Genomic DNA, 144,179 nt, shown 5'->3' on the forward strand with positions numbered 1-144,179 from the left:
TCTTTTTCACCTAGACTCCAACATGAGACAGAAATTCCTTTATCTTCCTTTACCATCTCATGGGTTTTCCCCCAGTCCATCTTTTCACTGCGGGTGCAGCCTTTTGAGAATCCCAAATTTATACAGAGGATTTTAGCCTTAATTCCTTGATTATGAGGTTCAAGGCTTGAATCCTTCTCTTCACTTTGCTGGTTTATAAAAAGCCTCCTGGTTACTCAGATAGGCAAACACCTGCAGAAAGCAATAACAGACGCAGCTTTAGCATCAGTTTAACGTGCTGGTTCTCAGCTTCTTCAGTTTGATTCTTCATTAGTAACTTGTGAGCTCAGATATGCATTAGGAAGTTGTTTGATATTTTACCTGGCCTATTTGTTCGTTTTATACTGGAGTTATTTTAAGTTATCTAATATACTGCAAGAAATAGCAGTCTCATAAAGATCTTTTTAAAGATGCTATTATGAATATATTTTTTCAAGGTTGTGGTAAAAGGAATGCCTTCTGAGCTCCCTCTGGGGATATAGAGGAGGTATGCATGTGAAGAGCACACAAAGCAAATCTTTCTTCTTGGGTTTATTCCTCTACATTATACCCAGGAATTTGTAGTATTTCAATTATATTTAGCATGATTACCAATACTGAGAAGTTTTAGTCAGCCAACTGGGCAAACAGAAGCAATCTTAACTTTCTGCTAGCCTGTCTGCAAAGAACACCTATATTGATAATTTTAACCCAATATATAAATGCTTTTCTTCTCTTGGTTGATCATATTCAGAAACCATCTCCATAATTAATCTCTAGATCTATGTGCATACAAATAAGAAAAGTATTGTAAACTATGTTGTATATGACTTCTGCTCTAGCATTAAGCTTTTTAATCTGTCTCCCCAGAGAATACTGTGATCTGGCTTTATTATTAGACTGAGAAACAATGATGGATAGTGTTAGAGGTAAGGTGATCATTGGCTTATTCTCAGGAGGTAACTCCCCAATGATAGCATCCCAAGCAAGAGGATAGAGAAGATACTTATATTCATTGAAGGAGGCAGGGGTATTTTGGCTGTGGGAGTTTGGGTTTGGGAATACTCTGAGACTTCTGTATCTGCTGTTATTACCCTTCCTATTATCTGTATCCAGCTTGTTCTTGTTCAATGCCGTAACTTTCCCAACAGAGAACTGGCGAAACAGTGGAATTAACTGAAACTGTGATTTAGCAACTCAGAGGGTTACACTAAGTATTTGGTTTTCTTCTTACTCAACCCTATAAATGCAAGAGACATAGGTTCATTTAGCATCATCATGGTCCTATAAATCCCTGTCTTGATCCTACAATTTAGGAATTTGAGAATCCTGTTCTTTTTCCATAAGGTATTCAGAGCTGTTGGAAGCAGCCACCTCCACTCCATGGTCCTTGAATTTCTGCATATTTTCATAAAAAGTGACAACCATTCCCCCAAAGTTTCACCTTCAATGATCACTGCATTCTAGGTACCTAGATGCCTAATTTAATAATCTGTTTTGTCATTGTACGCCACGGGATACTGGATGATTATCCACAAATATCAATGGGATCTTTCACTGCATTCAAACCACACTAAGCAAGATAATTAATCCTCGCTTTCCCCATATCCTGGGATATCTGCAGCATGCAATGCACTCACTGTAGTGATCTCAGTATTAGTTCGTGTTCTTGGTTGCAAACAACAGAGACCAACTCTAGTCGACTTAAGCAAAAGGTCAAGGGTACTGAAAGGATATGTTATCTCATAGAATTGACATGAAGGATGGGGAAGCAGGCTCGAGGTATAGATAGGAACCAAGGTAAACTGGGCTTTGCTTTGCAGTGTGTTCAGATGATAGACAGCTGAAAACAAACTAAAAAATGACAAGTATAGCGAGTAAAGACATGATTTTAAGTCCTAGTATTTTGTGTCAACAGGAATTGGTCAAGCAGTGAAGAAAGTTACTTTCCAAAAGTAAAGATGAGTATTAGGAGAACCAAACCAAATAGGATATTAGCATATGTACAAAGTAAGGAAATATAGGTCACAAGATAAGATCTCAATCCAAATTGGAAAGAAAGAAGCAAAGAGGAAGGCGATTCTCATAACAAGTTAGCAGGTTTCTGTAAACAGCATGTTAGGGCTATGGCTATAGCCAAATGGCAAAGCTTTGCAAGCCTATGTTCTAAGCTCAGCATACCACCACTTTCTGTGGAAAGATAAGTGATTGCATACCGAAAGTCAGAGGTAGAGTCTACTTGATAGCTCTCTGGAGATAGAGACTCCAGCAGTTGAAAACAGCAGATACAAAAACTGAATAGCAAGAGGTTAGGTTGTTAGATCAGAACCTTAATTTGGTTTTGATATTAAAACTTTCTTTATTACAAAGGACTATGAAGCACTAAAAGCATCTTCACTGTATTTGGTGCAAAGCTCTGGCATTTTGGCTTTTAATTTTCATGGTCTTCCTTTCTAAGTTCTTCAAAACGTATTCAAGCACTTATCCCTCAATAATCACCATCTGCTTCCCATTTGAACTCTCTTTACCTAACTAGGTAACGTCCTTGAGATTTGTCATTCTCAGCACTATAAGTCCTCTTGTTAACCAAAAGAGGGGAAAACAGGTGAAATCATGGTCCCTTTTCTTCCTTTGTCCATTTGTACAGTTTGGTCCAATTAGAAGAAACCTATGTGGGAAATGGTTATACTTTGAGCTCAAAACTTGATATTCAAATAGTACAGCATTTGGGGATAATAATAATAGTTTTCTCAACATCCATGAACTTAATCTTCTAAAGAGCAAATATAAAACCTATTTTAAATTGCAATACTATTTTCAGCCAACAAAACTAAAAACCAGGTTATGTTTAAAATCTGATTTCAAGCATATTTTCTGTTGCAATCTGCCAGTTTTGATATATAGGCTTGCCTCAAGCATTCTGTTTGACTTTTTCAGTGTCAACCTCAAATGTCATCTTTTCTAAGACTGATATTAAAAATTTAACTTCTTTCTTGCCAAAATGATGAAAACAATTATAAACAACAACTCTTAAGATTTGTTGGCTTTATCCTAAAGCAAAATTAGGATAAGTTCAGTGATTTTAGTTTTATCTCTGTGTTGTATCTTCTGTCTTTGCAGAAGGACAATTGAGAAAGTTCAGTTTTCTCTAGAGATAATCAAATCTAAGTATTAAAATTTGTGTGCCATAGCACTTATTATACTGTATTGGAATTACATGATATGAGCTGTTTGGAAAGAAGGTATAGAAACTGACCTTCAATTTGGCTCCCAGTGATCCTTGTCTCTTGTATTTATGCCACTTGTTGTCCTCTCCCATAGTGAATCAGGGCTGACTCTGTAACCAGTAGAATATGGCAGAAGTGGCAGTTTATGACTTCAAAGGCTGTAATAAAAAGCAATGTAGCTTCTACATTGGTCTCTTAACACTTACTATGGGGAAATCCAGCTGCCATGTTAGAAGAACACTCAAGTAGCCCTATGGAGAGGCCTATGTAGGGAGAAACAGCACACTCCTGCTCTCAGCCAGCACCATCTTGCCAGCCATGTAAGTAAGCAACCCTGACAGCTTATCTCCCAGCCACAGTCAAGCCTTCAGATGATCACAGCTCTGACTGACATCTTATTGAAAAACATGGAACCATAATTGCCCAGCAAAGTACTACTGGATTTTCTGACAAAGAAATCTTATCACAGACAATACAACTTATCATTGTTTTAAACCACTAAGGTTTGATGTTATTTGTTATGGAGCAACAGATGACTAATGATAAGCAAATGTTTCTGACTTATTAGCAAAAGTTGGCAACCAATAAATGTGGGTTTTTTCCCCAGTGATTGAATGAATGAATGTCCACAGAAATAGAGAATCTCTAAAAAGCAATGGTCATTTGTAAGTATCAACTTCCCTGTCAGAGGCACCTTTAGTTGGCCTCTGGGAATGTAACTCACTGGAAAAAAAAGCCCCTGCTGAATCTTTCCCAGTCTGTCACACGGTTAATATTATCAATGCAAAGGGAAACAATACAGCTATTGTTCTCTTCCTGCTCGTTCCCGTGTTACCAGGATGTTTCATTGGCTGAAGTTTACTAAGACCTAATTTTCAGGATCCTGAATTCCTTTGCATTTGCAAGGGTACTTGTTCATTGTATGGGATCAGTCTGCATTTGCCTGCATCTGTCTTCTTTTCAATTAAGTCTCCTTTGTTATGCTAAAAGTTAAACCATTTTATAAAGCAGTATTTTAGATGGGGGAAAATCAGCCCAATTTTTTTTATCCCTTTGACCTTATAAAAATGACCATTAATAAACCCTTTATTCTAATGGAAAGTTATTTCAAAGCTATTCTAATGAGGCTGCTTATGAATTGTTACTTATAGCTTATTAAAATCTTCAAAATCCTGCCCTATGACAGCCATTTAAAAATTTTGACTGAATAAACAACTCAACTCAACAAGCAGTCAATTCTTCAACTTATGCCTCATTTTGTGTTTATTTTTCCTCCTATGTTAACTAATCTTGAACTAAGTCAATTTAATTGACTGCATGTTGCAGGGTCATATATACACAGTACTAGTGTCCAAGAGTAGCTATAATCTAAATTGGACTCTGATGACATAAGAGTGCTTAATCACTGGTAGATCCACATCTAGACATTATACACTGTACAAATGGTTCCCATTTTAATTTTGTCTTTATTTTTAAATTTTAACTTAGAAAATATTTCAGATGCACACAAAAGTAAAAAAGAAATATGACCCCCATTCAGATTTAACAAATATTAAAGTTTCCCCTTATTTGTATCAGATTTTTAAAAGAAATTGAAGCACTAACCCAAATAATTTTTCCTCTTCTCCCCACAATGAAGTTGTAAATCATTCCCATGCCAAGTTTTAAGATTTTACTTATATTTATGTATGCTTATAAACAGTATGTGGTATTATTTTGTGTTATTTAAAAACTTACATAAGCTTGATAAAACCTAATAAGCTTAATAAAAACATAAGGCTAACAAAAACTACATTAGACTTTACAGATCATTCTGTAACCTGTTATTTTTCAACAATATGATTTAAGAATTTAAGAATTATCCATGTTGATTCACGTAAATCTAGTTCATTTATTTCCAGTGCCATGTATGATTCAATATATACCAATATCACAGTTAATTTACTCATTCCTTTCTTGATAGAACTTTTAGATTGTTCCCTCTCTTTGGATACTCAGACAAATGTGGAATGAAAATGTCTTATATATATGTGCAAAAGTTTCTCTGTGCCATTTATTCTGGACTGTAATTGCTGGAAGGTGGATGTGTGCTTCTTCACTATAACTATCTTTCAGCAAACTCTAGAGTTGTACCAATCTACAGCCTCATTAAAATATGAATTCTTGTTTCCTCACATTTGTACCTTATATTATTATTGTGAGACCCTATAATCTTTGCCACTCTAATGGGTATGAAATTGCATCTTAAATTGTTTCACTTTGTATATTTCTGATATAATAAGGCTTTGAACATATTTTCATTTCAATGACCAGGATTTTTCTGTGACTTTCTTAGTCACACACTTAGACCTGATTTTAATGGGATGTTTAGTTCTTTCTTATTTATTTTTGGAATTCTTTGAATATTTTAGATAGTACTCTATGGTTTGTATCATTTTCAAATATAATCTGATCTATGATTTGTCACTATTTTCCTTTTTTTTTTTAAAGTTAGCACCTGAACCTGAGCTAACATCTGTTGCCAATCTTTTTTTAAATTCTTCTTCTTCTCCCCAAAACCTCCCAGTACATAGTTGTATATTCTAGTTGTAGGTCCTTCAGGTCGTGCTATGTGGGATGCCACCTCAGCATGGCTTGATGAGTGGTGCCATGTCTGTACCCAGGATCTGAACCAGCAAAACCCTGGGTCATCGAAGCAGAATGCAGGAACTTAACCACTCAGCCACGGGCTGGCCCTGATTTGTCACTTTTTAATGGCATCCGTTGATAAACAGAAGTCTTTTGTTTTAATGTAGTGTCATATACAAATATTTCCTTTCATGGTTTTTGTTTTTAGTATATATTTTAAGAAATTTTTCTCTATTGTGAAGCAATAAATATGTTCTTCTATATTTTATTCCACAAATTTTACAGTTATAATTTTCATATTTATCTTTATTTAGAATGTATCTTCATATATGATGTGAAGTAGTGATCTAATTTTGTTTTCTCCTGTAGGGATAAGCAGTTATCTAGAACTCATTATTGAATGGTCCTTACTTTTACTATTGATTGGAAGAATACAGTAGTACACAAATTTCCAAGTGTACATGCAGATCTTTTTCTACCTTCATTATTTCATTCCACAGTCCAAATGACTATCTCATTTTAAATGACTATAGTTTTAGGTTCACGTGTGAGGGGATGGACTATAATTAGTTTTTGGGTTGTGACCACGATGTAATCTACACAGAATTTGAAATATATTATGATGGACATCCAAAAGCTATACAATGTTATAATCCAATGTTAATGCAATTAAAAATAAATAAATAGGGGCTGGCCCCGTGGCCGAGTGGTTAAGTTCGCGCGCTCCGCTGCAGGCGGCCCAGTGTTTCGTTGGTTCGAATCCTGGGTGCGGACATGGCACTGCTCATCAGACCACCCTGAGGCAGCGTCCCACATGCCACAACTAGAAGGACCCACAACGAAGAATATACAACTATGTACCGGGGGGCTTTGGGGAGAAAAAGGAAAAAATAAAATCTTTAAAAAAAATAAAAAAATAAAAAAATAAAAAATAAATAAATAAATAAATAAAATTTTAAATAAATAAATAAATATACAAATAAATGACTATAGTTTTCTAAGTCATCTTGAATTTCAGTGGGGAAAGTCCTCTTTCTTCTTTGACATCGTCTAGCTTATTTTTTTCCAGGAAGATTAGCTCTGAGCTAACATCCACTGCCAAGCCTCCTCTTCTTTTGCTGAGGAAGACCGGCCCTGAGCTCACATCCATGCCCATCTCCCTCTCTTTATATGTGGGCCTCCTGCCACAGCATGGCTTGATGAGCAGTGCTAGGTCTAGGCCCAGGATCCAAATTGGTGAACCCTGGGCTGCCAGAATGGAGGGCACAAACTTAACTGCTGTGCCATCAGGCCGGCCCCTCATCTAGCTTATTTTTGGTCTGTCACTCTTTGAATAAATTAGAAAAAGATTTCAACTACAACTATCAGCTATGCCTGGTGTTACAGAGTTTCTCTGCTTTAACATCTCCAGAGAGTGTACTCTTCTGCCAAATTTCCCAGAGGAAAGATTACTTAATCGCTTACTTTTTGTGGGATAGGTATGTGGACCTATTGTTTTTTTTCTAGCTTTTAGTTAATTTTCTAGTTTTCAGTTTCCTCCATTTACTCTTACTTTCAATTCTGAATCATTCTGGGATTCTGTGGCTCAAATAAGCTAGCTTCTTGGCTTTCTGCACTACTGATATCTTAAATCAGCTATTCCCATCCTATATGCTTTCCAACTTTCAAAATTTTGTTGTATTCTCTCTCTTTTTATTGTATGTTTATACCTTTTTAATTTTTTTTGGAAGTTTGACTTTTGATAGGTAGTGTATTCATATACTTAACAAAACAATATAAAGGTAATTTGATAAAAAGTCTCATTCCTCTCCTATACACACACATATGTCACTATTTTATCAGTTTTCTGTCTATCCTTCTAGACTTTTATTAGGCAAAAATAAGCAAATATGAATATATGTTCTTATTTTTCCTGCTTTCTATTATGTAAAAAGGTAGCATACACTCTACATACTATACTATTAGACATTGCTTTTTTTTTTTTTAATCTCACATTGTATACTGAAGATCTTTCCATATAGGTATGTAGAGAGCTCTCTCATTCTTTCTTTGAATTGCTGAGGAGTACTTTATTGTGTGATTGTACCACAATTCATTTAATTATTCCCTATGGATGGACACTTGGATTGTTTCTTATTTTCTACATTGTAATAATGCAGCGGTGAATAAACTTATACTTTTCTGATGTTTAATTCATGCATGTACAGCTTTAGAATAAATTCCCAGAGGAAAGATTGCTTCATCAGAGGGTAAATGCATTTGTAAATTTAATAGATATTAACAAATTGCCCTTCAGGGGAATTTTAGCATTTTGCATTTCCATCAGCAATACATGAGAATTCATGTTTCCCCCAGCCTTGCCAACCTATTTGTCAAACTTTTAGACTATTTGCCAATCTGATAGGTGAAATATGTTATCTCAACAAAATTTCAGGTTCTAATTTATCTTATTTTGAGTGACACTAACCACCTTTTATACGTTTAATGTCAATTTGTAATTTCTGTAACCTATTTGTTCATATACTTTGTTCATTTTTATTGGATTATCAGTCTCTTTTAAACTATTCTAGGGAGATAAGGCCTTTGTATGCAATGCGATTTTCAAGTTATTTCTAAATATGTCATTATCATTTGATATTGATAATATTTTTTCTATGCAGAAGTTAATGGGATTTTTAATAGTCTACTTCATCAATCTTTGATGGCTTCTGGATTCAGAGCCATTAGATTTTCTCCATACTAAGCTTGTAAAGAAATTTGCCATCTTTCTTTTATTTATTTTATGTTCTCATTGTTTTCTCATCAATGTTTGTACATGTAAAGTTTATCATGGCATTTGATGTGAGAAGTGGATTCAACTTTATTTTTTTTTTCATACAGCTGCATAACTGTTTCAAAACCATTTACTAAAAAGTCCTTTTCCAAACTGATATGTGATGCCACTCCCATATATATATTTGTGTATTTCTGGAACTTCTATTCTGTTACATTTTTCTGTTTGTATGCTGTCTATATTATTTTTCATCATTAGGCTTTATCTAATTGTTCATTATCTGGTAGAGTTAATTTCCCTTCACTGATCTCTCTTTTCAGGATTTTACTGTACATCTTTGCTGTTTTATTTTTCTATATGAGCATTACAATTGGCTTGCCTAGTTACCAAAAAGAACCTGTGTGTAGTTTTATTGAGTTCTTATTAAATTAATGAATTAACAATCCTCTAAGCCGAAGTGATACCTTTATATTTAGTCTTCTCTCTCAATAACATGTTATGATAAAGGTGTTACATAAACATTTAATTATAAAGATAACCCTTAAAATAATACATAACTTCCTAACTATTGGAAGACTACAGTTAAAAAAAATGAGGCTACATAATAAGATGCACAGACAAGTGACAGAACAAATAAACATACCTGTCACATAATTAAATTTAATTGGGCTTAATTCACTTGTTAAGAGCAAAAAAAAAATTTCAGTATTTCATGAAAACTATCTAACTCTATAATATACATAAGAGAGATATTTTATAAAAAATTTAATCTGAGGGGTTGGCACCGTGGCCGAATGGTTAAGTTCGTGTGCTCCCCTTCAGCGGCCCAGGGTTTTCCTGGTTTGGATCCTGGGCACGGACATGGCACGGCTCCTCAGGCCATGCTGAAGCGGTGTCCCACGTGCCACAACTAGAAGGACCCACAACTGAAAATATACAACTATGTACTGGGGGGATTTCGGGCAAAAAAGCAAGAAAAAAAAGATTGGCAACAATTGTTACCTCAGGCGCCAATCAAAAAAAATTGTAATCCAAAAGGTTAAAATTTAAATGATTAGCAAATTATACCGGGTAGATAGAAACAAAAAAATCAGGTGTCAATATCTTAACAGTAAACTCAGTTAATTTAAACCTCCAAGACGTTAAGTAAGAGAAAGAAGGATATTTTATAATGCTAAATATATAATCAACAAGAGAAGTGTGTGTGTGCGTGAGGGGCACTTTCCTGAAAATATTCTTTTCATCCTCATTCTTGAACGATATCTTAGCTGGTTGTAGAATTTTAGGAAGCCAGCTATTTTCCCTCACCACATTAAAGATTTATTTTCTATTATTAATCACTGTTCTGATACTGTTAGTGCCATTGAGAAGGCTGCTACTGGTTTATCATTCCTTTCTAGATGAACTATTTTTTCCAGTTGCTTTTCAGTTATTCTATTTGTATTTTGTGTGCTATATTATGTTAAATGTGGAATCATTTTTATTTATCCTACTGGGATTAAATATTTTGTTTCTTCATTCCAGAAAATCATTTATTTCTTAAATTCAGGGGAAAAAAATCATTCATTCTTTCTATTCTGTTTCTGGGATTTGATTGGAAGTATGTTTATTTTATGATTGTCTCTTCCATATCTCTTAACTTCTCAGTTTACTTGTTTTCCCACTATTATGTGTTCTGGGTAACTAAATCATATGTAGCTTACAGTTCAAAATTTTATGTTTACCTATGTTTGATGAGTTTTTAATTTTAATTATTATATTTTTTCAACTTTAAAAGATTAATTGTGTTGGTTTTTATATCTGCCTGTTATTCCTCAGTGAAATTCTATATCACAATGGGTAAGAACACAGATTCTGTAGCCAAACTACCTGTTATGCATTATATTTCCATCATTCACTAACTACAAGAACTCAGTCAACTCACTTCTCTTGATACCTCTGTTACCTCTGCCATAAAATTGGGATGCATGTGGTTCTTGTTGTAGCTACTCTCTTGGTTTCCTTACTCTATCATACTTGTCTTTATGCTCTTTCATCCCTAGGTAAGCAATTTCTTCATTAAGTTACCTTTTTTTCTTTTTGGTGAGGAAGATTGTCCCTGAGCTAACACCTGTGCCAATCTTCCTCTATTTTGAATGTGGTGTGCTGCCACAGCACAGCTTGATGAGCATTGTGTAGGTCCATGCATGGGATCCAAACTCATGAACCCTGGGCCACTGAAGCGGAGTATGACAACTTAACCAGTATGCCACCAGGCTAGACCAAATTACCTTTATTTTAAATAATGGTATCTGTTTTCTTGGATGTCTCAGCTCCTTCTGTTTTTTTCAATCCGCTATTCATTTTTATCACAGGAGATTTCCATTTATTTCTTATAAATTCAGCTATGCATGTTTACAAAATTGTCATATTCTGTTTAGTATTTCTAGATTTCTGTCATGAGAAGATTTTCAGGTTCCCTTTGTTGGGCATTATGGCAGACCTGTGCATTTGCATTATATATTAGGTATGAAAGGGATTGTCATATTATCAAGAATGTGTTACACTCATGGAAATAAAAGGAAAATGATTAGTATCCATAATAACATTTGATGTCTTTCTCAGGTTTAATGAATTGTTTTCTTAGGACTTACATGGTTTAAATTTCTAAAGGAAATTGCTTGTAAGGTAAATCAAAAGTAATTGGTGACTAATGGAGATGGAGGGATAATGATTAAGCTGGGAGAATTACATAAAAATATCACAGAGTTAAATTTTTATTTACCTAGAATAAAATAGATGACTAAGTTACAGATCTTATGTAATTGAGAATTATAACCATTGTTGATTATAAGGACTTATTAAAAGTTATGTGGATTTTTGTATTCATAGACATCTCAGGCCCCACGTTCAGTGCAGAAATCAATCATTTTATAACAAATATTTATGGAGCAAATATTATGTGTCAGACATTCTTTCAGGTGCCCATGATGCAATGATGAATTATGTGGGCAAACAGAATTGCCTTTCTGGGTGTATATTTTAGAGGAAAAAAAACAGAGCAGAATAAGGTATATTGAGATTTTAGACATGGGGGAGTTGGAATATTAAATAGATATGCCCTTGTAGGCCTCGCTGAGAAGTTTACATTTAAGCAAAGATTTCAAAGAGGTGACGGAGTAGTCTGTGAAGCTGTCTAGGATGAGAACTTCCTATGTAGAGTGAAAAGACAAGTCAAAAACCTGGATATGAGAAACTTCCTGGCATGTTCAGAAATGACAATACTGAATTAAGTCTTTAAGTTCTTTTTAGATGGATAGCCTCATACAATTCATGAAAAGTAAAGACTGACTTTGCAGATTTTGTCTAAAGGAAATTTGTTTACATAGCCTATGAATAACTGTTGTTGAAATTATATGGGGAGAGTGGGCTGTGATTCTGATACAGTTACATTTATATGAGAATCTTGTTAGAGTAATTGGGAATGAAGAACTCAAGTAGGAATAACATAATAGGGATTGTACATGACATTAGAGAAATTAGAAAACTAATGAAATAAAATTAAAATGTCACACAATTATTTTTGATGGAGAGGATGCAAGATGCAAATTGTCATCCTTTGATTGAAGACTTAGTCAAGATGATAATTCATGTCAAAACAAAGCAATAGAATGTCAAGGATTCTCATAAATGAAATTCAATCATCATATATGTGCAATATCTTTCCAATGAGGTTTTATATATATATATATATATATATATATATATATATATATATATATATAAAAGTAAGAATACATAGAAAGATAGTTAAAGGTTACTAGCACTTATAGGAATTCTAAAATTTAGGACCAAATAAAATTTGGGATTTTATTGGAGCTGAGGCTACAGAATAACCAGGAACTCTTTTCTTCCTTTACAAGCCTAGATAGTGATACATTGCATATTTTAGGACTCACTGAATCTTTGTAAAGAATTCCCAAGTCATTTCCATAGAAAGAACATGCTGAATATGATTGTTTCTCCTTATAATGTAAATTGCATTCATTAGGAATTTGATACACACTTTTTTTCTCTACAGAGCTGTCAGATTTCTTAGGCAGCAAAGACATACTGGATTAGCCAGAATAAAGGAGATATTGAAGATTTGCCATACCTATAAAGCAGAATTAAGTAAAAATTAACAAAATCAGTTTGACACTTAAATGAAGTAAAATCACTTGTAATTCCCAAGTGAAATCTAATGTAGTTTATGGTTTATTGGGCTTCTGTATGATTATTTATTTTTCTATAGATTAACAGTATCTTGTGGTTAAATTTATAACTCTTCGGTTTCTCACCTCATCTGTGGAGTTTCTGCCAATAGGTCTAATTCAATGTCAACTCAATTTTTTAATTCAAGGAGTTTTCTGATCCCAATAATCTATCCAATCCTTAAAATTCAGTCTGAATTATTTTGCAACTTAATCTCCTATATAAATTAAGAGAATTTAAATATTCCTTAAAGTTACAAGGTGAAATTCAATAGATATAGATACTTTGAAAGAGCTAGTGACAAATCTAAACATAACCATACTTCAAATCTTGTGAAAATGAAGCAGTTTTTATGAAAAACAATATCACAATCTGACTAAGAGACAGTTTTACCTGTCATTTCCATAATTTATATTGGGATGAAAATTTTCCTGTTCCATGAAAAATACATTAAAAAGTGAGTCATTAAATAATCAAAATAATCATGATATGCAAATAATTTGATGCTTTGAGAATGACAGCAGCAAAAATAACATTGTGTTTGTGTATTAATACTATGAGGAAGAAAATCCAATAAGGGATCATGGACCAACTGTCTAATTAATATAATGTGGGCTTGTTGCAGATACACAATGTATTCCAATCTATATATTTCACCTAATTGAACAAACTAGACATGCATTTATTTTGGTAAGGTAGCAATACAGATTTTTCAAGACTGAAATCAATCTGTTTTTTGCCGGCTCGTTAGATAACAAGCTATACCAAAATATGTACCATGATGAAAGCCCCTTTTTTGAGAAGTTTACTGAGATCTGGGATTTTACAGTAAAGCAGGGATTGGGGTAACATTAGAGGGTCTACCCATCTGGGGAAGTCACATGACTGCACTGGTCAGAGCTGTGGGGTAGGCAGAAGAGGTAAGACCTCTCAGACTACACTTGTCATTTACAAGGATTTAATGTTCAAGCTTGTAGAGATCAAGAATATAAATATACAAAATGGAGTGCATGTTATAGTTCAAGATATCTTCAACCATTGTGCATATTAAAATTTCCATAGTGGAAATTTTCATCATTTTATACAACTTTGTCAGTTGTCTTTTATCTGATTGGATGTAATGTGAGTAATCAGTTGCAATATGCAGGGTTTTGAAGACAGACCTAGATTCCTATCTCCATTCTTGCATGTATTAACCATGTAACCTTGAGCAACCTTGACCCACTGGGTCTCAGATTTCCTATCTGTGCAACGGGAATAATGGTACCTACCTCACATTAAAGGAGATAAGACATATAAAGTATCGGATGGCGTGTCAGCATATATAAGATACTAAAAAATGTTAGTAATCTACTCATGTTGAGTTTACTGCAATGTCTTTTGCCACTGGGCGACTTGGCCATCCCCTCTCATTCTTCTCTGCATCACCCAGAAACTGCTTTTTCCAGAATCACTTGCCTCTGTGATTCCGGATAATATTCTCCTTCTTTGAGCCACTCACATGAGATTTGGGAGGTAGATGAGGAAAAGAAGCCGTATTCTCTGGTGGCATATGTGGGCAGAGGTTTAGATATTGGCAGCCTACTGATCATCTTCTTCAGGGCTGAAGGCAGCTGAAGTTATTTGTGGCAGGGTCACTGTAACACCTACTCTTCCAGATTACCTGAAATTCAGCTATGGCCCTCTTGGTCTTTTTTCCTCCCAGCTTCCCAAAGTCATTTGTGTAAGTCTCCAATTCCCTGTAAAAGAGCACCTTTTACTCAGAATACCTAAGTAGCTACTGTTTCCATGACTGAACTCTGACAGATGCTTTGAAGACACTACTGACCTTCTAGTTGTGACTCCTGGTAGATAGTGCCTCACTTACTTGACCTCTATGTTGCAATGATGCTCTCAATATTTGACTTCTTTCACTTATTCCTGGCCACTGCTTAGCATGAGCTTGTGTAGAGTCTCTTTCCTTCAGTCTCCTCTTAAATGCTGGTTGCATCCCAGATTTCCATTCTTGAGTCTTCCTTTACTGTACACATTATCCCTGTGTTATTATCCACTTGCTCTCTATCTCAGGAATCTATATCTCTAGGCCAGAAAAATTTAAATGAATGAATAAATGAGGCAGAGAAAGAAAATTGAATGGAAAGAGAAAGTGCAACTTTAACATACATTATGTTTTAATGGACTGTATTTATTCTACCTACAGAAAGGAGAACACCTAAATTCTAGAGTAATTTTAAACACATTCAGGATGTTCAATTTGCTGTGACTATTTCTAGTGATGAGAAATATAACAGAATAGAAAAGATGCTGATTTCAGTAAAGTAAGAAGAAATTTAAACTTTCAGGAATGATGGAAGAATGTGTTTTCTACCTTAACTTGCTGCTCTTGAGGATTAATAAATCATAATGACAACTGAAGGTGAGCAAAGTAGACTTGAGAGAAAAGTGACATTTATTATCCCTGACAAATTAGTATGCTTGCTAAAAAGAAACTACGAACAAATAAAGATTTTTAAACTGAGATCAGAGGAACGCTAGGGTTCCTGGTGTAGCCCTAGTATGATGGGCAGAATTCTAAGGTATCTTCCTAGATTCCCATCCCTTAATATACATGACCTGTGTAATCCCTGGGGCTTTGAATATGATAAGATACCACTCCTGTATTTAGGTTATGTTATATGGTGCAGTTAACTTTAAGAAAAGGAGGTAGTCTGCGTGGGCCTCACCTAATTACATTAGCCCCTTATATCTGGGTCTCAGAGATCAGAAGGCCAGCTGTCAGAGGCACATGCTGTTGCTGGCCTGGACGAAAGCAACAGCATTATTGTGAACTGCCTATGGGGAACACATGGCAAGAAACCACAGGCAGCCTCCAGATGTTAAGAGAAGCCTCCAGCTTATAGCCAGCAAGAAAACAGGGACTTTAGCCCTACAGTTGCAAGGAACTAAATTCTTCCAACAACCTGAAAAAGTTTGGAAGTGAATTCTTCAGCAGAGCATCCAAAAAGAAATGCAGCCTTGCCGATACCTTCATTATAGCCTTGTGAGACCCTGAGTGGAGAACCCAGCCATTCTGTACCTGGACATCTGACCTACAGAACTGTGAACTAAGAAACGGGTGCTGTTTTAGACCACTAAGTTTGCGGTAATTTGATATGCACCAATTGATAATACATCTGGGAACCTCTGTGTGAACAGCACTGGCTGAGAGATCAGTGTTCTAAACATCTTCTGGACACTTCAACTGCTGCAACTCCATTTCCATATTGTATATTGTACAAGATAACTTATTAAAACATTGAAACAACCATGAGACACCACTACATACCTATTAGAATGGCCAAAATCCAAATTACTCACAATGCCAAATGGGGGCGGGATTGTAGAGCAACAGGAACTCCCATTCACTGCTGGTAGGAATGCAAAATGGCACAGCCATGGTGTATTATCCTTTTAATGTACTATTGTATTCCATTCGCTAGTATTTTGTTGAGGATTTTTGCATCGATGTTCATCAGTGATATTGGCCTGTAATTCTCTTTTTTTGTAATGTCCTTGTCTGGTTTTGGAATCAGCGTAATTTTGGCTTCATAGAAGGAGTTAGGAAGCCTCCCCTCCTCTTCAATTTTTTGGAGGAGTTTGAGAAGGATAGGTATTAAGTCTTCTTTGAATGTTTGGTAGAATTCACCAGAGAAGCAGTCTGGTCCTGGACTCTTATTTTTGGGGAGGTTTTTGATTACCGTTTCTATTTCCTTACTGGTGATTGGTCTATGTAAATTCTCTGTTTCTTCTTGATTCTGTTTTGGAAGGCTGTATGATTCTAAGAATTTGTCCATTTCTTCTAGATTATCCAATTTGTTGGCATATAGCTTTTCATAGTACTCTCTTATAATCTTCTGTATTTCTGAGGTGTCCCTTGCAATTTCTCTTCTTTCATTTCTGGTTTTATTTATTTGAGCCTTCTCTCTTTTTTCTTGGTGAGTCTAGCTAAAGGTTTGTCAATTTTGTTTATCTTTTCAAAGAATCAGCTCTTGGTTTCATTGAATTTTTCTATTGATTTTTCAGTCTCTATTTCATTTATTTCTTCTCTGATTTTTATTATTTCCTTCCTTCTATCTTATTTTGGGGTTTGTTCTTCTTTTTCCAATTCCTTTAGGTGCACTGTTAGATTGTTTATTTTGGATTTTTCTTGTTTGTTGAGGTAGGCCTGAATCACCATACACTTTCCACAATGACAGACAAACACACGGAAAAAAAGATTGGATTAGTGGTTACCGGAGGGGAAGGGGGGAGGGAGAAGGGCAAAAGGGGTGAATAGGCACATGTGTGTGGTGATTAATTGTAATTAGTCTTTTGGTGGTGAACATGACATAATCTACACAGAAGTCAAAATATATAATGATGTACACCTGAAATTTATATAATGTTATAAACCAATGTTACTGCACTATAAAAAAAGGGGGGTTACAAGCAGTGAGGAAATGAGAAAATGAGGGGACAAAGGATGTTCAATTTTCATTCCACATCTTTCTGCACTTTTCAAGATTTTTTTTGACAATGAATAGGCATTACTCTTTAAGTCACAAACTAATAAACAGTGGAAGTTTTAAAAATTAAAAAAAAAGGTACAGCCGCTTTAAAGACAGTTTGGCAGTTTCTTGCAAAACTAAACATATTCTTACCATACAATCCAGCAATCGTGCTCCTTGGTATTTACTCAGAGGAGTTATTTAACAAAAACCTGCACGTGGATGTTTATAGCAGCTTTATTCTTATTTGCCAAAACTTGGAAACAACCAAGATGTCCTTCAGTAGGTAAACGGATAAATAAACTATGCTATGTCCGGATAATGGAATATTATTCAGCACTAAAACAAAATGAGCTACCAAGCCATGAAAAGACACAGAGGAACCTTAAATGCATACTATGAAGTGAAAGAAGCCAATTTGAAACAGCTATATACCATATGATTCCAACTATATGACATTCTGGAAACGGCAAAATTATGGAAACAACAAAAAGATCAGTGATTTCAAGATAGAGCACAGAGGATTTTTAGGGCAGTGAAAATGCTCTTATGATATTATGATGGTGGATACATGTCATTACACATTTGTTCTAACCCATAGAATGCACAATACCAACAATAAACCCTAAGATAACCATGGACTTTGGGTAATTATGGTGTATCAGTGTTGGTTCATCTTTGGTAAAACAAATGTACAATTCTAGTAAGTGGTGTTGATAATGGGGGAGGCTATGCGTGGGACATGGAGTATATGGGAAATCTCCGTAACTCCCTCTCAATATTATTGTGAACCTAAAACTGCTCCTAAAAAAGTTAAGTCTTTAAAAAATTACATTATTTTGTCTCTCCTACATATTGGATTTTCTTTTCAAGCAGGTTTCCACAAGGATTTAAGCAGAAACAAGCTGAAGCCCTGGTTCTTTGCTCAACTACAACCTTGATCCATCTGCAGAACTTTCCTGGGGAAAAGAAAGTACACTGAAGAGAATGATATTGAAAATAACATAGCAGAAAGGAAAGATTCCTACAAGTTGGAGAAAGCACAAAGGTCTGTTTGTCCTGCATGTAGTCAAACTCTAGGCTCAGAACCCTTGAAGGCAGGGCTAGGGGAAAGGGGAAGTGGGGAGGGATGGTCAAATGGTACAAAGTTTCAGTTATGCAAGATAAATAAGTTCTGGAGATCTACTATACGGCATAGTGTCTATAGCTAACAAAACTGTATTGTGTACTTAAAATTTGCTAAGAGGGTAGATCTTATGTTGCGTTCTTACCACATACACACACACACACATAACACCAATAAAAGGGGCAGGAGGAAACTTTGGGAGGGAATGGGTATGTTTGTGACCATTATGTCAGTGATGTTTTATGGGTGTATACTTATCCCCAAATTCATTGAGTTGCATGCATTAAATATGTACAGCCTTTTACAGGTGAGTAACTCAATAAAGTGGCTTAAAAATGCATTAAAAAGAACCCTTGAAACACCCCAAATATATGGCAAGTCACTGTAAGTAATGTCTGCATCATGCTCCTATGGAGGTTCCAGTATGTCCACCAATATCTGTGCTTCAAGCATGGCAGCAAGTAGCACAGAGTCAGGACTGAAGAGGCCTGTGAGTGGAGGTTGTAGTGGTAACAAGTATAAACTAATAACATAGGAACCATGGGGCCCACTTATCCCAACCCTCTGCCTTGTCTTGCTGCTACATATGATTCTAGGTTAGCAGAGGGATGGGCTCTAAGAATTACCCAGATAACATTTGCTGCCAAATGATGTTATAGAAGTTTTTATATGGAAGATGATTAGAGGAAAATAATGTGTCATTTCTTATCTACGTGTGTTTTAACATCAATTCATAACTATTACAATCTATTGAGATTTGATCTGAGATTTCACTGGAACAAAACAGGGGTTGAAAAACTATCACCTACAGTCTACATTCAGCCCATCACCTGTTTTTGTAAATAATGTTTCACTGGAGCACAGTCATACCCATTAGCTTACATATTGACTATGATTGCTTTCATGCTACAACGGCAGAGCTGAATAGTTGCAATAGAGATCATGTGGCCAACGAAGTCAAAAATATTTATCCATTACAGTCTGCTGTTTACAGAAAAAGTTTGCTGACCCTGGAGTACAAGATCCTGTGGTTATAATAAATTTGAGAACTACTGAAGTAAAGGGACCTCAATCATTGCAAACATATAAGAAAAAAACATGTCCATGATTTTGGATGAAAACCAGAGAGACTAAGATTTCCAAGTGTCTATTATTGGAATGTTTTGGCATCAAATCCATTTTTGTTTTATTCTAATCTTAGGTATAACCACCATGTCTTCCAAATATTATCTTACTTGCATTTATCCACAAGCATACTACATACTGCCCAAAGTCTTGTAACTATTCATATTTAATATGCATTATTCAGAAACTACATGTACCAGATTCCCCTGGAATAACTCCACAGGGCATTTAGGGCTACCTAATCTGATTCCAAAGTGTATGTTTTGCTTTCAGTTGGACATGCAAATTCTAATACTGATATGGAATTGTGTTAAGTTAGAAGATATAAATGCTGTTACTGTTTTAATTTTCCTTCTATTAAAAAGGGGTAAATTCATAATAACCTTATGATAAGTTAGAGCTTACACAATGACTGGATCTAGATGAAGCCAAATGAATACATGAAAACTGAAAATTTTTTATCCTTTGTCTATGAGTTTCTAGATGGATGAGTAACTGGTAATAGTTAAGTGAATCAAATGGCTAGATAATTAGTGGAACTTTTCATTTTCCTCAAGCTACTCAGTATATTGCAGATCCAGTCTTCACCTAGCAGATTGGGATGCATCAGAGGAAATCAGAGGAGAGGAATGTATAGGAGTGATGGACCTAGCCAAGGTATCTATAAATTTTGTGAATCTGATAGAAGATCTTTAAACAAAAACTTTAATAAATTGAAGGAAAATCCCAGATTAAAAAAAGAACTCCAGGCTCTGAGACAATTTGCTCTGCCTAATATCAAGGAAGAGGCCACCAGCAATTCTAATCCCTTTCTGTCTGTAGTTCCTCAAACCAGCTGGATGAATGGCAGGGCAGGTTAAAAAAAATTCATTCATCATCTTTGTTGATATTGGGCTTAAGCAGAGCTCAGAGAGTACCACAGAACCATTTAGATGTATTTTTCCTGAGAAGAAATTACATCACTAAGGATTCAAATCCAAGAACAGGTAAAATCGTGCTGCTTCAGCTGGAGAATTTCAAAGGTAATTTAATCTTCAAGAGAAATCTCACAGTCTGAATTCACAACATCACTTAGGATATGTAGCCATGTTGCACTGGTACTATATCAAGAAGATTGCCTGTGCTAATTGAAAAGGAGGAAAAATAAAGCACTGAATGAAAAGATGGAGAATCTCCCCTGGTGTTTCCACCAGTTACCTATCTTCTTGCCTGTTGATAATCACTAATGAGGCCAACTGGAATCTAATAAAAGTTACCTATATCATGTTTTGAAATTTGAGAAAATATAACAAAATTTTGTTTAAGTTCAAACAAATACCCTAGTTAAATGAGGACTGACTTAGAACATACTGAAATTGGCCAACTATATTTCACGGTAATGTAGTTTGAAAAAAATGATATTGAAGGAGACAACGGACAGTTAAAGGACATTTCAAAACTGTCATCTGACATATGCTCTAAACTAGTATAGAGCAGGAATGTCCAATAGAAATATAATGTGAGCCTCATTTGTAATTCTAAATTTTCTAGAAACTACATTTAAAAAAGTACAAGGAAATGAGTGAAATTATTTAATAATATATTTTACCTAAACCAACATATCCAAAATAGTGTCATTTAAAACATGTACTCAGTATAAAAAATATGAGATATTTTACATTCTTTTTTCATAATTTATCTTCAAAATATGTTGTGTATTTTACATTATGGCACATCTCAATATAGACTGGCCACAATTCAAGCGCTCAATAGTTACTTATGTCACTAGCAGCTACTGTATTAACAGCAAAGGGTTAGATTGTTTTACAAGCTACATACAATAGAACATCATCCCATTTAACACTGATAATTCTATACGCTTCTTTGGTCAGCATGTAGCTGTGGAATTGGATAAAGCATGTCTAGAGAGTATGTGAGAAGTGGTTTAACATAGCAATTTTTTGCAGTGAACTACTGGGTAGATGATTTGAATATAAAAGTAGTTATTTTTTTGTTGCTCAACACTTAATTGTTTCCTGACATAGTAATAAAAGACAGGCTGTCTTGAAGAGGTGATTTTCTTCCTTGTTTAGTTGAGCCAAGGCCGACCTGCTTACTTATAGCTGCACTGACAAGGGACGTAACTTACTGGGAAGTGTTGTTGTTATTATCATTTTTTTAATTTGGTAGTTACACAAAGCCCTATTAGTAGTCACAAACTCCTGAAGATGGAGATCTTGGATATGTCATTTTTCCCCCCTTTCGTGTTTTCTGAGGCTGGCCATTAATAACAAGTTACTCAGTACTTGAGTCCAAGGCATTTTATGGTTGACCAGAAGTGTCTGGAGTATGAGAATGTCTTAAGTAAGTGACATCATCAGAAACAGGAAGTTAGAGAGCAGGCAGATTATTGGCAGTGTTGAGATTCTGAGCTTACCTATAGATGGGGATCCATTTTGTGATCAAGCAGGCTGAGACATGCACGGCAACAGGATTTCAGTAGATTACTTAGTCAACACAAATAGACATTAGACTGCTGAAAATCAGAATTTGGGGCCAGGGAAGCATACTGATCATAATTGGTTTTGAGAACTGTTTGGGGACTGAGAGATCATAGTCCCCAGTGTACCTCATGACACCAGACAGAAACCTGGATATCACATTTAACTCTTCTTTCTCTTCTCCCCCTCACATGCAAATCACCCCTACTTCTAGGCTTGTTGATTCTTTCACCAAAATAGCTTTCATCTTCCTCCTTCTCTAATCTCTCATGGCTCCTACTTTAATTTGGTCACTCATCAAGCCTCTATGATAATTATTGTTTTTCTTTGCCCAAAGACCAATGAATAAGGGTCTGTATCTCCCCTCATAACTCTTAATAGAAATATACTAGATCTGAATTTTAGGGAGAAGTTTACTCAAGTTTTTCATATTGATTTTAAAAATATGGCTAAATTTGGGCTGTATTGGAATACACTTATGTGGGTTGGCTACTGATTAAATGAATATACAGACTGACCAGTTAATGTTGTTGCTGTAAAATGTAGCACAATATATATTGCCTAACCCTAGTCCCTGTCTATAGTATTGAAGAGAAGGGAAAATTATTTTACTAGGAAAGGAAAATGAATAGATTCAGTAATTATATGCATTACATGTAGTGAGAAGATCTTGTTGGTAGTAGAGTGGTATAATCATCAGGTTGAATATGCTTGAATATGTTCTGTGTGTTAGTAAAAAAATATATACCAAATCAGTGGAACGAGGCAACTAGGACTTTACTAAAAGATACGTATCTTGGTCAGCAAGGTATGAAGAGGCAGGCAAGACAAGGAAGAAGATACTTTATAGTTCCATATTTATGTGACCATAGAAGTTAAGTGCACAAGGATCATGGTTGGAGACTAAGCAGAAAAGAGGTTTTGATCACGGATAAACTCTGCATGTGCCACCCCAGGTTGCCCTGGTTACTGTTGCCCTTTATGCTTATGACATGATAATGGACAAAGCTGTGGGCCTGTGATAAGTGGTAATGTGGTATGAAGCCCTAGACATTTCTTGTAAGCTTTCACTAAGGGTAAAAACCAGAGTGAAATTCAAGTGGAACTTCTAGTTACAGTTCTACTCACTGCGAAGAGTATGGATTATGACACAGCAGAACGACTGCTTATCATTATTATGATCAGTTGGATTCTCTTGTTCCTGTTTCTGTTAGTCTACTTCCTAAAACTGTGTTATTCTTTCCTGTTTTCATAGAAGACCAAGCCTTCCTAGCTTTCAGTAAAGAGAATGTGACCGAATGGGAAAATGCCAAATATAGACAAAATTGGATGAAATCTTTCCAAGGGGCAAAGCGCAGAGGTCAGTATCTACTTGTGTTATTAATGAGCCAAGAAAGTATTATATTTCACAGAGCTTACAGGGAGGCAGTGCCCAGATGGATAGAAGTAGGATTATCTTCATGAAAGGAATAAGGAAACAGATTTTACCACCTGGCTTTAGTTGAATTATGGGGGGAAGTCAGAATCTAAGAAAGAAAATGGACTGGGTGCAGAGTTGGAGGAAGCTTCAGGTAATTAAAAACTTGCATTTAAAGTCACATGGAAAGTTTAGGATGTCTACAAATATATCCTGACCCTTTTACAAGTAATTCCACCCTCAAGGGAAAGTGGAGAAAATTAGGAGGATTTTTAGTGCTGCAAGGACTGCCAAGCCTTAAGGGCAAGTTCTGATAATATTTTGAAGTTGTACCACCAGGCTCCAAAAGAGAAAAATTGTTAAGGCTAAATCTTTTCAAGATGGGAGAGGGTGATAATGGGCAGGGCAGCTTTTCATTGACTATCCCTAGAAAAGTGGTTAAAGAGAGGAAGATGATTAAGAGTAAATATTAGAAAACATTGAAAAGTTAGGCCCTGTACTGGTTAATGGTGTTTGTTTTTGTTTTTTAACTTGAAAAACTGTTTTAAAACTGTCATATTTAATCTTCTCTTGCAGGAAAACAACTATGGAATCTAAATAAAAAGAAGTTATGATGAAACTATAACTTGGACCAGTTCATTGAGTGCTAAATTGGTTTAAAAATGTGTTTAAAGATTTCAGATTTTCAAAAAATAATTACCAGCTTGGGAAGTGCCATTTCAACCATCAATTAAAACTACTTAATTGGACACAGAATATTTCCATTGGTAAAATTTTAAGATACTGCTTTAAGACAGTTTTGGGAACATGTTTGATTATCCTGCCCAAGTTAATTCTTGGCTCCTGTGTCACAAGAGTCAAAAGGCTATATATTCCCTCAGTTTGAGGATCCACTGTGATCCTGGAATATGTATACTAAAATAGAATAGGATGAGGATAACTGAAGTGTTGTTATAAATTAACTTGCCCTTTAAGTCACTAATCTTTGTACTCAAGTTATATGTAAAGGCTTCACCATGTTAGAAAGAATATATTTCTGAATCCTAATCCATATTTTCAACTGCCTGCTTGATATTTTCATTTTAATATCTGATGACAACCTGAACTTAATATGTACCCAACCAAGCTCTTCATTTGACACTCCATGTCAACCCCTCCTACAGTGTTTCCCATCTTAATTAATGACAACTTCAGTCTTCAGGTCAAAATATCTTGCTGTCTTTCTTGACCTCATTGCCACATCCCATATATTGTTTGTCAATAAATCTTACCAGCTCTATCCCTAAAATATATTCCAGATTTGAGTCTTTCTAACTATTCCCACTGCCATTAACTTGGTCCAAAACCACCTACTCTTCCAAGATTAGTGTAGTAACCTCTTAACTGGTCTTCCTGACTATATTTTTGCCTCTCTTTAGAGGAGTCTTAACGTAAAATGTCAATCAGATCATGTCACTACGCTGTTTGAAACCCTCACATGACTTCCCAGCTCATTCAGAGGTTTAAGCCAGAGTCTTCACTATGACCTAAAAGGCCTGGTCATCATCTAGTCTCACTTCATCTTCTATGACACTCCCGCTTCTCTTCACTTCAGTCACACTGATCTCCTGGCTTTATTCTTTTTCAGATGTTAGTTTTTGTATATTTTTTAATATTTCTATTATTCTGATTTACATTTATTATATGTTTCTTTTTCTAACTTCTTCAGCTTATTCACTTGCCACTTTTATTTTTAATAAAAGAACCACTTCAGCTACATCTAATAGGTTTTGCTATTTTGTATTTGGTCTTTTCAGTTTTATCTTTTTATTTTCTAATTTCCATCCTAATTTATTTTTGACATGAATGTGTTTTTAAATTTCCAAGGGTATGTTTTAATGTTATCTTGTAATAACATCTCTGATTGGAATACATCATAGTCAGAAAATATAGTCTGCATGACGCTAAATACTTTGAAACTTGTTGATGGGGTTGATGACCTAATGTGAGGTTAACTTTTATAAATGTTTCATGTATGCTTGAAAAGAATGAATTTCCTAATTTGGGAGTACAGGAGTAAGCTTGAAAAATTTGTTGTTCAAATCATTATCCTCCCATTTGTTCTTATTGTGATGACTAATATATTTGGATTTTCTATTTTATTTTCTGTCTTATCATCTTACGTTTCCTTGATTGTTTTCCTTTCTTTATTTGAATTGTTGTTTTATTTTGCTTTTCTCTATATTTCACTTTGTCTCCCTATCTACTGGTTCCAAAAATATACAATATATTTCTATAAATTGTTACACCTGTAATTTTTAACATGCCCTACTTCAATTGAGTTCTAAAGTTAGTCATTATCTTTACCATCCTTCTCAACAATACAATATAAGGACCTCAAATGCTTTACCTCTGTTCGTCACCCATCTTGGCTTGCTGTGGTAAAAGAATAATAGACTCTAAGACATAGTGAGTTTCAAGCTGCATTGACTGCAGGGCAAGGCATAGAAAATCTGATACAACACGAAGGGGTCAGGCTATGGGATGGGGTTTTCAGATTAACTGTTGAAGAGTATCTCCAAGACAGTTCAGGCACTGGGGATTTACATCTAGGGATGAAGGAGGGGGAGCAGCCCTTGGGAAGACTTTCTCCCAGAACAAAGGCAATGGTGGGGCTTAGAAAGGTGAAGAGATACAAATTCTAATGGTCCTGGAAGCTCATGGGGAAGTAGCTCAGCTGGATCTAGAACTTGGCCCTTCTTTGGTGTCAGCATTCACAGCTGCAAGGTTCTTCCCAGGGCCCACAGTGTGCAGACTTTACCCTTTGGTATGCACATTTCCTTGCATTGTTGCTGGGCCTGTGGACCCAGTGATGTATTTCTTATTGCTTAAAGAATTTAGATATTCCCTAGCCTTTGTTTGGCCAACCTACAACTATGAAGCCTGTGGGAGTGGGGTTACTTTCTCTCTTGGAGTATGCTCAGCTGCATGTCCAGCTATCCAAAATAGGCCTCTCTCTTCTCTACTGCAAAGGAAACCATCAACAAAATGAAAAGGCAACCTACTGACTGTAATAAAATATTTTCAAATTGTATATCTGATAAGGAGCTAATATCCAAAATATATAAAGAACCCGTGCAACTCGATAGCAAAATAAAAAAAGACAAAAAACGAATCCCATTAAAAAAAATGGGCAGGAGATCTGAATATTCATTTTTCCAAAGAAGACATACAAATAGCCAATAGGTACACGGAAAAATGCTCAACATCATTAATCATCAGGCAAATACAAATCTAAACCACAATGGGATATCACCTCACACCTGTTAGAATGGCTATTCTCAGAAAGACAAGAAACAAGTGTTAATGGGGATGTGGAGAAAAGGGAACCCTTGTGCACTGTTGGTAGGAATGTAAACTTGTGCAGCCACTATGGAAAACAGTATGGAGGTTCCTCAAAAAATTAAAAAATAGAACTACCATGTGATACAGGAATTCCACTTCTAAGTATTTATCCAAAGAAAACAAAAAACTAACTGGAAAAGACATATGAATCCCCATGTTCATTGCAGCATTACTTTTTTTCTTTTTTTTTTAAGATTGGCACCTAACCTAACAACTGTTGCCAATCCTTTGTTTTTTCTGCTTTTTCTCCCCAAATTCCCCCTGCGCATAGTTGTGTATTTTAGTTGTGGGTTCTTCTAGTTGTGGCATGTGGGATGCCGCCTCAGCATGGCCTGATGAGTGAGCGGTGCCATGTCTGTGCCCAGGATCTGAACCAGTGAAAACCTGGGCCTCCAAAGCAGAGCACGCAAACTTAACCCCTCGGCCATGGGGACGGCCCCCACAGCATTATTTTTAATAGCCAAGATATTGAAACAACCTAAGTGTCCATTGATGGATGAATGGATAAACAAATTGTGATACATATATACACACACATACACAATGGAATACTATTCGGCCATAAAAAAGAATGACATCTTGCCATTTGTAACTACATGGATGGAACTTGAGGGCATTATGCTGAGTGAAATAAGTCATATAGAGAAAGAAAAATACTATATTATCTCTCTTACATGTGGAATCTAAAAAAAATAAGCCAAAACCAAGCTCATAGATACAGAGAACAGATTGGTGGTTGCCAGATGTGGGGGTTTGGGGTTGGGAGAAATGGGTGAAAAGTCAAAAGATAAAAAAAAAATTAATAAATAAAATTTTAACTAACTAGGCCCCTCTCTCTGGGATCTTCAGACCTGGTGCAAACAGAACGTCTCTGTGCCCTCTAGATACAGAATAATGAGGGTTTGGAGTACTGCATGCTGTGTACCATTTATCTACTTATAAGTTTTTCCCCATAGGCTCTATGTTCTTTCTGTTCCAAGTGGTGCTAGGTGTGTATGTCATGAACTCCTTGCACGACAAAAGGCAAAAAATAAAACAACATAATTTCACAAGGCAAAGTGGCTGTCTAGTTGAAACAAGGCTTTATCTTGCCAGTTCATAATGCGCTAGATTTAGTGGAGCTCAGGGACAAGACTATCAATGAGTCCTGCATCTATTTACAGAGTCTATGTACTACAGTTATATGGTCACTGTTTGGCTGTTTTTCTGCTGATTGTGGGTAATTTTCTGAAAAGCAATTGCTCTGATTCTTTTTTCTGAGTCGTTAATTGTTTGCCATCATACACTCTCCAGGTGCAGGGAAACCAAATCCACATGCACATGGTCAAAGTTCTGTGAAAATTTCCATTTTCACAATAAAAGAAGTTTAATATTTTAGCTCTACCATTTTTATATCTCCCAAATAGGGCATTTTTTATACTAACAATTTCTGTTTAGATTTACCCACATGGTTAACATTGTCTTTGATCACTATTCCTCTTTCATCTTAAAATTAAGTTTTGGAATTATATTTTTCCATTCTTGAACTACACCTTTCAGATATTTCTTAAATGGGACTTTTGATGATAAACTCAACTGATAAATCCTTCTGAGGCTTTAATTGGTGTAAGGTTATATTCATAGATGAAGTGGGGGAGAAGCAGTATCTTTCCAATATTATGTCTTCCACACCATGATAGTCTGTCTTCACTCCTAACATTTATTTGTACCTCTTCTTTTTTTCTCCAGTAGGTCTTTCCAAAGGTTGGTCATTTTAGCAATTTCCAAGTAGGATCTTTTGGTTTGATCTTCTCTATTTTAAGTTTGCTGTTGCTTTCATTGATATCTGTTTCTTTATTATTTCTCTTCTATTCTCACTAGGTTTATTTTGCTATTCTTTTCTAATTTTTTAAGATGAATATTTAGATAATATTGTTGATTTTCATCTTTTTCTTTCTGATATAAGCTATAAGTTTTCCTTTAATTACTGATTTAGCTGCATTCTAGAAGTTTTGAGGTGTCAGATTTACACTATCGTTTATGGTAAAATATTATCTAAATGCTATTATTCCTTTTTATTAATGAGTTATTTAGATGTGCACTACTTAAATTTTAAAACATGTGGAAATTTTATAGTTACTCTTGTTATTAATTTGTAGCCTAAATGCATTTTGGTCAGAGAATATTATCTGTATGCTTTCATTCTCTGTAAATTTATTGAGATTTGCTTTAAGGCCCAAAATATATTTAATTTATACTGTAACTTTTGTTTTGGCCTTAGTCTTATCTTATACCAATATTATCCAGTTTTTTTTGGTTAGAATTTACGCTATATCTTATCCCATCCATTTTCTTTCAATATTTATTTTTGTCATCTATATACTTAAAATTACATAGAGTAATATTCACACCTTTTGGTGTACAGTTATATGAGTTTTGACAAATGCATACACTCATGTAATTACTACCACAGCTATGATACAGGACAGTTCCATCACTCTCTAAAATTGCCCCATGCTGCTCTTTTGTAGCTAACCCACCCCTACACTCCTCCAGGGGGACCCACTAGTCTACTATCTAAGTCTACAATTTTGCCTTTTCTAGAAAGTCATATAAATAGAATCATATAGCATATATCATTTTGAGTCTGGCATCTTTCACTTATAATATTGCATTTGATATTTATCCATATTGTTCTGTGTATTGATAGTTTATTCCTGTTTATTGCTGGGTTATATTCCATTGTAAGGATGTATCATAGTTCTTTTATCCATTCACCTATTTTAGGACACTTGAGTTGTTTGCAGTTTTTTTATGATGATGTATATTGCTGTCTTAAACTTTTCCTTAGATGTTTTTGAATGAACATAAATGATCATTTTTCTTGTGTAATATATAGAAATAGGACAGCTATTCCATATGGTAAGTGTATGTTTAATTTTGTTAGAAACTGCTAAACTGTTTCCAAAGTGGTTGTACAATTTTGCATTCCCTTCAGCAATGTACAAGTGTTCCAGATTCTATGCATCCTTGCCATCACTGTATTTTCAATATGTCAGAAGTATGAAATTTTTAAATTTTAGAATATTTTTGTGTTTACAGAAATGTTACATAGTACAAAGAGTTCCTGTAAGCTCTCATCCAGTTTTTTTCTTTTGTTAATATCTTACATTATTGTGGTACATTTATCAAAACTAAAAAACTAACATTGGCACATTACTATTAACTAAACTCCAGACTTTATTTAGATTTCACCAGTTTTTTATTTAATTATTTTATTAATGTTATATTGGTTTATAACATCGTGTAAATTTCAGTTGTACATTATTATATATCAGTTTATGTACAGATTGCATTGTGTTCACCACCATCAGTCTAGTTTTTGTCTGTCACCATACACATGTGCCCCTTTACTCCTTTGACACCCCCCCACACCCTTACCCTCTGGTAACCACTAATCTGTTCTCCTTATCAATGTAGTTGTCTTCCACGTGTGAGTGAAATCATATAGTGTTTGCTTTTCTCTGTCTGGCATATTTCATTTAGCATAATACCCTCAAGATCCATCCAGGTTGTCACAAATGGCACCATTTTGTCTTTTTTTTTTATTAATGTTATGATAGATTACAACCTTGTGAGATTTCAGTTGTACATCATTGTTAGTCATGTTGTGGGTACACCTCTTCCCCCTTTGTGCCCTCCCCCCACCCCCCTTTTCCCTGGTAACCACGGATCAGATCTCCTTGTCAATATGTTAACTTCCACCTATGAGTGGAGTCATATAGAGTTCGTCTTTCTCGGACTGGTTTATTTCGCTTAACATAATACCCTCGAGGTCCATCCACGTTGCTGCGAATGGGCCAATTTTGTCTTTTTTATGGCTGAGTAGTATTCCATTGTGTATATATACCATATCTTCTTTATCCAATCATCAGTTTCTGGGCATGTAGGTTGGTTCCACGTCTTGGCTATTGTAAATAATGCTGCGATGAACATGGGGTGCAAGGGACTCTTGGGATTTCTGATTTCAGGTTCTTAGGATAGATACCCAGTAATGGGATGGCTGGGTCATAGGGTATTTCTATTTTTAACTTTTTGAGAAATCTCCATACTGTTTTCCATAGTGGCTGTACCAGTTTGCATTCCCACCAACAGTGTATGAGGGTTCCTTTTTCTCCACAACCTCTCCAACATTTGTCGCTCTTGGTTTTGGATGTTTTTGCCAATCTAACGGGTGTAAGGTGATATCTTAGTGTAGTTTTGATTTGCATTTCCCTGATGATTAGCGATGATGAACATCTTTTCATGTGTCTATTGGCCATATTTATATCTTCTTTTGAGAAATGTCTGTTCATGTCCTCTGCCCATTTTTTGATCGGGTTGTTTGTTTTTTTGTTGTTAAGCAATGTGAGTTCTTTGTATATTATGGAGATTAACCCTTTGTCGGATAAGTGGCTTGTAAATATTTTTTCCCAATTAGTGAGCTGTTTTTTTGTTTCAATCCTGTTTTCCCTTGCCTTGAAGAAGCTCTTTAGTCTGATGAAGTCCCATTTGTTTATTCTTTCTATTGTTTCCCTCAACTAAGGAGTTATAGTGTCCGAAAAGATTCTTTTGAAACTGATGTCAAAGAGTGTACTGCCTATATTCTCTTCTAGAAGACTTATTGTTTCAGGCCTAATCTTTAGGTCTTTGATCCATTTTGAGTTTATTTTGGTGTGTGGTGAAAAAGAATGGTCAATTTTCAATCTTTTGCATGTGGCTGTCCAGTTTTCCCAGCACCATTTGTTGAAGAGACTTTCTTTTCTCCATTGTAGGCCCTCTGCTCCTTTGTCAAAGATTAGCTGTCCATAGATGTGTGGTTTTATCTCTGGGCTTTCAATTCTGTTCCATTGATCTGTGGACCTGTTTTTGTACCAGTACCATGCTGTTTTGATCACTGTAGCTTTGTAGTATGTTTTGAGATTGGGGATTGTGATTCCTCCGGCTTTGTTTTTCTTGCTCAGGATTGCTTTAGCAATTCGCGGTCTTTTGTTGCCCCATATGAATTTTAGGATTCTTTGTTCAATTTCTGTGAAGAATGTTCTTGGGATTCTGATTGGGATAGCATTGAATCTGTGGATTGCTTTAGGTAGTATGGACATTTTAACTATGTTTATTCTTCCAATCCATGTGCATGGAATGTCTTTCCATCTCTTTATGTCGTCGTCAATTTCTTTCAAGAAAGTCTTGTAGTTTTCATTGTATAGATCCTTCACTTCCTTGGTTAAGTTTATCCCAAGGTATTTTATTCTTTTCGTTGTGATTGTGAATGGGATTGAGTTCTTGAGTTCTTTTTCTGTTAGTTCATTGTTAGTGTATAGAAATGCTACTGATTTATATATGTTGATTTTATACCCTGCTACTTTGCTGTAGTTGTTGATTATTTCTAATAGTTTTTCTATGGATTCTTTGGGGTTTTCTATATATAAGATCATGTCGTCTGCAAACAGTGAGAGTTTTACTTCTTCATTACCTATTTGGATTCCTTTTATTTCTTTTTCCTGCCGAATTGCTCTGGCCAACACCTTCAGTACTATGTTGAATAGGAGTGGTGAAAGTGGGCACCCTTGTCTTGTTCCTGTCCTCAGAGGGATGGCTTTCAGTTTTTGTCCATTGAGTATGATGTTGGCTGTGGGTCTGTCATATATGGCCTTTATTATGTTGAGGTACTTTCCTTCTATACCCATTTTATTGAGGGTTTTTATCATAAATGGGTGTTGGATCTTGTCAAATGCTTTCTCTGCATCTATTGAGATGATCATGTGGTTTTTGTTTTTCATTTTGTTGATGTAGTGTATCACATTGATTGACTTGCGGATGTTGAACCATCCCTGTGTCCCTGGTATAAATCCCACTTGATCATGGTGTATAATCTTTTTGATGTATTGCTGTATTTGGTTTGCCAAAATTTTGTTGAGGATTTTTGCATCTATGTTCATCAGTGATATCAGCCTGTAGTTCTCCTTCTTTGTGTTGTCCTTGTCAGGTTTGGGGATCAGAGTGATGTTGGCTTCATAGAATGTGTTAGGGAGTACTCCATCTTTCTCAATTTTCTGGAACAGTTTGAGGAGAATAGGTATTAAGTCTTCTTTGAATGTTTGGTAGAATTCTCCAGAGAAACCGTCTGGTCCTGGACTCTTATTTTTGGGGAGGTTTTTGATTACCGTTTCTATTTCCTCACTTGTGATTGGCCTATTCAGATTCTCCATTTCTTCCTGATTCAGTTTGGGGAGATTGTAGGAGTCTAGGAATTTGTCCATTTCTTCCAGGTTGTTCAATTTGTTGGCATATAGTTTTTCATAGTATTCTCTTATGATCTCTTGTATTTCATTGGTATCTGTTGTGATTTCTCCTCTCTCATTACTAATTTTATTAATTTGCGATTTCTCTCTTCTTTTCTTGGTGAGTCTGGCTAGGGGTTTGTCAATTTTGTTAATTCTTTCGAAGAACCAACTCTGTTTCATTGATCCTTTCTATTGTCTTTTTTGTTTCAATATCGTTTATTTCTGCTCTTATTTTTATTATTTCCCTCCTTCTACTGACTCTGGGCTTTGTTTGTTCTTCTTTTTCTAGTTCTGTTAGGTGTCGTTTGAGGTTGCTTATGTGAGCTTTTTCTTGTTTAGTGAGGTGAGCCTGTATTGCGATGAATTTCCCTCTTAGGACTGCTTTTGCTGCATCCCAAATGATTTGGTATGTCGTGTTCTCATTTTCATTTGTCTCCAGATAAAATTTGATTTCTTCTTTAATTTCTTCAATGATCCATTGTTTGTTCAGAAGCGTGTTTAGTCTCCACATTTTTGCACCTTTCTCTGCTTTTTTCTTGTAGTTGATTTCTAGTTTAATAGCATTATGATCAGAAAAGATGCTTGATATTATTTCAACTGTCTTGTATTTATTGATGTTTGCTTTGGTTCCCAAAATATGGTCAATCCTTGAGAATGTTCCATGTGCACTTGAGAAGAATGTGTAACCTGCTGTTTTTGGATGAAGTGTTCTATATATATCTATTAAGTCCATCTGGTCTAATTTTTCATTTAATTCTATTATTTCCTTGTTGATTTTCTGTCTGGATGTTCTGTACATTGGTGTTAATGGTGTGTTGAGGTCCCCTACTATTATTGCATTGTTGTTGATGTCTTCTTTTAGTTCTGTTGAGTTGCTTTACAAATTTTGGTGCTCCTATGTTGGGTGTGTATATATTTATAAGTGTTATGTCTTCTTGGTGGAGAGTCCCTTTTAGCATTATATACTGTCCCTCTTTGTCTTTCTTTATCTGTTTTGCTTTGAAGTCTACCTTGTCTGATATTAGTGTAGTGACACCTGCTTTCTTTTGTTCATTATTAGCTTGGAGTATTGTTCTCCATCCCTTCACTCTGAGTCTGTGTTTGTCTTTGGGGCTGAGGTGTGTTTCCTGGAGGCAGCATATTGTTGGGTCTTGTTCTTTGATCCATCCTGCCACTCTGTGTCTTTTGATTGGAGAGTTCAATCCATTTACATTTAGAGTGATTATTGGGATGTGGGGGCCTACCACTACCATTTTATGTCTTGTTTTCCAGTTTTCTTCAATTTCCTTTGTTTCTCCTCCCATGGTTTAATCTGCTCTGATGAAGAGCTGCTACTCTCTGTTGTTGTTCTTCTACTTATCTCCTCTGCTCTTGGTTTTGTAGCCCCTTCCCTTTTTTTGATTTTTCAGGAATGAAGGTTTTCCTGAGGATTTCCTGAAGAGGAGGTTTTGTGGCAATGAACTCCCTTAATTTTTGTTTATCTGGGAAAGTTTTTATTTCTCCATCGTATTTGAAGGATATTTTCCCTGGGTAGAGAATTCTCGGCTACAGGTTTTTGTCCTTCAGATTTTTGAATATATCGTTCCACTCTCTTCTAGCCTGTAAAGTTTCTGCTGAGAAATCTGCTGATAGCCTGATGGGGGTTCCTTTGTAGGTTAGTCTCTTTTGCCTGGCTGTCCTTAGTATTTTCTCCTTGTCGTTGACTTTTGCTAGCTTCACTACTATATGTCATGGGGTTGGTCTTCTTGCATTGATAAAGTTTGGAGATCTATTGGCTTCTGTCACCTGAAGATCCATCTCTCTCCCAAGATTTGGGAAGTTCTCAGCCATTATTTCTCTGAATAGGCTTTCTGCCCCTTTCTCCTTCTCTTCTCCCTCTGGTATACCTATAATCCTTACGTTGCATCTCCTAATTGTGTCTGATAATTCTCGGAGAGTTTCTTCATTTCTTTTTAGTCTTACTTCTCTCTCCTCCTCTGCCTACAGCATTTCTATATTCCCGTCTTCCAAATTGCTTATTCTTTCCTTCATATTATTGGCCCTACTGTTCAGTGCATCTAGATTTTTCTTAATCTCCTCTATTGTGTTCTTCATTTCCAATATTTCTGTTTGGTTCTTCTTTATCGTATCAAACTCTTTTGTGACATAGCTCCTGAACTCGTTGAGTTGTCTATCTGAATTCTCTCTTAACTCATTGAGTATTTTAATGATGGCTGTTTTGAAGTCATTGTCATTTAGGTTATATATTTCATTTCCTTTGGGATTGTTGTCTGTGTATTTGTTATTTTCCTTCTGTTCTGGAGATTTAATGTATCTTTTCATATTGCTTGATGTTGTAGATTTGTGCCTCCGCATAGAGATAGAGATTAGTTGTTCCTTCCACTTCTTTCTGCTGGTGTGGTGGGGGAGCAGCTGTTTATACTGCACCAACCAGGAACCCTATCCGCAGTTGCTAACTGGGCCTGGGCCCCTCCTCGTAGTCACAGTGGTCCTTTGGATTCCCTCTTCCGTGGTGGGGGCCGTCACGGGGGGGCTTCAGGCTGCTGGTGCCTACTGTTGCAGCCCACCTAGACGTCCTCCCTCCTTGGGGTCTGCAATGGTGTTATGGGCTTTTCCAGCGGCCAGGGGTAGGATCACTTATATTTGCCGCTCCGTCACTGTCGGCACCCACAAAATCTCACTTGTCCACTATGGGTCGCAGCAGAGTTATTGGCATCTTCTACAGTCTGTGGTTAGCTCACCTAGCTATGCTACTTTTGTCCCGGGGTCTTCCAGCCTTGTGGCTGCCGGATGGATGCTCTCTACTAGTGCTGTGCAGAGGCTTTCACTGAGGCTGCTGTGAGCCTATAGGGTTTCCCCCTAGGCTACGGAGCCGGGTTGCTGGAACTCCACCCAGCCCCAGTCCTGTTCCCCAGGAACTCGGGGAGCCCTTTGCCCTGACTGGGGGATAGCCAGAGATCCTGATTTCAGTGGTAGCTGGTCAGCTGCTGCCCCGCCTGATATTCTCCTCTCCGGGACCCTCCTGGTGTTGTGAATGCTGGGAGTGGCCCCTCCGCTAATGGCAGACAGAGAGTTTTGTCTGCTGTCCAGGCAGCACTCTGGAGCTTCCCCCTCCGGGCCGTGGAGCCGGCCTCTGGAGCTTCACCCAGCCCCAGTCCTCTCCCAGATCTCCAGCAATCCCTTGCCCGGCTGTGCAGGCAGTGGCAGCCAGGGGGCCGCCATGCCCTCTGTGATTCTCTCTGGGACCCTCCAGGTGCCGTGGACACCAGGTGGGATCTCCCTGCCAATGGCGGGGTGAGACTCTCCCCGTGGACTCAGGTGTGTAACTCTAGAGTTTCCCTCTGCGATTAGGAGTAATTGCGGGGGGTTTAGGTAGGGTTCTGGTCACCTGTTTCCACCGTCGCTCCTCTGGTGTGTGCTCACTCCTGCCCTAGGTGTGTGTTGATCTTCTGGGGGCGTCCGTTGGAAGAAAGCCGCTTGCAGGTACTAGGCTGTTCGGTCAGGGTCCGAGAGTTTTCACCTATCTCCACCTCCTCCCAGAGGGAAGTCCATCTGCCTTCCAATGTATAGTCACGTGGGTCTCTCAGACGTCCTGAGATGCTATCTGGATGTCCTTTGTTAAGCAATGAGTGTCCAAATAATTGTAGACTCGAAGGGGGAGAGACAAAGAGGACTACTCACGGCGCCATCTTGGATCTTCTCTGACCATTTTGTCTTTTTTTTATGACTGAGTAGTATTCCATTGTGCATATATATACACCACATTTTCTTCATCCATTCATCCATTGATGGGCACTTGAGTTGTTTCTACATCTTGGCTATTGTGAATAATGCTGCGATGCACGTAGGAATGCATAAGTCTCTTTGAGTTGCTAACTTCATGTTCTTTGGATAAATATCCAGTAGTGGGATAGTTGGATCACATGGTATTTCCATTTTTCTTTTTTGAGAAATCTCCATATTACTTTCCATAGTGGCTGCACGAGTTTGCATCCCCACCATCATTCACCAGTTTTTTAAATTTATGTTTTCTTTCTGTTCTAGGATCCAATCCAGGGCACCATGTTGTATTTATTTTTAACCTCTATGATAGATTGCCTTTTTTTTTAATGACCTTGACAGTCTTGAGGAATACTGGATAGTTATCTAGTAAAATGTCCCCCAATATAAGCATGTCTGATATTTTTTCTCAGGATTATACTGAAGTATGTATTTGTGGAAAGAGTGTCATAAAGATGAAGTGCCCTTTTTGTCTATTGTATCAAGGGGTATGATGATATTTCTACAGCACAAACGGTGATAACTTTTATCATTTGGTTAGGGTAGTTTTTGTCAGATATCTCCACTATACAGTTACTATTTTTCCCTTTCCATATTTTATTTTTGGAAGTGAGTCACTAAGTCCAGCCCACACACAAGGGGAGGGGGGAATTGAGCTCCATCTTCTGGAAGGAGGATATCTACATATATTATTTAGAATTGTCTTGTAAAGAAGATTTGTTTCTTCCCCAAAATGATCTATTTGTGGAATCATGTGTTTATATCAGAATAGACTCATAGATGTTTATTTTTGGATTATAATACCATACTATGTTATTATTTTATTTTTTTATTGAGGTCATATTCATTTACAACATTGTGTAAGTTCAGGTGTACCTTATTATCTATGTTTCTGTATAGACGGCATCATGCTCTCCACCAATAGTCTAATTTATTTATGTGCCCCTTTACCCCTTTCACTCCCCTACACCCTGCCCCTCTGGTAACCACTATTCTCTTTATCCATGTATTTGTTTATCTTCCACATATGAGTGAAATCATATAGTGTTTGTCTTTCTCTGTCTGGCTTATTTAACTTAACATAATACCCTCAAGGTACATCCATGTCACAAATGTGATGATTTTGTCTTTTGTATGGCTGAGTAGTATTCCACTGTGTCTGCGTGTGTGAGTGTGTATATGTATATACACACCACATTTTCCTTATCCATTGATCAGTTGGTGGACCCTCAGGTAGCTTCCACATCTTAGCTATTATGAATAATGCTGCAATGAACATATATATTTCAATATATTTCAATGCCTAAATATTTTTATTGTTGATCTCATGTTCTTTGGATAAATACCTAGTAGTGGGATAGCTGGATCATAGGGTATTTCTATTTTTATTTTTTTGAGAAAAGTTGATACTGTTTTTCATAGTGGCTGCACCAGTTTGCATTCCCACCAGCAGTGTATGAGGGTTCCTTTTTCTCCACATCCTCTCTAACATTTGTTATTTTTTCTTGTGGTAATTTTAGCCATTCTAACAGGTGTAAGGTGATATCTCACTGTAGTTTTGATTTTAATTTCCCTAATAATGACTGATGTTGAACCTCTTTTCATGAGCCTGTTGGACATCTGTATATCTTCTTTGGGAAAATGTCTGTTCAGATCCTCTGCCCATTTTACGACCAGGTTGCTTTTTTGTCATTGACTTGTATGCCTTCTTTATATATTTTGGTGATTAACACCTTGTTGGATATATGATTTGCAAATATATTCTCGCAGGTGGTAGGTTGCCTTTTCATTTTGTTCGTGGTTTCCTTTGCCTTGCAGAAGTTCTTTGGTCTGACATAGTCCCATTTGTTTGTTTTTTGTTTTGTTTCCCTTGCCTGAGTAGACATGGTGTCTGAAAAGATGTTGCTAAGACCGATGTCAAAGAGTGTACTGCCTATGTTTTCTTCTAGGAGTTTTATGGTTTCAGGGCTTACATTTGAGTCTTTAATTCATTTTGAATTCATGTTTGTGTGTAGTATAAGATAATGATCTACTTTCATTCTTTTGCATGTGGCTGTCCAGTTTTCCAAACACCATTAATTGAAGAGACTTTCCTTTCTCCAGTGTATGTTCTTGGCTCCTTTGTTGGAAATTAGCTGTCCATAGATATGTGGTTCTATTTCTGGGCTTTCAGTTCGGTTCCATTGATCTGTGTGTCTGTTTTTGTGCCAGTATTATGCTGTTTTGATTACTATAGCTTTGTAGGATATTTTGAAGTCAGGGATGGTGATGCCTCCAGCTTTGTTCTTTTTTCTCAGGATTGCTTTGGCTATTAGGGGTATTATGTTGTTCCATAGAAATTCGAGGATTCTTTGTTCTATTTTCATGAATATTGTCATTGGGATTCTGATTGGGATTACACACTGAACATCTAGATTGCTTTAGGTAATATGGACACTTTAACTATGTTTATTCTTCCAATCCATGAGCATAGAATATCTTTCCATTTCTTTATGTTGTCTTCAATTTCTTTCAATATGTCTTACAGAATTCAGTGCATAGGTTGTTCACCTCCTTAGTTACATTTATTACTAGATATTTTATTATTTTTGTTGTGACTGTAAAAGGAATTGTATTCTTGACTTCTCTTTCTGCTAGTTTGTGATAGAAATGTAACTGATTTTTGTAGGTAAACATTGTACCCTGCAACTTTACAGTAGTTGTTGATTATTTCTAATAGTTTTCTGGTGGATTCTTTAGGGTTTTCCATATATAGAATCATGTTGACCACAACCAGTGAGAGTGTTACTTCTTCCTTTCTGATTTAGGTACCTTTTATTTCTCTTTCTTACCTAGGTGCTCTGGCCAAAACCTCCAGTATTATGTTGAATGGGAGTGGCGAGAGCGGGTACCCTTGTGTTATTCCTGTTCTCAGAGTGATGGCTTTCCATTTTTCACCATTAAGTATGATGTTGGCTGTGGGTTTCTCATATGAGGTCTTTATTGTGTTGAGGTACTTTCCTTTCATGTCCATTTTCTTGAGGGCTTTTATCATAAATGAAGTTGGATCATGTTAAATGCTTTCTCTGCATCTATTGAGATGATCATATGATTTTTATTCCTCATTTTGTTAATGTGGTGTATCACATTCACTGATTTGCAGATGTTGAGCCATCCCTGCATGCCTGGTATAAATTCCACTTGATCATGGTGTATGATCCTTTTAATGGACTTCTGTATTCAATTTGCCAATATTTTGTTGAGGATTTTTGCATCTATGTTACTCAGTGATATTAGCCTGTAATTTTCCTTCATTTTGTCCTCCCTGTCTGGTTTCGGTATCAGGATGATGTTGGTTTCATTGATTGAGTTAGGAAGCATTTGGTCTTTTTCAATTTTTCGGAAGTTTGAGAAAGATAGATACTAAATCTTTTTGCATGTTTGTAAGAATTCTCCAGAAAAGCTATCTGGTCCTGGACTTTTGTATTTTGGGAGTTTTTTGATTACTGTTTCAATCTCTCTACCAATTATTAGTCTATTCAGATTATCTATGTCTTCTTTATTCAATTTTAGGAGGTTGTATGAGTCTAAAAATTTATCCATTTCTTCTAGCTTATCCAATTTGTTGTAGTTTTTCATAGTATTCTCTTATAATCCTTTGTATTTCTGTAGTATTTGTTGTAATTTCTCCTCTTTCATTTTAAATTTTATTTATTTGAGCCTTCTCTCTGTTTTTCTTAGTGAGTCTGGCCAAGGGTTTGTCAATTTTGTTTATCTTCTCAAAGAATCAGCTCAGTTTCATTGATCCTTTCTGCTGTTTTTCTTGTCTCTATTTTATTTATTTTTCTGCTCTAACTTTTATTATTTCCCTCCTTCTGCTGACTTTGGGCTTTGTTATTCTTTTTCTATTTCTAGATGTAGTTTAAGATCACTTATTTGAGATTTATCTTGATTGTTGAGGTAGGCTTGTATTGCTATAAATTTCCCTCTTAGTACCATTTTTGCTGCATCCCATATGACTTGGTCTGATGTATTTCCATCTTCATTTGTCACTGGGTATTTTGTTATTTCTCCCTTGATTTCTTCATGGTCCCAATGGTTGTTCTGTAGCATGTTGTTTAATCTCCACATATTTGTGCCTTTCCCAGCTTTTTTCTTGTAGTCTATTTCTAGTCTCATAGTATTGTGATCAGCAAAGATGCTTGATATGATTTCAATCTTCTTAAATTTATTGAGGCTTGCCTTGTTTCCCAACATATGGTCAATCTTTGAGAATTTTCCATATGCACTTGAGAAGAATACGTATTCTGCTATTTTTGGATGGAATGTTCTATCTATATGTGCTAAGTCCATAGGTTCTAGTGTTTCACTTAAGGCCACTGTTTTCTTGTTGACTTTCTGTCTGGATGATCTATCCCTTGATGTAAGCAGGGTGTTGAGGTCCACAACTATTGTTGTTTCACTGACAATTTCTCCATTTACGCCTATTAATATTTGCTTTATATACTTTGGTGCTCCTGTATAAGGTAGATACATATTCATAAGTGTTATTTTCTCTTGGTGGAGTGTCCCTTTTATCATTAAATGCAGCCGCTCTTTGTCTCTCATTGTCTGTTTTATCTCAAAGTCTGCTTTATCTGATATAAATATGGCAAAACTTTCTTTATTTTGATTGCCATTTGCTTGGAGTATCATCTTCCATCCCTTTACTCTGAGCATATGTTTATCTTTAGAACTGAGATGTGTTTCCTGGAGGCAGCATATTGTTGTGCCTTATTTTTTCATCCATCCTGCCATTCTGTGTCTTTTGATTGGAGAATTCAATCCATTTACATTAGAGTGATTGTCGATACATGAGGGCTTAATATTGCCATTTTATCTCTCATTTTCCAGGTGTTCTATATTTCCATGGTTTCTTTACCCTTGTATTTCTGACTGCCATTTCAGTTTGGTGGTTTTCTGTGATCGTTTTCTCTTTATTTATGATTTGTAGTTCTGCTCTGATTTTTTTGGTTGGTGGTTACCACGAGGTTTGTATAAAAAATCTCAGAGATGAGAGAGACCATTTTTCTGATAGCTTCTTAGCTCCATTAGCCTAAGCAGGTTCTATTCCCACTTCTCTTCACCTTCTAAGTTATAGTTGTTACAAATTGTCCTTTTACATCTTGTGAGTTTCTGGCTTAATTGAAGTGTTTGTAGTTATTTTTGATGCTTTCCTTCCCTTATTTTTTTATGTTATAATTAGGTGTTTGCTAACCTGTTCTGATAGAGAGATTCAGGTTTCTGATTTTGTCTGTCTATTTATCTCTTTGCTCAAAGCTTTGTAAACCTTTGCCTTTTTGTTTCAGGTAGGAGGGCTTCCTTCATTATTTCTTTTAAGGCAAGTGTATTGCTGCTGAACTCCCTCAGCTTTTCTTTGTCTGGGAAAGCTTTTATTTCTCCATTGTATCTGAAGGATACTTTCCTGGCTAGAGTAATCTTGGCTGAAAGTTTTTGTCTTTCAGTATGTTTAACATATCATTCTATTCTCTCCTAGCCTGTAAGTTTTCTGCTGAGAAATCTGCTGAAAGCCTGATAGGGGTTCCTTTGTAGGTTATTTTCTTCTGCCCTGTTACCATTAATATTTTTGCTTTGTCATTGACTTTTGCTACTTTTGACATTATATGCCTTGGAGAAAGTCCCTTTGTGTTGATGCAATTAAGTGTCATATTGGCTTTATGTATTTCTAAGTCTCTTTCCTTCTCCAGGTTTTGGAAGTTCTCAGCAATTATTTCTTTGGACAAGCTCTCTGCTCCTTTCTCCCTCACTTCTCCATCTAGAATACCTATAATCTTTATATTGCTTTTCCTAATTGATTTGGTGTTTCTTGAAGAATTTCTTCATTTTTAAAAAATCTCACTTCTCTCTCCTCTTTCGCCTAAAGCATTTCTATATTTCTATCCTCTAAATCACTAATTCTGTCCTCCATAATGTCAGCACTATTCTTTATGGTTTCTACATTATTTTTTATCTCATTAATTGTGTTCTTCATATCCAGAATTTCTGTTTGGTTGTTTTTGGAGCTTCAGTCTCTTTGGTGAAGTAAACATCTGCTCACTAATTTTATTCTTGAACTCATTAAACTGTCTTTCTGAGTTTTCTTGTAACTCATTGAATTTCTTTATGACAGCTATTTACATTGTAAATTTCTGTGATTTCAGGATTGGTTTCTGGAGACTTGTCATTTTCCTTCTTCTCTTAAGTATTACTGTAGCTCTTCATGGTGTTTGATGAATTGAACCTTTGCTGGTGCACTTGTGGTAGTATTAGGTCACAGATTCTACCTGCCACTGCTGGGGGAAGCAGGATCTGTGATTTCTGATTTTGCCCCATCTTCTAGAAGTTATGCCAGAGGGGCTGCTCTGCTTCTGCATGGGCTGGCCACAGCTGCTCAGCAGGTTGCACATATGCAGGTGGGGCCTCTGTGCTCAGCAGGTGGGTTGCTCTTGTGTGGACAGGGCCCACTCCTCTTGGTGGGGGACTTGCTGAGCCACTGTGCTAGGTGAGAAGGGTGCTTTCTTTCCTGTGGGCTGGTGCTGTACTCGCCAGTGGTTTGACTCAGCTGCTGTGCTTGGTGGCTGAGGCTCCTTCATAGTGGCTGAGCTGCTGCCACTCAGTAGGGAACATTCCCATAGGCAGAGCTGCTGCAGCACATTGGGTGTTCCTGCAGACCAGCCTACCACTCTGAAAGTATTCTTGCACAGGTCTGGCTGCCCTTGCTTCCTCTTACAGTCATGCTGACTGCTGTGTGAGGATCCATGAACTGGATCGCTGACACGGGATTTGGAGGGGGTCTGCTTACCTAGTTCCACTGCTTCCCTGGGATCCAGTTCCCCTACCTTCAAAGATGTGGCTGCGTGGATCTCTCAGGCATCCTGTGGGCTGTGTAGGGAATCCTTTGTTGGTTAATGAATGCCTGTTTAGTTGTAACTTAGAGGGGAAAGACAAGGGGAACAACTCACTCCACCATGATGCTCACGTCACTCCTATGTTATGTTTTATTGCTCAAATTTGTCCATGTTTAGCCATTGAGAGGTCTTTCACTTGGTTCCTGTATCCCTTTGACATACCTTTATTTATTTATTTTAGGATTTTTTTGAGTACTTCCTTTCTTTATGAAACTAAATAAAGGGCTCTAGAATCACCTTTTATATTCCCTGTCCCAGTCCTAGAGTCAATGATTTTTCTGAAAAATCCTTGTTCCTTTTATTGGAAGATGGTATTAGAAACCAAGATCTGGGCCCTAGGTGTGCTTATAGCTACTGGGGTTTTGCTGCTTCTAGGGCTCCTCATCAGTTGACAGAGCTAGGTAATATATGTGTGTATACACATATCTCTAATTCTTTGTGGTTTTGTATCTATTTATCTGTGTTTGTGTATATAAATACACACATATATTGTATATGTATATATAACCAAAGATGAGTTCATATTGATGTCTTCAAGTCTAATCTAATACCACAGTGTTTATTCTAGTCTTCCATTCTTGTTTATCAATAACTTCCCTCTATAACAGTGAAAAATCTAACTTCCACTTTCCACCATCCATTTATTTGTTCAACTACAGTATACTTGTAAAGCAGTGTTGAAACTATTAAACTGTACCCCCACAAGAAATGACTTTACCAATCAGAGTACAGTGTTTATACACAGTTCTATTTGTCTTTAGCACTACAATTTGGGGTCAAATCATCATTTTCAAAAGACACTTAAGTCAGCTACTTTCCCCTCACACATCCTTCAGTGTGGATATGTCATAAATTTATGACAGTTAAATTCATTTTTTACTTTCTGTATTCCATCCTAGGATTCCCAGACATCCTTGTTTCTTGGTTGACTATTTTCTTTAATTTGCATACATTAAAGTTCCCTCCTTGCAGCATAAGTTTCTATGAGTTTCAATAAAATCATAGAGTCATGAATTCATACCCCAGTAGTTTATTGGACTGTTTCTTTACCATAAACATTCCTCTGTGAATTTCCATTGTAGATTACAACTTTTCTGTCTCCTAACCTCTGGCAACCACTAAGTGTTCTCAATCACTATTGTCTTGCCTTTTTCAGGATGTCATATGAATGGAATCATAAACTATGTAGCTTTTGGGGTCTGGCTTCTTTCACTTAGAAAAATGCATTTAAGATTCATTCATGCTGTTATATGAATCAACAACTTGTGTCTTTTTATTACTGAATAGTATTCCATTGTATGGCTGTATCATAGTTTGTTTAACCATTCTTGTGTTGATGGCTACCTTAGTTTCTTCTAGTTTTTAGCAATTATGAATAAAGCTACCAAAAACGTTCCCATACCAGTTTATGTGTGGATGCAAGTTTTCAAATCACTTGGATAAATACCTAGGAGAATGATTTCTTGGTCAACTCATCATATAATTAAATGTATATTTAACTTTTTAAAGAAACTGTCAGACCATTTTCCATAGTTGTTATACCATTTTGCATTCTCACCATAAATGAAGGAGGTGAAAGCTTAGGTCAGTGATTTCAGAACTTTTATTCTCTAAAATATACATTTAGTGCTATAAATTACTGCCAAGCAGTGCTTTAATTGCAACACACACACACACACACACACACTTACATTCTCTTTTAAATACTTTATAATTTACCTGTGAATTTATTTTTCATCCATGTGTTATTTGGAAATTTGTTATTAAATTTAAAAATATTTAGGTATTTTTAAAATATCTTTATGTATTTGACTTTTGGTTAATTTATGCTTTTTTCAGAGTACATGAATATGCTTTCAATTATTTTAACTTTTTTAAATGTTGTTTTATGTCCCAGAATATATTGCATCTTGGTGAATGTTCCATGTGCATTTTCAAAGAACGTGTATTGTGTTGTTAGGTGAAGTGCTCTGTAGAATCTCAATTGCATCAAGTTGGTGGATAGAGTTCTTTAGGTTTTCAATACCTGTACTGCTTTTCCATCTATTTCTTGTATATAGAGTGAACAATGCTGGGAGAAAAATGCTGAAGTCTCCAAGTATAATGATGGATTTGTTAATTCTCCTTTCAAATCTGTCAATTTTTGCTTGCTATGTCTTGAATTTCTATTATTAGATGCATACTTATTATTGATTATGTTTTCTTGGAAAATTGACCTCATTATCGTTATGCAATGTTTTTCTTCATCCATGCTAAGACTTGATTCTGAAGTTTATATTTCTAATGTCAATATAGTAACTCCTTTCTTCTTTCATTATTATTCTCATGATATATTTTCCTTCCTCTTACCTATGTATTTATATTTAAAATGGGCTTTTAATAGATATCATATAAATTGTTTAATCTTAAATAAAAATCTCTATTATATTTCAGGCACATTAACTTACATTTAATATAATTATAAATATTATTGGATTTACATCTATCCTTTTATTGTTTGTTTGCTTTGTGTTCTGTTCCTTTGTTTTTCCTTTTCCTTTCTTCTGGATTAATGTACAAAAGTAAGAAATGTACTTTATTTTTTAGAATAATTTTAGATTTACCAAAAAACTAAGAAGACAGCAAAGAAAGTTCCTATATACTCCACAGCGACTTTCCTGTATTATTAACATCTTATATTAACGTGTTTCATTTGTTACAATCAATGAACCAATATTGATACATTATCATTAACTAAATTCACATTTCCTTCAAATTTTCTTAGTTTTTGTCTAATGTCACTTTTCTATTCCAAGATTTCATTTAGGATACCACATTACCTTTATATTTAGTTTTTACATCTTCTTAGGCTGCTCTTGGGGGTGACAGTTTCTCAGACTTTCCTTATTTTTGATGACTGGCAATTTTGAGGAGTACTAGTCAGATATTTTGTAGAATGCTCCTCTATTGGGATTTTCCTGATGTTTTTCTCATGACTAAACTGAAGTTATAGGTTTTTGGGATGAGCACCACAGAGGTAAAGTGTCATTCATCACATCACATCATGTGTTGACCTTCATAACTGCTGATGTTGAACTTCAAACTCTGGTTGAAGTGGTGTTTATCAGTTTCTCTAAAGTTACTCCTTTCCTCCCCACCCTTCTCTCCTTCCCATGCTATCTTCTTTGGAAGTAAGTCACTATGTTTACCCTATACTTAAGGAGTGGGGAGTGTTACTTCCTATCTTTGAGGACAGAGTATCTACATATATTATTTGGAATACTTGAATATTTTTAGCATTTCATTTTAACTTTTGTATTTTTTTTGCTATGTCTTTGTGTTAATTTTTCAGTAGTTACAATGGGTATTATAATATACATGTCTAACCTTTTACAATCTCCTTAGAGTTAGAGTTTTACCACTAGAAGTAAAATGTAGAAGCCTTATAAACATATAGGCCCCTTACCCTCTCCCTTTGTGTTATAGTTATGATATGCATTATATCTCCATAAACAGAAAACTCCCCTAGACAATGTTATAATGCTTTGTTCGACATTCATACATATTTCAATGAAATTGAAGAATTATAGTTCTCTTTTTTTTTTAAAGATTGGCCTTGAGCTGACATCTGTTGCCAATTATTTTTTCTTCTTCTTCCCAATGCTCCCTAGTACATAATTGTATATTCTAGTTGTAGGTCTTTCTGGCTCTGCTATGTGGGATGCCACCTCAAAATGGCTTGATGAGTAGTGGTAAGTCCACTCCCAGGATCTGAACCAGTGAAACCCTGGGCCGCTGAAGTGGAGAGCACAAACTTAACCACTTGGCTATGGGGCTGGCCCCTAGAATTATAGTTCTTAGAATATTTACTTAGATATTCACAGTTTCTCTTTCTATTCTCTCCTTCTTTCTGTTTCTTGTCTTTCTAAGTTTCCCTCTGGTATCATTTACCTTAAGCAAGGAGAGATTTTAGCAGAACCGAATTCTTTTAGTTTTTCTTCATATGTGAATGCCTTTAATTCACCTTAATTCTTGATGGGTATTTTCATTGGCTATAGAATTGTGGATTGACACTTCTTTCCTATCAACACTTTAAAGATATTTTCCACTGTCTTTTGCTTTCCATATATCCTGATGTAAAAATTTATGGCCATTCAAATTATTGTTCCAATTTGGAAATCAAAGAGAAAAACAATTGGAAATAAAATGAATAGAGTCTTAGAGACACTTGGAAAAATATAAATTCATGCTCTCAGAATTTTGGGGTGGAAAAGAAATAATAATGAAGAAACAAATGCCCCCAAATCCCAAAATTCATCAAATATATCAATTTACAGTTTCAAGAATCTCAAACCTCAAATAGGATAAACTTCAAATCATGCCTAAACACAATATAATCGTATTTTTGAAAAGCAAATATGAAGAAAAAAATTGTGATAAGCCTGAAAAATGACACATTCTACGTAATTTCACAATTTTATCTATTATTGTCATATATGTTTTCCATTTTCATAGTATGTTGCTATTGTTTGGTGCATTCAATGTTTGTTTATATTTATCCATATATGTACTATTTTCTACACTTTTCATTCCTTCCTGTATTTTAGACCTTCCATATCTGATCCTTTTTTATAAAAACTGATATTCATGTTCTTTAAAACACCCAGAAAAAAAGCAATTTCAGTGATTAGTTTATCTTTATAAGTCCCTACCTTTGCTAAGATTTTATGCTGATAATTTGTTACTATGTTTTTACATCCTCAGCCCTATGAGAAGATTTTTTTTGACTGGTGTTTTTAATAGTTTTCAGTAGGACAAATGCTTAGAATAACTAACCTAAATCTCTCTCCTGCCTTTAGTAGGTGAATCAGAAGTCTAATATTTTTATTACAAGCTCACTTGTGTAATTTAACTTAAAATATACTCAGCATTTGTATGTGTTTACTTTGGGGAGTAGGAGTTGGGCTTTTTACATAATCCCTTTCTGCCATATTATTGGGAGTCTCTGAAGTAACTTTTAAAACTTATAAACTTCTTTAGGTTTCAGAATAAACTAAATGGGAGAACACAGTACTATGTTTTATAATAAAAGTTGAGAATCTAATATTCCACAATCTTTTGATATATCTATCTTATGCTCATAATTTGAAGGTGGCAAATTTTTTCCTAATTTTGCATGACTTTATCCTTTAAAGGTGATTGTTTTTTTATCATTGTGGTGACTGTGCAATTACCACAGACATATTTAAACCTGCATAGAATTTTTGTAATTAGCACTAAAACTGAAAGGCCATACATTTATTTGGTTGCAACTTTCTGAAATATTTTGTCTTATTTGAAGAATTCTTGTGCTGTACTGGAAATGTCTATGAATGATGTATGATTATTTCTAAATATAATGTGAATATGAGATTTTAAGTAGAATGCACTGAATTCCAACTGAATGTGTGCCATTTATGAGTTGCTTCTTAGTAGCCTTGACTGGAATATAGAAATAACTATATTTGTGGTTTCTGGTCTGGAGTTATAACATGAAACTATTTCTCTAGTGATTCTTCTTATTAATTTAATTGAATTTTTGACATTCTAAACTAGTTTTGTGGAATTAGAGTAATTTTAAATTTAGATAATGGATATATGCATGCATCAAATAACTTCTAAAATCGGTGGTTCAGGTATCATCCTGACTGAGACAAAGGAGTTGCTTAGTGGCAACACTAAAACCAATATTCAATTAATAACTCCAATTAAATACTATAGACTGTCTTTTGAATACTAGGTACCTTAAATCTCTTATTTAACCGGACTTATTCTCTGGCTTTGAATGGATTTGGTCAGTGGTGGTTGGAATATCTTTATCTTTTTTAGACAGTTGATGCTGTGTTAAGATGATATTGACAGGGAGAATTATCTGGACCAGTATTTTTTAAGCCAACTTTAAACTTCAAAGTGTTAATTGCCAATTTTGAATATGGCACATTATAGCAGTTAAGTTGAAAAGTGAAAAAAGAAATATATGCATATCTTAAAAACAGACTTTAAAATTGATTGAAAGTGTTCATATTAGAATAAAGAACTTAGTAAAGTTAAATTAGAAAGCAGCACATGAGTATCCGGCTTTGTTATTAGTAAAATTATCTGAGCTATCTCTATTCTCTTTTTTGTAGTCTCCAAAACAAAACATAACTAATATACATCTTAGCCTGATAATATCATTCAAATACAAGTATGAGAGTGCCCAAGATGTCAAGGACATGGGCAAATATAGAAACAGACATCTTTTTATAGGGAAAGGAATTTTGAAAGCCACATATAATTGGTAGGAAAATGATGGGTCGTATTTACCTGAAGAGAAACATTGCAATGAAATAGAAAAGTAATAAAAATATCAGAGTTCTGAAATCCAGCTACACAAGTATCAGATTCAAAGAAAGTTACAATAAAGAGGGCTTTTTTAGTGAAAAACAAGATAAAATGACTTAAGCCAATAGCTTGTGGGATGAATATGATGCCAATATGTGCTTAAGAGAAAGAATAATGACTCAAATATTATCGTGCTTCCCTCCACCCCAGCAAAGTAAAAATCCGCTAACAGTGACAAAGGAATGACAACATTCTTTTAGTAGCAAGCAGAGGAAACTAATTTTAGTGTTAGCATAATGTCAAGTACACTAAAATGGTGCTTTGTGCCTCACAGTTTCAAAGAAAGTTGTTAATAGCCAAGACTCAGGAAAGGCCGGAATCATGGTGGATCTGGAACTTCAACAGCAGAAAATTGTGAATCTTCTCCCTAAAATTCTGACATTGATATGATTTGGCCCTGATGACTTCCAGTCTCTGTTTCAATGTTTCTAAATGTCCTGTAGAGATGATTTTTTTTTTTTGGTCTATTGATCATTCAGCCATGGTTACAGATTCAAAGGTCATTTAATCATTAGTACTGGCTTCCCTCTATTGAGGTTTTTCCAAGAGAAGGGAGGATTGCTATGAATCAGATGTTTACCCAAACAAGAGTGTATTACAGGTTGAAAGTAAAACAATAAGATTTAAGTAAAGCCCAAGAGAAGTGGGAGATAAGACATAATTTCAGCCATACTTATTGAGTCTCCATTTGTTACAGTGCCCTGTGCTGGGAGCAAATGATACAAAGATGAGTTAGACACACAATGCTTAATCTGCCCTTGCTGTGCCTTGCCACCAGGCCACAGGCTGCATTTCCATGTTCCTGTACTACAGCCAAAAGGCAGAGTACCAGAGTTCCTGCCTTTAATAATTGTCAAATCTGGGCCCATCAGTATCTGCAGTTCAAGTAGAGAAACTTCTGTGCCATGAAAAGTGTACAAATAAAACTGTGGAGATTCATCCAAAAGAGAAGGAGGACTAAGAGAGGAAATCATGAATGAAGAAACATTGCAGTGCCTTTACAGATGGTATACAGAAACCAAAGGCTGTTTTCCATAGTTCATTTTTGTTTCCCACCTAGGCACATCGCTGAACTACATTTCTCAGCCTCGCTTGCAGGTAGGTATGGCCATATGACAGAATTATGGACAATGTAACATGAGAGAAAATGGTATCCTGGACCATAGATATTTTTTATCTGAGTTCTTCTTTGCTCTTTGTCTTTTCCAGCAAACTTATGACAACCACCCAGATGCACTTTGAAGCTACATGTTGAATATTGCAGAGTTATCATCAGCCTGGGTCCATTAATGACTGTGAAGCAGAGTCTCTCCCAACAACCCAGAACCACCCTGGACAGTTAAATGAATGAGAAATTAACCTTTAATATATTCAGGATTTTTTTTTACGTGTTTTAGTCTATTAACACACACTACCAAACTGTAATGTAGAAATTGGTATCAGAAGAGAGGAAGCACTGTAACAAAAATCTAAAGTATGAGTCATTGGTTTCATGGATAAGAAAAGATGTAGTAGGTGGGGAAAGTAGACCCCCAGGTTATGTAGGGTCAGAACATCTGGAAAAACTATCTTTTTCAATACTTTTTAAAACTAAAGCAAAGATATATAGGCCTATAGCTCTAGGAGAAGTGCTCATCAAGACATACTACTAGTGCCAGTGTATTACTCTGAATTGGCAATTACTTGCTACCTTTAGCAAGAAGGACCCAGGTACTGAATGATCCTGCAGAACAGAGTTGTGGACCAATCTGATCCATTCATGCCAGACTAATATGTAAGAAGAAAAAAACCTTTGCTCTCATGTAAACTGCTATATTTGAGTCTGTTGGTTACTTCAGCAAAGCTTATACTTAAACTAATGGAGGGGGAGTAGAGAATATGAATAGGCCAAAGAAGTAACTTAAGTGTACCAAGGAAATGTCAAAGTATTTTATCTAGACCACAGGTTGGCAAACTATAACTCATGGGCTACATTCAGCCTGCTGACTGTTTTTTTTTTCAACTTTTATGGGAACACAGCCATAGTCATTCATTAATGTATTGTCTACTATATAGATATTATCTATTGTATTGTTTATAACATATTAAGCAGTTACAACAGAGACCATATGGTGTGCAAGACCAAACATATTTACTATCTGGTCATTTAGAAAAAAAAAGTTTGCTGACCCATGGTGTAGATTGTGTATTGTAAGTAATGGAGGGAAGGGGAGATAATTCCTAAGAATATTTGCTAAATTCAATGTTGGAGTTCTTAAAAGTCACAATGAATTGGTCAATGGAGAACTATTTGGAAAGATGAGTGATGTCCTTATTTATTTCTAGAAATCACATTGTAAGATGACATTGACAAACTCGAGTGCTTAAAGGACAATAATGATGCAAGTAAAGGTTCTGAAACCAGGTCATAAGTGGGTATGGTTGGGGAATCTACAAATATTTAACCTCCAGAAAAGAAGATTTAAGGTGTATAATATGTAGGTATTCAAATATTTAAAACCCTGACTGGTGGGAAAAATCCAATTTATTTGCAAATATCCAATTCAATGTTTCATCAGAAGGCAGTGCTCCTCTAAGAGAGACACTTGAGTCGAGCTAAATTGAGATTCTTTAAGAGGTCAAATCAGATAAGTATGAATATACTCTAAAAATGTCTAGGACAAAACCGTGACATCCACTTTTGATATTAAAAATCCATGTTATATTTTCTCATTAATACACTACAATCTTACTTTCATCATCACCACTGCCACTCACCTGAATTTTCTTTTTCCAAGGTTACAATTAGCATCTTTGTTGAAAAATTCAATGAATATTTTTCAGGCATTTACACTATTTATGACCTGCTTTTAAAAATCTTCCTGTCACCTTGATTTTGTAACATTAACCATGTCGGGTTTTTCCTCTATCTGGATATCTCATGTTAATCTCCTTCAAAGGCTCTTCTTTTGTTGGCTTTCTATTTACATATCAGTTTTACTCAAAGTTCTACCGTGGACTCTTTCTTCATTCTACTCCATCTCACTGGTGACTGCTGCATATTCTAAAAGTAGATGCTAAAGCCACATTGCATCATGTTTTCAGACTTCTTGAGAATTCATGATGTTTTAGGATTAAATTTTAAGAAAAGTTCATCTCTCTCAATGCCTTTATTCATTTACTGTTGAGTGCCTAATTGGCTCCGTCCTTGGTGCTGGAGATCCAACAGTGAAGAAAAAAAAAAAGATACATGAGTTTCTGGCTCCTGTGGAATTTTCATTCTAGTTGGAGGAGAAGAAGAGAAGTAAACAAAAATTAGGATAAACATGAAAATTTCAGAGAGGGACAAGTGCTATTAAGAAGATAGACCATGTAATTAGTCAGGGAGTAGCTGGGAAATGACTAATTTAGATAGGATGATCAGCTATAATTTCTCTGATATTTGAATAATGAGAAGCTAAGATTTTTGACATAGGGCCTGGATAATAAAAAGAAGCTAGTCATGTGAAGATCTGGGTGAATAGTATCACTGGTGGATTGAATACTGAGTCTAAAGACCTGAAGGTTGGAATAAGTGTGGTGTGTTTTTAATTTTAATTTTAATAAGAGATTAAAATATAGTTAACAATGGGGAAAGTAATGATTGATGAGAATAGAGAAATAATGGGAGCCAAATTATATTTCACCTTATAGGCTACAATGTGAAGTTAAAATTATCTGTAAGTGCAATTGAAAGCCATTGGGGGAGTTTTTAGCATGGTAGTGACATGAAATCACTGTAACCGTATTTTTATATTTGTTAAATGATACAAATTATATGACTTTTCACGTTGCTGCAAGTCAAGTTAGATCCTCAGTAAATTCTTGACCACAGGATATGGATTAGTTTATGACTTCACATATATTTATCTTCTTCTTTTGATTTGCTCTTATGATTTTTGTTTATATGTAGGTTCTATTGTAAAATGCCTCAAAGTATTTTTGAAGGCCTGATACTATGAATCATATAATAATTCTCATTTGACATAAGAGCATTGGACTTGGGAGCCTGCATGCTATGCTTGGTTCTAACACTAAATTATTCATGTGAATTTAGGATAATCATTCAAAACTCTTCGGGCCTTAATACCCTCATCCGAAAATGAGGAAATTAACACTTCTTATTGCTGTGCTTCTCGAGGATATTTTGTGGAGAAGATTGAGACTATATATAGGCAGATAGTTGTAAAACTATAAATATTCAGTACATATTTCTTAAGCATTTTCTATGGGACAAAAATTAGATATTAAAATTTTTGGATTCAAGACAGATTTTTATAAAAAGGATCTGGATAAAGTTATGTTAAACATATGGCACCAAACATTTTTAATCCATGTATAGTTCATATGGAAAAGGAAATATTGGACATTTTCTCAAATGTATGAGTACTGTTTAGATTTGTTTTTAATAAAGAGGTTGAATTTCCTGACAAACATATGAAATTTGAATCAGGAACAGTCTAAGTTCAATGAGAAAATTAGGAGAAAAGTTTGAACAAGTTCTCTGTATGCATCCTCATCAGAATTACTGCTAATGGCTATGTGCGAAGTTTAGCTGATGAATTATTCAGTTTGATATCAATCTTGTCTGTTGCCATAGACTTTTGAAGCAAAGATTGCTTTGCAACTCTTAAGAATATACCTTTAGGCAACAATAGAAATATTACTTGACATCCATGGTTCATGCTTTTAAAATTTATTTCAAGTTTAAGTAAATTGAATAAAAAGCTTTTAATTCCTACAACTTTTAAATAATTTATCTTACTTTTTTTTATCAATGTCCTGTGTGTGTTTTGCTGTGAAATTCTGTCAGCTCAGTGTGTGTACGTTATTTTAATCCTAGATAGGATTGAATTTGTAAATACTAACATTAAAAGGATGGCTAATGTGAGGACTCCCTCAAACCCAAGTGCTCTGTGAACCACATTTTGGAAACCACTGGATTACAGAACACTACTACCTATGCACCGATCTCAGCCTTCAAAACTGCAATGTGTGTGGGGGCTGGCCCCGTGGCAGAGTGGTTAAGTTCTCACGCTCTGCTACAGGCGGCCCAGAGTTTCGTTGGTTCGAATCCTGGATGCAGACATGGCACTGCTCATCAAACCACATTGAGGCAGCGTCCCACATGCCACAACTAGAAGGACCCACAACGAAGAATATATAAATATGTACAGGGGGGCTTTGGGGAGAAATAAAATCTTTAAAAAAAACTGTAATGTGTGCATTGATTAATGTATTTCCATTTTGTATCATATCAAAATTTAAGTGCCTTTAATTGAAAACACAATGAGATCTCACCTCATACCTATCACAATGGCTATTATTAAAAAGACAAGAAACAACAAATGTTGGAGAGGATGTAGAGAAAAGAGAACCCCTGTATAATTTTGGAGGGAATGTAAACTGGTGCAGCCACTATGGAAAACAGTATTAAGATTTCTCAAAAAGTTAAAAATAGAACTACCATATGATTCAGCTATTCTACTTCTGGGCATTTATCAAAAGAACAAAAAATCATTAATTCAAAAAGATATATGCACCCCTATGTTCACTGCAGCATTATTCACAATAACCAAGACTTGGAATCAACCCAAGCGGCCATCAGTGGATGAATGGATAAAGGAGATATGGTATATAGGTTGATCTCAATACGGTAGCATGGGCAGACTCTGAACTCACCTCCTCCCATGGACACAACAAATTTACAACTACTCTTGAAACAATTACCCCTGAGAGAGAACTACAAACTGGATAAAAAGGACCCCTGAAACAAAGGACAGTCCTGACTGAAGTGGAAGAGACAGAAATTCCTTTCTGGAGAGAAAAAAGCCACCTTTGCAAGCCTTGGTGCTTCATGGTGGGCTGGAGCAATCCAAAGGTACTCAGCCTTCCATGGAGGGGTGGCAGTGCTGAGAGGGGGAGAATTACTGCTACAAGCATCTTTTGGACTCAGTACAATGGAGACAAGTGTCATAATATCTGGCTTTGTTCGCTACTAACAACAATGGGGAATACCCTCAGCAAAGCTATTGGACATAAGGGGGAAAAGCCAGCTCTTAAAGGGCCCACACACAAATTCACCCATTTTGGGAAGTAATCTAAAATCACCAGAAAGAAAGGTGCACAGTCCTTTGGTGAAAAGAGACTCAACTGATAGGCTCTGGGTGCATCTTGGTGAGAGGTGAGAACTCTTCAGGGACTGAGACAATGGCAGCAGCCATTATTGTAACCTATTACAGGCGTGCTGACACAGATACTGGCAGACATCATTGGAGTTCTTCCCTTAAGCTAGGAATCTGTCCCCTGAACTAGAGCACAAATTTAATCAAGCTCAGCCATGGCAGGTAGCCTTCACTAGGGACTGGCTCCATTCAAAAGCAAGCCCTTGGGCAACTTGTGGGCCTGCATGGGCTGGAGGTCTGGATCCTCTGCAGCCAGGCCAGTGGGTCTGCCTCTGAAGGGCAGGGTGTGTGTGAGGAGTGGTTGGAGTGTGGGGGGCACTGGTGGAATATGTGGGGCAACTGAGTCTGCTTAAGGGGATCAGGATGTGCATATGGGGCAGGACGATGTTGACAGTATATGTGGCCCTATTGGTGATGAGGCTTGCCGGCTCCAGAAGACTTGTGCTTCTCAACTAGCCACATAGGGGATCAGCCCCACATTCCAAAGTCTGAAAAAACTAGGTGTTCCCATGCCTGGGGCCAGCACCACTCACCTGAAATCCTGAGAGAACTGACAAGAGCCTCACAGGCTGGAGGTCTGCAGAAATTGTAAGCCGCTGAGCCTGGAAACCAACAATGCTGGGGGCCTACTCACTTAACAGAAAAAATGCAATAGTAATGTGCTATTAGACCTTGCAGTCAACTGTGTTGGGGCTCCCCAAACCTGATAAACTGATTGAAGGGTCCATAGCAGCCACATGCAGCTGAGCATTATAACCAGCTGGCCAGGGGGACAGTGTAGCCTCCCAGGGAACTTGCAGCAAGAGCAACCCTGCCACAACAGAAGGACACATGCAGCTCACACCGGGGTCACCCCTGGAACATTTGGAACTGGTGATGAGAGGGAAGCACAATGCTGGGCCTCATAAGGCATCTCTTACATAAGGTCACCTCCGCAAGATCAGGAGACATACCTAACTTACCTAATACATAGATATAAGCACAGAGAAACAGGCAAAATGAGGAGGCAAAGGAATACGTTCCAAGTGAGGGAACAGGACAAAATCCCAGACAAGGAATGAAATGAAACAGAAATAAACAATCTACCTGACAAAGAGTTCAAAAAAATGTCATAAGGATGCTCACTGATCTCAGGAGAAGAATGCATGAACTCAGTGAGAACATCAACAAAGAATTGGAAAATATAAAAAAGAACCAATCAGACACAAAGAATACAATACTGGAAAAGAAAAATTCACTAGAGGGACACAGTAGCAGAGTAGATGATACAGAAGAATGAATCAGCGAGCTGGATGAAAGACTAGAGGAAATCACCCAAGCTGAACAGCTAAAAGAAAAAAGAATTAAAAAGAATGAGAACAGTCTAAGGCAAGTCTGGGACAATATTGAGCACACTAACATTTGTATTATAGACGTCCCAGGAGGAAAAGAGAGAGACAAAGGGGCAGAGAATATATTTGAAGAAATAATAGCTGAAAACTTTCCTAACCTAAGGAAAGAAACAGACATCCAAGTACAGGTAGCACAGATAGCACCAAAGTAGCTAAAGCCAAAGTGGCCTATACCAAGACACATTATAATTAAAATGAACAAAATTAACAATAAAGAGAGAATCCTGAAAGCCACAAAAGAAAGGCAATGAGGGACATAAAAAGAAACCACCTAAGACTATCAGCTGACTTCCTAGCTGAAATATTATAGAATAGAAGGGAGTGGCGTGATATATTTCAAGTGCTGAAAGGAAAAAACCTACAGCCAATCGTACTCTTCCTGGTAAGTTTATCATTCAGAATGAAAGGAGAGAGAAAGAGTTTCCTAGACAAGCAAAAACTAAAGGAGGTTATCATCAAGAAACTAATCTTAAAAGAAGTGCTAAAGGGACTTATTTAAGTGGGAAAGAGAAGACCACAAATAGAAATAAGAAAATTACTTAAAAAAAAGGCAATACAATCACTGATAAAGGCAAAAATACAATAAAGGTAGCAGATAAACCACCTATGAAGATAATATGAAGGTTAAAAGTAAAATGTACTAAAATTACCTGTTTCCATGAGAGGACAGTAAGGGATACACACACAAAACAAAGAGAGGTTATATATGATATCAAAAACATAAATTGTGAGAGGAGCAGAGTAAAAGCATAGATGTTTAGAAAGAGGTCAAACTAAAGAGACCATCAACTTAATATAGATTGCTATATACATACCTTATTATATAAGAACCTCATGGTAATCACAAACCAGAAACCTCTAATAAATAAACAAATAAGATAAAGGAACCCAAACATAATACAAAAGAAATCCATAAAAGCACAAGGGAAGAGAGCAAGAGAAGAAGAAAGGAACAGAGAAGAACTAGTAAAGCATCAAGAAAAAAGTAACAGGAAAACTGGACAGCCACATGCAAAAGAATGAAAGTAGACCATTCCCTTTCACCATGCACAAAAATCAACTCAAAATGGATTAAAGACTTGAATGTAAGACCTGAAACCATGAAACTTCTAGAAGAAAACATAGGCAGTACGCTCTTTGATGTCGGTCTGAGCAGCATATTTTCAAGTCCCATATCTGATTGGGCAAAGGAAACAAAAGAAAAAAATTAACAAATGGGACTACATCAAACTAAAAAGCTTCTGCACAGCAAAGGAAACCATCAACAAAACGAAAAGACAACCTAAAAACTGGGAGAAGATATTTGCAAACCATACATCAGATAAGGAGTTAATATCCACAATATACAAAGAACTCATACAGCTCAACAACAAAAAACCTAACAATCCAATTAAAAAATGGGCAAAGGACCTGAACAGAGATTTCTCCAAAGAAGATATACGGATGGCCAACAGGCATATGAAAAGATGCTCAACATCATTAGCTATCAGGGAAATGCAAATCAAAACTACAATGAGGTATCACCTCACTCTGGTCAGAATGGCTATAATTAACAAGACAGGAAACAACAAATGTTGGAGAGGTTGTGGAGAGATGGGAACCTTTATACACTGCTGGTTGGAGTGCAAACTGGTGTAGCCACTATGGAAAGCAGTTTGGAGTATCCTCAGAAAATTAAGGATAGACCTACCATATGATCCAGGTATCCCACTGCTGGGTATTTATCCAAAGAACTTGAAAACACAAAGGCATAAAGACATTTGCACCCCTATGTTCATTGCAGTATTATACACCATAGCCAAGACTTGGAAGTAACCTAGGTGCCCAGCAAGGGATGAATGGATAAGATGTGGTATTTATACATGATGGAATATTACTCAGCCATAAGAAATGATAAAATCTGGCCATTTGTAACAACATGGATGGACGTTGAGGGTATTATGCTGAGTGAAATAACTCAGAGGGAGAAAGTCAAATACCGTATGATCTCACTCATAAGTAGAAGATAAAAACAACGACAAACAAACACATAACATTGGAGATTGGACTGGTGGTTACCACAGGGAGGGGGGAGGGCAAAAGGGGTGATTAGGCTCACATGTGAGGGGATGGACTATAACTAGTTTTCAGGTGGTGAACATGATGTCATCTACACAGAATTCAAAATATATTATGATGTACATCCGAAAATAAATTAAAGTAAAAAGTAACAAAATGGCAATGAGTACATACTTATTAATAGCTACTTTAAATGTCAAAGGATTGAATACTCCAATGAAAAGACATAGGGTGGCCAACTGGATATAAAATCAAGGCCCATATATTTGCTGAATACAAGAGACACACTTCAGATGATAAAGACACTCGCAAACTGAAAGTGAAGGGATGGAAAATAATATCTCATGCAAATGTCAATGAAAAGAAACTGGGGGTAACAATACTTATATCAGACAAAATAGACTTTAAAACAAAAACTATAACAAGAGATAAAGACGGGCACTGCATAATGATAAAGGGAAAAATCTAACAAGAGGATATAACACTTGTAAATATCTATGAACCTAACAGAGGATCACCTAAATACATAAAGCAATTATTAACAGACATAAAAGGAAAGGAAGACAGTAACACAATAATAGTAGAGGATGTTAACACTCCACTTACACCAATGGATGGATCACCCAAACAGATAAATAAGGAAACATTGGCCTTAAAGGAGAAATTAGACCAGATGGGCTTAGTAGATATATATAGAACATTCCATTGACTAACCACAGAACACATATGGAACATTCACCAGGATTGATCACATATTAGACCATAAAACAAGTCTCAATAAATTTAAGAAGATAGAAACAATACCAAGCATCTTTTCTGACCATGACAGTATGAAACTAAAAATCAACTACAGGAAGAAAATCAGAAAAGCCACAAATACATGAAGACTAAACAAATGCTACTGAACAACTATTGGGTCAATGAGGAAATCAAAGGAGAAATCAAAAAATACCTGGAGACAAATGAAAATAAAAACACGACATGCCAAAATGTATGTGATACAGCTAAAGTGGTTCTAAGAGGGAAGTTTATAGCAATACAGGCCTACCACAAGAAACAAGAAACAAGAAAAATGCCAAATAAACAATCCCACTTTACACCTAAACAAACTGGAAAAAGAAGAACAAACCAACCCCAAAATCAGTAGAAGGAAGGAAATAATAAAAATCAGAGCAGAAATAAATGAAATAGAGACTAAATAAACAATGGAAGTAATCAATGAAACCAAGAGTGGGTTCTTTGAAAATATGAAACTTAACAATCCTTTAGCTAGACTCACCAAGTAAAAAAGAGAGAAGGCTCAAATAAATAAAATCAGAAATGAAAGAGGAGAAATTACAACGGACACCTCAGAAATACAAAAGATAATAAGAGAATACTATGAAAAGCTATATGCTAACAAATTGGATAATCTAGAAGAAATGGATAAATTCATAGAATCATAAAACCTTCTAAAACTGGACCAAGAAGAAGTAGAGAATTTGAATAGACCGATCATCAGTAAGGAGATTGAAACAGCAATCAAAAACCTCCCAAAAAGTAAAAGTCCTGGACCAGACGGCTTCCCTGGTGAATTCTACCAAACATGCAAAGAAGACTTAATACTTATGTTTCTCAAGCTCTTCCAAAACATTGGAGAGGAGCGGATGCTTTCTAACTCATTCTACGAAGCCAATATTACCCTGAAACCAAAACCAGACAAGGACAACAAAAAATGAAAATTACAGGCCAATATCTCTGATGAACATTGGTGCAAAAATCCTCAACCGAATACTAGCAAATTGAATACAACAATACATTAAAACAATACATCATTCCAGGGATGTAGGGATGGTTCAACATCCGCAAATCAATCACTGTGATACATCACATTAACAAAATGAAGAACAAAAATCACACGGTGATCTCAATAGATAGAGAGAAAGCATTTTACAAGATATAGCATCCATTTATGATCAAAACTCTGAGTAAAATGGGTATAGAAGGAAAGTACCTCAACATAAAAAAGGCCATATGTGACAAACCCACAGCTAGTATCTTTCTCAATGGAGAAAAACTGAAAGGATGCCCCCTTTCACCACTCATTTAGTAGTTTTGGAAGTCCTAGCCAGAGAAATCAGGCAAGAAAAAGAAATAAAATGGATTCAGATTGGAAAGAAAGAAGTTAAAATGTCACTATTTGCAATGACATGCTTTTATATATAGAAACCCCTAAAGAATCCACCCAAGAACTTTCAGAAATAGTAAATGAATATGGTCAAGTTTCAGGATACAAAATCAACATACAAAAATCAGTTGTGTTTCTATACACTAACAACAAAGTAGCAGAAAGAGAAATTAAGAATACAATCCCATTTACAGTTGCAACAAAAAGAATAAATACCTAGGAATAAACTTACCAAACAGGTGAGAGATCTGGATTCAAAGAAGTGAAAGATCTGTACACTGGAAACTATAAAACACTGCTGACAGAAATTGAAGAAAACACAAAGAAATGGAAAGATATCCCAGGCTCTTAGATTGGAAAAATTAACATAGCTAAAATGTCCATACTTCCTAAAGCAATCTACAGATTCAATGCAATCCCTATCAAAGTTCCAACAACATTTTTCATAGAAATGGAAAAAAGAATCCTAAAATTTATATGGTACAACAAAAGACCCCGAATAGCCAAAGGAATCCTGAGAAAAAAGAACAAAGCTGTAGATGCCAAACTCCCTGATTTCAAAATATACTACAAAGCTATAGTAACCAAAACAGAATGGTACTGGCACAAAAAAGAGACACACAGATCAATGAAACAGAATTGAGAGCCTAGAAATAAACCCACACGTCTATGGACAGTTAATTTTAGACAAGGGGGCCAAGAACATACAATGGAGAAAAGAAAGTCTCTTCAACAAAGGGTGTTGGGGAAAATGCACACTCACGTGCAAAAAAATGAAAGTAGACCATTATCTTACACCATACACAAAAATTAACTCAAAATGGATTAAAGACTTGAATGTAAGACCTGGAACCATCGAGCTTCTAGAAGAAAACGTAAGCAGTATGCTCTTCAACATAGGTCTTAGCAGCATATTTTCAAGTCCCATGTCTGATCGGGCAAGGGAAACAATAGAAAAAATAAACAAATGGGACTACATCAAACTAAAATCTTCTGCACAGCAAAGGAAACCATCAACAAAATGAAAAGACAACCTAATATTTGGAAGAAGATATTTGCAAACCATATATCTGTTAAGGGGTTAACATCCAACACATATAAAGAACTCATACTTCTCAACAATAAAAAAACTAACAACCCAATTAAAAAATGGGCAAAAGATCTAAATAGCCATTTCTCCAAAGAAGATCTACAGATGGCCAGCAGGTGCATGAAAGGATGTTCAACATCACTATCGGGGAAATGTAAACAAAAACTTTGATGAGATATCACCTCACTCCTGTCAGAATGGCTATAATTAACAAGACAGGAAACAAGTGTTGGAGAGGATGTGAAGAGAAGTGAACTCTGATACACTGCTGGTGGGAGGGCAAACTGGTGCAGCCACTATAGAAAACAGTATGGATATTCCTCAAAAAATGAAGAACAGAACTCCTATATGATCCAGCTATTCCACTGCTGGATATTTATCCAGAGAACATGAAAATATGAATGCATAAAGTTACATGCACCCTTATGCTCATCACAGCATTACTCACAATAGCCAAGAAGAGGAGGCAACCTATGTGCCCATCAAGGGATGAATGGATAAAGAAGATGTAGTATATATACACAATGGAATACTACTCAGCCATAAGAAACCATGAAATCTGGCCATTTGTGACAACATGGTTGGACCTTGAGGGTATTATGCTAAGTGAAATAAGTCAGAGGGAGAAAGTAAAATACCATATAATCTCACTCCTAAGTAGAAGATAAAAACAACAATGAAGAATCACATAGAGACAGATTGAATTGGTGGTTAAAAGATGGGAAGGTGGGAGGGAGGAGGGCGAAAGGGGTGATTAGGCACGTGTATGTGGCGATAGACTACTCTTTGGGTGGTGAACTTGGTGCAATCTACAAAGGAGTCAAAATATATCGATGTACCCCTGACTTAGAGAATGTTAAAAACCAATGTTACTGCAATAAAAAAAAGATATGGTATGTATATATAAAAGAACATGTGGTATATACATAATATATAGTCATATAATATATAATTATAATGATTTATATGTGTATTTACATAATAATGGAACACTTCTTAGCCATAAAATATGAAATATTGCCATTTGCAACAACATTGATGAATCTTGAGGGTATTACGGTAAAAAAAAATAAGTCTGATGGAGAAAGACAAATAGTGTATGATTTCACTTACACGTGGAAGATAAACAAATACATAGATACAGAGGACAGATTGGTGGTTACCAGAGGGGAACGAGGGTGAGGAGTAAAAGGGGTAAAGGGGCATATGTGTAGCTGTTGGATGGAAACTAGACTTTTGGTGGTGAACACAAGGCAGTCTATACAGAAGTTGAAATGTAATGATGTACATCTGAAATTTATATAACGTTATAAACGGATGTTACCTCAATTAAAAAAATATGTGCCTTTTCACGGCATGCAGAGCTTAAGAAACTTGCTCTTATCATACCTCCCTACACCTCCATAGCGTTGCTTTGTTCTCTCCACCTATACTTCTCTCACCACCAATAACCTCTTCTTGCCAACTTAATACTATGTACCATTGAAGGCTTAGCCTTTTCTACTATTATTTCACGTCTCAAATAGTTATAAATAGTCTTTCCTCTGCACTGACACAGGGCTTTACCGACTGGTTATTTATTGCATGTTGTCTCCACGGCCATCAGTGGAAGTGGCTGTGGTTCTGGGGAAACAACCAGTGAAGGTGTCCCAAAAAAATCATCCGTGGTAGGAAACCACTCTCTAGGTATCCTTCACAGGATCCCTGGGATAGACAGAAAAGACGTTAAAGTGAAGCATCTGTGCTGTCACTCCAAATTAGTGGAACATTGTGTAGTCACCCATGTTGCCCTGCCCAAGAATGGGCCTATTTCAATTACCACAAATTCTTTGAAGATAGAAATTAATTTACCTACCTTCACATTTCAACTTCTCTGCATATTATAAGGTAGAAATCAGGCCTTCCTACATCGTTGTTGAAATGAATTGTAATAGAGTTCTGAGACATTGCACACCATTTGTTCATCTGCTTTTTACAACAGCACTGCTTACCTCTCGTCATAGAAAGAAAACAAAAAATCTTTTTCTAACTAAGTAGACTAAGCGACAGCAGTCACAAAAATTTCATAAAGAAGCTGAAATGTATTTTTATAAATCAATATAGTATGGAGGCAAAAATCATAGGACTATAAACTGTTAGAATATCAGTTATTGGAGTAGCATTAGAGCACAGTTTTGTAAAGCGCAGATTTGAGTTGGGACAGATCTAGATTCAGGTGCTAGCTTCTCCACTTACAGGCTGTGTGACCTGGACCAAGACTCCAGCTTCCTTAGACATAATAATAGTACCTGCCCATCAATATTTAACCAACATAGCACATATAAAATACCAAGCGCTCTAAGACTTAGCAATAACTGTTGATTTAGAGCTTTGAGAGGATAATTAGTTATTGGTTAAAGCATTAGGTTAGAAAACTTGTTAAGTCCACCTTCATATTTAGCCTCTAATTCGTAGAAAAGTTCTCACCATCTGGGCTGGGCAGACAGAATCATGATGAATCTGACCACTAGTGCCTACCACATCTTACTGTTTATTTCAAGCAGCTCCCTGGCAACAGGCCCCATATAGGCTCTGTCCCCACACCCCATACCCAATTTCAGCTGCCAGCCATCTCTTCTTCTTTCCCACTTACCCTTTGCTGTGCAGGCCAAGTCCTAGTTCTTATTCTACTTTTCAATCCCTCCTCGCCTTGAAGAATGTAATTTAACTTGCCTCGTGTTTTCATCTGTGAAACAAGCATAATAACCTCCCTATCACCTTTGCTGAAATGAACATGATGAGAATAAATGAAATAAAGCTTAGACTCAGCTTCAGAGATAATAAAGTCTAAGACATGTCAAAATACGTTAAGCTCTTTAGAAGAAATAAAGTTTAAAAAGTATAAAAATAGTAACATTACAGATTTGATACATTGAATTTGTTGTCAGAAAAGTTACTTTGTTTCCAGAAACAAAGTAAAAATCACATGTATTAATTCACCCAGTTTTAGTCAGAAATCAACAAATCATAGAATATTTGAGTTGGATGGGAACATTGAGATCATGCTGTTCAACTCCAGTAGGTTGACATGAAAACTGAGGCCCCAAGAAGGGAAGTGACTTCCCTAAATTCATGCAACAGTTTACTGGAAGTGCCAGGTAAACTCCCATTATGCCATTGTGAAACAAGACAAAAAATATACTTCATCAATATTTCTCTAGGTAATTACCATGACTCAAAATCTCCCAGTGGAAGTCCTCTGACCTTAGTGCAGTGTTTTGGGAAGCATTATTCTATCAAGAGTTTCAAAATGTAGGAGAGCAAAACAGCCCTGGCATCCCACCCTCCCACCACTCTCAAGACATGTCAACATAACAAGAGCTGCTTTTAATAAACCTCAGAATAGAGGCCAATATGGTGGTCATTTTCAGCAGCATAAACTGGACCATATAAAGTTCTGCTTACCCAGCAAAGACTGAAACCAAACTTATTGCTAGGAACCAAAAGTAGTGCCCTGTTGTTCTCAATGACAATTACGTAATATTTGGAATGCTTTTGTCGCCTCAATGATCTGTGGCTTTGGTTTATCATGAAAGTAAAAGACTAATGGAACTATAAATCTTCATTACCCTAATTGTCCTCAAAGTCCTACTAGGGTAATGAAGATAGAAACTATTCCAGCTTCTTCACGTCGTTATGGTCATTGATGACCTGAGAAGCCACATCAGCCCCTCTTCACATCAGTGCTCTCCTATTTCCAACTCTAAAATGGAGGAGATTTTCTGAAGGCAAGGAGTGATGGCTTTGAAATTGAGACTGATGTCCGCTAGAGATTTGATACTCTAGCCTAAAACTTGCAGCAGAAACATTTCTCTCAAGATATTCAAAACACACACCAAAATACTAACACGTATACCCCAAAGAGAATACATATATGGAAGAAACTCTTGGTAAATGTTTAAAATATAATTATAAACTCAATTGATGAGATTCTTTAGATTCAAATTTGATTACCAGCACAGACCACACTTAGACTTCAAAATCAGAACTCAAAAAAAATTTAAGCTCTCAGTGGGAAAAAGAGAAACCAGTTCCCAGCATCAATGATGAATATTACTGGGGCAGAGCACTGTCCAAATCTTGTGGAAATACTGTGCCCTGCTTCCCACCCTCCCTCCCACTGCTACCAATTTTGCCTGTAAAAGACATTTCTTCACCAAAACCCTTAGAAACTATCCACTTGATTCTTCAGATTCATAATAATCTGTTTCCCATGCCCTCCAAAATGAGCTTCAGCTGGCCCCTGAGAATAAAAGACACAGTGGTTTTCAAGTTTGGTTCCATATTACTATCATCTGAGGAACTTTAAAAAAAACCTTAATGACTCAGCTCTACCCCAGGCCAATTAAATGAAGAGCTGAGAGTAAGACTCGGGCACGGGTATTTTTGAAAATGCTTCTGGTGACTATAATATGTAGCCAGGGTTGAGAATCCCTGTAATAATGTACCTTCTGCAGGCACCTGCTGCTTTAGTGCTTGGAGGAATATGTCCTTCCCTCCACCATCTTCAACTCTTCCTGCCCCAAATTCCCTGACCAAAGAAATCTGTGGAGGTCTGTGGGGTGCATGGTACCTTTTGCCATTGTTTTACTGTTCTGATATCATTAATGCCTAATGAGCAACAACAGCCGAGCGGTCACAGGATATAGACAGACCAGGGTATAGACTCAAACACACGGAATATACCCAGGACTAGAGCAGATGGATATGGAAGGAAGCCAAATCTTTCTCCAAAAATGACACCTGGGATGGATTTGGGAATCATCCAACTTTGGTTAACATCGAAGGAACTAGAGGAGTTCACAGGTGATGATCAACCCCCTCCATCTCTAGGGAACGAAATCAAGGCCAGGATTAGGAGGAGGCAACTGAGGCACTCCACCCAGGCACAAAATTTTAGGGACCATCAAAAATCTCAGTAAATCAAAATGCACATTATTTTACTGCAGTATTTAAAAAATTCTAAATCAGAGAAAAAAATACATGATGCACAAAATTTTAAATAAATAAAAGATCCAATCCTGCACTTGAATAACTCATTCACTTCCATCCTCCTAACCTGGGTCCTGTCAGATCCTGTCACTCTAGTCCCGGCCCTGGGACAAACCAATCCAGGCCCCAAACTTACCTAAAACCCAGAAGAAGAAGATAGTCATATTCGGGAGAGAGATGATGTGACTCCTACCCCAATTCTTCATGAGATGACTTGGCATGAAAGAAATTTTACCCTGAGCTTCTTAGCTACAGCTGGTCAGGAAAACAACCCTCCTTTACCCAAAATAAACCTCACCATGATCCTCCCAATATAAACCAAAAAGCTGTGTTAAGAAGAAAGGATGAGGAACCGAAGGAAAGGAATTTTCCCCAAAGCCCTGCTCAGTGGATTGGAGGGGAGCGGAAGAATGGGATGAAGAGGATAGAAGGAGGCAGCTATTTGCCCCTTGCTTGACTCTTTACAGTTGAACCTCTTGATAGCTCTCTCCCCAGATCAGTCATCTCTAAAATGATTCTCTAACGGTTGAATTTCAGGCATCCAGCTGCTTTGGGAGAGAGGTAGGGATGGAAAATTTCCAACTTCTCCCCATGGGGTACTCATTAAAATAATAGACTTAAGAATGAATAAATGAGTGAATGGATGAATGGGTGGGCACCTGCTGTCTCTGCATTAGAATAAAATCTGTTCTCTACATTTTCAAGGTCACACAAAAAGATATGGTGGAGTCTGTAATAAGAACTCTGGTGTGTCAATTCAGTGTTGATTATTGCTCAAAAATGTCATATGACATAAAATAAAACTGTACCATCAATAAAAATGTTAACAGTAGATACATATGGGGAAAGAGGATTTTTGCTTTATGTAATACTTGGTCAGAAGTTTTAAAACCATCTATTATTTTATAATTAAAGCTATTTATATAAGAAAACTGAGATGCTGATTTATAAAGTAGGAACTAAACAAAATCATGGCCATCTACATCAAAAATTAGAAAGTAAAATTAGAAAATAAATATATTGAAAACTATAATCAGAGAATTGCAAAATTCAATAGTAATGATATGCCGTTTGTTGCCCTTAAATTATAAAAGATACTAAGTAATAATGATACTTAATGATGGTAAGGTATTATGAAACAAGCACCAAATATTGCTGGTGGAACTATAAATTCATATGAATTTTATGAATTTATGGAAAGAAATAGCAATCTATATCAACTTTCAAAAATTCTCAAGCATTATGACATAGATATTACACTTTGGGGACTAGATCATAAGGGAATAATCAGAAATATGAATATACATTAATAAATTAAGATGTTCCTCCAAGAATTATTGTATCATAAGAAAAAAATGAGAAAAATTTGACATTTATCTATAGAGGAATTAGATAAAATAAACCTTAGCACTTTCATGTGATCACATAAAATGCAGGCCCTTAAATTTTATTTGAAAAATGTGGGGAAACATTGATTACGTAATGTAAATAGGAATAAAGCAGAATGCTGAATTATATATCCAATTTACTCCAAAAGAAAGACTGAAAAATAGCGACCTAAGGTATATGAGTTATTATCTCTGATAGTATAAATATATATTCTGAAGTATCAACAATGAGCTTATATAATTTTTATAATCAAACATGTAAATAATATATAATTTAATTGCATTCTCATAAAGGAATGGATCTCTGGATCATTATACCTCTGTCTGTTCTGTTTACACACCCTGCTATCACCTTACCCATGAAATTGTTTTGTGAATTGTGGATTTACCGTCTCTATGGAGGATAAAATATCATCTCTCCTGTAAAGCCACAGTTCAACTACTATCTATGATATTCTCCAAATTTCCTTTATCAAAATTACATCCACACGACATCATATTGATTTTTTTAGGTAAAATAGTTCTGTTCAGGAAAAAGTTTCTTTTGTTGGGCAGTGACAAAAATCATTCAATAAAAAGTATTTTTGAGCATCTACCATGTGCTTTGTACTATGTTTGGCATTTAATTCTGGAAATAATCAATCATAAAGCCTATTTTGAAGAGACAGATAGGAAGAAAAAACACGAGAATAAATGAATAATGAAAAACAAGGAGTTAGGGAGAATAACCATGAGTTGTGGAGGTAGGGGAAACCTACTTTAGTACTTTACACTAGGTGACCAGGAAAGGCGTCAGTGAGTGGGTAACATTTGTCCTGAGAACTGAATGACAAATGGAAGCCTACCAAGCAAAGATTCAAAAAGAGAGTTGCAGACAAAAAGAACTGCTAGTGCAAAGTCCCTGAGGCAAGAGAATGATTGCATATCCTAACAGAATCTAGGAATCCAAGGCTGGAGTAGTTGATGAGCTATGGAGAAGAGAGTCCTTATGTGAATGGAAAGAGAGCTAAGGGTCAGATCATGCAGAATCTTGTAGTAAATGTTAGTAATTGGAGTTTCATGTTAAAATTCGTAGAAAAGCACTGAAAGGTTTTAAACATAGAAGAAATTTGATTTATTCTTTTTAAGTCACTTTGTCTATTGTAGGTAGGTGAATTGTAGCAGGACAAGAGAGAGAAAAGAGACTATTTAGGAGGCTCTTGCAGTGACCCAAATGTGATATGATGATGGCTTGGTCTAAGATGTAGGCGTGAAAATGAGAGAAGTAGACGGATTTAAGATGTATTTTGAAGGGAACTCCAACAGTGCCTGTTGAGGGATTGGAAGTAATTGGGCCAGGTTTGGTGTGGGGAGGGGCTGGGTGGGTGAGAAGGACAGACAAGGTGCCCTCCGCTGTCTTCTCAGCAGGTTTTGGTCCTTACCTGGTGATGTGACCCAAACCTCATTCTTGAGTGCTCCGAGTCTGGGGTTGCTGCACTTGTCCATTCACAGTTACAATGGGGCAAGAGAGTAGCAAGAGGATTATCTGGGATCCACACATAATCCTCTTGGTCCTGATGGGGAAAAGCAGCCCTGCCTCAGCCTGATGATCAGGACCAGTTATACATGGCAGTATGTTGACTCTTCCTCTCACCTGCTTGTCCATGGACATAAGGAATACAAAGTGCCCTTGTGACAGCCATAACTTCCTATTACCTATGGAAGCACAAAATTCACCAGTGGGTCATTGGACGTGGCGATATGGGGCTAATCCTTTTGCCAACTATTGGTTCCCAGACACGTGCATCTTCATAAAGGGAGACATGGCGCCATATAGAGGCCTCTGATTTAATAAAAGCACTCTAATATACTGCATTTCAAAGGATGACATCCCCTCCCTTCAGAGTGTTTCTTTTGACATGGTACTTCAGTTATATCTTCAGAAGATTGTTCTAGTGCTCTATGAGGCCACCTGCTTCTGGATGGTATGGTATGTGATATGGCCAGTGGATGTAGTGGTCATAGGCTTGCTCCTGCACCTCCTCTTCTGGTTAAATGCTATGGTGTGTAGGACACTGGGCCTATGGACCAGGAATTTGATAAACCCACACATAGTGGTGCTGGCTAAGTTTCTACAAGCAGAAAAGGAAAACTCAAGCCTGGATGAGTATCTATCCTTGTGAGGATGGAATGCTGGCCCTCCCAGAATAGACTGGCCCAATGTAGTCAACTTGCCACCATGTGGCCAATTGATCTCTGCAGAATGGTGTCATATGAGGGGCTCAGAATTGGTCTATGTTGCTGACAGCTTGGACATTCAGAGTTAGCAATAGTTAGGTTAGTGGAAGTCCATAATGTTGGGTCCACATGTAGCCTCCATCCCTGCCACCATGGACACTCTATTTATATGCTAATTATGCTACTTCTGGGATGGCTGATGAGAGAGGCAGGTAATGTCAACTGACCAGGTCATTTCATCAATATGGTTTTCAGTGCCTGTGATGAATGCTTTCCAGTGAACATTAACGTGTGATATGTTCTCACACTTCATGCCCACTCCCACATTTCTATCTACATGCCTCTTCCTTAGACCTCGTTGTCTTCAGCTTCCAGTCCTTATTGTTCCAGACCCAAGGTTAGAAGGCCAGGCCATTGACCACTGCCTAGGAATGTATATAGTCTCACGTCATTTCACTTCTCCCTCTACACAAAGTAGATAACCAGGTGCACTACTTGCAGCTCCTACCATTGGGAAAATTTTGCTCTCCACTATCTTATAAGGTTACCCCTGAATGTGGCTATAATGTAGCCACTATCCATTTTTGTGTTTCCTTTCCATAGCGTGCTGACCCACCCATCAATCAAGTTCATGATTTTTCCTCTTCTTTCAGCCAGTCATACAGGAATCCTCATATGTCTATAGGCGCAAGCCCAGGAAGGGCTCTGGCACAACATTTTTGGTAACAAAAGTTCTAGGTTACCAGTTCATGCAGTTTACTTGTGCCTTCTTGTCTTGCTTGGGTTCAATTCACAATGTACATGTCTATATCATGATTCACTGCTGCTAAGCATGTCTGTCTCTACAACTTGTTGGGTCCAACCAAACAGACAGTTCTGTTGCATGATTACTGGTGACCCATGGTTAAATGTTCTGTTTATACTAGATCCCAGTAATGCTCCAGGAGTTGTTTCTTAAAAATCATATAATTCTCCACTATGAATGGCATAGACTTGTTGGAAGAATCCCAAGGGCTTATATTGTGAATATCCCATTGAAGAATATGCTCCAAGCTGCATCCTTTCCCAATACTGATGAGTCCAAAACTATAGGGTTTACTGAATTGCACGGCCCAAGTGACAAGGATGATGGTATTGTGGCTTGGACCTGCTCCATTGCCTTTTCCTGATTGGACCCCATTCAAAGCTGGTAGATTTCCATGTTAGCAGGTATATAGGGTGGAATAATATTCCCAGATGTAGAATTCTAGGCCTCCAGAATCCAAAAATAGCAACTAGATTCTGTACTTCCTTCTTTATGATGCAGGATTCAAGATGAATACAGCAATGTGTCCTTTGCTTTGGAGGGGATATCCCAGCATGCTCCTGACCACTAGAAACCTACAAATTTCACTGAAATTGCAGGTCTCTAAAACTTAATAGTGTTTATCTCCCACCCTCTGCAGTGCATGTGTCTTAACAAGGCCTTCAGTCTATTTTTCACTTTTTGCCTGCCCTGTCAAACCAGTATGACGTTATCAATGCAATGGATAGGTGTGATGTTCTGTGGGATATCCAGGTGGTCCAGATCTCTTCAGACTGTATTATGGCAGAAGGCAAGAAAGTTAACATAGCCATGATACATTATAAATGAATACTATTGATCCATGTGAATGAGAACTATATCTGATACTCTTTGCTAATAAGAATGGGAAAGAATACATCCATTAAATCAATGGTGACATGCAATGCATCAGAGGGCTTATTAATATGCCTTAGCGATGATAACATGTCCAGCACAGTATCTGTAATCAGGATTACTACTTGTTTAACAATGTGGTAGTTTACAGTCATTCTTCAGAATTCATCCATTTTCTGTAGGGTCAGGATTGGAAAACTAAATAGAGATATAAGGACTACCACTCCTATATCCTTTAGATCTTCAAAAGTGACACTGATCTCCACCATATCCTCCCTCATGATGATAAGATATTGTTTCGATTTAGTATCATTTTCAGGTAGTTTTAGAGGTTTCCATTTGGTCTTCCCTAATATAATAGCTCTTACTTCACAGACCAGGGGCCCAATGTGGGGCTTTCTCCCACTTTCAAGTATATTAATTTCAATCGTGCCTATGGGTACTAGAGAAACAACCATTGGGTACGTTTGTAGACCTAGTGAGCCCAATGTGAGCCACACTTTAGCCAGTACTCCATTTATTACCGGGCTTCTAAGTCACCACCCCAGTGTAGGAGGAGAGTGTGATGACACTATGGGTCTCTGTGTATCAGTCAACTGTGATTAATCGTCCAAGAAATGTCTTGTTTTTCCCCTTTCCTAACTGTACAGTCACCTAAGTCAATGACCCCAGGTCCTTTGGGGGAAGGACTTTGGGAATCATCATGGAATATGCATGCCATGGTGTATAAGGGGGCTTCTTCCTAGGGACCTGGCCCTCTCTTCAGTCATTGGATTTCAGATCTGAAAATTGCTTCAGGTCTAAGAACTGAGCAAGAGATCATGACTTTTTATTGGGGCAACCACCCTCAGCCTCTTGCTTCTCCATCTTGTTTTTTAGTTTTACTTATAAATAGTAAGAGGCACCTTTGTTAGTTTCTTCTCTACTTTGCCTCTAGGAATGCTACGCTAAACCATTTCTATGACTCCCTGTGAGTCAAGACCCCTTGCCTGTGCCTACAACCTTATTGGTCATTATGGTGTTTGTGGTATCATGAGTTCTGGCATTTAAGTGCTGCAACTTGATCTCTGTTATTTTGAGGCCCCATCATCCTTAAGGATATTAATGTGCTCAGCTCCATACCTTCATTTCCTACCATCAGTCCTGGACTGAAGAAGAAAGCAACCATTGAAGTCCTTAGTGATGCTGGGGCCCCTCTCACCAGCACATTCCTGATGTCCTTGGTGAACAGTATGTCCACTTGGCCCTTTCTTGCATCATGAGGCTCTGGTCTTCCAGATTCACATGCCTAGTTCTAACAGACTCTTTCTCCATCCCCTACTGTTTTCCAGAGCTTATCAGGTATTTCCATTAAATATTGATCATCACTTTTTCCTGGCTTTCAAGAGCCACCCCAACAGTGAGTTTGCTCCATTCTCTGGGACATTGCTAGGGTGTCCCATGTCCTAGTAAGTATGCTTAAGTTAATAAATCATTGCCTATCCAGTCTTGCATTCTGGACCCCTTGGTCAAGTACCTTCAAAATCCAATCCTAGGGGTAAAACGCTGGCCTCTGGCCTCTGCCAGTATTTACCAGTTAATTATTATAATTATTTACATGTATAGCATATTCCCTTCCTTATAGGCCTAGCATATCCCCAATAAGGTTATACTAGGATTTAAGTCTAGTTGTGGGACTGGCAGCCAAGAGAGGAGGTGGAGGCAGACCCTGAGGTAGGTAGTTTGCCTTGTGAATCTTGCAGCATGGCAGAGGGGCTAGCTCATTTTGGGGAAGGATGAACTACATTTCCAAGGCTAGAAGTTCTAGGGTTCAAGCAGTTGCAGAGCCAAAATCTACAAGGGATGTCTCCATCCCATGTATCAGGACTCCAGGGCTCTGATCTTTCCATAACTGACCTTCCTTGGCTAAATGTTGAAACATCTCTGGATCTCTGGTACTCTCATACTTGGGTCTTCAACCTCCTGTTCAGCTATGTCTGCTCTCTGGCACTATAGATGATAAGTGCTGCCTTACATGCTACCACCTATCAACGAGGGCCTCTGGATCTCACACTAAGGTATTAACTGTTAACATCTTTCAGTCTCTCATTGTCCTTCTGCAGTGTATGTATGCAACTTAGCATTAACCAGCCAACTGCTGTTTCATGGGCATTGTACTCCCCATATTCTTCAAATGCCTACATCATTATACCTGACACAAAAGCCTGCTACACTGGGATAATTTCGCAGATCACCCCTTGAGAAATCTTTAGTAATTAAGCCATCAATTTGTGCTAGGGGCTACCCATGCCTTACCTACCAACCAGGCCCCACCTTTTTATCTGCTGGGCAATGGATGACCCAGTACCACATCCCCGTCTTATTGCCTGTTTTCTCAGATCACCCTATTCTTGATACCCTTTTTCTTAATCTGGGTCCTCTAAAAGGCAGACTCAAAGACAGTATTAAATATCCAGGGATTACATTAGGGTAAACATTTGTGATAGGAAATGAGGAGGGAACTGGGAAAGGCTGAGAGAGTCATTATATCACAGTGTAGATTTGACCTGGAGCAGAGAAAAGAAGGAAGAAAGTTTGAGTGGAAGCATACCAGACAGTGCAGTCAAGGGAAGGTTCAGCAAGGTCATCAGGTAGTCCTTAAGCCAAAGTCAGCTATCAGAGGAGTCCCACATCCCCCATAAATATGCCTGCCTTAGTATCCCTGCTGCACTTAGTCATTAGCTGGGAGCAGTCTGTGGGAAGTGTAGCCTCTGCAAAAATGTATAGCTGGCTTTCAGAGCAGCATCAGAAGACTTGGTCAATTATGCTCCCTGTAATTAGATGTCTGTGAGGAGCATTCTCATGGCTGCCATTATTGAGAAGATTGGGGTGAGAGAGGAAAGACTTGGGAGAATGAAAGGGAATAAGGAGTCTTATGTTGAATGTTGAATATTACTTTTGAGATAAATTTTAGATGTTCAATTGGAGATATAGGTAAACAACGGGATATTTGAGTCTGGAATTCAGAAGAGAGTCCTGCACTATACTTGTACCTTTGAGATTTGTGAACATATTGATGCTTAAAGCCATGGGAATAAATGAGATCACTTACGGAAAAAATATATAGAGGGGAATGTGACCCAAGATAGAATTGAGCGGTGTATTCCAACCTTTATAGGAAGAGAAAAAATAACAAAGACACTGAAAAAGAGTAACCGGTGAGGTAGGGGGAAAAGCAAGATAGTACACGGTCAAAGAAACTGGGAGAGGAGAGTGTTTCAAAACTGAAGGTGTGATTTCCTGCGTGTCTGGTCTGAAATATCAAGTAAGGATAGACGGACAAGGGCCCTCAAATTTCATAATTCACTATGGCTCCTTTTTTCCCTTTACTATCAAGAAACTTAGAGCTTCGTTCTATGCCCACTTATAACTGTAAGCAGCTCTTTACTAAGGACTTAGTCTATGCAAAGCATTTAGCAAGATCTATTGACCTGCCACAAAATGAGTAGCATTGCCTGAAACTGAAGTCCATCTTAAATTACCAGCAGTCTCCAACCTTCGGGAGACACATGCTACCACAGACAGAAGCACAGGGTCTTACGGTAAGACAAAGGAAGAAGCACCTAATCCAGCTTTAAGAGCAAAAAGGGAGCAGAGCCAGGGAAGACTTCCTGGAACAGGCAAAACTTGAAGTGAATATTAAGATTGCCTCTGTTCAAATCTTGTGTCATTTTACACTAAGTGTGAATAAACCTTAAGAGCTTTTGAAAGTAATCATAATATTTCACCTAAAACAATCTCTCTAGCACCTTTTGAGTACTGCCAGTTAGACTATATGTGCACTAAGTACACTGGTTTCCTGAGTTGGCACCAGGGTGTTTGGTGCTGGCCTGGATCTTGCTTTCCTTAGCCATTTTTTCATCAAAAACTTTTTTAAATGCAGGATGGTCAAGGTCATAATAGTCACTCCCACCGTTTCCTTCAGGAGTTTTTTGCTTGGCACCACATGATGTCTCCTCACCCCAAGCTGTTCCTCCTATGGGAAGTTAAAAATAAAAAAGGAAAGTGATCATTGAGGAAGATTTCATTTTAGGAGGAAAAACAGGATTCCAATAGTGCGAACTGTGTAAGACCGGGCACTGCTGTGGCTCCTACAGATGAGAGACACTTACATACATGTCCAGAGGTCATAGGGAAATGATTTGTTTTGTTTGCAACAGAATGTTACCTAACCCTCAATCTCCCCTTTTCCTTCAACAGTTAAAAGAAGGAAGAAAAAAAGGAAGAAACTTATTATCAACAATCCCTGCTGTATTATTTCTCAGTGTAATTTTGAAAGTTATTGCTTATGAAATACAAATATTTATCTTATATATTTCAAATAAAAAACATAAGGATGGTTACTGAGGACCAGAAACCTGGAGTATTACAGGGCCTTTTCAAAACTCCCATCGAAGCCTCTCCTATAGAGCTTTACTATTTAAGTATTTGGAGAACCCTGTGATCTCCATCCAGGCTCCACGCACTCTGCCTTAAAACCTTTGTATCTGCCCACCATTTCCTACATGTGACCTCAGGTCTGAAATCACTGTAGCAATTACCAGCTCCCCCAGCTCTGGAGAACTGTAGATTGGAAACTTTGTTCTTCATTACTCTGGTTCCGGTGCCCCTCTCTTTAGCTACCATAGCACCTCTCCCAATGCACTCCTCTTACTGCATTCTATCTTTTTACTTCTTGGTATTCACCACAAAATTTTACCTCTTGGTATTTGACACAAGATTACCAGATCCATGAGAGCAGAGACTGTTTCTTTTTCACCTATTTATCCCTTTCATCTTGCACAGTCTGAGTACGTATCATTCATTCAGTAAATATTTAGTAAATATAGGAGCAGAAGGAAAAACAAAGAAGCCAAAGTAGAATTCAACCATTAAGACTTCCTATCCCAGAGCCGCTTGGTGGTGCAGCGGTCAAGTGTGCACGTTCCACTTCTCGGACGCCCGGGGTTTGCCAGTTCGGATCCCGGATGCGGACATGGCACCGCTTGGCATGCCATGAGGTGGTAGGCATCCCACATATAAAGTAGAGGAAGATGGGCACGGATGTTAGCTCAGGGCCAGTCTTCCTCAGCAAAAAGAGGAGGATTGGCAGCAGTTAGCTCAGGGCTAAACTTCCTCAAACAAACAAACAAAAAAAAGACTTCCTATCCCTGTCCATAAGGAGATTTGTCTGAATTTACCACCTGTGGTAAGCATAAATCTAAATATCTCTCCAAGATTCCCACTACCTGGTTATTCAATCAAGTACTAAACGGGATACTGCTGTGAAGGGACTTTGCAGATGTAATTAGGATAGTAATCAGGTATCCTTAAATTAGGGAGTGCATCCTGGATTATCCAGCCGAGATCAGTGTAATCACATGATACTGTATAAACAGAAGATGCAGGCCAAAGAAAGTCAGAGAAATGCATTAGAATAAGAGGGAGGAGAGATACAGCAGAAGGGTAAGTCAAAAAGATCCCAAATGTGAGAAAGATTTGATGCATGATTGCTGGTTCTGAGATGTAGGAGGCCGTGTGTGAGGAGTGAGGAAAGTCCTCTATTCCTCGTTGGCTGAGTTTTTTTGTTTTTTTTTTTTTTATCATGACAGGCGTTGGATTTTGTCAAATGTTTGTTCTGCATCAATTGATAGAGTCGTGTGTTTTTTCTTCTTAAACTTGTTGATATAGTGGGTTGCATCGATTGGTTTTTCAAATGTCCAACCAGTGTTGCATACCTAGAATAAAACCAACTTGTTCATAGTGATTATTCTTCTTTGCCGGATTTGATTTTCAAATATTGAGTTGAGGAATTTTGCATCAATGTTTGCTTGCTTGTTTGTAAGAGATATTGTCCCACAGGTTTTTTTGTTGTTGTTGTCCTTTCTGTCTTTCGCTGGTTTTGGTATCAGGGTAACATTAGCCTCATAAAGTCAGTTGAGAAGTCATTCTTCCTCTTCAATTTTCTGGAAGAGATTGTGTAAATTTGGAGTTAATTCCTCTTTAAATATTTGGGAGAATGCTCCTGTAAACCATCTGGGCCTGGAGTCTACGTTTGCAGGAGCTTTTAAATTGTAAATTCAGTTTCTTTAATAGTCATGACTATTCAAATTGCCAATTTTATTTTGGTTGAATTTCAGTAGTTTGTGGTTTGCAAAGGAATTTGTCCATTTCTTCTCAGTTTCCAATTTGTATGTAGAGTTGTTTATTATTATTATTCCTTACATTATCCTTATTATGGCTGTAGGATCTGCCGTGATATTCCTTTTTCCTTTCTTGATATTGGAATATTGTGTCTTCTTCCTTTTTCTTTTTTAATTGTTGGTCTTTTTAGAGGTTTGTCAATTTTATTGATGTTTTAAAAGAACCAACTTTTTATTGACTTCTCTATGACTTTTTGTTTGTCAATTTTACTAATTTCTGCTCCTTTTATTTACATGGGGTTTAATTTGCTTTTATTTTTCTAATTTCTTGAGGTAGGAAATTATATTATGGATTTGTGTATTCCTTTCTAATGTAAGGATTCAGTGTTATAAATTTACCTCTGTGAACTGCTTTAGCTGCCTCCTACATAATTTAACATATTGTATTTTCATTATTATTGAGCTCTATTATTTCTGTAAGAATACCTCTTTGACCCAGGGATTACTTAGAAGTGTGTTTAATTTTCAAGTCCTTCGAGACTTCTCAGTTGTCTTTTGTTACTGATTTCTCATTTGATTCCACTGTTGGAGCGTGTTGGGGAACACACTCTGTATGACTTTGGCATCTGTTGATTAATTTTCCTCATTTGTATTATGATTTTTCCTGATTCTTGGTGTGATGAGTGAATTTTTTTTTGTATTCTGGCTTTTTTGGATGTTGCCATAACTGAATATCTGTGTCCCCTGAAAATTCATGTTGAAACCTAAGCTCCAATGTGATGTTATTTAGAGGTGAGGCCTTTTGTGAGGTGATTAGGTCATGAGGGCAAAGCCCTCGTGAGTGGGATATATGCTCTTCTTAAAAAAAGGCCCCAGATAGATCACTCTCCCCTTCCTCCACATGAGAACACAATGAAAAGTTTGCCGTCTATGAACAAAGTAAGTGGGCCTTCATCAGACACCAGATCTGCCAGCACCTTGATCTTGCACTTTCTGGCCTCTAGAACTGTGAAAAATTTCTATTGTTTATAAGCCAGCTAATCTAGGATATTCTAACAGTCTGAACACACTAAGAAAGATGTTGTATTATGAGATTGTGGAGCATATCTACTATTTCCTCTTAGGAGGGAATTCTCCTGTTAAGGTGTAGTGCAAGGTCCTGGTGGGTGCTTGGGCTCAGATTCCCAGTGGGCCGCACCAACACCTCTCCAGCAAAAATGGAGTCCTGACGCATACAGCCTCATTACAGATGGGTAGATTGCAAGTTCAGCTCACGCCTTGACCTTGCTGACCCCTTCACAGAGAAGATGGGACCAACTCACAAGGCCTCGTTCCTTCTTTTTGGGTGTAAGCCAGCTCCATAGTGGGCTCACTGACACTGAGGGAGGGGGAAATAAAGTTATTGACCCCACCTTAACCAACACCTCCTTATGCCTCACTGATGCTGATTGGGTGTGGGGCCTCAGTTCCTTACTCACTGGTGCAAGGGTAGGGAGAAGGAACACAGGAATGCTGACTAGCACTGCCTCATGCCGTATTGTTCAATTTCAGTCTGTTGCTGCCAGTTGGATGTGGATGTTAAATCCCCATTGGGCCCCGCTGACAGTAGCAGTGGGGGAAATTATAGTGTCAACTCTGCTCACACCACATTGTTCCTTCTTTTTGCTGCCAATTGAGAGTGGAGGTTCAGCTACCTGCTAGTTCCTGCTGACACCTGGGACAGGCAGGAGGGACGTGGAGCGCTGATTTGTTCTGACTAACACAGCTTCATTAAGTCTCATTGCTGCTGGGTGGGAGTTGAAGCTCAGCTTGCTGAATCTTACTGACCATGGAGTACCAGCTGATTCTACTGGGTGGCGGGATGGAAGACCAGCTCCCTACTCGGCTCCACCTATATTAACTTGGCTGGGCAATCAGACCATCACCTGCTTCTGCTAAGCATGGAATGGAAGATCAGATCTCCACTTGATTATACCAATCCTACTCCACCAGGGGAACCAGAATACTTCTGGCTGTTTCTGTGAGGTTGGGGGGAATATCAGCTCTCTGCTCAGGCCAGCTAAAACCAAAGAGGTATGTTTTTGTCATTGGTGTTTGGCTAGAACCAGAGGGGTATTGTCAAAAAGACTTTCTGTTCTTAAGCCATTAATTTTCAATTCCTTTGACTTAAAGAATCAGGCTTTTTTTTAAGAGATCACTTTATATGTGCCAATTGTTGGTTTGGGTTGAAGGCTTCTTAAGCGCCCTGTTCAGGATGCCTAGAAGTCAACAAGTCCAATGCAAATGAGTCTGAGGTGACTGAGGTGACAGAAGGACAGAGGTGGTGGTATCTGCTTCTTGCTCTCAGGCCAAGGCCTCTCTTAAATTTTTTAAAAATCTTTTTATTGAAATATATTTGACATGTAACATTGTATCAGTCTTCAGTGTAAAACATAATGACTTGATATATATATACTGTGAAATGATTACCTCAGTTGCCATGCATAGTTACGTTTTTTTTCTTATGATGAAAAATTTTAAGATTTACTGTCTTGGCAATTTTCCTTTTGCTGATTGTTTCCTTTGCTGTACAGAAGATTTTTAGTCACTTGATATAGTTTCAGTGTTGATAATGACATACTATCACTAGAGCCATGATTCCTCAACAGGTAAAGTAGATCTACTTGACCTGTCATCCTTTGTGTACAGTGAACTTATTTTCTCAACTCAAAAGAGTTACATGGTCTGTCAGAGCAGACAGTTCTCAGAGCAGACAGTTCTCATTGCCTAAACTCTTTTGCCCATTTTGCCTTGTACATCCCAGTTTTCTGCCCTCACTTCCCAACCATGCTCAAATCCTGAAATCATTCCCTTGCCCCTGTAGAACTCAGTCAGTAATCAACAATATCTCCTGTATCTTTAACTTCTTCTCTGAAAGATGCTTTCACATTTTTGACCTAAATGAAACCTGGCTGTCCTCTGAGGACACTGCTTCCCCTACAGCCCTCTCATGTTGTGGCTGTTTCCCTTCCCTTCATCTCTCATACCACTAGAGCTGCATGTGGAGCAGACCATTTTCCTCCCCTGCTTCCAAAGAAATCCAAGCTTTGAATCCCACCACTTCAGACTCTGCCACTCATTACCTTTCCCTCTTGTCATCAACTTCTGAGTCATTCCTCCTCGTTCCTCAAAGTTTTTATCTTCTGGTTCCCTGTCACTCCAGAACTACTCCTGTCATAATTCCTGGTTATTTTTAGTATCTCCATGGATGATCCCCCCAATACCCAGGCCTCAATTTCTTAAACTCTTCTTCTCCTCCTAAGGATCTTGTCTTCTACCCTACCTTAGCCACTCACTCCCATAATGCTATCCTAGACATTGTCATTACCATTTAACTGCAACCCCTCCATAAACTCCATTTTATAAATTTCAGTCTGTGACCAACAACCCCTGTCTTTTCAGGTCACCCTCTCTACTAGCCACTTCCAACCATCTTTAGCCTTCACTGAGACCTCTAACCCATTTTAGCCTGCCACCTTTCTCTTGTCCTTCACCCCTCTCATGTTCTTATTACTCAGCTTCAATTCCATGGTCTGTCATTACAATCACTTACTTGCTTATAATCTCAACTTCCTGTTCCTCTCTCCCTCCCTCTATCCATCCAGAAAAAAACAAAATTCCTGTTTAACTCAGGACTACTTCCAACCTACACTCATGCAGGTGAATGTGGCTGGTGGGAAAATACCTAAGCATACCAATGTATCTCACTTAAAATTCATAAGACCTAACCGCAAGTGAAACTTTAATGTTGCTTGGAAGAACTATCACCTTTCCATATTCCACTTTACATCTTTCTTCTTCACTAAGCAATCAGGAGGCAATTTCCACAAGCCCAACATCATTATCTGTTGAATTACTTGCATCCGGGGCCATGTACTCTATCTTCTTTCCCACTACAGTTGTTGAGCATCTCTACTATAGTAAGTCCCATCCCCCCACCTCCTTGAGGACATACTTCCAGATATTCTTCCCTCTCTCGTGAATTATCTATTTTTTCTCATTACTACATCTTTCCCGTCAGCATAAAAGTTGCTATAATATCTGTCATGTTTACAAAACTTTTCCTGAGACTCTATATCCTCGTCCAGCTATTCCCACATTGCTTTGTTCCCACCTCCTTATAGTAAAACTCCTTGAAATCATTATTTATACTTGCTGTTTCCAATTTCTCTTCCTTTTATCTCTCCTGATCCCACTCCAGTCAGGTTATCACTTGTAGTCACTCTTGTTACGGAGACCAGTAGTACATATCTCTCTCTCTTCATAATTCTCATTAGGAAAGTTTTCAAACTCATAGAAAAGCTCAAAGAATAATATAACAAACATACGTACGACCAAACTCACTTGAACAAACCTTAACAATTTTTTCTTTGGATTTTTATTTATTAAAATATACAGTTGAGGGGCTGGCCCCGTGGCTGAGTGGTTAAGTTCGCGCGCTCCGCTGCAGGCAGCCCAGTGTTTCGTCAGTTCGAATCCTGGGCACGGACATGGCACTGCTCATCAGACCACGCTGAGGCAGCGTCCCACATGCCACAACTAGAAGAACCCACAACGAAGAATACACAACTATGTACCGGGGGGCTTTGGGGAGAAAAAGGAAAAAATAAAATCTTAAAAAAAAAAAAAATATATACAGTTGAAAGCTACTTTATTGTCTGCCCTCCCTGATGCTTTTCCTCTATCTCTATCCAGATTTACCCACTCTCCTGAAATTAGTATGCACCTTCTTATCCATATTTTTTAATGCATGTATTATATAGGTATTTATACATAAAATATAGGAATATTGTATGTCAAATTTTCATATATAATATCTTACTGTGAATTCTCCATATCAGATTTTTGAGAAATGTTCAATTAGTGAAATTTGCCTATGATTTTCCTTTCTTATATTATCCTTATCTGATGTTGTAAGGAGGTTGAATTGGCTTCGTAAAATGAGTCGGGCATCTCTTCCTCATGATCTATACCTTTAAGTAATTTGTATAGGATAGTTTTTGTCCTTAGAATGTTCATAAAAATAACCTGGTGCTTTATTGTGGATAGATTTTTGATTACTAATTACATTTTTAAATGATTATAAATCTCATATGGTTTTCTATTTCTCCTTGTGTCAGTGTTGATAATTTTTCTTTTTCTAGAAAACAGCCCATTTTCTTGCTGCTCTTTCCTAGACGTCCCTTTGTTATAAGGACAAACTATCAGAGTTACTCCTGAGGATACTTTGCCCAAGCTGCTTTGTTCTCTCTTCCATTTTCCCCCTACATTCTTATCACTGTGAAGTATTTTTACCTTTGTTTTTATATTTGATCTAAAAAAATTGCCTGTATATTTATTGCATATTTGTATTATTACTTATTTTATAGAAAGTTATTTAAGTTAAAAATATTTTTATGGGGCTCATTACTGGTTAATGGAAAAGTTTCCTATCAGGCATAACGTAGCCAGAGTTTCTGGTTTAATAGTGAATGATATTTGTACTTAAGTTAATGTCTGATATATAGACAAACAAATGTATATATGTGTAAGGGAGTAATACTTAGATAATTAAAATCTATTTACATGTGTAAAGCATAGAAAATTTTTCAGCATAACTCTCAATTTGTGCAACACAGATTAAAACATAATCAAGTTATCTGTTCACTAAGAAATTGGGAAAATACATTATGAAAACCTAGTTAGACAATAAGTTATTTATTGCAATGTACAGTCATACAATCCTTCCAGATGGCAATTTACATTTACAAAATCATTTGCTCCAGAAATGTACCTCTCAAAATATATTACAAGAGAATAATTGAAAAGATGGAATAAACAGCTCTATGCTGTTTATACAATGCAAACCTGAATAAAAATTAATTATACAACAATATTAAATTTTAAAATAAATCTTAACATATTTACTCCAGAATGATATACAACTGCTAACTTATTCATTATTAAGCCTATATAGAAAAACAGGAAAGTATTCATGAAATGTCATGAACATATTTATTTCTTTTTACATTGCCTTGCAATTATGTAAACTACATATAGCATATGAATGTGACCTGGATGGAAACCCAAGGAAATAAAAATCATATTGCAGAGGAGGGATTATATGTCCTTTGGGAGGGATTGCCAGTTTATTTAACATTAAGGGTTGTCAATTAAGTTTTGGGCTATTAGTCAACCAAGAAGTTAGATTTTAATTCAGTCTTCCTTGAGCCTATAAGAGGTTTAACTTCAGGTAAAACCTCAGTTTCTATTTTTAAATAATTCTATACTTATAGCAAAGCCTATTTCTGTACTCTCTTCAGTTACAACAATCTGTCAGTCTATTCTTGAGCCAGTAACATACTGCCTTAATTCCTGCAGCTTTGTAATAAATTTTAATATCTGGCAGGGCTGATATGCCCAATCACTTTCCTTTCTCAGAATTTTCCTGGATAATCTCTAATGTTTATTTTCCACGTAAATTTTACTCTCACTTTGTCAAGTTCACAAATTGTTTAAATTTCAAGTGCTATTGCATAAAATTTATAGTTTGATTTGGATGACTTGGCACTATTACTATATTGTATCTCCCTGTCCAAAAGCAAAATACATTTCTCTATTTACTCATGTCATCTTTTATGTTTCTTACCTGAGTTTGATAGCTTTCTTCATACAGTATCTATGCATTTCATATTCAGCTCCTTTCTATGTGCTTCACATTTTGTGGCTGTGGGAAATTGAAAGTTTATATTTTTAAGCTGGTTATCCCTTGTCCATGGGAAAGCTATTGATTTCTGTGTGTTGGGTATGGAGCCAGTCACCTTGATGAACACTGTTGTTGGTTTTAGTTTTTTATTCTATCCTTTGAGTTTGCTGAAAGACAATTCCTATCATCTGCAAATGGTAGTAATTTTTGGGTTTTTACTTCTGGTATTCATTTTTCATACTTCAATTTTAATCAGTCGTTCGTCCTTTGATCTCAGTGAAATCCTCTTGATCGCTAAGTCACTGAATTGTAGAACACATGTTGATGTCACCACCGAGTGGCCGCTAATTAAACAGGCCATATGGTGTGCTACAGTAGGCCAGACAGGCCTGAGTTTATGGCCAGGCATTTCTGAAACCCTATGCTGCACACAAACTCTAAAATGAATTTCATTGCAATTGTTTGATAGAGATGAAAAGTATACTGAACATGTCAATCTACCACTTGATGTCCTTACTTTCCATATAGAGAAGAAAAAATTAATAAAATATTATTAGATTAAAAATATGCAGTAAAACTTGGGTATGACACCAAAAGCACATGTAAGAAAAGCAAAAATAGACAAGTGTACTACATCAAACTGAAACTTCTGCTTAGCATGTGAAAAAATCTACAGAATGAAAAGGCAACCTTCAGAATGGGAGAAAACGTTTGCAAACCATAAATCGGATAAGGGTTTAATGTCCAGAATAAAGAACTTCTACAACTCAATAACAAATAATCCAACTAAAAAATGGGCAAAGGACTTGAACAGACATTTCTCCAAAGATATATAAATGGCCAACAAGCACATAAAAATATGTTCAGTGTCACTAATCATCAGGGAAATATAAATCAAAGCCACAATGAGATCACCTCTCACACATTATGGTGGCCACTATTAAAAAAAGAAAATAGCAAGTATTGGTGGGGATGTGGAGAAATTAGAACTCTGGTGGTGGGATTCTAAAATGGTACTGTCTCTGTGGAAAACAGTAAGGAGGTTCCTCAAATAATTAAAAATAGAACGATCATAATCCAGCAATCCTACTTCTGGTTATTAAAGCATTGAAATTAGAGTCTCAAAGAGATATTAGCACTCATATGTTAATTGCAGTACTACTCACAATTCCCAAGATGTGGAAACAACCTAAGTGTTCATTGATGGATGAATGGACAAGGAAAAGGTATTCCATACAATAGGATATTACTTAGCCATGAGAAATCTTGTCACATGCCACAACCTGGATGAACCTTGAACATTATGCTAAGTGAAATAAGTCAATCACAAAATGACAAAACCGTATGATTCCACTTATAAGAGGTATCTCAAGTAATCCAAATCATAGAAGTTGGTCGGTGGTTGCCGGGGAGGAGGGGGAAATGGAGAATTATTCAATGAGTGTAGAGTTTCAGTCATATAAGATGAAAAAGTTCTCAATCTATTATATAGTGTGCATATAGCTAACAATTATGCAATGTACACTAAAATTGTTAAGAAGGTAGACTTATGTAATGTTTTTACCACAGTAAAAAAAAAAAAAAAGAAAAAGAGGCCATTTTTATGGAGCAATGGAAGCTTTTCCCTATATCACTCAACCACTCTGAAATCTTTAGTTAAGGAAGCAAAACTAGAATCCGCCAATGGCCAAATAGAGACATGGAGCCCAAGAGGAAGGGAGCTAGCCAACTGCATTGGCAAGAAGAAAAGAAACATGAATTTTAAACATTATTTTCACCATGATAGAAAATACTCTTGAAGGATGATTAAACAATGAACCACCTCCTCTAGAAATGATCTTCTCTTGACTAAAGTGATGTCATACCCCAAATTTTTCTTACTTCATTGACCCTTTATCTGTCTCCTTTGTTTTCTTTTTTCTGTATCTCACTGTTGAAGCACTCTAGAGCTAAAGACATAGGGCTAATCTTTAGCCCTCTTCATACTTTATGTTCTCTCAATCCTTAAGTGATCTTATCCATCTCATTTGCTTCAGACATGACCTATATCCTATTGACACCCAGGGTTATCTCAGTCCTTTATCTCTTCACTGAGTTTCAGATTCAAATCCAAATGGCTTCTCAAAGATCTCCACTTTGACACCTCCAGAGATCACAAAAATCTACCAAGTTACTAAAGCCAGAAATCAATGTCATCCATTATTCCTCAATCTCACTTTCAGACCATCAGCAAATCATGTTTATTCTATTTCCCAAACTCACATTCTTCCAACTTTTTTATATCCTCACTGTCACTACACTAGTTCAAGCTATAATGGTTTCAAATCTAGACTGGTCAACACACCTTCACCTATGGTGTGTCATCATTAACTATTTTAATATTACTTCTTTCAACCACTCTATATCAGTAGCCCCCCCATCATTATTTTCTACCAGTGCAACACATTTGTTTTCTTCATAGTAATTGTTTATTACCTCTTTTTCACTGGGGTATAAGATTTTGTGGACAGAATCTACATGCGTCTTGCTCATTATTATAGCCTCAAGACATGCATTGTGCCTGGGTCATAGTAGGTCTTAACTAAACAGTTGTTGATCAAAACAAGAAATATTTGAGCATTTACATTACAACAACTGTGAGAGGTACTTCATGTTATCTTATTTAATCTTCACCATAATGCTATGACGTAGTTATTTTTCTTTCTGTTATTTTACTAATGAGTGAACTATACATGTCATGCTCGTGGCCATACATGAATAAAATATAATTTTGGAATTGGGACTTATTTCTATCTGATAACAAAGAAGTTTGTTTAGAACCTACCACACTTGAAAAAACACTTGAAGTCAGGGACCAAGGTTTGAGTTTGGCTTCCACCATTACACTATTTGTGGGATCTTGGGCAAGATGTATAATCTTTCAAGGCTTTCATTTTCTCGAGTGCTATATTATGAAGCTGTGAACTAATTATAAAGTCAAATTTCATACAATATCATTCATAGTTTTATATGTTCTAATTATCTGAATGTTATTTGTAATCAAGGAATGATGTTCCCTCAGCTTTATTTTATGATTTCATTCAGTAGTAACGTTGAAGATTGCCTCACATGATCCTGAACATTTTCAGACACATACCAGGGAGGAGCTCCTGAATCAATTTGTCCTTACGACCTATGATAATTTCAACCTCCATTCCCCAAGTCATACGAGGTAGCACTTGCTGAATTTTTTCTTACGGAATTTCTCCGCAAGTACTTCTAGGAAAATTTACTAACGTGAACAGGATGACTATCCAGTGCCTTCTCTATTTATGGTGCTTCTTTCACTGAGGGGAAATTGGACATTAGATGGACAACTGTCTCATGTTTCTGGTCCTGTCAGTTCCCTTTTCTTTGAAAGTTCAGGGCTTCATTTTGAACATATAGAGAAACTTAGTTCTTGTTTTTTTTTCTTCTTCAGATGCAAGTTTTTCATAAGGATACCCAAGTCAAAATGTGTTCATATGAACAGAAGAAACCCATTAACACAAGTTATATTAGGAAACAAGACACATGGGTTTTTGTAAAGAAATCACCCAAACATATGGATGGCAGCACATACTAAATTTTTGATTAGTGAGTTTAGTATGGTCATCAAACATACTTGCAGCCCCCATTGAGTTAGTACTGCTAACTGCCTCTCTTTCTGAGGCAGGAATTGGAAAAGTACAGTTGGCATGGCTATTTTCTGCAGCAGAGCAGAGAAAAAGGAATCCACAATCTAGATGGGCAAATGAAGGTACCAACTAAGCCAGTATAAAGAATGTCATTAACAAGGTGCTAAAACACTGAGGGTTAACACTTGGCTTTTTAAAATCTTATCTAACCTCTAATTTTTCTGATTATAATGGAAATATAATTAAATATGGCAAATTGAACATCCAAGTTTAACTCTGTTCCTATCCAAACTCCACAAAAATTAGATTAAAGGAACAAAAATATTCAAAAACACAAATACAGAGAATATGGGTGAGAAAATGGTACCAAAATGAATTGTTAAATTTTTTTCAATATGGAGAGGTAAGTGGTAACTTAATTAGCACAACAGACAGGTGAAAAACCCCATCTAGCAGCACAGACTGTAAACAAGTTGTCTTTTTTCTTAAGTCTGTCAGTTTCCCCAGAGAACAATGTTCCAACCTATTGTTTGGGAGGTAGAAACCTGATTGCCAGTTTTCTGGCATCCAAGTGGAAAAATGGGATTATGATCTTACTGATAACCCTGTCAATTTTTTTTCACTTCACTTATTTTCAATCTGTGCAAAGCTGACTCGCAATGCATATTTTCATCTTGGAAAGGCTTAGAAAATGGAGGCATGAGGCACCTCAGGAAGCAGTAGTGCATGTAGGGTGGGTTGAAAATAGCAGTAGTGGGGGGCCGGCCGGTAGCATAGTGGTTAAGTTTGTGGGCTCCACTTCAGTAGCCCTGGGTTTGCCAGTTTGGATCCCAGGCACAGACCTACACACCACATATCAAGCCATGCTGTGGCAGGCATCCCACATATAAAATAGAGGAAGATGGGCATAGATGTTAGCTCAGGGCCAATATTCCTCAGCAAAAAGAGGAAGATTGAAAGCGGATGTTAGCTCAGGGTTAATCTTCCTCAAAAACAGAAAAAAAGAGAAGGAAAATAGTAGTAGTGGTCAAAACGTATATTAAGGAGCTATCAGACAACCCAGATCTCCTCTAAAATCCATCTGCAAAAGACAGCCATTTTAATCTCTAGAGAGAGCGAGGAGATTGAATTCAAAGAAACTCTGGACTTGTGGAAACCAGGTACAATTCAGGGTGAAGTACCAGATTGATAATAAGGTAATTAAGTGAAAGTAACATAGTTAACCATGAGATCCTAGTCCTGATTTCCCATTTGGATGTTACAACACTGTCAACCAGTTTTCTATACTCCAAACAGGAAGTTGGAACATTCTCCGGGAAAACTGGGAGATATAAGAAAAACACCTTGACAGAAGGCAGGATTTCTCCCCTATTATACTATGAAGCCCATCAGTTGACTTCCCCCACTCCTACACCTCCCCCCACACAGAGCTTCTAATCCACATTTTAGTCCTTCACCCTTAAAAATAAACTGCAGGATATAAATGGTAGAGACTCAGAAGAGATAATATATGAAGCAGAAGAAAAGAAAGAGAGGGAAGAAACAAGGAGAGTATGCTATTAAAAAAGAGAATATTCAAAGAGTAAGAACAATTAGAAATTTTAGAAAATAGCAGGATCAAGTTGGTAATTGAAGGGTTAGGATGTAAAGGGGAAAAAAATCTCCCTGAAAGACAAGCAAAAAAATGGAAGTTTCCATAAATTCAGAGGTGAAAATAGAAAATTTAAACTTAGAGAATCAATTTAAGATGTCTAATATCAACTAATAGGAGAAAACATAGGGGTAGAGGAGAGAGGAGCCCGTAAGCTTTTAGAGAGAAAATACTTAAAAATAAAAATAGGCCAGGTTATGTACAAAGGAACAGGGATCAGAACGACGTCAAATTCTCAACAAAACTGGAATCTAAAGGCAATGAAGAAAAGAAGGGCTCTTTTTTCCAATCCATAAGTCCATACTCAGACAAACTACTCATCACATGATGGCAGAGTCTAGATATCCTTAGACATTCAAAATCTCAAAAAACAGATCTCTTTCTCACCAACATCCTTTCTTGGGAAGCTACTGAAGGATGTGCTGTATTAAAACAATGGGTAGACCACTGATGGGAAAGGCTTGGCATCCAGAAAAGAAGAGATCCAACGTAGAAGAGAGAAGAAAAGAATTTCTTTGGATTAAGCTGTAAGGAAACCCTATGATGGCAGTTCTGCATCAAGCAGAGAGGGCAACAAGTCCAGATTGGAGCCAGATAACTGAGGACACCGAGAGTGTCACTGAAAAGGGAAAAATGGAACTGACAGGCTCTCTTATGTTTTTGACTATAATGAAGGGCTTTAACCTCTAGCAGAGATTTGGGGATAAGATTAGTAATATATATACACACATACAAGGTAATTATTAATTCCTTCAAAACAAAGTTGCAGGGAATATAAATGTAATCATAGCTCATCTCTGATTAATATTTATAGAATTGTCATAATGTAAATACTGACAAGTCTTATAGCTAAAGTTTGTGAGGGAACTATGTTTGGAAGATGGCTGAAAAAGCAATTAAATGTGAAAGTGAAGGACTAGTGATATTATGAAGCTAGTTCTGCTTGTCCTAGTTGGAATAGCATAGTGTATACAACTGAAAACTCAGGAAACAGCAATAAAACGTGTTATTCAGAGATGTGGAGGTAACACTGAAAATGATCTAAAATTTCAGTGGTTACCTCTGGGGCGGGTAAATGAGGCTGGTGAATCATAGAGTGGACCACTGATTTTTTTTTTCTTTATAAACTTTATGGTAATATTTGACTTTTTAAAATAATATTCATGTTTTAGTTTTATAAAAAAAAGTAGATACTTAATACAGAACAAGGTACAAAAAATTCAAATTACCTGTAATTATACCTCCCAAAATTAATCACTGTCACTATCTTATTTTTTTTTTTGAGGAAGATTAGCCCTGAGCTAACATCTGCCAATCCTCCTCTTTTTGCTGAGGAAGACTGGCCCTGAGCTAACATCCATGCCCATCTTTCTCTACTTTATACGTGGGATGCCTGCCACAGCATGGCTTGCCAAGTGGTGCATGGAACTGCACCCAGTATCTAAACTGGCGAACCCTGGGCCGACGAAGCAGAACGTGCAAACTTAACTGCTGCACCACCAGGCCAGCCCCTCACTGTCAGTATTTTGATGCACTTTTTTTCTGTCTTCATCTTCTGTATCAAATAGTTTATATTTGTTTTTCTGTTATCAAATCACATTAAAATGACTAGAATTTATTTCATCAAATATTCTGAGTACGTTTGGGATGTGCTGGCTTAAAATTAAGGCTATGTGACACATATGAAATTCACTTGAGGACCCAGAGATGAGCATTTCAATGAGGTAGGCAGATAGCTAATTAGGATATGAAAGGATGTTCAACATAATTAGCTATTGGGGAAATGCAAATCAAAACCACAATAAGGTACCATTTCATATCCACTATAATGGCTATAATAAAAACCAGACAATAACCGGTGTTGGTGAGGATGTGGAGAAATGGAACCCTCATACTTTGCTATTGGGAATGTAAAATAGTGCAGGCACTTTGGAAGACACTTTTGGCAGTTCTTCAAAAAGTTAAACACAGAGTTATCATATGACCCAGCAATTCTACTCCTGGGTTTTTACACAATAGAACTGAAAACATATATCTAAACAAAACTTGCACACAAATGTTCATAGAAACATTCATGATAGCCAAAATGTGGAACTGTTTTACATCCAAGATGTTTACTCTTTTGTGCTACTATTTTCCTGATGTTTTTTCTCTTTTGCGTATGAGGTTTATTCTGACAAAATTACGAAGTAGATACCTTACCTAACTTTAACATAGTTATCTAATCTTCCTAACACCATTAGTGAATACCCTATCTTTCTTTCTAGTGATTTTAACACAGACTAGGTTTGTTTCTGGACTTTCTAGTCTGTTTTTTTTCCTAAACACTTTCACATACACGTATGTGTGTGTATATGCATCTTATTTCTGGAAGAACCAGCTAATGCAATTAGACAAAGCTCTAAAATAAGAGGTACAAATAAATAGGGAGCAATTAAATTGACATTATTTGCTAATGTTATCACAATGTACATACTAACCCAGGACTATTGGAGAAAGTAAGAGTGACTTAAAAGTTCTGCATAATTCCTTGGAAAATGCTTGATTCTAGTGCTGGGGCCAGGGATATGCAAGATGGGCCTGGAGCATCTTGTAGTGCTAGAAAGGATGAAAGAGATCAAAACAACTCCAATCATGCAGGTGTGTGAAAAGGGCATGGGAACAAATTAAAAGACCCCCCAATGTCCAAAACCAGAACAATTTCAGCAAAAATACAGGAGTATTTGGTTATACCCCAAATTATAAAATGTGTCCGTGAGTCCACACTGATATAAATTAATGATTGAATAAATAAATTGGGGAGAATGAACAAATCTCCTGTGCAGAAGAATATCAAATAATTTGTGTAGATACTCCTCACCGCCCCCCCCCCCCCCCACCAAAGGCGATATAGGATAACTTTCTTCCTTAATGATGGGCTGTGCATAGTGACTTCCTTCCAAAGGATAAGGTATGGAAAGGAAGGGCAGAGAGTAACTTTACATTAGAGAAACCTGACAAACACTACCTCAGCCAAGTATTGAGGTCAACATCAACAGTGATAGGTCATATTGTTCATAAGTATATATGATATGATCTGATAACAATGGCACCTTATCTCTGATCTTCCTCCACAAAACCAATGACTTCATGATTAGCATGAGAAAAACATGATACAGACTCCAATTGAGGGACGTTCTACAAAATACCTGAACAGTATTACTCAAAACTATCCAGGCCATCAAAATCAAGGAAAATCTGAGAACTGTCATAGCTAAGAGGAGTCCAAGGAGACATGATGAGTAAGTATGATGCAGTATCCTGCATGGGATCTTGGAACAGGAAAAGGACATTAAGTAAAAACTAAGGAGATCTGAATAAAGTACAGACTTTAATGATAATGTATTAATATGGGTTTAATTGTGACAAACGCACTATGGTAATGTCAGATGTTAACAATAGGGGAAATTGTGAGTATATAGGAACTTGCTGTACTATCTTTGAAACTTTTCTACAAATCTAAAACTATTCTGAAAACTAAAATATGTATATATACGTTTTAATAAAACCCTGCACCAAAGACCAGCTCTAAAGTGTTTAAGGCCTGTCCTTTCCTTTTCTCGTTCAATGTTTCTTTCTCTTCTGTGAGAGCTAATCTCATTGACAAGAAGGTGAGATGAAACTTCGCTCCTCAGCTTGTGGCTTTTTAACATAAAAAGCATTTATTTATGTCTAAGAAATTTACCTTGAGTTTGCAGCTGCAAAATTAACTCCCAAATGTCATTTTCCATTTTTCTTCCCATCCACCTTCTCCCTTAAAACTCAGAGTTAGGGAGTTGATATTAAAACTTGAAATGACTGTGAGACCATGTAGTCCCTTTTAAGCTCTGCTATCACTGCCAATCTCTAATGGCAGAAGAGGGTCCAGAATATGGTGGTCCCCAACTAACTGTGTCTCCAGCCATCAATTCTTCAAAATTTCTTCCTCTTGTTGTCTGAAGTGATATAGCAGACCCTTGAGCAGGAATGTTTTGTTTCTTCCAATATGATCAAATATGCACTTTATCTGGCAGATGTTCTTTGAGGTAACCTCCTAGTTCTAGCATAGATGTTTTCTGTTTTTTTTCCATTGAATTTGGTTCATTGTAGTTCAGAAGGAGAAATGACTGAAAATGCACTTATACCGCAAGATTCTCCAGGTCATTGACCGGCATGGCATTCTATCATATGGCTCTATCACAATATAGTTGAACATTCATTTAATTTTAGACATTGAGACTATAAATAAGCTTATGAATATTGTATTTTAAGTATTGTGGTAATGTGTAAATATAAATAAAATTTGATAAATTTGATCATATTTATCATCTTAGTGTAAAGATGGGAACTGTTCTTATTAAATTAATAGTTATGTACATCTCAAGGCCTTTATTTTCCTTACATATTGCCATATTGCCTTCCAAAATACTGTACTACTTTAAACTCTTAACAATATTTTGGAAGAATTTATTAATAAATATTAGTTTCTCTGATTTGAATGTTATATCACTGACTTGACATTCCATAGGGTCATTTTTGCTCTTTCTGGCTTTGGATGCCAATTTTTATTCCAGCATTTCTATTTGGCTTACTTGTACCCTTTTCTAATATCTTATCCATCTTCCTTTGATTCTCTACACATTAAAGTAAGTGACCTTTCCACCTTAGTCTCTTTTGGTTTTATTTCATCATTTTCTTATCTGTTTCTTTTCTCCTGATTTTAAGCGATTGTACAAAGTGATGATTTCTCAAGCATAGGTGTGTTTTCTTTATCCCTTGACAGTGAAATCTTTTCTAAGGCTCCATATTGTTGTTTCTTTCTGTTTTGTTAACTTTGAAATAACAGATTTCATTCACATCTGTGGTTTTCCATTAAACAATGTAGATTCTTTCTCTTTGATTACTCTCAGGTTCTACTTAGGTGCTCTTAGCATCCTTTGTCTTCAATATTACATCGGAGTCTTGCTTGATATACTTAGCCACTTAGCATTATTTCTGAAGTCTGGTATACTTGAATAGTGTGGTACTGCTAGATTGAGAGGGAGGTATCTTATTTCCCTCTGGTGCCTGGTTACCTGATTCTACAAAGGGATATTAACTTCTAGGGCCCAGGTATCAGATTCTACAAAGGGATATTAATATCTGGATACTTTTTAAAAGTCTGTTTCTTTGAAGAAGAGAAACTACAACACAAGGATTGCCCCTCTTCTATAGTTTGTCTACTGTCAACACATTTGCAGGACAAACTTTTAAGTTGAGAATGCTGTAAGACATGTCCTATAGGTTCTGCTCTTCACTGCATTCCAAAAGCATAAAAAATAGGGAAATGTTAATGATCATGATAGAGGCTAGGAGAAGAAAAGCCTTACACCTCCTCAGAAAGCTGTTCGGATGATATAGTTGCCTACTTTAGTACGTGCAAAGTTCGCTAGTCAATGGAATGAATCCTCAATGGAATATAATTGGGAATCTCTTCTGACCTTCTTTTCTGTTGTCGTGACATTATGTTTTATTCCCCCATGCCTATTTTGTCTGTGGAATTTTTTTTCTGGCAATCTGTTGGAATCTGAATTAATATTCTTGATTTGCATTTCTAATGCAAGTTTATATATCTTTGTGTGCTTCTAAAAATATGTCATATGAGATTTGGGGAACTGCCTGTGATGTTTATATGAAAGTCAAAGAAAATTATTTTATAGTCAACATACAACACATGAAGTCATTGCAAACATCACCACTGTTATAAAATGTTTTCTGGACCTTCTATCAAGTTTATGGAGAAACAAGTTTATGGGGTTTATGGCTATGGTCTTACCTGTGACCTTAGGATGTCAAAAGAAATTTTTGCGGAACTTGCGAAAAGGAGAGACAAGGTTCCTTGGGTCTCATTTAAGACCATCACAGGTGGTACAGAGAGTAGGTGTTCTTCTCAAGGCAAACAGGAGAATTTAAGGTCAGCCTGGAGCAGATAAAATGTTGCTCTTGTGATGAAAATACAATGACACTGAGAAAGCCACTTCCTTTGTGTGTGCAGATCATCCAATCCTCTAATAGAATTCTCATAAGAAACTAAATTTTACAGACCCAGGAACTCCGGTTTGTGTTTGTATTTAACCATGACATTTTTCTGCCTCTCAAAATCACAACTGAAACCCACTGACATAAATCATTGTTGAATTCTTTTATTCTATCATTATTATCAATTATAACCAAACAAATCAGATTTATATTTCATGCTACATCTTTCATATTACTTGCACATAATATCATTTATTCTTCACGAAATCCCACAAAATAGGCCAGATATTATTATTCTCTATTTTACATATAAGAATATAGAGGGTCTGAACCTAGTAGAAAACCATGAGCCATAACATTGGGTCTGTAGCATTTAGGAAGTTAAACACTGGATGGAGAAATGATCCCTTAAAGAGATCAAGAAAGAAAACATTGGGGCTGGCCTGGTGGCATAGTAGTTAAGTTCACATGCTCTACTCTGGCAGCCCGGGTTCACCGGTTTGGATCCTGGGCGTGGACCTGCACACAGCTCTTCAACCCAAGCTGAGGCGGCACCCCACATACAAAATAGAGGAAGACTGGCACAGCTGTTAGCTCAGTGGCAATCTTCCTCAAGCAAAAAGAGGAGGATTGACAACAAATGTTAGCTCAGGGCCAGTCTTCCTCACACACACACACAAACAAAAAGACGTATTTCATTATCCTTTTTACAAATTCTTGCTTCTGATATAAAAATATTAACAGTTCCATATTGATTGGGATTTTAATGCATTACTATCAAAAGCATCACTTATTAATAGAGATTTATACAGGGACTTAGTTTATAGAGTGCTTTCATTCTACCTTTTCTACTTCTGTTCTTCATGACAACCTTATTTCAATATACAGGACAAATGTCTTTTTTTCAGGTGAAGGCAACTGAGTTACTCAAGATTTGAATTGAGGGTTGGACTAATTTTACTTGCCTTATCCTTCCCAGGTTTTCACAGCTTTCCTTTACCTCTTCCTTCATGGAATGGAACGATATAGCCTTGCTTACTTTGGGCATTAATATTTAAATCTTGCAGGAGATATACTTGAATTTATGATTATGTTAACTGTACATTTTTTGTTTTTTTTTTAAAGTGAAACAAATTCAATTTTTTTTCCTAAGATTCGCCCTGAGCTAATATCTGTTGCCAATATTCCTCTTTTTTTTCTTCTCCCCAAAGCCCCCCACTATACCCAGTACATAGTTGTATATTCTAGTTGTAGGTACTTCTGGTTGTGCTATGTGGAATGCCACCTCAGCATGGCCTGATGAGCAGTGCTAGATCTGTGCCCAGTATCCGAACTGGCAAAACCTTGGGCGGCAGAAGCAGAGCGCACAAACTTAACCATTTGGCCACGGGGCTGGCACCATTAATTGTACTTTTTAAAGTACATTTTATTTACAACATATTATTTGGCCATGTATCAAAGTCCCTTGTGTGTAGTAATGTTTGTTAAATTCTTTAATGAATAGGTGAATTAGTAAATGACAGTTCAAGTTGTTGTTATTCATTCTTTTAAGCTACCGCTAAGTATTGAAGGACCCACATCACTCTTTCACCTCTTAAAGTGTTAATTCTTAAGCATTTGGCCAGCTACCTCAGTTATTTCCAAGTTTATGAATTACCTTTGTTCCTTGTCTCCAAATTGCTATGGATTTAAAAAATTGCAGTATGCAAAATTATAGATATATCTATAGTACCATAAAATGTCAACTACACTCTCATCTGTACCTCATCTACTCGAATGATCTGCTTGATCTTTTTATTGGAGTATATGATCCCACTAAAATTAGGTTGGAAATGATTCCTACTGTTCTCAGGAATTTTTACAGCACTTTAAAAGAACAGAAGGTATAGATGCTTGAACAGAGTGCTTCCAACCATAGTTAATTGAAACTAATCTGTGAAGAATGATTATGCGTGGTTTACAATGTAACACAAAAGTACTTCATAGAAAATGCCAGGATTTCAAAAAGTCCTTTACCACCTACAATTTTGGCAAGGGCCAACGCAAATTTGAATCTAACTTTGAAGAGATTTCTTGAGAAGGAACTCAGCGACTGTGGGTATACATACGGTTTAGATGTAAATTTCTCAATGAAATATTCTTGATTAGACATAAATCATAAGGAAATGCTTAACCTTTAGATAGAAGATTAACAAATCAGAGCATTTAATTTCTGCACTTTTAGTTACCATTCAAATAAAATCAGTGAGTCTTGCAGATGCTGGCTTTGCTTTCCATTTCTGCTGTTGCATATGAGAGCTGATTAACCCTTCCACACCATTTTCTAAATTTCTTTGTATCTCTCGTTCCCTTTTTTCACCAAATACTTCTAATAAGTGATGGTAATGAGGTTCTTGGATCAAAGCACCTTAAATAAGAAACTAATTTATCGTGGATGCATTTATGATCCTTGTCTAATACGAGCTTTAGGTACCCTGCCACCCTATACGCAGCCCAGCAGTTTCAGCATGACATTTAATGGTTCCCCTGCTTTATTCTGGTTTTGTGGTATATGAATTTAAAATAAATGAAAAGGACACTGGAACTGTAGTAGACTCATCATAACACATCGAGTCCCATTTTCCCAGCTGAAAAGTGGGCCTTTGCCTATGTGTATCACAGGAATTTTATGAGAAGAAAATAAGTACCAAGAATATCTTTAAAGTACTAAAAGATGTGAAGTGTCCTTATTTCAAAATCAAATGATTAGATAACTTTAACTCCTTCAAATCAAAGATTTCACATTTTTAAAATTAGCCTTATAATGTTTTCTTTTTTTAATCATAAAATTATAAGTATGCCCCACTTATATCCTATATTAATCACATTGACATCAATTTACTATTTAGAAGACAGTGGTAAAGTTTGAGCAGCTAATTAACTACTCGTTTCAGTGCTTATGAGTTTAGTCCCTAGACTCCAAGAGAAGTGTGTTCAAATCCTAGTTCTGCATTTCTCATCTCAGCAACCTTGAGGACGTTACTGTACCCACCTTGAACCTCAGATTTTTCATCTGTAAAATAGGACTAATAGTAGGGTTATTTTATATCTTGAGATCATGCAGGCAAATTAATTCAATGACTGGGTCATAGTAAGTGCTAAATAAATGTTAGTTATTAATTTCCTTTTACATTTGGATTGACTGGGAGGGGAGTTTTGTATTGAAGAAGAAGATGCTTAAGCAAATTGTCACCTATATTTTCAAGACTCATATTTCTATCTCTTTCTGTTGATTCAGTGATCATTTTTACTTTCAATTATGAAAGAACAATGAGGAAAAACAAAATGAATAACCTAATCGCTTTGAGTGATGTAGTCCTTTAATTTCAACAAGTACTTATTAGGGCTGAACTGTGTGCCATGGATGACTTTAGACACTGGGGGTATAGCAGGAGACAAAACAGGCCCTTGCCTTCAAATAACTTCAATTCTAGTGGTGGGGCACGGCAACCAAATAAACAAGTAAATATAAAGTGAATAAAATGGTGGTAATTACCAGAAAGAAAAATTACACGGGGTGAGGAGGTTAGGGCATGCTTGAGGCTTGGAGGGTACTGTTTTTGTTTTTTAACTGTGCTAAGTCCATGCCTCACTAGGAAGGGGAAATTTGAGCAGAGTCCAAGAAGAAATAAGGAAGCTCGTATCTGGGGGAGAGAACTCCAGTTAGAGGAAATAACAAGAGCAAAGGCTCCGTGTTGAGAATGTTCTTGAAATGGAGGAACAACAAGGTGACTGGTGGTCCTGGAGTTAACTGAGCAAAGGGTATGGGAGTCTTAGCAGGTGAGAATAGAGAAATACCAAGTATAGCCAACTATTTTCATAAGCTTTGTCACAAAAGGGAGCAGAGAAGTGAAGCAGTAGCTGGTGAATGAAGTTAGGTCAAAAGAGTTTTCTTTTAACTTATTATAGTAGAAATAATTGAACTTTTTCATGGTGATAGGAATGCACTGGTAGAAAGGAAAAATTCATGTGTAGAGAAAAGGATAAATTGTGACAAGTAAGGTCCCTGAGTAAGCAAGTGAAGATGGAATATAGTGTACAAGGCAAGGAAGTGTTAGGTAAGCAAATATATTTGAAGGTACCAAATATCTCTAAGAGTGGACAAGGAAGAGGTCACATCCATGTGTTATTTTCCCAGTTCTGCTGGTTGCTAGAGATTGGGACATAAGACTGCATCATGAAAGGTGAGTAGGAATTTACTATGTGGATAAACCTTGGAAAAAGTATCCTAGACAAAGGGGCACCTTGTGATAAGACATGGAGACATGAATGAACCTTGTGTTTTGGAGGAAACGCAATCTTTGAAATGTTTAAAGCTAATAGTATGAATGGGATAGTGGCAGGAGACACAACTATAAGAGTAGGCAAGGTCACAACATATAGGGAACTGGACATTTTAGAAAGTTTAAAAAGTACAGCTTGCTTCTCCTTCATCAAAATTTATTATTGAAATGAAATAGGTTTCTGTTTATAAATGCTATCTTTGGAACTCAGCACAGTTTTTTCCTGTATCTGTCGTTGTGTGACTTTTATAGCATAGTATTTAAGAGTATGAGTCTTGAGATCAGATAAATATAGGTTTGAGCCCAAGTTCTATGACTTACTACCTGTGAGAGCTGTGAGCCTCTACTTCCTCATCTGTAAAATGAGAACAATTATAGTTCCAGTAAGACCTACATCATAGGCTTATGAGGAATCAGTGAGACTTTGCAGATAAATTCTGAGGCAGTGCCTAGCCCATAGGAAGTGATAAATAAGTGGTTCTTACTATTTCTATCTCTGTACTTGAGTAACAGTAAACACATCAGTTGCATGCTTAGCTTTAATGCAGACTCCTTAGGTGCATTCATTTCACTGGGAATGACCATTTTGTTGACTATAACAGATACTACCACCTAAAGACCAGTAAAGCCAAGTTGCAGTTCTGCAATTAAATGAAATGAATAGGTCTTAATGTCTCAAGCTATTCATTTAATTCTCAGTTTGTTCATGAGTCATACACTCTCAGATTATAGTGTTTTTAACTGAAGTTGTAACCAGATCAGTAAATTGAAGTTTCAAGAAATCTGGGTCAAGGAAAAAGCTTTGATTTTTATCAAAACTTTCATTGTGATGGTACTCATTGCAATAACTTTCTAGTTGCACTATTTTGGGCATGTTTGATAGTCACTCTAGTTGCCTCCAACACAAACACCAGTGATATATGCTCTGCTACTAACAGCTGCCAATGTTACAAAACTAAATGCGGTTGCTAGGATTTGTATTTTGATAATTCATATATCAAAATCAAGTACAACTATGATTGACTTATTAACCCAGCATGCAACTTTTACTTCAGCATTCTGAGTTAATAATGAATGACTAGAAAATAGTCAATTAAAGCATTTTTTATAGATAATTTCTATTTTTACATATTTATTCTTTTTTCACTTTAACTATATTTTATTTACTCATGCGACTTTGCATCTTTGGATTATAATTTTCTTATAAAATTTATGTACTCAATTTTCATTGAGGAAAACAAAAGTGTTGCGTGACATTGTAGTATGGTTAAGTAACTTCTATCAACAAGGATTTGAAGTTGTCAACAATATACTAAAGTAATATAAATCAATCTCATTATGCATATTTCAAAAGCCTAGTGAAAAAAATATTATCCTTTCATGTATTTTCTGAATAAATGATTTTGTATTGTTAATATCATCAATAAAATTAAAATTAAGCATTGTATAATGTTAATTTAGGGACAGTGCTTAACGTCAGAGTAAAATATTTATTAAATGCTCAAAATGAGATGCTTTATTCACTTCTAATACTTTGGTGCTCATATTTCTATCTCTTTAGTAAATCATTCCAGAATCTTCATAATAAATCATGTCAAGATCGCTAGGCTAAATTTGTTGGAAATCACATTTTTCTTCAAGAAAATTAGAATATCATGTGTCTGTCTTGAACCTTTCAAAATCTCTAATTTTCCCTGATTATTCAAATATCACCTACAGTAGATAGGCAAACTCATATATATGTTCTTTCAATCCCTTGAGATATGATTCTATTAGGCCAAGAGATGCGTTAAGAATAGCTCTGTACCATCTTGCAATCGTTTTACCGCTCTTGTCCTTTGTGTTTCAGTACAAGCAACACTTACCTTTATAGAGAATACAAAACTAAAATAGGGAGTGATGAGTCTCTACTTCTTCTTTGTCTTCCATCAAAACAATATCATCAGCTCCAAGCAAAGGTGTCTTCCTTATTTGGCAAATGAGATCATCCTGGTAAATTGTGGAGAACAAGAGTAAGCCAAAGCTCCATGCCTTGGGAATATGATTGTTTAAGGAATGGATGGAGAATGAACCCAAAAATAAGACGTAGACACCTGAGAGGTAGTATGGACTAAGAAATCAGTTGCTTTTGTCATCAGGGGTCAGCAAACGTTTTTCTGTAAAAAGCCAGATAGTAAATACTTTATGCTTTACAGGACAAATGGTCTCTGCCACACTATTCAACTCTGCCATCATAGCCCAAACACAGTCATATACAATACAAAAAAGAATGGGCATGGCTGTGGAAATAAAATGTTATATATAAGAACAGATGTAACGCTGAATTTGGCCCCTGGGCTGTAGTTTGCTGACCCCTAAGGTAGACCATAAATTTGTAGTGATATTACAGAGAAAACACTAGTAGTCCCTAAATGTCTGTTCTCACTTCTTTCTTCTGTAGTAGAAACTGTCTGACTTTTATTTGGGTATGTAGTTGCCCAGAATAAATACTTCATTTCTTAGACTACTTTGAACTTAGGAGTGGCCATATTACTAAGTTCCTGCAAGTAGGACGTAAGTAGAAATGTTATGAGCAACTTTCTGGATATGTCCTTAAATGGACAAGGCACACCCTTATTTGCACTACTTCTTCCTGCTGGCTAAAATATGGACATAATGTTTAGAGCTTGAGTAGCCATCTTGAATCATGAGGTTGAATTCACAGGTTTAGATTGCTGGAATGACTACTTACCTCTAGCCTTCATTTATATGATACAAACTTGCTTAAGGTTTTTGTCGTTGTTGGGGTCACTTGAAGCTGAACATAAGCCAAACTAAACTGGGAACTATTCATTCTATTACATCATATCTTTCTCATGATACTCAGTATCAGGAATTATAAACAGAGTGGGTAAATAGTTGCCTTGATCCAAAGTTTAGCATGTATAATCTAGGCATAGAGGAAGTGTAAATAGACAAGGAAATTCAAGAAGATACTTTTGTACATGTACATGCTGTTGCAAGTCAAAAAATCTTTTCTTATATTATTTTTATTCTTCTTCACCATTTTTAACCAGTCTGCTTTCTTGCTTCTCAATTCATTCATTTCTATTTTACCTTGATATAGCTGACAGTTTTTTTCTTCTTTAGCTTCCTATTTCTCTTGTGTATAAGGACACATAGGACTAGTTTTTATTGTACAGGCATCCCCTACAAAATATTTTCATGTTAAGGTTTCCCTACAATACTGCTTGGCTTTTAATATCAACTTCATAGAAGGTATTTATTTCTCCGTTTAATATTTTTTTGTTTTCTGGCCACTTTTTTTATAGGAAAATTTTATATTGAGTTCACAAAAACACAGTATAATATCTTTAACAACTTTTGAATTACATTCAAGATGTAATTTGTAGAATGTCAGAGTCACATGTAGAAATCTTTAAAATTACACCAAATGTCAAGAAAAGGGATGTGAGCCATGAAAGTTGTTTGTGCAAAGAGAAGCCATGTCACAATACAGTCAGCAGCTATTTCAGGCCATTTTAGTTGTTTGGTGATCAGGAAGTCGTGTTTTAAGCATTCTGCACACTACATGATAACAGTTACTTTTTTGGCCGTTTTTTAATCACTTGAAGTTTTTAATCACATGAAGTTTAATCATGAAGTTGCTTAGGAGTTTGTAGTTGATGAAATACATTATATTGTTTCCTATGTAAAACGATGGAAAATTAGCTCCTAGTTAGCGTTTTCAGGAAAAATGAGTTTTACAAACGGATTACTGGCATAAAATTAGGAAATGTCTGTACTTGAAGCCTTTTCATAATCACAATGCTTTCTTTAACTGTGATTTAATTTAGAGTTTAGTCAGTATTAGCTCTCCTTATCCTTCCATTTGCAGACTCACCAATTATTTCAGTACTTTGTGATATAAGTTCTAGTTAATCTGGGTTTTCCTGCTGTTGATCTCGTATTACTTCACCTGAATCCTGCTTTGTCTACATAGTGTCCATGAAGCTAGTTAACATATGGCGAATCCAGGCAAGGTTTAGCGTGTTGGTGATTCTCTGCTAAACAGCTAGTTGACTTGTTTGCTGTTCATTGAAATGGGTGCGTGTCAGGTGAGGAGTAAATGAACCTAAAATATTGACAGTGCTGCCAATGGTGCCGATCTCTACTCTTTTTTTTCTTTTCCTTCCATGTGCCTTGTTTCAGGGCTGGAGACCATTACTCCTTCCCTCCAGCGGCTTACAGTCTGGTGGAGAGGCATGTGCAGGGGAAGAGGGCAGGGACGGCAGCGGAAAAAGACAAAGACCGAGTTTAAGTGCAGTAACAAGAGGGCAGTAACGAGACATTGTGGGAGTACAAGAAGTAAATAAAACAGGGCAGCCAAAATAGGTGGCAGGTCATCTTGAGATCTCAGGGTTTGTGGCTTTCTGCAGGGGACATCTGATACAAGCAATCAGGGAACCAGAAGTGGTAGGAAAGAGGATGGCGTTCAAACGGAGCAGGGAGGAGCTTAGAGAGGGAAGGCCTGTGCTTTGGGGAAACTAGGGGGAAGGAGAAAGAGACAGGGGATCAACAGGACTGGGAAGTGCCCATCCCTACTTTAGTCTGAGGTGTGGTACAATGCAACCAATAACTTTATTCTTGTGGCCAAGACAGGAATAGAAGCGATACTGCTCATATGTCTACTTCTGAGCATATGAAACACCAAAATATTTCTTTTTATTGTACACTTTTAAAAAGGTGAATTTATGGAATGTGAATTATATCTCGAAAAAAAATTACAACAATTTTATAGTTTGTCTCTCAACATGGTGCACTGAATAAAGTAGCCGTTACTCTTGAGTCAACTTACTGATGGAATTCCCACAGTGGCTTCACTAGAATAGCTTGTATGGGATAAAATTTTGAGGCTCAACCCTAATTGGCCAGAGCCCACTTTGATGCTGCTGAATGACTGCAGGGGACAGGGGGTTCTATTTTCTTTACTGAGGATCAATCCCCATGTGTTTAAATCCCCTTTGTTTAAATCCATTATATATATATTTTTGAGATCACATTGTTTTATAACACTATATAAATTACAGATGTACATCCTTTGATTTTTGACTTCTGTATAGACCACATGTGTTCACCACCAAAAGCCTAGTTGCCCTCCACAACTGTACAAATGCCCCATTCTACCCATTTTGCCCTCCCCCCACCTCCCAACATCACAGTATTTCTATACAAAATTCTTGTTTGTCTGAATTACTTGAGACAATGCTAGAAATGGACTGTAAATCTCAACTCTGAATGAAGAATAGAACGAGAGAAAAATCTTTCTATTCAATTCTCAGTTCTCTTTGTGCTGGGTATCAGATATATAATAAACTATAATAATTCTCCTAGGGAGAAAATGGCCCTCAAAGTACTATTTTTGTTTTAGCTCACAAAGTCTTTCACTTTCTCTGAGTTCCTTCACTTTCTGATCACATACAAAATAAAAATCATGGTGTCTTAGGTGACTTTGAAGGCCAAAAGAAAAGGCTGGTTCTTAAAAATAATTCACATAAATGCAAAAACTTAAAATGAGTAACTAATATAGTATGTAAAGATGACCTGCCCCACTTTCATGAACATGAGAAACAAGTTATCGATTTTGGTGCAGACTCCTTGCATCACTAGTTTAGTTCTATGACTACTTGAAGACCTATCTCTTAAAAAAAAAAAAAAAAAAAAAATTTCTGAGGCCAGCTCAGTGTGCAGGCCACTCTAAAACACACAAATTAAATCATTAGAGAAATTCTCATATAAGAGTCAGGAAATGATTTCAAACTCCCACATAGCATAGTGCATTTATTGCAGACTTCAACGCATCCTCATTTTCCGAGGTGAGATTAATAGAACTTCATTTGTCTTTAAAGGTATTACTATTTGAATATAAAGCTATAGCAATTCTTTTTTACGATATTTAGGCTTTCTCTAGAGAGTGGAAAAAATGTCCATAAAAATTTATATATGTTTAATTTTCTTCTTTTATTTCTATTCTTGTTTCTTTGAGAATCTAGTATCCCCTAAGAGAATCTTTAGTAGAAGGATGGAACATTGTTTAAAATGTTATTCTAAAAGAGACCATTGTTATTAGCTTGGTATTGTAAATTATCTACAGAATATCACATTTTATCTTTATGAGGTTTTTTCCTCAGACACTTTCTTTTACATTTTCTTAGATTTAAAAAATAGTAGGCCAAATCATTGAAAACATTTTGGTCAGATTGTTGGACATCCTGAGAATAAACAACCAGTATCATGGAAGCACAGCTGTTAATAATAGCCCCAAGGAGAAGTCTAAGGAAGCCAGGCAAATTTCTCATCATGGAGTCTGTGATACTGATTTTAAAATGTCCCTTCTATCCACCACTAAAATACACAACTATGTACTGGGGGGCTTTGGGGAGAAAAAGCGAAAAAAAATATTGGCAACAGTTGTTAGCTCAGGTGCCAACCTTTAAAAAAAAATAAGTAAAAATTCCCTTCTTGGACCCGCCTGGTGGCGCAGCGATTAAGTTCGCACGTTCCACTTCTCGGTGGCCCCAGGTTCACCAGTTTGGATCCTGGGTGCGGACATGGCACCGCTTGGCAAAGCCATGCTGTGGTAGGCATCCCACGTATAAAGTAGAGGAAGATGGGCATGGATGTTAGGTCAGGGCCAGTCTTCCTCAGCAGAAAGAGGAGGATTGGCAGTAGTTAGCTCAGGGCTAATCTTCCTCAAAAAAAAAGTCCCTTCTGTCTTTCAACTTGAGATTTTGACATTACTCTATATTAACTTAACCTCTGCTCTAACATTTCATGTTAAGAAAGTCAAGGTGCCGGGGCTGGCCCCGTGGCCGAGTGGTTAAGTTCGTGCGCTCCGCTGCAGGCGGCCCAGTGTTTCGACGGTTCGAATCCTGGGCGCGGACATGGCACTGCTCGTCAGACCACGCTGAGGCAGCGTCCCACATGCCACAACTAGAGGAACCCACAACGAAGAATACACAACTATGTACCGGGGGGCTTTGGGGAGAAAAAGGAAAAAAATAAAATCTTTAAAAAAAAAAAAAAGAAAGTCAAGGTGCCTGCATGACTCCTAGAATATATAAGCTATCACCTATGGAAAAAATATCCACCAGAATTTGGTGCACACCCTCTCCATTGTTAACAAAACACACTGATTGTGGTCTGCAGTCCATTTTGAGTTAGTTTGTATATATAGTGTGAGGTAGGGTTTGAGTTTTTCTTTTTTCTATACAGATACTCAATGGATCTAGCACTATTTATTGAAAAGGCTGCCCTTTCTCCAGTGAATTATCTTGGCAACTTTATAAAAACATTTGAATATACGTGGCTCGTTCTAGTTTTGTAATCTATTCTGTTTTAATGACTTTTTTTTCTCTCTGTACTTCATTACCACATTGTCTTGGTTACTGTAGCTTGATAGCAAGTCTTGAAGTGGTATAAGTCTTCCAACTCTGTTCTTTTTCAAGAATTTGTGGTTATTTTAGATGCATTTCATTCTTATAAATTTCAGAACCAGCATGTCAATTTCTATAAAACTTCTGGGGATTTTCTAGGGGGTGGTGGTGTTGAATCTATACATCAATTTGGGAAGAATTAATCTCTGATTTTGAGTTTCCCAATGCATGAAAATGTTGCACCTTTCCATTTATTGGTCTTTTTTTCCCCATCTGGTATCAGTTTGAGGGACTTCTTTAAGTACTTTTTAGTCCAGGCCTGTTGGTGGCAAGTTTTTTCAGCTATTGCTTATCTGAAAATGTCTTTGGTCTCAAACAGTTTTTAATGGTATTTTGCTATGTATACACTTATGGATCAATAACTTTTTACTTTTAGCACTTAAATATGTCCTTTCCTTTTCTTCTGATGTCCCTTATTACTAAAGATGAATGAGCCATCATTTAAATTTTCGTTGCCCTGAATGTGTCATCTTTCCCCCTCTGATTGCCTTCAAGTTTTTATCTTTCACTTTGGTTTTCATCAGTTTGACTACAATGTGCCTAAGTGTGGTTTTATTTGTGTTTATCTTGATTTAATTTTGCTGAGCTTCTTGGATTTGTAAATAGATGCATTTTACCAAGTTGAGAATTTTCAATCATTATTTCTTCAAATAATTTTTCTACCCTTCTTTTTCTCTCCTCTTCTTCTGAGTTTGTAATGACACATGCATTACACTGCTTAATATTTTGTGTACAATTCATTGACTGTATATGTCTTTGCTATTACTTCGAGTTTGATATTCTATGGCTTTGTCTTCAAACTACTGACTCTCTCCTATCATTAATGCCCTTTAAAACTCACTCAATATTCTTTTGAATATTTCAGTTACTGAGGTTTTTTGTTCTAGAATTTATACTTGGAAGTTTAGTTTCCATTTCGCTGCTAAGTATTCCCTAACTACTCATGCATTAAGACCATGTTCTCTATTAAAAGCTGCTTTTAAATCTTTCTCTGCAAATTCCAACATCTGTATCATTTTGATGTTTCCATTGATTGCTTTTTCCTTGGTTAATGGCCACATTTTATTACTTTTTCATAGGTCTTGTAATTTTTTCTTATATGCTAGACATTGTAAATGATACATTGATATGAGCCTAAATTATGTTATCTTCCTTTAAATAGTGTTGAATTTTTTTCTGGATAGAAGTTAATTTGTTGTAGTCTCTTCTTAATCCTGTTAGACTCCATTTTTAAGCATTTAGGATACTTGTAGAGTAGCCCTTTCTCTAGAGTATGGTCCTTAATCCTAAATTGTGTATTTTCTGACATTTCAGCTGAATGTGTGGAGTGTTAAAGATATTTCCATTCTGAAAGGCCAGAACTTTGTATCCCAACACTGTTTGACCTTTAATGTCTCTGTTCCACTCTCAACCCAAGAGCAACTGAACTCTGCTTGGCCTCAATAAATCTTGCCCTGCATAAATGCTACCCAGCCCTCAGCCAGTGACCTGTGAGGACCTCCCCCCACCCACACGCACACAGACTTCCAGGCCCCATCCTCAGTGCAGCTACTTCCTCTCTAGAAACTTGCCCCACAGATTCCAGCTCCTTCAGCAGTCCTGAGCTTTAATCTCTGCCTCCACATCTTTTAGTGGGATTTTTGTGCTTTGCTTGGGCTCGACCTCCACGTGCTGTGGTTGGGAAATTTTCATTAGGTGGAGAGCCTGGGTAAACATAGACCTCCCCTGCTATTTCCCTCTCTCAAATATTTCATTCTTTGCCGCCTTTGGCCAAATGCCTGAAAGCAGTTGACATATGTGTTTTATCCAGTTTTACACTTGTTTGAGAAGTCAAATATGGTACCAGTTACTACTTCATGAGCCTGAGAAGAAGTCCAGCCAGGGAATTTTAATGAACTGGTGGCAGACTTCAATGTTTGCAAAGCATTTCACAATCATGTACAGTCCTGTACAATATAACAATATTTTGGCTGACAATGAACCACATATACGAGCGTGGTCCCATAAGATTAGTACTGTATAGCCTAAGTGTGTAGTAGGCTATACCATCTAGGTTTGTGTATGTACACTCTATGATGTTCGCACAATGACAAAATCGCCTAAGGACACATTTCTCAGAACATATCCCCATCGTTAACTGATGCATGACTATACTTTCATGCTCTGTAAGATGTACTCAACTATTATTTACTGATTGAAATAAATCATTATGCTAAATTAAAACAAATAAAAAACAATACCCTCTACAAGCTTCTTGTTGAATACATTGAATAAACCTGCTCCGTAATTTGTTAATTCCCCAGATACCCCCTCATAAAATGCCACACCACCTACCAGGAAGCTCAAGCCAGGAATTGTTTTGGTATCTTTTTCTCACTCCCTCGGTCTATTGCTATGTTGTGTCTATCTATTCTACCTTCCAAATCTCTCTCAATCTGCACTGCCTCTACTTTAGCAAAGGTCACAATCACCTCTCACATGGACAACTGAAAAGCTTCCTATCAGGTGTCCTTGATTTCATTCTCTCAACTTCACCATACTATATTCTTTGTATAGTACCCAAAGTAGTCTTTATCGTACCCTAGCTTACTACCTTTCAAGCGTTTCTTAGTGATCTTAGAATAAATTTCTTATGCCCGGTCTTGGCTTACAAAGCCCTGTACAAATTGTGAATCTCCAACTTTCCCCTGTAGTCACATTCTATCCACATTGGCTTTAAAAAAAAAAATTACATCACATTTCTAAATTTTGCCTGAGAACTATCTTCTGGAAACTCAGCCAGAAACATACTGTTGTTGTTGTCTTCACTGTTTCTCTTACTTGTCTTGAAAAATGTCAAACTTGCAGGAAAGTTTTAAGGCTAGTACAAAGAACTCTCATAATGTAGTTGCCCAGAGACCTCATTCAACTTTTACCCTCTGTCTCAATGATATTCCTTATAGCAAAAGGATTTCAAGGTCATGAGTCACACCTAGTTATGTGTTTTCAGTTTCTTTCAATCTAGAATAGCTTATTCCTCAACCTTTCCTGCAATTTGAGCGCCTTGATACTCTTAAATTACAGGCCCACCCATCTTGTAATATGTCCCTCAAATTGGATTTGCCCAATATTTCCTCATCCTTAGATCTAAGTTATGCATGTTTGGCCAGGGTCTCAGTCATAAAGTTCATTTCTTCTTATTGAAAATAAGGTGGCAAATAACATCTGGCTGGCAAATGATATCTATTTGTCTTATTACGGATGGTGTTAATTAGCACTTCATTAGTCACATGATTAAGTCGGTGGCTGCCAGGTTCCTCCATTGTAGAGTTACTTTTAAGTATTTTACGGGTAGATAATTTGACTATATAAGATTCTATTCTTAAAGTTTTACCCAATAATTTTAACATCTATTGCTGTCTTATGCTTGAATTATTTCTATAATTGTTACCAGATGTTGATTTTCTAATCCCATTATTCCTTTTACATTTACGAATTGTTGACGTTGAACTGTAAGGAAGAGCTTTTTCTGGTCTCTATTTCTGTATTCACTTTTTTTTATATCAGTATGGACTCATGGCTTCCATGAGTTATAATCCCCTGTTATCATAATCTACTTGTAGACCTTAGATTTAGTCAGTGTCTCTTTAAGCTGGCTTTTGACATGTCTCTTTGAAATGTCCATACCTCCAATGGCAGACCCAAGAGATGTTCCCCTAGATTCTACATCTAATTAGTCATAATCCCCCAATTGTGCCAACTCATGCTACTCTGTTCTAGCTAAGAAATTCTTCTCCCAACAGGTTTCCTACCACTTGACAGTATATATGTAGTCAGTTTTCATACTCTTCGGGGTTGTAACCACGCTCAAATGCACATGTAGAGCATACTCAAGCCCTGTCCCACTCTGACACCTTTGTCACATCTGGAACACTTTTCCCTCCATTCCATGAAAGGCTGTATGATACTCATTTTTCACCTGAAATTCTTCAAAAGAAGTATTTCTTGAACCCTACATTTAAAATAGTCCATGATATCCCACTCATATTAGTACCTTCATCTATTTTATATGGTCTCTACACAAATTTTATTATTTATATGCGTATGTATTTTCTATTTCCCTCCCTATACTACATGTTCCATAAAGTCAGTTACTGGATTGGCTGTGTTCATTTCTGTATCTCTAGTAACTAGCATAGTAAATAAACACACAGGCTCTTAATAAACATCTATTAAATGAATAAAAGTTTGACTTGAGGAAAATAACTGTTTAATAGTTTCAATAACTGGCAAGTTTGATTATGTTTTTTATGTTCCCATTTATCCTTGGTACGTACTCTCTGCTGTGTTACCTAGTAAAAAACTCAGTTAAATATTATATGACATAGCTTGTATATCCTTACAACAATTGCCACTATTTCAGGTTTAGGGCCTCTAAGGCTAGGGTAATTTAAAAGAATCACATTGTGTTCATGGTAAAGACATCGTATTCAAGAACTCCAAGTACTTTTGTTTTTATAGGTGTATTGGTTTTCTAGGGCTGCCATAGGAAAATACCACAAACTGGTGGTTTAAACAACAGAAATTTCCTGCAGTTCTGGAGGCTGGAAATCCAAGCTCAAAATGTCAGCAGGTTTGGTTTGCCTGAGCCCTCGCATTGAATTGCAGATGGCAGCCTTCTGCTTGTGTCCTCACCTGGACTTTTCTCTGCGTGTGTGCATTCCTGTTGTCTCTTCCCCTTCATATAAGGACACTAGTGATATTGGGTTATGGCCCCACTCTTATGACCTCATTTAACCTTAGTTATCTCTATAAAGGCCCTGTCTCCAAATACAGTCACATTGGGGGCTAGGACTTAACACCTAAATTTTGGGAGACACAAGTCAGTCCTTAACAGTGGCTGCCTTTGTTTTATTCCATTTTCGACATCATGCCTATACAGAAAATCATATTGATTTTCCCAGTTCTTTGGTCAGATGAACATAAAAACTCCACAACACTCAGGTGGAGATAAAGGAACCTTTACACTTTATCCCATGTTTTGCAATCAGTTCTTTCTTCCTGTTGCTGAATGCAAGAAGAGGCTTCTACTACCACATTCTCAAGAATTTTTTTGCGCATCTTCAAATATAATAATGTAAGTTTTTTTTCTGTTTAGCTTATTCATTAAAAATCATTTGACAAAAGTTCACAAGTAATGTTAGCTAGTATTATGATTTTCCCTAAACTGATCATATTATTTAAAAAAATACTAAATCAATTGACAGCTATTTATTTGAATGGCATACTTTGAGAAAGTACATAGTTAGACACTCTCAGCCCTTGTAAGGTATTTTGAAAGGTAATATTTACGTGACTACAAATGTGTACAGAGTTTTCTTTTGGGTTGATAAAAATGTTCCAAATGGTGATGGTTGCACAATTTTCTCAATGTAGTAAGAAAAACACTGAATCATGCACTTTAAAAGGGTGAATTTTTGTGGTGTGAATTATATCTCAATAACTATTTTTTAAAAAGGTAATCCCAAACTCCTATTAATCTACTTGTTACATAAGTCATTGTCAACTAGTGACATTTACCTAGTATGCTGAATTCAGATTACAATTATCTCTTATTTTATTGAATTATTTTTCCATTATTTTAGCCCTCAAGTTTCTCATCTATTCTATCTCCAGTGCTCACCACTTTGTGAACAGAGTCTAATAAGGCGTTTTTCGGAAACTTCCACTTACTTTAATAGGGAGAATTAAAATGCAGATCAGTCATCACATCAGAATTTGAAACACTAGCCATAAATAATTGAAAATCCAGAGGAAAAGGAAGGCTAACATATGGAGGACTCTCCAAGTTCTTGAAACTAAGAAAATTGGTTTTCTGGGCTCAAAAGATGTGGCCCAAATCCCCGAAGTTCGATCATGACATCTAAAAGCCTCTTTTTCTGTCAGCCATCCCCATGTCAGAGAATGTGCTACAAAAAGGAACTTTCTTCTGATGACAAGCATAGTTCCTACTTCTATCCCTAAATCTATAAGGCCTTCTAAGTGACTTACCATTGCTCACTGCTCATGTTTATAATTCAGTCTGTGGGTCTCGATCAGGCTTTTTCTAGGACAAAAATAATGCTCTTAACTCAGGATAAGATTGAAGCACTAAACTTCAGAACATTGAGTTTCAGGTCAGTTTGAGAGAATGTCTCTCATTACTTTAATTGCTTTGTCCTGGTCAAGTAAAACATGTTCTGACATAAGTATTGCACTTTACTATCAAGTTGTACTTACAATTTTTAGTTAGAAGTGATCTTTGAAAAAGCACTGTACATAAAACTAATAGCAATTAATGTTTACCAGTTGTCAAAGTTGCCTAATAAAAAAGTTGCTTTAAGTAATAAGGGAAAACCCCAAGTCTGGAACTCACAGCTCTGCCTTTCTGTTGAACAGAGTAGTAAATGCAGATCATGTCTCCTCCCCAAATCCAACGGGTTAAAGGTTTGTGTTTTTTTTTCAATGTTTAACGATTTCCTCAGTAACCTATTTATTCCAAAATATCTACATTTCCTCCTCTTGCTTCTTACAAACAGAGCCGATGATTTCCCATTCAAGAAAGGTTTGGCTATTTTGAATGACCTTTTTTCACAAACTTGAATTGTAGTCTATCCCTCTTTGTTTTCTCTCTGAATGATACATAAGCTTGGGAAAATGTTGCTGGATTTCTCTGAGCATAAAATGTAGAGATTCCCAGAGTTCTCAGAGTTTGGTAACAATGCCTACTTCAGCCTGGCAGTGTGCCTGAGGGGCTAAGGGCCCAAGGCTGCCTTTGAAAGGAAAGACCTAGAGAAGCCAAGGAATAAGAGAAGCAGTCTATAATTTAAATGGGGTTCCAGTTTGATCAATTACACTAGCCTACTGTGTCTACATGTGGTCACAGAATCTACTGAAAAGCTGATTAATCTAAAAAGTAATCAGCTTTTGCCTGGCCAATCACATTAGCCACAAAATAGATCTTATTAAGTCACTACCAAAGTGCATCAAATTCAGACCCACGCGGGTTATCATGAGGCAAATGGCATTTGAAAAGAGGTTCTTCAAGTTGCTGTGTGAAGAATGGCTGCCCCCCTCAGTTAATAGCCTTCTCAAGCTACTTTCTGCATATGTTCTGTTTCACATTCTTTTTTTCCCCTAGCACAACTAATTAATTTTTAATGCAAGTAATAGCTTCACCTCTTAATTTAGCCCCTTAGAGAACCCAGCCTAATGGCTCTGAATATGCAGTGCTCCTTGGTAAGAAATCATATCAATGTCGATTTAGGGCTTGCAGCTTAGAGGATAAATGAAATTCTCTTCGGATGGCTTTGCTGCACTTAGAGGAGAGCTTGCCTTCTCTCTTGACTAGTAATACTTCTCTGATTCGTGTTTAAACCTTGCTACTCTACCCTGACATACAGCTATTCATGAAAGTTCAGAAACAGGGCTTTTTGTCATGTCTCTCAATAGCCATTTCCTTTAGCAAATCACAAAATGTCAGAGCTGGAAGGAAATCTTGGAAATCATCTATTCATATCCCTGCACCGTGCAAAACATATAGAAATCTTTAGAGAGAAGGATAGAAAAGTAGGTTGGATCAGGATATGAAGGTCTGGTTTTGCTCACTCTAAGGAAATTGTACTTTGTCCTGGAAGTGATCAATGGCATTGAGTATTGTAGTTTTTGTTTTGGGGGGAGCAGGTCAAAGTTCATAAAGATCATTCTGGCAGCAGTGTGAAGGGCAATTTGAAGAGGGTTAACCTCGAGCCTGAGTAGAGCAGTTAAGGGTCCATTTTACTATTCCTGGTGAAAGGTAATGAAAGACTAAACTAGGTCATTTAGTGTCAGGATGAAGACAAGATCATAGATAAATGCTATTGAAGAGACGGAATTGGTAGGGCTTTGTGAATGATTGAATGTGCTGGATGAAGGAGAAAGAGGAGCTGAGTGTTATCGATTAGTGGGCAAGCTGAGCAGTCACAACATTCAATGTTGATAAGGACTACAGGCTAGAGAGTTGGGAAAATGTTTGGCTGTGTGGGTAATACAATTAACAACAGTAATGCTAGTAATGATAATATTTTTAGAGGCATATGAGACATCACTGGGAGGTGTGGATTAAAAGACTACATCGATAATAGATGCTTTATCTTCTGATCCTATAAATTATCAAATATATTTGTCTTCTCATAGTAACTCCTTTCAACTTTTTAAGAGAGAGACAGCAGTCTTAGAAGACCATTTAGTTCTGTTTTCACCATGGCCTTGAGCAAGTCATTTCACCTCTATGAACCAAAGCTCCTGACCTAAACGTGAGGATAATAAAACAGGTTCATCTTACCTTAACTTAGTGTGCAGATCATATGAACTGATAGGTAAAAGTATTTTGAAAACCTAAAGAGTTAATATACATGTTGTAAACTTTTTTTATTAAGAGACGAGGAAGAAGGACATGTATGTTTCTATTACAGAAATTTGACTTTAAGGAATCTCCTCCTTGTGTATTCCTTGTGCATTATGGAAATCTTCAAAAATATATTCAAAACTCTGGCAAAACATTGGCATACTTAAGATCTGTCAGTTGGCTGTCAACATTTCTAAGGAAGAGCAATCGTCCATTGTCATTGGAGTATTCAGTTAGCATCCAGGGATCCCCCAGGACTGCTTTGACCTGCAGGAGTTTCCTTGAGTGATCCACATGTTGGGGAAAGTATTTGTGCTGAGATAGGGAGCAGGACATGAAATCTGTAATTTTGTGGGGAAATTGTTTGCAACTATCAAAGGTTTTGGTTCAAATATACGCTATCAGGAATCTGAGTGGTTGTAAGGCTCCCCTCTTTTTTTTTTTTTTTTCTGTTCCTCAAGTTAATGGGCTTCACTGGCATAATTAGGAACTACCCCTATAAATTTCTGAGAAAAATCTTTCTAGTTATTGTAGCTTTCATTTTGACCTGCAATAGGATTAGAAGAATATTTGGAAGATGCCTTCAAATCCTATGTGGTACAGATTTGCTATGTGCGGGTTTCTATTCCTGCAGACTGTATGGAGATCATGTACGAGAAAGGTGTAAAGTCTTAGATTATAACAAGGACATTGGAAGCCAAGATAAAAAATAATTAATACATTTGTACAGAAAAATAGGTCCCTTAGGAGTCCTTTTTAAATTAGATGACGTTTGTTTTTATTTGAGTTATTTAAATAATGGTCTTAAAACCTAGACAGAAAGTTCACTGTCTGCAAAAAGCTTAATTGGAAACAGTGCTGTCCTCAGTACCACAAACTTCATCTCTTATCCTGACTCTCCTACAAATAGCAGAGGCTAAGTGTGGCAGAGATTTGCCTTATTCGAGTGAAACATAAGGAAGGAATTGATAAGAGTATACCTGGGATTCCTTTTAGCTCTAACATTCTGAGTCTTATGTCTCCTCCGAATTCCTAAAATCCTTTTAAGTTAGATTTTGTGAAGGGTAGTACAACAAAGTGGACAATTTTCTATAATGAGGTGAAGTGCAGCCCTCGGTAAAACTAAGAACTCTGTTGCATGAAACATTAGACATAAAACCATTTAAAGAGAGAGCTTGTTCCCTGCTATAGACAGGCATTTTCAATAACTACATATTTGGCCATTGTTGCTTTCTATCTCTTCTGACTAGTATCAGACAAAAACAATTTGTTTTTTGTCTTCAGGTGGCTGTTCAGGCATTGTAGATATTTAAAGGAACCATTTGGGGAGGAAAGCCATGATCATGTAATATTAAAGATGCCTTGAGTAGTGTTACCACATTGTATTGTATTTTTGGCCAAAGGCATAGAGAAGTATAGTGACTAGGCTGTAATGGCACAGTCTGTTTTTCTACACTGCATTTCTATTTAATTAACGCATTTTTTCCCTATTTGTTATTTCCAGTTTTGTTTTATTTTCACAAAGAAGCATAATAAGTTAATAAATAAATACATAGACTAGCATCTCTATCTTTGTAGCCTCTCTAGGGCGCTGCCTCATTAGCTGGAGTCAAAAGAGAAAATATTAATCAACACATTCCTGCTGTGTCTTTTTCCATTATATTGTTCTGGTCAGTAGTCAGTGCTCCTGCCTATGTTCATTTTGCATACAGGTGTCTCATTTTGCCAGCTAATTGTGAAGAAATTTAGATGGAAATTTTCCCATTAATTAGCCTTTGCCATGTGCAACACTGACTTCAGTCCTTCTGTGGCCATAATATTACAGCCCAGGAATGCTGGTTGTAAATAGGAAAGGACAGTTAGAAAACAATGTGTGTGATGTCTGAAGACCCAGAAGGAGTTATACTAGTGTCAGCGTATGTGAATCATGTAAGGCTAACTATCCAGGTGCAAAATTACAATTAAATTGATTCAATGTAGTATGGACAATGAGAAAGGCACCACCTTAGGCTCTTCAAGGAATACCAAGAGGATAAAGCACAGTCTGGGTTCTCTTGGAGCTTACAATCTAACAGAAATTGGACAGACGGCTATATTCCAAGGGAAGGATGTGGGGAAATTTGCTTTGATATGGATCACATCATTGTTTTTCTGTGCTAACTTGACTGATATCTCTTAAGTCCCACCTAAAGCTTTCCCAAGGTAAAGGGAGTTCACTTCCAGTCAAGGGAATGTGTGCAAGCTCCTACACTGTCCAGGCCCACTCTCGAATGTCATCAGTAATCCAAGGTAGACTGAGACAACAGTTATAAAGCCTCCAATAAAAGGCAAATTTAGAGAGTTTTGAGACAGGTCTTCAGGGATGGGCAGTATTTTAACAGGCACAGGTAATGACCAAGGGAGAAAGAGGAATAGCTTTAAGAAAAGGAGGGTGGCATGAGATTGAAGAGTGAGGGGAGGGTTCTGGGAAGAGCAAGTGATCTAATTTGGCTGCTGCATGAGCTTTTGTAGTTAGGGAGTTACTTCATTAGTGAAAGCTTAAACATGAATTCTGGCGGCAGGATAGAAGGTGGATTAAGAGTGAGGAGAGCCTAGGGGCATGTTGAGTGGGTGTAATGATCAAGAGAAAAGAAATATGAGCCTGAGCTGATGCAGGGGCTTTGGGAATGGAGATGAGGGGCAGATGGTAAAGGCATGGTGAAGGATCTGTGACAGTTGCTTGGATCCAGGATGCCTTTGAAAGAGAACATGGAAGACAAAACTGATTGATTTCAGTGAATTTTGTCATGGCCGTAACTGTTTTACTTGTTGCTATTAGTTCTCTTATTTATGTCTTTTTCCATTGTTATGGAAATTCTCCTATACATTTGGAGGTTATATAATGAATTTATGCATGTTTATTTTATACATCTTCTAGCTTAATCATAAAATCTTTAAGATATATAAATGTGAAATATCATTAATAAAATAGATATAAGACTTTCTAGTTAGTAAGTAATTTGTTTCTTGTCCAGCTTTTCTTTATGTCACAGCTGGAATGATAGAGGATTTTATAAGAGGTTATTACAAAGATAAAAACAAGTGAGATGCTTTGTTCTCATCTTGGTAAATACCAAAGTGACTCTGTCTGCTTTATATTTACCAAAGATATATATGTTATAGTTAATTAACCTGATCTCATGCTTGTTGAAAAGTCTTTAAAGCAGTCATTTAATATGAGATGCAGCATAAGGGGTACTGGCTCACAGCCATCTATCAATTCATCAAGACCTAAGTAATGGATTATCAGAGAACACTTGGGAAATATTACTACAGAGTCTCTAAAACAAGCAGAGAAATCCCCCAATTTGTACTTATCTCTATTTCTATGTCTCTAGCACCATCCACCCAGCGTACAAGTCAGAATTAATGAAGTAGTTCCACTCCCCTTATTGCCAATGAGTCACCGATTTCTGCTTGTCAAACTTTCTCAATATCTATGGGATCTATCCATGCTCTTCCCTACCCAGTGTTCTTCCTTACTTCTGAATATCATCTTCTGCACAGCCTTTGCATCCATACATATCTCATCTTCTTGTCCTTCCTCTGTAGGATATTGACTTCATTTAAAAATGTGTGTTATTTAAAATAAAAATGCTGATTATATAAGAAATAGCTGATTGTTTGAGAATTTAGAAAATACAGCAACCTTTCTCAACAAGTTGAAATAAGAATTAAGCCCAACAGAAAATGATTGGAGTAACTGTTTTCTCCATTTTCCAAGCTCAGTACATAGTTTCTACTATTCTGAATGAATAGTAAGGATGCTTCAAAACAGGGCTGGGACACTGCAGCCTGCAGGGCAAACCTAGCCTGCTGCCTGTTCTAGTAAATAAAGTTTTATTGGAACAAGCCACACCCATTAATTTTATGGGTGTTTATGCCATTGTCTATGGCTGCTTTCACACTACAACCGCAGAGTTGAGTAGTTGTTGTGACAGAGACCATATGGCCTGCAAAATCTAAAATAATTACTATCTGAACCTTCATAGAAAAAGATGAATAATTCCTGCATTAGAACATTAAGGTTTAATGCTCTTTAGTGAGCTGGTTGAGAGGGGTTACTACCTAGGAAAGTTTAAGGAGAGTATGAAAATCTCACATAATCATATAACCCAAATATAACCACTGCTATCATTTTAACACATTTCTAGAAAAGTTTTTATGTGCTTACATATATAATATTAACATGCTATATCATTGGGATCAGGGTATTAATCAAATTTTATCAAATTAATAGTATTTACCAAATTAATACTGGGATTGTATTATTAAATTTTATATAGCTATGTTATTAGATATCCCTCAATTACAATTGCTATATTCCAACATACAGAATTTAGCAATTCTACTAATGTTGGCCATTGATGTGATTTCTACATTTTTGTTTTTGTAAATACACTGTATTTAAAACATATATAGGAAACTTTTATCAAATGTATTAAAAATCAATTAGTCAAATGCAATGTGGTATCCTAAATTGGATCCTGAAAAGGAAAAAGGACATTAGTGGAAAACTGGCGACATGAATAAAGTCCGTAGTTTAGTTAATGGTGTAGAACCAGTGTTAATTTTTTAGTTTTGAAAAAAGTAGTACGGGTATAGAAGATGTTAACTTTCGGAAAACCTGGGTGAAGAGAATTAGCTACGGAACTCATCTGTACATCTAAAATTCTTCCAAAATACAAAATTTAAAATGAAACAACTAAGGGCTGGCCCCATGGCCGAATGGTTAAGTTTGCGTGCTCCACTGCAGGCAGCCCAGTGTTTCGTTGGTTCGAATCCTGGGCGCGGACATGGCACTGCTCATCAGACCATGCTGAGGCAGCGTCCCACATGCCACAACTAGAAGGACCCACAACGACGAATATACAACTATGTACCGGGGGGCTTTGGGGAGAAAAAGGAAAAAATAAAATCTTTAAAAAAGAACAACTAGTCAAAGTCTGTCAACTATTTTGGAAATTTTAATGAAGTATTACTTATATAGGAAAGTGCACAATCATAAATGTTAACTAATTTTCAAAAATTGAACGCACGCATGTAACTACCGCCCAGATAAAGAACACGAACAATATCGCAACCCCCCCCAACTCACTGCCCCCTTCTAGTCACTATCTCCTGCTAACACTAACGCTATCCTGATTTCTAACAGAAAATACTAACTTTGTCAGCTTTTGAAATTTATAGAATGGAATCATGTAACATGTATACTTTTGTGTCTGGCATCTTCTCAACTTTGCTTGTGAGATTTATCCATGTTGTTGTGTATAGTTGTAGATTATTCTCCTTGCTGTATAGTATTCTATTGCATAAATATAGTATAATTTATCCATTCATCTGTTAAAAGGCATTTGAGTAAGTTGCAGGTTTTGGCCATTAGGAAAAGTACTGCTATGAATATTCGTGTACAGATATCTTTTGGTTAACATAAGTACATATTTTGTAGGGTACATGTCTAGAATTGGTAGCACTGGGCCAGAGAGTATGCATCTGTTTGGCTTTAGGGGTTATCTTTAGTGGATAATGAAAAATAGCTTTCTAAATTACTTGTACCAGTTATCTGGAATCACGGTGGCATCAGAATGTTCTATGGCCAGACTGTGATGTAGAAGACAACTGAAAATGCCCTCATATTCAAAGGGAAATTTCTAACCTACAGTTGTATACTTAGCCAAACTCTCAGACAATTCTGAGGGTACAATTAGCCCATTTCAAAGGTACACTTCTCAAATTTCCCTTTATGGAAACTTTGTCAGGAAACTTCTAGAAAGTGTGCTCCTCTGAAAGTAGAGATTAAACCAGGAATGAAGACTATATCAGGGCCAATGTGGGAGAGGATGGATAAGGTTGAAGGAGAACCTTATGATGAGGGCTGTGCATGAGGCCTAGAGAAAAAGTAACTCAGAGTGGAGCAGGTGGATTCCCTAGGAGGGGTGACTCCCCCCCAAAAAGAAAGTTGAATTAATGGATTACCTCATGTATTTACACTTATTGAGAAGGATTTTAATAGCATAGTCAGAAATTTGAGGGGGAATTAGGGATAGATCCATAAAAAATTATCAAGTAAGAAAATAAGGCAATTAAAAACTCTAAAAGTGGCCGGCCTGGTGGCACAGTGGTTAAGTTGGCGTGTTCTGCTTCTGGGCCACCCGGGGTTTGGCGTTTCGATCCCGGGTGCAGACATGGCACAGCTTGGCAAACGCCATGCTGTGGTAGGCGTCCCACGTATAAAGTAGAGGAAGAAGGGCATGGATGTTAGCTCAGGGCCAGCCTTCCTCAGCAAAAAGAGGAGGATTGGTGGTAGTTAGCTCAGGGCTAATCTTCCTCAAAAAAAAAAACTCTAAAAAAAAAATAACAAAAGCAGTTATTGTACCTTACATGAGTGTGCCATTAATAATTCTTACATAGTTATAAATGCTGAATATTGATTTAATAAAAGTGTGATATATTTGTATAACAGGAAAAGAAAGTTTTCCTATGTGATCATGTTGGAAAGCAAAATCCTTAATTTTCCTAATAGGACAAAAAGTAAATGTTTACAATTAGTGAAAAAAACAAAGAATCACCATATACATATATTATTTAGATATGTGGAGGAAATAATGCAATAAAGAACTAAGAGTTGATAAAATACTGTCAGAAGTGGGGCAGGATGGCAGGTAACTACTATTTTTATAATAAGTATATGCTTTATATAAAGCCCTAGTAAACTTGGAATTTATATATGTTGATTTTTCTTCTATTGTTTAATAATTTGGAAATTGTGTAAAGAAGATATAAACTTAAAACTCAGTAGTAGGACAAAAACCAATTTAAAAAGTGCAAAATCTTGAACAGACACTTGACAAAAGGAGATAAACTAATGACCAATGAGCACATGAAATGATAGCAAACATTTGTCACTAGTGAAATAGAACTTTAAACCACTCTGAAATACAATTTCACATCTACTTGAGTGTCTAAAATTGGAAAGACTGAAAATACCAGCCAGTCTCAGAGAGGATGCGGAGCAACTGGAACTTACACAGGTTACTTATGGTAGTATAAAATGGTATAACTGTTTTTGGAAAATAGTTTGGCAAGTTCTTATAAAGTTAACATACATCTACCTATGACCCAAAAACTCCTCTCCTAAGTATTTACCAAAAGGAAATCAAAATATATGTCTACATAAAGACTTGTACACAAATTTTCATAGCATTATTCATAATAGTAAAAAAAAAAAAACCAAAATGCTCATCAGCAGGAGAAAGGATAAACAAATTGTGGTAAGTTCATACAAAAGAATGCTACTTAGCAATAAAAGGAGTGAACTCATGGTACCTGGAATAGTCGTGATAAACCTCAGAAACGTCATTTTGATCAAGAGAACAAAACACACCAAGAAACATACTGTATGTTTACCTTTATGTAATGCACAAGAAATCAGCACTATACTCTATGCCTGAGTATAGAGATGAGAACCAAATAGAAAGGGATACCAGCAAACTTTTGAGAGTAATCGAGATGTTGCATATCTTATCTTGGGTGTTGGTTATATGGGTAGATACAATTGACAAAAGGTATTAAACTTCACTTAAGATCTATGCATTTTTTGTATATAAATTACATCTCAATTTTTTAAAAAGTTCATTATATACCATTTCCCTTGTTTTTGCACTAACAAAAATAGTCTTGGATTTACTATTGTTGGACATTTAGGTTGTTTATATTTTTCTATTTGAAGCAATGCTTGATGAAAAACCTTTTCAGTTAACCATAAACATTGTTCTGAGGGCAGAATCCTATCCAGGAGAGGAATTGCCTGTTTACTCACAATGTATATTTTAAAGATTTTTAAAAACATATTGAAAACCTATCCTCCAGAAAATTTGAACCAATTTTCTCTAGCATATATGAGGATGCCAACAGTGATATGATTTGTTCTTATATTTGCTAAGTTGAAGGGGAAAAGTGTTTGTTTTCTGACAAATAACTCAGGTCTTTATGTCGATCAGATCTGAATTTGAATCCTAGCTCTGCTGCTTATTAACTATGTGTCTGTGGGCAAGTTAAACATTCTAACTTTCAATGTCCTCATTTATAAAATGGGGCAAATAGTAGTACCTAACTCTTAAGGCTACTTATGAGGATTGAATGAGATAGAAAGAGCTGAGTACAGTGCCAGGGGCACAGTAAGTACCTAATGCAGCTGGGTAAATTCTTATAGTCAATTCATTGACAATCAATTTACTAAATGAGCAATTCCCTGCAAACTGGAAGATAAGTAACTGTGGGGACCTGGAATTGGCCACCCCAAGATATGTCTGTTTGGCATCAGGATTATTTGAGGCTGATTGCTTTTGATAAACTGGGACAGGGAAGGAGGCTCTGAGGAATGGAACTTGCCCTTCCTTAGGACACATTTACATTTGTAAGGTAAATCTCTATCTGTAAAAGGTGCCTCCCTCTCTGTACCAGGAACAAGAAAGGCGATGACCTTCTCTCTAGAAACTCTTAATCAATACCAAAGGCAAGGACTTAAATCTGCATTTTATTGTGCTAGTCTGGTAACCTCCTGTAACTGACTTCCCTCCCCCTCCCAACTTTGGCATTTCTTTAAGGATTAAGCATCTTTCTTTAGGCTGGGAACCAATTGCAGCGCTCATCTGTGACACCCCCCCCCCCCCACAGCCCGAGGCAACACACCTGCCACCCTGCGGCGTTCACTGAGACAGCAGACCTATCTGCCTCCATCAAGCTCTGTGCTGACAGAGCAGCCTCATGACTATTGTGGGAGGGACATTTCAATCACATGTGAAACACCCTGTTTGGGGGTATATAACCACTATGTGCACCCCACTTCTTCAGTGCCCTTTCTTCCTTTGGGAAGAAAGGCCCCAGGCCATGGTTCCTCATAAAGCTTTGTTCAATTTTCTCTTGCTATTCTGTCTCATGTGAATTTAATTCGTTCTCCGGCCAGACGAACTCCCATTTGGGAAGAGGAAATGTCTTCCTCCCCTACATAACTGAAACCTGGTTTAGGATGGTTCACTACATGCTTTACGTTACCAGAAGGAAGAAGGCCAAAGTCCACAAAAAGACTATCTTTTAGAGAGGAAGGGGAAGAAATGAAGTCAGGGACAGGGGGAGATGTGGTGGCACAGTAAAGAAGGAAGGGACCCACATTTAGCCTGACACTGATGGATACAACGGCAAGAGGCAGGGGCAGGAAAAGTTAGAACTTAAACAACAATTTGGCAAATGTGTCTTATGGTAGGTTGGATTTCAATGAATTGATTTCTAGCAAATGGGCATGCTCCCAGTGATGCGGGGTCGGTGAGCCGAGGAGTCGAAAGAAAGATTTCTTAGACTCTTAAGATCTGGCAGTAGTGCTCTTTTATTTAGAGAATAGTGTAGCATGGGGACAGGACCCATGGGCAGTCAGAGCTTCTGCTGCTGCCGCTTCTGCTGCCCCCGCTGGCATGGGGACAGGGCCCATGGGCAGGCAGAGCTGGTGCATGGGGACAGGACCCACGGGCAGTCAGAGCTCCTGCTGCTGCCCCAAGTTGAGGGTTAGGGCTAAATTTAAGGCATAGGTATGTGAGTCATCTCTTTACGAGACAAAGAAAAGAACATGAAAAAAAAGTTAAAATGGTATCAGTGCAGGTGGGGTCTGGTCGTTGGGTGATCCCATGACTTTTAGACAAGAATCAAATCGGATTAAGTGAAGGTCAGAAGCCACCACCCTAAATCAGTTACATGAGATTGCCAGACAGCAACCAACTTAAGTTCTTGCCTTCCCCATTAAGAGTTTCTAGGGACAAGGTCATCTCTCTTCTTCTTCCTGGTACAGAGAGGGAGACACCTTTTATAGATAGAGATTTACCTTACAAATGTAAATGTGTCCCAACAAGGGCAAGTTCCATTCCCCAGAGCCTCCTTCCCTGTCCCAGTTTATCGAAAGCAATCAGCCCAAAACAATCCTGATGCCAAAGAGACATATCCTGGGGTGGCCAATTTCAGGTCCCTACAAGCTCATCCCCCACTTCCTTCAGAAATGCAAATGTCTCTCAAAAGGGCAAGCAAAATTCCAGTCCTTGGAGCCTGCTTCTCATCTGTAGTTTTAAAAGTAACCAGCCTAAAATCCTCATCATAAATCATTTTAAAATTAAGCAACCTAAAAGTCCTCATCACCAGGACTCAATGACTATAAACTATTTTTGCTTAAATTTGCATTTAGTCATGGGAAATTGAAGCTTCATTTTAATTAAATTTTTTCTTGATCAGATGTTTCTAAAATTGCAAATGAAATTGCAAGTGAAACAACATACTACATCCATATAGTCCCACCCAAAACCCATGTTAACTGCTCTACTGTTCTCCATGTTCATGTAAATATACACACTCATACTTGTACACACACTTAATACTCAGGTATATACGGTTTGCTTTTATCATTCTATGCTTTAAATGTGAGATTATATATTACGTGTTTCTTCACATCTTTGTTTTCATAGCAAGAGCTCATAAAATGCCATCAAGTCAATAAACATAGCTCCAATTCATTATTTTTTAAAATTTTGCATAAATAGTTTATGGTGTTAGTGTCAAGCAAGGGCTCACTCCCCAATGCACATAAAAGCCAAAACTATGGCACTGGCTTTTGAGAAAAGAAAAGGCTTTATTGTGAGGTCAACTGGCAAAGAGACAGGAAGCAAGACTGACAACTGTGTCCCTCATCCAAGGTTTGGGGTCAGGTTTAAGGGATTAGGGAGGGCCCGCTGATATGCAGAATCACTGGCAGAATGACATTCAATTGGCAGGCCAAAATTTTCTCTTCTGCATGTGCTCAGCTTTTGGTTCCGTGCCCCTGAAAAACAGATTTAATGTTCTTTTAAGATGGGGTCAGCTACAGGAGGTGACCAGGAAAAGCACAGTAAGGAACCTGTAAGGTTGTTATGCAGATTTATGTTAGGGGCCTTCTCCATTGATAAGAGTTTCTAGAGATTTAGAGTCATCCTCCTCTTCCTGGCACAGAGAGGGAGACACCCTTACAAAAGGAGATTTCCCTTACAGATGTAAATGTCTTTTACAAAGGGTAACTTCCACTAGGTTTTCAGAGCTTTTCCGGTGTCTGCTGCTTCTTAATAATCATCAGCTCAAAATAATCCCTATGGCAAAGAGGAAAATTTTGGGGTGGCAAATTCTATTCTTGGCCCTCTGGTTACGTTAGTGCATGCTAAATTGTTTAGTTATTTCACTCATTTGGAGAGTAGAGGGTCATTCCCAGCTTTGCGATTCTATGAGCAAAGTTACAGTAAGTGGTTTTATGTATTTATTTAGCTACTCAGACTTTTATTTCTGTGAGACAGGGTGACTGACATCTTTGTTGTATTTTTCACTAGATGCAAACTGCAAAATACATACTTGTAAAACATCTAAAAGACATGTTTTTATTTTAAAATGTTATTCAACATCACCAGTGTTTTATATTGGGTTCCTGAGAAACAGACTCGAAGAGGGAAATTCGCATTCCGGAGGTTGACTGGGGAAAGAGTAGGAAACACCTGTGCAAGAGGAAGCTCGGGGTAGGATTGAACAGAGGAAGAAGGTGAACTGTGATGGATTTGCAACAGATTACTCCTCTGATTCCACAACAGGCTTTGGAGCTCAGATCGCCCTTCACAGCTGTTCAGAATTGAGGCTAGGTGCCTGGGCCCTTGTAGTTCTGTACTGATCAGTCATTGGATGCAGGCTGCCCTTGGGGAAAGAGACATAACTGTGAGCGAGGCAACTCTTAAACCAAGGGCAATTCCTATAGAGGACTACAGCTGTGAGCTATCTGCAGCCAACATTCTTGGCAGCTGGGAAGTAAGTGTCTTGGTCCTGAAGGGGTATCTAGGCAGTGCACCGCAGTATTCACCAGAACCAGTAATTAAAAATTCAAACGAAAACAAAAATAATACCTAACATTTACTGAATGCTGGAAGGTTGCCAATTAGTCAAATCCATTTGCTGGAAGCCAATTTTTAAAATGACCAATTCACCAAATTATCAAGGATTGCTGGATCAAAGAGTGTCTTTTTATTTAAAAGATGATGCCAGATTGGTTTCCCAAACAGCTGTATGACTTGTATTTCCATACACAATGTGAGAGACTCAGAGCCAGTTTATCTTGCTTTGCTGCCAGCATTTCAGTTAACTCCTTTGTCAAGTAAATGTGTCAAGGAGTTGGATATAAGGCAGCAGAGAAAGACCTACCCGCCATTAGACCGCAGAATGCATGCTGAATTTAAAGACCATGAAATTCATTTATTTAAAAGACTACTAAGTTGGCCAAACAAAATATATCTGCAGGATTTGGTGCAAGAGCTGCTAGGTTGAGACCTCCTGGTTTAAAAGGAATATATATTGTGGAACAGAAAATTGCATAGCTAAGTAGATGGAGATTTTCCTTGTTTTCATAACAAGGGGATAGCAAGAATGATTAATACAGTCACCTGGCAGCTTTAATTTTGGGCAGGATTAGATATTGAAGAGTGAGATCCTACTAACAATCAGTACTTTATTTTAAAAAACGTATTTTCTGAAAAATCTAAGGAGCAGATATATGTTATGGTAGAAGAGGTACTTGCTGCTTAAATAAAATGCAAATTATGCCTTTAGTACTCTTGAACTATAAAATTAAGAGCAATAAGCACAACTTCTCTACCCCACAATTATTTTCTTTTTAAAATGGAAATTCACTTACCTTATGTGGGGGACTGGAATTGGCCACTCCAAGATATGTCTCTTTGGCATGAGGATTATTTTGGGCTGGTTACTTTTAAAAACTGCAGACATGAGAGAAACTCTGAAAAGTAGAATTTAACCCTTTGTAAAGAGATATTTACATTTGTAAAGGAAATCTCCCTCTGTAAAGGTGTCTCCCTCTCTGTACCAGGAAGAAGGGGGTATGACCTTATCTTTAGAAACTCTTATCAATGCTGAAGGCAAGGACTTAAATCTACATAATAAACTTACCCTTGTTTACCGTGCTTTTCAGGTAATCTCCCATAACTGACTACCCCACCCCCAACATCCTCCTTTGTCTTTAGCTGAGGGTGGTATTTAAGGTGAGAGCTTCAACCATTTTAGAGTTACTCAGTTTTTCTGGGTCTCTCCCATGTATACATGTTATAAAGCTTTGTTTAATTTTCTCCTGTTATTCTGTCTCATGTGAATTTAATTCGTTGTCTGGCCAGAAGGACCCAGCGTGGGTAGAGGAAATGTCTTTCTCTCCTACACATATTTACTGAATGCTTACCATATGTTAGGCACTATGCTAGGACTTGGAGTTCAACAATGAAGTAGAGGCAAGGAACTTACACATTAGTTGGGGAGACATAAAAAAATCAAAATGAGAACAGAAAAGTAATACAAGTTGGAATAAGTGCTATGAAGGAAACAGGCATGTGAAAAGTTAGCATGTCACATTCTGGTAGGGAGAACAGGCAGAGCAAATAATACTAAGGAGAGGGAGAGAGTATGGTGTGGTAATAAGAAAACAGGCTCTGGAGCCCATCTCTACTTGCCACTGATCATCTTCATGACCTTACACAAGCCATTTAACAGCTTCCTGGCTTGATTTTTCTTGTTTGTAAAGTGGTATTACAAGTGTCTACCCCAGAGAGTTGTGAGAATTAAATGAGTTATCAAATGTAAAGATCTTAGGATTCTGCCCCACACATGGGAAGTGTTCAATAAGTTAGCTTTCCTTATTATAACTTAGAGTTGATGTATGAATTAAAAAACTTACCAAGTGAGAATGAAATCGTAAATTGAAATTCAAAGCAAGGCAACATTTTAAAGAGATGGCATGGATTTATCATACAAGGATGATGCCTTCTGCAGTCCCATCTGCCATTGTCTTCCTTATACTTTGTGCTATAGAAATAATGAACTAAAATTTCTAGGACACAATGCTGTTTCAAGCCCGTATGGTGTTTCCTGAGCCTGAAATGTCTTCCTTGTCTGACTTCTTACTTCCAAACTTGTGAGTCATCTTTCAAATTTGAAGTCAGCCATTGCCTCCTCTAAGAAATCATATCTGCCTTTCCTTCCTCCCAGATCGTCTATCATACCTTCTTCTGTATGAGATTGGCACATTTCAGATAATGCAGTTTTGTGCTCTGACATCATATTCTGATTTGTTTCCATGGCTCTCTCCCATAAGAACCCGTGAGCATCTCAAGGACAGGAACTTTGTCTCACACTCATCTCTGTCTCCATAACTTAACACAGTGCCTAATGCATAGGTTTTCAATAATTATTTATTGAATAAATGAATATTTTCATTGGTGTCTATCATAATTGTTAACTTCCAGCAATTACACAGATGAGTAGATAAATTAGTATTGCAGTAAAGAGAAAAGCAGGCAATCAAATCGCCTGTGAGATATGGTAGTAGCTAACATTTGCTGCTGGCTCTTTGTACATACCATATTTAATCTGCTTAACAACCCTAGTAGATAATTCTGATTATGATCCATGTTTTCAGAAGTAGAAAATGAGGCTTAAGCTGCTTGCCCCAGATCATAAGCTAGTAAGCGGAACCAAAAATTTCTCCAAAACCATTTCTTGCTTCGTTATACTACTTGAGCTATTGCTATCTACAGTAACATTATTTGAGAATCATGATATTTGAAATATTTTCATAAATATATAGAAATATTCTTAAAGTGTCGTAGTCAAATAAATTTGAGAATTATACATCTTTCTATTGTGGATGCAAAATATACTTTAGCACGTGAAAAACTCTAAAGTCCTACAATAAAGGAATGAATTGCTTTTCTTTGTTTTTGAGGAAGATTAGCCCTGAGCTAACATCTGCCGCCAATCCTCCTCTTTTGGCTGAGGAAAACTGGCCCTGAGCTAACATCCGTGCCCATCTTCCTCTACTTTATATGTGGGACGCCTACCACAGCATGGCATGCCAAACAGTGCCATGTCCGCACCAGGGATCCGAACCGGTGAACTCCGGGCCTCTGAAGCAGAACATGCAAACTTAACTGCTGTGCCACTGGGCTGGCCCCTGAATTGCTTTTCTTAACACACCTTAGCTTAATTGACAGAACTTTTTTCATGAGAATGCTAAAAAGTGGTTCTGGTCACCAATTCCAATGTGTGTGGGAGTTTCTCCACACATCCAATAAGCATTTCTGACACCAGCTGGGTGTCCTACAATTTAATTCAATTCTGACACTATCTACCCAGGGATAGTGTCATATCCTGCAGGTTAAGGGCTTGGTCCTACAAAACTGCCCCAACCTTCAGACACCAGTCGAAAGCCCTGTGATTCTGACCAACTGGCTATAAATCAGAGATTCTCCAAACTTGCTTCTTCCTTGGGTTCAATTAATTTGCTAGAACAGCTCACAGAACTTACAGAAAGATTTTACTTACTAGATCACCAGTTCATTATAAAAGGATATATAACTCAGGAACAGCCAGATGGAAAAGATGCATAGGGCAAGGTATGTGGGAAGGGTGCAGGCCTCCATGCCCTCTCCAGGCACACCACGCTCCCAGAACCCCAATGTGTTCCCCAACCTGAAAGCTCTCTGAACACTTTCCTTTTGGGTATTTATGGAGGCTTCATTACATGGCCACGATTGATTAAATCATTGGCCGCTGGTGATTGATTCAACCTTTAGCCTCTTTCCCCTCCCTGGAAATCAGGGGATGGGACTGAAAGTTCCGCCCTCTAATCACAGGGTTGGTTCTCCTGGCAACCATCCCCCATCCTCAGGTGCTTTCCAAAAGTCATCTCATTAATATAACCCGGCTGTGGTGGAAAGGGGACTGCTATAAATAGGACACCCATTTCACCTTTATGGATCTGAAGTGTTTTCAGGAACTGTGAACAAGAGACCAAATATGACAAAAGATGCTTCCATTGTTCTTATTGCTCAGGAAATTCCAAGGGTTTTAGGGGCTATGAGCCAGGAATCATGGACAAAGACCAAATTTATGAGAAATATATTTTGGTAATTTTTCATAAGCTACATATTTCTCAAATTACCATATCACACACACCAATTGGTATTCAAAAAAGCTAGGATTCTAAGGAGCACACTTTGGGAAGTTCTCACTAATCTAAAGAAATAAAATACAAAGTTTAGTCTCAGATGATCACATATAATGTGCTGAGTCTGTTTAGTGCCTAAACTCTTCTAGAGACAATGTTCCTGCCAACTGGAATCCTTTCAATAAGAATAAGGCAGGAATATGGTCAGACTGTATGCAAGGAGGAGATGGCTCTTTACACAAATCCAATTTTTGTGTGTACTGCTGTCTGCAAAACCTTAACTGTATATGCAAAGAGACATAGAATGCTTACCACCTTATGTGTTTGGTGACGATGACAACATAATGCTTAAGGTAGCACATGCCCCTATCAGAAAAGAGTTCATTTAGGTTTTTAGTATTCAATATTCTTTAAGTTAAAAACTGGTATATATCACTCCAAAGAACTGATTTATATTTTAGGCTGCATATACGTGGGACACATGACAGAGTTAATTAATTAGAAAAATTCCATTAGTGAAGAGAGTGAATCTGTGAAAATTCTGTAATTTACATATTTGACTAACCATCTTTTAATTGAATATTGCTACATGATGTCAGTGCCTGGGTTTAGTTTCGTAATTGCATTGACACCAAGTACTACTGCTTAGCCTTGAACCATTGAGGAAAGACTAGGTGTGGGCTTTGTATCTAAGTGATGAATTTGTACCAAGTGCAGGCCAAATTATGCCACACCAATGTTGTACAAATAAAGAGTTGAAAATGGCTTGACAATAGAAAAATGATGAAAAGAATTAAGACATCACATATCCTTGGTGTTATAGATATTACAAAGCCCAAAGATGTGGGTCATGGCAGTCAGTATTATATACATGTTTTGTGTAGTGCTCTTGTTTCCATAGATATTATGATTTTGTTGTCATTTAATTATAAATTTTATTTTGTTTTATAGTATTGGGAGCTATTAGAACAAGCTTATACCTAGTTTTATGTTTGTACACATTTAAGTAATAACCTTATAGGAAAAACAATTGTCAGCACTGAGGATCTGATCTACTCTAAAGTAATTGATTACTGTTTTCTAAATAAAAGATGGTGAATGTTGTAGATTCTGCAACTCAGTGATCCTCAAGTGGGAGAATTTGGAAATGTGTGGAGGCATTGTGGTTGTCACAAAAACTGGGGGCTGCTACAATCAACTACTATGATTTAGAGGACAGTGGCTAAATGTCCTGCAGGCACTTAGAATAGATTTAACGAATTGTCTTGCCAAAAATGTCAATAGTTCTTTTGGTAGATTAACTCCAACCCCATGTTGGCAACTGTATTGTTAGAGAGAAGTTTTAGCCCAGCTCTAGCAATTGTACTGGGCCATATTATCCATGCGTATTGATAAAGTGAATTTGTATATCGGGACTCACAAAATGGAGGCTGCCCCAGTGGCCCAGCCCATGTCGCAAATCTAAACCTTAGTCGGCCTGCACTTCAGAGATACATTTGTCAAGAAAAGCTAACATACTCCATTCATAATCCTCCAACTCAGCTTTAGCTGGCTCACTTTACTCTAGAAAACAGGACCTGCTAGTCTTCTGAGGAAATCCCCCACCTCCTCACCAATCAGGCCCTGTTTCCACGTCGCCTCTTCTAAGGCTCTATAAACTCGCTCTTGCGCAAAATTCCTTGGGAAGGGTTCTCCGCTGCTTGTGAGGCACTACACTCCCCCCATCTATGAGTTGTTTTCCCTTCAATAAAGACATCAAATTTCTTACCAAATTACATAATTTTCATCATTTGACAATATGTATGCCAATCTACCTCCTTACTTTAGTATTCTCCACTTCCCTTTTCCTCTTCATTCACAATTATTTATATGCAACCTCATTACATAAAGGATCTTAGAGTGTTGGTGTACGTCCACACCTGATTGACTAAGGCATTGTCTATGTTGGGCTGGAATTGTTTGGTCTCTATCTCTATAACCATTGTTTATACTGTAGGTCTTTGAGTCTGCATTTGTATGTCAATGTCATAATCTACTTTGTCTAATAGATTATGACATTTTACTCTCTTTCACAGCACATAACCTAGGGTTAATTTTTCCTCATTTTATTTCCATAAAATAAAAATTTCTTAATCTTTCTTTGCCTCACTTTTATCATTTATAAAATGGGGAATGGGCACATACCTCATAGGTTTGTTGTGAGGACTAAATGTGAAAAAAGTGAGCACATAGTTTAGGTCAGTGACCATCACATAGTAAGAGGTTAATAAGATTTATCTATATAAAGCTATATGTATTTTTCCAGTGAATGCATTTGGATGTTTGATAGTCTCATTAGAAAAGTAACTGACATTTTAGAGCTGAACAGGAGCATAGAGCTGTTACTACAGCAGAGCAAAGTGAAGCCAGAGAGGGGAGTCACCAGAGTCCAATATTAGACAGCTCTAGTGAGCCTCCTCATTTTCATTTGAGCGTTTTCCCACCTTAACCACCCTTCCACCCTGGAGGTTGATAAGAGTTAAGGAATAGGATGACGGCAGAGCTAATTGTCTTTGAGACTGTTATTTACATGTGTTTAAAATGTAAGAATTGAGAAGGGATGATAAGAGATCATTTATTTCTAACAACATTTAGAAATAAAACCACATTTTATAATTCTCAAAATAAACCATACTCTTTTTTTTCAAAATCAAGATAAAATTTTTCAGTGATGTTTGAACATTCACCATAATGTGAAGAATAGCAGGTCAATCGTAAGAATACAGTTTGATCTTCTATCCTACTTAGTGGCAGTTTTGGCCAAGAGAATATGCTTTGTTTATATCTTCTGAAGGCGTGTTTCCCCCTGCCGAGGAAATGTATTGGAACTAGTTATCATTCATCTCTAAAGAGGGAAAATTATGGTATTCTTGTTTTAATATGCTGCCTAGTTCACTAAGCCATACTTTAATTTACCTTTAAATTTTAAAAAGGCTGGTAGTACTTACACATCAAAGTAGATAGAACCCTTAGTTTTATGTTTTATAAATTACGTATTAAAAACTGTGTTTCCTCTTGAAATTGCCTTTTTTCTTTTTTGGATATACCAACTGCAGTGGCCTAATAGCCAGGGTATTTTCAGCTGTGCAGCACTGAATTTCTTTTGCACTGGGAAAATTTAACCTACCCCTGTACTTCCACATGTCCTGCTGCCCAGCTTATTATCTTTGTTTCAACGCTGTCATTAAGAAATATCACCGTTTTAGATTAACCAGAACCCTTCAAAAAGATTTACTCTCACCCCTATGGTTATTCTCGTTTGATGGCAAGAAAGATAAGATACAGGTAAGAAAAAAAGTGAGATGCCTGTACAAAACAATACCTTAGCTTTTTTCTCATTTCCATTTTTTTTCCGAGATGTATTTACAATTTATATTTCTGGAAAGCCTTTTTCATTACATGATGCATAAACATGAAGAATGGTAGTGATATCCATGCTGTTCGTGGTAGGTTTACTCTTTATGCTTATATTTTCTTGCCTTTGGCAAGAAATAAAAAGTGATTTTGCAGTTTTCTTCACTGCCTTTTTATAAGTAGAAAAAAAGCACTTGCTGTTAATATTTTTCATAGATCTTTTAGTAAGGTAGTTGTCAAATAAAACCTTTCCTCTCTGGATTGTTGATTTTATGGTCACAACCAGAAGGTGGGTAATTTCAATCACTTGACAGCATATTATGATGAAAGCAAAAAGGATCTTTGCATGTTTTCCAATGTGCAATGTACACCCAATAAAGCAGAAAAAATGGATGAAAGCTTTGATCAATTCCTGCCAATTCCTTGTCCACTAAAGCTTCTGTTGGAGCTCCTTAAGGAGTCAGAAAAAAAAAAAAATCTAGGCACAGAGGCTGTCATCTACTATTGCCCACAGTACAGGGAGCCCAAAGCAAATATCAAGAATTTTATCGGGTTCTTTTTCTCGATTTGTTATTGCATGTGGTTTCATTCGTTGCACTGGATGTCAGCTGATGCAGACAAACAGAGGGAGGTGATTGAAACATATAGAGTCCAAATGGCAAGTGGGAGGCTATCCGAAAGCATTTTATGTGCTTGTATTTGTTTCCTGAAGTTTAATCAACACAAACAGCAGCAAAGATCGATATAAAGCGTGCTCCGATGGGGCTGCCAGGGAGTCCTTACGGCCTTGACTGTTTTATTAGTACCGAGTGGCAGGACCACCAGAGAGACAATGCCCATCTTCCCAACAAGTTGAAATATAATTATCAGAGCACCTTCTGCTGCTATATTTTTCCTTTGTACTATGTTGAATCCTGTTTGGGTCTTCATCTTGGCTAATTAGAATTTACTGTCACTCACTGTTCTTCAAACTCTGCAATTCAGTGGTTACCACCCACCTGAGACAAGGGGATGCCCAGAAGGATGTTGAGTAGTCTCTGCAGCATAAAGAGCCAAGAATAAAACCGCCCATGTATACTGGGGAGACTAGAAGTAATGTAGAAAAACTGAAGCCCTGGGGAAGATGGAAATAACTATCCTTTAGCTGCTTGGATGAGGTGAACATCTGGTGGTTACGTTCTTGGTTATTCAAAGAGTTGTGTTCTGGATCCCATGTGAAAGTTCTCCAGGGACATTTGACATGTGTTTATGACATTTAAATCAATTTTTTCTCAGATACTTCTGTGGGAAGAGGGACTGTACTGGGTATATTTCACATGATCCTGGAAAACTTAGAGAGAGAGAGAGAGTGAAGTATAGGCCAACCACATTCCTATTGACGGTTATTATCAAATGCACTGAATGACCCAAACAAACCCATCGTATAAATAGCGATGGAAGAACAATAGCCATCATGTTTTCTTCTCAGTTCACTAAGAGAAAGGTTCAAATCCCTATTATGTTGTGTATTACTATTGAGTATAGAGCTACGGGTTCAACTTCAACATTTTCCTGGCGATTTAGATTCACAGAAAGTAAAAAAAAAAACGCTATCTCTATTAAGGACTGAATCTCTAATCTCTCTCAGAAACATGTCATAGGAGAATGGATTGTACTACTGGACAGCCCAGTGGAAATCTATTGTTGAAAAATACCTGTAATGAACCCGGGAACAGCTTTGATTAGCAAATGGAAAGTTTGGCCATTCCACATCATCGATATCATAAAAACTACCATAGGGAGATAGTCGTAAATGGTCAGAAAAGGCAAAGTTCCAGGGGAGCTCCTCCTGAAACCAAGAAAAAAGGTAAGTATGTGAGGTGATGGATGTGTTAACTAACTTGATAGTGGTAATTATTTCATGATGTGTATATATATATATATATATATATATATACACACACATCAAATCATCACGTTGTATACCTTAAATATATATAATTTTTATTTGTCAATTATACCACAATAAAGCTGGAAAATATTTTAAGCTCATATTTAGTGATTTTAACCTGATAGTAAAAAATATTAAAAAATTAAGGTGTTAACTGTAACATGTCTATAATGATAAAATTTGCAGAATTTTATTTTTATTTTCCCCTAAAAGTTATTGAGCATCTTTTGTCCTTCAAAATACACAGTACTTCATTGAATCCTATAAGGCAGTCACTATTATTTAACTTATTTTAGAGATTCAGAGAGGTCAAATGACATTTAAATATTTTTCAGTTTTCTCACTTTCTTACATATTAATCTCTGCATGAACATATGAATTGCTGTGTGTTGGATCAAGCTCTAACTGGTCATAATACTGAATACAAGAACAATGAGCCATCAGAACAGAGATGGCCAAACCAGGAACCTGTTAGAAGCAGGGCTCAGGGTCTCTTCTCTATGCTTCAACTCGGTGAGTTTTGCTTTTATCTGTTTTAGATATTGGGGCTCTACATATCATTTTTTGAAAAACAAAAACAAAAACTGAGCTACTGATAAGTGGTTAAAATCCATAATGGCTCTCGTCTCCAGAAACACCGCAAGCAGGGCTGGAGGCTGAGCTTAGTAGTATTTGCATTTACCCCTGACTAGAGTTTTAGGGTATAACTTTTTGTTCATGCCGTTGAGTGGACTCCAACTCCTAGTGACCCTGTGTACAGCAGAGCAAAACTCTGCCCAGTCTTTTCATGCAATCCTCTCACCTTCCTGTGTTGTGTCAGACAAGGGATTTGAAGGCCAATTTTTTTGAAGTGGGTGGCCAGGCCCTTCTTTCTTGTCTGTCTCAGCCTGGAAGCTCCACTGAAGCCTGTCCACCAGGGCTGACCCTGCTGGTATTTGAAATACTGGTAGCAGAGCTTTCAGCATCACAGCAACACACAGCCACCACAGTATGACAACCGACAGACAGGTGGCATGGTTCCCTGACCAGAAAACAAAAGCAGGCCTCCAGGAGAGCAACAAATCTTAACCACTAGATCACCAGGGCTGGTTAGGGTATAACTTTAGTTCAAGTTTTACTAATGTACAGGCTAAGTCATTTCAAGCGTGAAGATCAAAGGCTCAAAAGAGCAAAGACCGAGGCAGTCATTGCAGGTTCATTTGGAAGACATTGCTTCATAGATCATTTTATTTTCATCATTTCACTCCTCATATTGATATTGTGTAGAGTTGTCTAGGTTGGTCAAAGTATTTCAAAGCTCAGTATTGAAGAATGAGTTCATGAGCCTGTATTTTTTCTTTTTGTTTCCTGAGATCGACTATAAAGAACTTAGTACCTTATTATCACCCACTTCTTTGTGGGAAGAAGTGTCAATTTGGACTATGGAGTAAACGGAATCCATACTTCATGACTTGGTGGATTTGATGAGAGGTAGTACATATTTACTTGAGGGTTAAGTACAGCAATAATTCATCTTATGGATAATGATTAAGATATTTAAATTACTTATAAGTTACACCTTGCCTAATTCTGAAACGATTTAAGATAAGATACAATATGAAAATATTTCTTGATAAGTACAAAGTGCAAAAAGTAAATACACATACAAATACATATGAGAACATATTTAAAAAGGAGAAAGAGAATCAGGTTGGAATCTAGAATAATGAAGTATGGAAACTGAACAATCAGTTTAGTGGCACAAACAAGTAACAGGATTCACTGGATAATATTGTGTCATTGTCTAATTAAAAGCAAGCAATTTAAGCTACCAAAATAACTGTTTTCTTGACACTGAATTCTAAGAAGTGCATATGGGGGGTCCTTATCTTCCACTTCCCTTTTTTATTAATAAATACGGTGACACTTTTCAAATGAAAGCTTCTTAAATAGATCTCTAGAAACGCTAAGTGTCGCATCAAATCAGGTTTCAGTGGAGGCATTTCTGTGGGAACCAAGGCAAACTAGTCCAAGTACAAATACTGCTGATGATGGAACAACATGGGACCAGTGCTTCGATGATCTGAAAGAAGGAATCTGCAAGATCCTCTAGTACTTTCTTCCAAATTTGAGCCCTTGACTCGTATTATTTATTTTGATTAACAAGGGAGGAAGGATTGGGGAAGGAAGAAAAATCCATTGAGCAATATAAGAGAAAGGGAAACTTCGTATCTCTGTCCCAAGTGTCAACATTTCCCTATGAAACTCCAGGCCCTACACCTTGAAGGGTCCCAGACATTAGTTTGAGTATAGTTTGGGGACAGGACTGAGAATGGGAGCAAGGGTGATCTGAAAAGCAGCATTAAGGATCGATGTGCGATTAAGAGCCAAACAGACAGTTGACTGGAAAGATTAATCTAAAAGGACTGTGGAGAGAGTCGTTAGCCAATGCAAGGTGACATGGTAGATCAGAGCAGAACAATAAGGTGCGGAATAGAGTGTGCTAGGCATCCTCTGGAGATGGTGCTAGGGGAGCTTGCAAATTTTATATGGAGCGCACTGGTATTTTCCATATATGGGCCACCAACTCATAAAGAGAATCCAGTTGGTTTATATACCAGGCATTAAAGTAATTCATAAATACCCTCTAGTTTGAATGTGTATTTTCCCTTCTAGACTGTGAACTCTATGAGGAAAGAGATTGCTTGACATCCTATAGCCCCATTCATCCACTTAATAAGTAGCAGTGCTGTCATTTCAACTCAAGTCTGCTTTATGTCAAAGCCCATTAGGCAACACTATCTCCTTATCAAGCAAACATTTTAGACAGCACACACAGGGCACCAACTGCAATATTAGATAGTAGAGATGCTGCAGAGATAAGTAAGATATGGTCCTCAGCCTCTGAAGCAGAAAAGCAGAGGGTCCTACAAAACTAAAACACAAACCGTTTTATTTTAAGATCTAAAGATATGAAAAAATCACAATAGGTGACAGTACAAACATTTAACCCTCGTGAGGATCAGAAGTCTTTGAGAAGCTTACAAGGTTGACAATAGAAGAATTTAAGGAGTCTAATAGCCCATATGGACATGGGAGGTGTGGTAAGCAGAATTTTGACCACTATGATCTTCTCCCTCTTTTCTCTCCCATGAAATATATTATATTGCATGCAAAAATGGACTTTGCAGATATAATTAAGGTTCTCATCAGTGACTTAAAAGTAGCGAGATTATTCTGGATCATCTAAATAGAGGAACCTGAGCACAGATGTTAGCTCAGGGCCAATCTTCCTCAAAAACAAATGTTAAAAAATAATTAAAAATAATAAAAAGCAGAATATTGTGGAGATTTTCGTATTTATTCACTATTAGAAATTCTGTCTTTTGATTGCCCCACATTAATATAGCAGGTACAGATCTATGTGTTCAGGCTTGAATACTCTTTTAGCTGTGCCTTTATTCCATTGCTCTTCCCACATGTATTCTGTTTCTGAAGGCTCTGAGTGCTCTGAGACTAGTGCTGGGACAGTAAGCACGCATCTAGGTTTGTGAGTGCAATTGGGAATTGCTTCTCAGTTCCATGCCTGACTTAGCCCACCTGGGTCACATCTCTGCCTTGGGGCTCTCCAGGACAACGTGGAGGAAATTAATGGGTGCAAACAGAATCATCTACCCCTGCTTGCCCCCTGCCTTGGGTCCTTTACTCTCTCTAGTTTCATTTACTCATTTCCCTTCCATGCTGGGACTCAAACACTTTCTGTATGTGTAAGGATTTCTCACACGTTTATTTCAGCTGTGGAGTGTAGGATTTTGTTCTGTCAATATCTTGACTTCTCCTTTGTTGCCTCTTTGGGTTTGGAGGGGAAACCCGTGCTAGTCTGATATCTTGTCTCAAAATCCTTGGTTTCATATAAGTAAATCCATTTGATGTTTTAAAAGCATATACAATTGCAGTGGCATATTATGCATTTGCTCTTTAGCTTAAAAAATCTAGTCACTATAAACGGGGCGAATCTTACTTTTGGACAGCACCTTATATAACTTATAGCATTATTGTATTCATTATCTCAGTGCTCAGAGAAACACCATCACATAGTCGTGAATGAGTAAACTGAGAAGTTAAATGACTTGCCTATAAATGCAGCTAATAAGAAACAAAGATGGAGCTCAAATTCAGATCCTCTGACTCCCCAAATTTCTTTCTACTATACCTTCTCAATGCTAAGCTTAAGACTATTTCTCTGAGTCACAAAAACAGAGCAATAGTGAGAGTGCATGTTTAGTGAAGACATATTAAAAAAAGGAGGGTTTGAAAATACTTCATGTAGGTACAGCTATTGTGAGTGAGGGAAAAGAGCAGCATAAAATGATGAATTCACTGTGTAGGTTTAGAAAACCATTGACAAAATAAACATCCATCTTACGTGCAGGTTTCTTTTGAAATTAAGATTTTTTGATAAATTTTATTTTGATGCAATCTCAAATTTATGGAAGGTTACAAACATAGTACTAGGAATTTCCTTTATTCTTTACCAGTCACCAATATTTTAATCACATTTTCTCTTTCAATCTCTCTCCCTTTCTTTCTTCCCTCTTTTTTTATACATATACATTACTCCCCACCCCAAACATTTAAGAGCTAAATCACACATATTATGAATCTTTACCCTAAATACCTTTAGAAGGTATACCCTAGAACAATAAAATCCTAGCTATATCCCTGGAACAGTAAAACCACTAAAATCAGGGAATTCAACATCAATACAATACTGTTCTCTAGTCC

Source organism: Equus asinus, chromosome X, assembly GCF_041296235.1.
Source record: "Equus asinus isolate D_3611 breed Donkey chromosome X, EquAss-T2T_v2, whole genome shotgun sequence".
Lineage (NCBI taxonomy): Eukaryota > Metazoa > Chordata > Mammalia > Perissodactyla > Equidae > Equus > Equus asinus.